Consider the following 122180-nt stretch of genomic DNA (forward strand, 5'->3'; position numbering starts at 1 on the left):
CTCAATTTGATAAAAAAATATATTTGATTCAAGTTTAAATGTACAATTTAAAAGAAATTATATCTCATTTTAATTTTTTTTTTTATTAAAAGATAAAGTACAATTAGATAAAGATATTTATAGGAAGGAGTTAAAGTATGAAGTTTTTTTTTTTTTTTACATAGGGACTATATGGAAAGTCTAAATTGTGATTAAAAATTTTAAGGTAATTTTTTTTTCGAAATACCATCTAAAAGTTTTATTAAATACAAAAATAAAAGGTGATGACCAGTTTGAAGCTGGACAGGAGTGATTGGCGAATCTATAATTGAAGAAGATGATCACATGTGATGATGAAAGGTGGGCCGATAGATGCTTGCATTATATACATCGAACAAATTGGATAATTGAGCAGATTTCCTGATGACTATTTAGATTTTGGAGTTTCAATTCAACGTGCTTTCCTGATACAATTTCAAAACAAAATTAAATGATAGTCAAGTTAGAACCACTAGGCTCCTTCTGACCTTTTGCAATCTGTTCTTGAGAAGCTAAATCTTCAGTTTGTTTGGGAGAACTTGGTTGGTTGAGTTCATTTATTTCTGAGCTCAAAAGTAAAAACTGTTTGATCGAATGATAAATGAGTTGAATTAATCTGAATGTGAATCTTAACCTTTAATTGTTTGTTAAAAAACAAATTATGGAGCATCTTCCTTACCAAATGTTAATTATTTGCAGCGTTTAATATCAAATCTGGTACAATAATTAAGATTAGAGTATTATTGAGCAGCATAATTTACTTCTAATTTACATTTAGTAAATTGTAATCCCCGATAACATATAGATGGATGAAGCACAATCATCGACCAGCGGTAGGCCACGAGAGCCGCTGGAGGGACGGTGTTGATGGAGGACACATAGTCCACCTCCTGAGTCGGAGTTGGATCGTCAAACTTGAGCTACTTCATCCGTCGGATTTCCAAGTCCACCGCCAAAAGGCTACCATCCACCCATAGTACCACCTCAAGATTCGTGCTCTCAATCTCAGTGGGCGAGGCGTTTCCCTGCACGTGATCGGGTCGTTGTTGTCCCACTCCACTGCTTCATCGTCGTCGTCGACCACCAGTGGGAAGGAGCCGAGGACGGTCCACTCGTCAAATTGCAAATACTACCACCTCCGCCATCGTCACACACGTGCAGCACAGGCCCACGTCACAGCCTGCCTCCCCGAGCTAGCAGAGTGCACCAGCCTAGCGGCCTCTACGCACCTTAGTGGCAACGGAACAACCCTCACCTTATCGGTCGCTAGGTCGTAGGAGAGAATGGAGGGGGCGGAGGTCTGCCAGTAAGCCTCACCAGTGGTGGAGATGCTAGAGTTGGGGACTATGGCGTCGACAGGCAAGGCTGCGATGGACGCTTTCCAGGCCACAGATTCGGAAGAAAAGTGTTGGAAAAAACAATCTGTCGAAGATATTTAGAACTTTATCGAATTTAAATTACACGAAATTAAATTCAACTTATCTGTAGAGATTGTTAGAGTGTATATTAAAAGTCTAGCTTTTGTAAACATTTATTTTGAAATAAAGAATCACATTGGTCAAAAATATCTACATTTATATGTTAAGTGTAGTTGTTCAATTAGTTTATATTGTAGATAACATGGTGTGTTGTGTCACACACAGAAGATCATGTTATCGGTTCTTTATAAATTATAAACAGTAGCTCACGACTAAGATGGATAGGAACAAACCATTGTAATAGTCGTAGTGTAATTTGGTATTAGTTTATCTTGACTAATAAATCACACTAGTACACTCTGAGTGTATTAAGCAGGACCATTTAAGGTAAGTTCTTTTATACTGACTTAATAAAAAAACAAGACCTTAGTTATTATGGAAGTGTGTGCTCTTAATCCTAATATAATAACAAACACATATATTTAGTATTTATTTCTTTGACTTATCAAAGAGTGAGATTTAACTCGATAAATCAATTGGCCCGATAAGTTGGGAAATGATATTATTTATAGTGTATGTTGTTGATTATAGAAGGAAACTGTGTCCTTGTAATCTAGGTTGATAATGCCCCCAAGAGGAGCTCATAAGGATTGTCATGTTAAACCCTGCAGGTGGACTTAGTCCGACATGATGATAAGGTTGAATGGTACTACTCTTGAACTGAGATATTAATTAAAATGAGTTGTCAGTAACTCAATTAATTAGTGGACATATGACATCTTAAACACAGGGAGACTAACACATTCATAATAAGAAAGAGCCCAAAATGTAATTTGGGATTGGTGCGGTATTTTAATAATAATTCTTTAGTGGTATGAATTATTATTGATGAAATTAAGTTGAGTGTTCGGGGCGAACACGGGAAGCTTAATTTCATCGGGAGACCAAAACCAATTTCTCCTCTCAGACCCTATCGTAGCCTCTTGTATAAAGACTATTATACCTACCCTTACCCACCTTCTTACTCATCCTAATGGGATCGGTCAAGCAAGCTTGGAACCCAAGCTTGGGCTGACCAAGTAAATAGGATGAGCCAAGATTGTGTGGCCGACCCTAGCTTGAACCCAAGCTTGGTGTGGCCGACCACATCATATTAAAAAGATTTTTTATTTTGTTTAAAATCTTTCCTTATGTGGAAGCGATGATTTAAAAGAAGAGTTTAAAAATTAAATATTTTCTTTTATAGTTTTCTACAAAAGATTAAGAGAAAGATTAGATATCTTTCCTTATTTATAGATTGAAAGGAGATTTTAATTTTAGAAATAACTTTCGTTTTTGGAAATCATCCACATGTTTTAATAGAGAGATTTTAATTTATAAAATTTCCTTTTATAACCAATCACGAAGGGAAAAATTATTAGAGAAATTTTTATTAAAAATTTCCTAAAACAAATTAGGAAGTTTTAATTCTTATGTTATTAAAACTTTCCTTGTTTGGAGCTATGAGGTAGCCGACCATATTGTTTAAGAAAAGGAAATTGGTTTTAATCAATTAAAATTATCCTTTTCATGGTAAAGAAAATAAGGAAGATTTTATTTAAATTTTTCTTATTTGCCAAGACTAAGGAATATAAAAGAGGGGGTAGAGGTGTCTCACCTTACACAACTCTATTTTATTCTCCTCCTCTCTTCCTTGGTGTGGTCGGCCCTTCTTATTCTCCCTTCTCCTTTTTCTTTCTTCTCCTTGGCCAAACCTCTTCATCCTTGGGAGCTTGGAAGGTGGTCGGATCCTGCTTGGAGAAGAAGGAGAGAAAGGATTCTTTGTTTCTAGCATCCCTTGGAGTTTGATGGTGGTGGCCGAACCTTACACTCTTGGAGTTTTTTGTGGTGGCCGAAACTAGCTTGGAGAAGAAGGATCTTGGGCGGTTCTCATCTCGGTAGATCATGGCTCACACGACGTCCGAGATAAGAAGAGAAATACAGTAGAAGATCAAGAGGTTGTTGCTTACAAAAAAAGGTATAACTAATAATTATTTTCCGCATCATACTAGTTTTTTCTTTGTATGAATTCCAAACACAAGAGACATATAATTCTAGGTTTCGAATTTATGATTCGAGTTTGTGTTTTTTTTTTTTTTTTTTAGAATTTGTGATTCGATTGTTTTTTTTTTTTTGTTAAACCTAGAATTATATAAGGAAATTAAATATTAGATTTCATTGAAAGGTTTTGTCTAGGAAGTGGTGGTTGCTCTCATATTCAAGAAGGTCTAGTGCCTCGCTATGTTTAACCTGGAAGTCGATTTCTGAAATTAATATTTAATTGAATTTATAACATAGGTGGATTTGGATCAATAATGTTAAGCATCGTTTGTGATCCAAGTCTAAACCATTAAGAACAGATAAGTTAAATTTGGAATCGATAATGTTAAGTTCCGTTTGCGATTCTGAATTTAATTTCTAAAGAACACAATAGGTTATTAGGATAGGTTCGCCACTTATACAAAAATTTTGTACAGTAGAACCGGTACAATCTTCCTAGGACTAACCAACAAAGATGACCTGAGCAGGTAATCTCAGGTTGTCAGCAGGGGCTGGTTTCTACTAATTGTTGACTGTAGATCGAGCTCTGAGTCCGAGCAGCAAAGTTCGAGGGGACTTAAGGGTCGGGTGGGCAAGCAATAGATTGGTCATCTGGGCAGACAGGTCGAGCGGGTAGTTAGCCTTACAATGGAAGGTAGGGCGAACCAAGGAGTATGATCCGTGCTAATCTTACAAAATTGATAATGTCCTAATACATCAATTCAACGATTAAGGAAATTTCAATATGTTTATAATTGCACATGTAGAGATAATCACTAGTTGTGATTCAATTAGGATTTCTCTTTTGCTATGAATTGTATTGCAGACATTCAATAAAAGAGTTTAAGACAATCAAATATATAATATGCACTCAAATAGTGAATCTATATTTAATAAAAACTATAAGGCGATTACCTTATGATATTCCTCAAAATCTAACACTCCCACTCGGCCTAATGTCAATCGCCATGGTGTCCAACACTGTAGGTCTCCACATGACTCTCAAACTTGTTTTGAGGTAGAGGTTTTATGAAAGGATCCACTAGGTTTCTTTCAGTGACAATTTTCTCAAGTTGTATTTCTTTCCTACTAACAATTTCCCTTTAATATGAATACGAATCCAGACTGAGACTTATAATCATCCTTGTCCGTCTGGAAATTGACATCCGTATATCCGTGTATGATCATATCACTATCTCTATAAACTAAGAACATATCCTTAGTTCTTCTTAAGTACTTAAGGATCATCTTGACAACCACCTAATAATCAAATCCTGGATGTGATTAGTATATGCTCGTAACACTCAGAGATACATCGGGCCTAGTACACAACATAGCATATGATACGGTGCATAAAAGTGGGGTCCGATAAGATCAGACAGTTAGAAGTCAAGGGGATGCAACAATTAATGATAGTCAGAAGTCAAGGGGATGTGACAATCAAGGGCAGTTAAAAGTCCAAGGGACGTGGCAGTCAATAGTTAGGAGGGGAAAGAAGACATAATTACCGGTCGGGTATAGACAGAGCAGGGTCCCAGATCAGAGACATAAGACACAACTTGGAGTAGTACCTGACTTGCCCTGACTGGTCGGGCTTCCTCAGCTCAGGCCTGTTGGTTGATACTCGGAATATCGTACTGGTTCCCCTGTACAAAAATTTTGTACAAGTTCTAAACCATTCCTAACAACCTATTTTGTTCTTTAGAAATTAAATTTGGAATCACAAACGGAACTTAACATTATTGATTTTCAAATTTAACTTATCTGTTCTTAGAGGTTTAGACTTGGATCGCAAACGATACTTAACATTATAGATCCAAATCCGCTTATATTATAAATTCAATTAAATATTAATTTCAGAAATCAGCTTCCAAGTTAAACATGGCGAGACACTAGACCTTCTTGGATATGGGAGGAACCACCACTTCCTAGACAAAGCCTTTCAACGAAATTTAATATTTAATTTCATTATAGTAACCCTAGGTTTAACTAAAAAGAACAATCGAATCACAAGATCGAAAAACAAAGAAACACAAATTCGAAACAAATCTGAAACCTAGAATCATATGCCTCTTGTGTTTGGAATTCATACAAAGAAAACTAGTATGATGCGGAAAACAATTACTAGTTATACCTTTTTTTGTAAGCAACAACCTCTTGATCTTCTATCGTATTCCTCTTCTTATCTCGGATGTTGTGTGGGCAACGATCTACCGAGATGAGAATTCACCAAGCCTCCTTCTTCCTTCTTCCTTCTTCCTTCTTCCAAGTTTCGGCCAAGCAACCTTCTCCAAGAGATAGCAAGTCTCGGCCACCAACCAAGCTCCAAGGAAAACTAGGAAACAAAGTCTTCTTTCTCTCTTTCTTCACCAAGCAAATCCGGCTACCAAAACAAGCTCCAAGAGGATGATAGGTTCAGCCACTAGAAGAAGAGAGGAAGAGATGATAGGGCCAGCCACCACCAAGGAAGAAAAGAGAGAAAAATACTAGAAGATATGTTGTATGAGGTGAGGCGCCACTACCTCCTCTTTTATATTCTTTGGTCTTGGTATATAAGGAAATTTAATTATAATTAATATTTCCTTATTTTCCTTGGCTTTGGTTAATAAGAAAATTTTAATTAAAAATTTATGTGAACCCTTATCATGGTTGGCCACCTCATGTGCTCCAAATAAGGCAAGTTTTAAACACAAAATTAAAACTTCCTTATTTGTTTCCAGAAATTTTTAAAATAAAAATTTCTCTAATGATTTTTTCCTTCATGGTTAGTTATAAAAGGAAATTTTATAAATTAAAATCTCTCTATTTAAACATGTGGATGATTTCAAAAATGAAAGTTTTCTTTATAATTAAAATCTTCCTTTTAACTACAAATAAGGAAAGATATCTAATCTTTCTCTTAATCTTTTGTAGAAAGCTATAAAAGAAAAGATTTAAAGTTTAAACTCTCTTTTAAAATCATGACTTCCACATATGGAAAGATTTTAAATAAAATCCCTTTTATTCTTTACATGGCCGACCACACCAAACTTGGGCTCCAAGCTAGGGCCGACCACCTTAACTTGGCTCAACCTATGGCTTGGCCGGCCCAAGCTTGGACTCCAAGCTTGCTTGGCCGACCACCTAAGGTTGGGTAGGAAGGTGGGTATAGGTGGGTATCACACTTTATAAATAAGAGGCTACGATAGGGACCGAGAGGAGAAATTGGTTTTGATCTCTCGATGAAATTAAGCTTCCCGTGTTCGCCCCGAACACCCAACTTAATTTCATCAATAATAATTCATATCATTAAAGAATTATTATTGAACTACCGCACCAATCCCAAATTATATTTTGGGCTCCTTATTATGAGTGTGTTAATCTCCCTATGTTTAAGATGTCGAATGCCTACTAATTAAATGAATTACTAATAACTCACTTTAATTAATATCTTAGTCCAAGAGTAGTACCACTCAAACTTATTGTCATGTCGGACTAAGTCCACCTGTAGGGTTTAACATGACAATCCTTATGAGCTCCTCTTGGGGACATTATCAACCTAGATTATTAGGACACAGTTTCCTTATATAATCAACAACACACACTATAAGTAATATTATTTCCCAACTTATCGGGCCTATTGATTTAACGAGCTAAATCTCACCCTTTCATAAGTCAAAGAAATAAATACTAAATATATGTGTTTGTTATTATATTAGAATTAAGAGCACACACTTCCATAATAACTAAGGTCTTGTTCTTTTATTAAGTCAGTATAAAAAGAACATACTTTAAATGGTCCTGCTCAATACACTTAGAGTGTACTAGTGTAATTTTATAGTTAAGATAAACTAATACCAAATTACACTACGACTATTACAATGGTTTGTTCCTATCCATCTTAGTCGTGAGCTACTGTTTATAATTTATATAAAATCGATAACATGATCTTCTGTGTGTGACACCACACACCATTTTATCTACAATGTAAATTAATTGAACAACTACACTTAGCATATAAATGTACACATTTTTTTACCAATGTGATTCTTTATTTCAAAATAAATGTTTATAAAAGCTAGCCTTTTAGTATATACTCTAACAAGACCACATAGCTAGGCCTGCTACTTTCAGTAAGATAACTTCCGGTCGGCCCTTCAGCGATCCAAGTATGAAAGATGGGGCCCTCGCCACAACTCGTCTCTCTCATCAAGACTCAAGTCAGGTGGCACACCCAAATAGTCATCCTAAGCTGTCCATAGCTAAACTCGGGCAGGACAGAAAGCGCTAAGTGACAAACAATGTCAAGAAATCGTAACCTCCTGTCAGAGAATAATTGTCATGCATCAGGGAATATTCTAGTGGTATGCTATTGCCTACAAATGGAACATTCCTTCCACCATTAGGAGGCCACCGTACACCCTCTCTCACCCGGTAGACCCTAACACTCGACATTCTCTGACAACATGCATGCTCTAAAGGTACGCAATATCATATAATCATCTTTAATGAGTTAGATTAGAAAGTTCAAATCCAACTCATTATCCCTTAACTAAAAATTAGCTCATTAGCTCCTTGATTTGGTTCACAACTAAATCAAGTTGGTTCATAACTAATTCATGATTAAATCAAATATGGTCCAACTCTACCTTAAGAGGTGTAACTCATCCGCGCTTCCATCATGACAAATATTTCCATATTTGTCTTATGTATAGTCCAACAAAATATTATCTCTTGATCTAAGAATGACTCATTAGTACGTGTGACCCAATTGGTTCTCGATTTATCATGGTCGTCTATAATTAACTACTTAATTATCAAATGATCATGAGTGACACCTAGTAGTACATCATTAGGGATGTAAACGAGCCGAACCGAGCCGAACAGTATTAGGCTCGAGCTCGACTCGTTTAAGTTATATTCAGGCTCGAGCTCGGCTCGAGCTCGAATCGAACTTTTATCACAAGGCTCGAGCTTGGCTCGTTTTGGAACTATCAAGCTCGCAAACCGTTCGAGCTCGGCCCGTTATTAGCTCGATTATCAAAGTTGACGAGCCAAACTCATTAAACGAGCTCGGGCTCGTTTTTGGCTCATTTTAGAACTCATTTTTGGCTCATTTTAAAGCTCATTTTAAAGCTCATTTTAAGGCTCGTTTTAATTAAAGCTCATTTTTTGGGCTCGTTTTAGAGCTCATTTTTTGACTCGGTTTAAGGCTCATATTTTTGGCTCGCGATCCTATAAACGAACATGTTCGCGAGCTCACGAGCCAAATATCCTTAAGCTCGAGCTCGGCTCGATAAATCTATCGAGCTCGAAATCGAGCTCGAGCTCGACTCGATAAGATAAACGAACGAACTCGAATGAGCTTTTTACAAAATCGAGCTCCGAATAGCTCGCGAACCGTTTGGTTCATTTACATCCCTATACATCATGATCCCTAATTAGTCAAAAAATTATAGTTGATTTTAGAACTAATTCTAAACCCTTCAGCAATTACAATGAGTCGTACCTTGTTCCTTTCACTCGTATTATACCCATTTAGTTCAAGACATGGTGTATGTGTTTGTCCCCACTAGACTGACTACGTCACACCTAGCCCAAGTAATATTTTCTCGTTCTACGAATTCAAATTACTCATACATGTGTACAAGAGTCTCGTCACTACAAGAAAAACCCTCATAGACATCGGTGGAACAGCAACAGTTTTAAGCAAAAATCGATGTCTTTGAGTATTTTACACCGATTTTTCCAAAAATCGGTGTCTATGAGCACAGATTTGCGCTCATAGACATCGGTTTTTTAGCCGATGTCTATGAGCGCCTTTTTTTTGTTAATAGACACAGTTTTTAACAGCGGTTTTTAAAACTCGGTGTTAATGAACAAAAAAAAATAATTTAACTTTTCCACCAGCCAAAATTTACAACACTTTACAAAGTTCCCTCCAAACCTAAACCAATATCGCGCTCCTTCTCTCAGCCTAAACCTAAACCTAAACATAAACCTCCGACCATCTCTCTCAGCCTCATCTCCCTCTTCCCCTTCCTGGATCTCTTCCCCTTCCTGGATCGACGCCCCTTCCTCTCCCGATTAGGATCAAAAACACCTGCTTCGGTCCTAAGCAAAATCGCAGCATAAATCGTTCCATTATGCCTCCTCGTCCGATCCTCTCTTCCTCCTCCTCCTTCCTCTCTTCGCTCTTCCCGGCTAAGGTAGTGGCCGACGAGATCGCATCGAAGCACTTGATTCATTCAATTCTGGTTCCCGTTCGCGAAACCAGTTTCTTTCGATCGAGGTGATGGCGGACGTGCAGATGGGGGAGACGGAGACCTTCGCGTTCCAGGCGGAGATCAACCAGTTGCTGAGTCTCATCATCAACACCTTCTACTCCAACAAGGAGATCTTCCTGCGCGAGCTGATTAGCAACGCCTCGGATGTGAGACATCGCTGCTTTCCATTTTGTTGCTCCCATTTTTTTCCCGTGTTGTCGTTGCTGAAGCAAATCATGTGACTGCAGGCACTCGATAAGATCCGGTTCGAGGGTCTCACCGACAAGAGCAAGTTGGACGCCCAGCCGGAGCTCTTCATCCGCCTTGTGCCTGACAAGGCGAACAAGACGCTTTCCATCATCGATAGCGGCATCGGCATGACCAAAGCTGGTAATTTCTCTTCTCCGCACCTTGTCGGGATGACGCCGCCGTCCCGACGAACGCTCAAGATAATGTAGTCCGAGAAATGCCCTAATTTTTGGCTCCTCACGCTTACGATCACTTTTCCTGGCAGCCCGTAGGCGACATTAGCCCCGTGATGTTCGAAGCGCAGCTGTCGGCAGAAGAGGCGGAGAGCTTGAGCAAGAGGTAGGGAATGGCTTATATAGTGACGTCTGTTCTTTCTTCTTCTTATTTTCTTGTTAAGGTTTATTTCTGATCTTGTTTTCGCCTCTCACTCGGTTTGATTCGAGTTCCATGGTGAGAAAATTATCGTTTTGTTTTCCTCCCATTATCGACTTCCTTGATATGACGAGAAGAAAGGGTTATTTTTTCTCAACAGTAGGAAGCATGTAGCAGTGTAATAGTTCCGAATGTTGCTGATCTCCTTGCTTTACAACCCGCAGCTTCATTTTCCCCTGTTTTCCTCCAGTTCTTGTGTTCTTCTATTTTATTTATCAATTTTTCTAAATTTTGTTTATGCCACCTCAATTGACCTAGATTCTCCTTTGTATCACAGACTCGAGTTTACTTGATACTGGAATATGCAACTAAAGGTGAACTCTACAAGGAACTATAGAAGTCCAAATGCTTCAGTGAGAGGCGAACTGCTACAGTGAGTTCTTTGCAAACACACACTAACGGTTATCAGTGTATGAGCTTTTATCTATTATTGCCAATGAAGGACTAACACTCTAATCATGTACCCATAGAATTTGCAGTTCCTTTCTCACTTTATGTACAAGTGTATGAGCTTTTTGTACTGATATATGAGTGATGATATTGGAACTCAAAGAAGAAGCACTACAACCGCCCAATCTTCAAAACATTCATCGGAGGATCAATGAAAGTGAGTAAGCCTATCTCCCTTTAAGAGAAATAATCTAAACTTATTACGAAGCGAGATCCCTAGATTTTTGAATCGCCTACATATGTTGCGGAGTGCTATGCTTCTTAGCCAATTACTCTATATAATTCTTACATCAGTTGCTTCTATATGACTGTATCATTTTTAGATTATAGCATTGCACATTTTGTAAATAATTTGCTCTTTGTTTTGATGGTTTTTTTCTGATGGTTGTTGACATGAATTTTGAATCTTGACCTTTGAAATTGTGATTTTCTTGAATTGTTGTCCTATTTTCATACACTTTTACATGTTTTTTTCTTCTCTTTTTTCATTGAATTAAATTGCCATCTATGTGCCACTAGCTGACATGTGGATGCTTGTGGTTGGGTTTCTGATTGCATGTGCTTTGTGCGATTTTGCAACTAGAATGGATGTAATCAATTATGCAATATTTGAATTTTTGTTAATCATGTGTCTCTTTCACAATTCTGAAAGCTATCAATAAGCTTCATTCTTTAAAATCAAATCAAGATGGATAGGGTTTCTTTTGTAATTGTTTACGTAGTTTACAACAATTCTTAGTGATCAAACTCGACAAGGATGGATGACAAATTAGCTGATACTGTGACTGTTGGGAGCAATTTCTATAGTAAAATTAGAAAGATTTATGACCATTCTTAATGCGTTCATTGACTTCATACAGGTAATTTGTCTTTGTAGAACTCAAGTTTACCACCCCTATCACTACAAGAAAAGAAAAGAAAAAAGTTTAAAGACAATGCTTTTCTATGTGGCTAGAAAAAAAACATATCATTCTGGTGAAAAGAAAGAGGACTACTTCTTGACTTGTTGGATGGGAAAGGATAGCACTCAGGTAACTACCAATAACCAAGTGTCCTCTTAAGGAACCAAAAGAGTAGTAGTTATACTCCTATCCCGCAACTCTATGATGCAGAGTTGCTTATAGTTCAATGAGCTGCTAATTAGGTTTATCATCACAATGTGAATTTCTTATTTCCAGGATGATCAGCTAATGGCTCTACAACTGGCTACTAAAATGTGGATCTCCTTGAAAAGGAGACCAGTGCAGGTTCTTATAAGTTTAAATTTACTAATCTTTATCCATGAACTTGATAAACTGAACTTCTTCATGAAATTCATGTCTTGCAGGGATGCATATTTCAAGGGAAAGAGCTGCTACAATTCATCGCACTTTTCCATCCCATGGTTGTTTTGAAGGTACCACCTACTAATTATTAATTATTTACCACTTTGATCTAGCATGTCTAGGAAAAACATTTCACAGTCTTTTTTTTTAACTGTTATATTACAATTATTTCTCTTAAATAGGGTGGAGTCGGTTCTGGGTACAAAAGCTTAATTTCAGAAAAAAAAAAAAAAAAAAACCTGAGTGATGAAACTTATGCTCCCGATGGCATTGCGCTGATCCAAGTATCTGGTACATCATCCCACAACCGTAAGGCAATGCAAGTTGATGCGGTATGGCTATTCACATTTTTGCTATTCATACTTTAATTTTTATCTACAATCTTCTTGTATTTAAAATTAGATGGGAGAAAGAGCCATCAAAGCTCTCACCAACCGAGCTACATGACACCTATCATCTTCATTTTTGTAATTAAGAAAAAAAACATAATTATCATTTAGAGACTTAAGTACTACAATTACAATGGCGTTATCTGTTTTTTAGGTGGCGACATCCTTAAATTCCTATGATTGTTTTGTTTTGCAATCTTGGAATACAGTTTTCACGTGGAATGGAAGTTCAAGTACTCATGAACAACAACAGTGGGTTGATCAGACATCAGAATTTTTGAAGGTATAATATGGAAAAATGTTAAAAAGATTTTGTGCCTAAACATCATCCTCTATTTCTTTTGTGCTAACATGTTAGTCCATTTGACATTCATATAATTAGTTAATTGAATTAAGATAGAATATAAACGAGACAACAATTTTATATTATGGTTACCAACTTTGAATTATAAACATATTTCGGTCAACGAGTTATCTTTGTTATCTTTTCCATTGTGGAGCATCCATATAGGTTAATCATTGAATGATTGAACTTGCAAGGCACAATTATAGGTTGGTAAAGATTTTAAAAGTTGTCAGCAATATCTCAGGTGCAAATAGTCCTTCCATACATTTTCAGAGAAATATGATGTACTCCTAGATCTGTTGCTTCCATACAGTTTAAAGAGTGATTCTTTATCCAACGTCATGGTTCTACAAGATTTCTTTTTCGCCTGCAGCCAGGTGCTACATTGAAGCATTGCAAAGAGGGAACAGAAAGCTCGGCTTTCTGGTTTGCTCTTGGTGGGAAGCAAAATTTTTCCAGCAAATTAAAAGAGCACTCAAGATGTTGTTAGAGATCCTCACTTGTATACCTTTACATTTAAGCAAGGTCGGACATATCTTTTTTCCAATTTCCAAGTCATTGTTACCTTCTATGCTATCCTTCCTCCATTCAAAGTTCTAACAACTGTGTTCATTTGTGATCAACAATGATTTGGCTCAAAATTGAGGAAATATAACCCCCAATCCTTCTTCCCTCATTTATGTCAAAGGAAACAGAGGAAAAGGGTGTATGGTGAAATCCTGGTTCCATACGTGTTTGTTTTATATCAACATGTAATGGAGCAACATTTGTTTTTGTGACGAGGTGTTGCACATTCTTGGTACTGAACTTCTTTTGTCTGTTGCTTTCATAGATACATCATGCCAGCTTCTCGGCTCCTACACCAATTCAGACTCAGTCATGGTCAATTGTCTTAAGGGGGTGTGACATTGTTGTCATTGCAAAGACAGGATCAGGAAAAACAATAGGCTTTCTAATGCCAGGGTTTGTTGTTCTCAAACGCAATCATAATAATTCTAAGATGGATCCTACTGAACTAATTTTGTCACCAACAAGGGAGCTGGCCACTCAAATACAGGATGAAGCAGTCAAGTTTGGTAAATCATCAAGAATATCTTGTGTGGTATGTTTGATGATAGTTGTTACATTCCTTATTTTGTTTTTTTTTTGGTTTGCATGATAATGAGTCAGCAATAAAAAAAATTCAATACGCCTGAGGACCAAATGCACCCATGCTCTTATGCCATGAGTCCATGGACAGATGTCTTGGGACTAACCAGGTGCAGCCATTATGCTTTAGAAAATGTCATTGTTTTACAGTGAAATGAGATGGTTATGCTGAGTATCCGTCATGGGACTAATATATTATTTATGTGTTTTTACAGTTTACAAATCTCAAGTACTCCAGAGTTGAAATTGATGAAGTGTGGTTCGAGTGGGCTGGATGCATGCTAGATTACATTTGAGTAGGAAAGGTATTTGATTATTGAAAACTTTGGATGATGCATGCATTTGCATAGAATGTAAATTACGGATATTACCTTGATGTGTACAATATTTATTACCTTTTGATGTTGACAAAAGAATTTGTGTATTTTATGGATACTGTTGTAAGAAGAATATTTATGTAATTTGTGAATATTTGTGTATTTTATGGATACTGTTGAAGAAGAATATGCCTAATTTATGAATATTTGTATATTTTATGGATACTGTTGTAAGAATAATATTGGTGCATTTTATCGATTTTTCACTGTTTCGAAAATTGAATTTGTGTCGTTAAACAAACTTGATATTACATTGGTTTTCCACCGCTGCAAAACCGGTGTCATTAACTAATATTACATCGGTCATATACTGATGGATCGAAAGCGCTAGAGGGGGGGTGAATAGCGCTCGTGGCTATTTTAACGATTTAAAACACAGAATAGAAACGCAGCGGAAAGTAAAATCAAACACACAGAGACCAGGTGTTTTACTTCGTTCGGAGTCTATGGTGACTCCTACTCGAAGGCCCGCGGTCCTTGACCGCTTTCGGTGGGCAACAACTATATATCGGAAAGATTACAATTTGAATTACAATTAATGCAATAAGTAAACTAATACCGACAACAAAAGATCGAAGAGTCTGAGCTTCGGGTTGTCGACGTCGAGTAGTAGCACTTCAAGGTCGTCTCGTTGGCAGCACTTCACAGAAGAAAGCTTAGAATTCGTTGTTCTTTGGCTGCACCCTCGACGCTCTTTTTATATGACATTCCGGGCGCCTGGAGTGTGACGTGGCCAACCAACCAGGATGCTCCACGTGCCGAAGTCGCGGCAGGGATAAAAGTTGGTCCCGGGCGCCCGGACCTCCTTTTTCCAGGAGCTGCTTCTCCTGCAAAACAAGGTTAGTCCGAGCAAAATCCCCTGCAAGACAGTGTTAGAATCTGATAAAACACAGTAAGGAATAACTGACAGTCTTCGGACTGTCCGAGTCTGACTTCGGATTTCCTACCGGAAACCCTAGGTCGACCCGACGCCTACTGTCCTCACCTACTCCCCTCAGGAGAGATTACCTGATGTCAGTCCGGTCCTCCAGACCGACTGGACTTTCTGCCTAGGGTTACCACCCCCTAGGACCTAGGGTTACCGCCCCCTAGGGTTTTTCTCCACCTAGGGTTACCACCCCCTAGGACCTAAGGTTGCCGCCCCTTAGGGTTTTCCCTCACCTAGGGTTACCGCCCCCTAGGACCTAAGGTTGCCGCCCCTTAGGGTTTTCCTCCACCTAGGGTTACCGCCCCCTAGGACCTAAGGTTGCCGCCCCTTAGGATTTTCCCTTTGCCTAACCGCAGTTAGGACTTTCCTGAAACACTTATTCAGCACGTTAGATCACCACAAACCTTAACTTTGAATCCTTTGCCATTATCAAAACTCAGGTTCGATCGTCGGATGCTCCCCGCACCAACAATCTCCCCCTTTTTGATTATGGCAATCGAAATTCAAAGTTAAGTAATAATATGCAGTAAGATGTAAAGAAAGACATGGCATTACAAACTCCCCCTTAATATAACCTCCCCTTTGGATTTATTGTTCTCTTTTGAATTTCTCTACTCTCCCCCTTTGCCATATATCAAAAAATAAGCTAGTTTTGAAAAAAACTTAACTTTTCAAGACAACACTTAGCAGAGTTTGTTTGAAAAACTTAGGTACGAGGCAAAAAAGGTTTAAGAGAAAAGCAACATCTTAGAATTGGTTTTAATAGCAACATTTTTGAGGAGTTTCCAAAAAAAAAATTTCAATCAACTTCAGAAATTTTCCAGCTTAAAAAATTTTCAAGGAAAATTTTCAACTTAAAGAAGTTAATTGCAGCTTAAAGAGTTTTCAAACAGAATTTCAACTTAACGAATTTTCAAACAAAATTCCAAAAAGAATTTTCAAATAGAAGAGATTTGAAAGTTTTAAGTTTGAAAAAGTTTTAAGTTTGAAAAACTGCTTAAGAGAAATGAATTTCAAAGATACTTAAGGCAAAGGAGAAGCGTTAACTTTAGTGTTTAATAGTTTACAAATTTTGTTTTAGTAAGGTATCAGAGCCCTAAGGTCCAAGAATGAGTCAAGATTTGGTTTTGGTCAGGTATCAGAGCCCTTAAGTACAAGCATGCTTAAACTTTAATATTGCCTCTAGAGCACATCTTGCCAAATAGCTAAGTCTAGAGTGTAATTTAATTGAGTTTAGTTAAAGAGGATTTGATTGGGTACTTAGCTTAAAGGGGTTTTACATAAGGGCTTAGTTTTAAAGGTCAGGTTATAAAGTAATTTTAATTTTAACGCTAAAAAAAATAGCTTGAATTTTCGAAATATGTCAAAAATAGTTTTTAATTTTCAAGTCAAAAATTTTTTAAAGAAAAACTAATTTTTAAAACCGACTCAAAATCACTCCCCCTTAATTAATGCCTTAATAAATTTTTGAGTTCAGGAGTTCAAGCATGAGAGGTTAAAAAATTATTTTCCTAATTTTCCATCTCACTCATTCTAGATTAACAAGCATGTTTAGCATATGAGTGAGTGTGAGATGGAGTTTACTTTAATTTACAACATTAAAAATATCAGTTAGAATTCTAAATAGGTGACCATTACTTTGAAAATTTAAAAATTAATTGAGTTTAGAATTTCAAAGAATTTAATAACTTCTGAAAAGGGTTTTGAAATTAATTTTTCAGAGGATTAAATGATTTTTCAAAAGATTTTGAAATGATCATTTTTCAAATTAAGTTTTAAAATAATTTTGAAATGATTACGAAAAGATTTTTCAAATAATTTTGAAATGAAGTTTTAAAAGATTTTGAACTGATTTTGAAAAGATTTCTCAAATAAATTTTAAATGAAGTTTTAACTGATTTTGAAAAGATTTTTCAAATAATTTTGAAATGAAGTTTTTAAAAGATTTTGAACTGATTTTGAAAAGATTTTTCAAATAAATTTGAAATGAAGTTTTAAACGATTTTGAACTGATTTTGAAAAGATTTCTCAAATAATTTTGAAATAAAGTTTTAAAAGATTTTGAACTGATTTTGAAGAGATTTTTCAAATAATTTTGAAAAGAAGTTTTAAAAGTTTTGAACTGATTTTGAAGAGATTTTTCAAATAATTTTGAAAAGAAGTTTTAAAAGTTTTGAACAACTATCAGTTTGAATTTTTAAAATTCCTTGGTCATCTCACCTATCTAACTTTTCAATCAGGGAATCATATAATTGTTGTGAGATGAATTATGGTTGAATTTAAGGGTCTGGTTTAACTTTTTGTTAGATTCAGGTTTAGCTTTGGGTTCAACAAGTAAGCATTCTTTGGAAAAACTTCTGGGCTATGGTGAGTCACAAGGTACTCATTAAAGTAACCATGCCTTCGAGGTTTCCCAAATAGTCTTACCCATTGAGCTTAATACTAAACCTTGGTCTAACTAGTTAGGATCCATTTAAGGGTAGCTTCGGTCAGTTCCACTTGGCCAAATGCACCAGGTCGAAGCCATATCTTCCTAGACATGCGATGCCCAAGCTTCCCTAACGTACTATCATCCAAAAATTTCACCAGTACTGTGCTTCAAGTTAAAATTTAACCCTTTTTAATCTATCCTTATTTACCCATCCAGGTAATCTACTCTTGTTTACCCATTTCGGGTAGATTAAGTTCGGTTACCATGTCGGGTAAATAGATTTCGGAGTTGCCAGCTATTCTCGACCCTCCTACTATTTGATTAATAATTAATTTCGAATTTTTGAATTTGAATTTTAAATTTTAATTACGAATTTTGAGTTTGAATTTTAAATTTTAATTACGAATTTTAAATTTGAATTTTAAGTTTTAATTACGAATTTTGAATATGAATTTTAAGTTTTAATAATTAATTTTGAATTTGAATTTTAGTTATTAATTTCGAATTTTGAATTTAATTTTGAATTTTGAATTTTAGTAACTAATTTCGAATTTTGAATTTTAGTAATTAATTTCGAATTTTGAATTTTAATAATTAATAATTAATAATAAATTTTGAATTTTAATTTTAATAACTAATTTTGAATTTTGAATTTAATTTTGAATTTTTAATTGATTTTTTTTTAATTTTGAATTTAATTTTGAATATTAATTTGAATTATGTTTTTAATATTATTTTTTTATTAGCTCCCCCTGGATCATAGCCTCGATATGGTCTATCAAGGTAATAGACTTGATCCTTGGGGACCCAATAGAGACCATTTCCAACTTGATTAACCAAGTTGGATTTTGGCACCCATGCTTGGACAATTTTTCTATTATTTCTATTAACTAGCGATAAATATGATTTGTATTTTGTTTTAGTTTTAAATCCAAGTCCAGTTCTGTTGTAAACGGCTCGCTGTTTTCCAAGAATCAGATCCAGATTCTTGGAGCCCAAGGTGAACCGTTCCAACGTGTCCTTGAGTTCTTTAATTTGATCTTTCAAATTGGAATTCTCTTCCTCAAGTTGTTGGACTTGAGTTGAACTTCCAGTTTGAACTGACTCAGTTAAAGAGCTCGAGTCAGTCGCTTCCTTAAGGGCTGTTACCTCCTTTTGGAGCGACTTAACCCGGACGTTGGATTTAGCCAACTTTTTTACTAAGTAAGGTAATAATTCATGCAAGTTATCTAATTGAAATTCTGCGAGTAGTGAACTTACAGTGGGTTTTGGTCCTTCGGAAACGAATGCGGATTCGTGGCTTTGATCAGACTCAGTCTCGGATTCGCTCTCGGTTTCTGACTCATACTCGGACTTAGTTTCCACCACGGTTGCTTGTACTGGTAGAGCGAGGAAGCTCGTCGGTTCTTCTTCGTCGGACCCGGATTCATCTGATGACTCGGACCATGTTGCCTTCAGTGCTTTCTTCATCTTGCTTGTTCCTGCAAATAACGCAACACCTTCCTCGGCCTGAATAGTATTAGTCTGCTCAAATAATTTATTTATTAAAACATGCTTACCTATTTTCGTATCAAGAATACCTTCGTGTAGCTCAATCAGATTCTCCCACAGCTCCTTAGCGCTTGAAAATGGGCCGGCGCGATTCAACTCCTTATTCGTTAAACCACACTGAAGTGTATACGTTGCTTTTGCGTTTGCTTCTACCTTTTTGATAAGGTTTGCGTCCCAGTTCTCGTACAGTAGCGGCTTGCCGGCGCTGTCAGTTGGCAGTTGAAGCCCGGTTTTGACGATCATCCAGACTTCAAAGTGAGTCTGGAGATACGCCTCCATCCGACCCTTCCAATCTCCGAAATCATCTCCGGAGAAGAGCGGTGGGCGAGCAGTGTTGTAGCCTTCTTGATGGGCCATTTTAGAAAGACAATCTCGCAAAATAAACACAATAAAACTTGTTCCAAGACTTAGTCTTGGATTAATAGTGTGGGAGAGAGATAAAAATAGTAATTCAGGAATTTTGAGAAAAAATAATAAAATATTATTAAAAAAATATTACCATAAATTTTTGAAAACGCAATATTTCGTTAATTCCAACCAATGGTGAAAAGATGAAAATTAATTTTTCAAAAATAGTTTTGGAGGGAAAAAACGAAAGGCGTTTAACCTATACAAATGACAAAGCCACGAAAAATGCTTGAATGGTGGTTGCACCAGTTCAAAGCGACCCCGCTCTGATACCAATTGATGGATCGAAAGCGCTAGAGGGGGGGTGAATAGCGCTCGTGGCTATTTTAATGATTTAAAACACAGAATAGAAACGCAGCGGAAAGTAAAATCAAACACACAGAGACGCAGGTGTTTTACTTCGTTCGGAGCCTATGGCGACTCCTACTCGAAGGCCCGCGGTCCTTGACCGCTTTCGGTGGGCAACAACTATATATCGGAAAGATTACAATTTGAATTACAATTAATGCAATAAGTAAACTAATACCGACAACAAAAGATCGAAGAGTCTGAGCTTCGGGTTGTCGACGTCGAGTAGTAGCACTTCAAGGTCGTCTCGTTGGCAGCACTTCACAGAAGAAAGCTTAGAATTCGTTGTTCTTTGGCTGCACCCTCGACGCTCTTTTTATATGACATTCCGGGCGCCTGGAGTGTGACGTGGCCAACCAACCAGGATGCTCCACGTACCGAAGTCGCGGCAGGGATAAAAGTTGGTCCCGGGCGCCCGGACCTCCTTTTTCCAGGAGCTGCTTCTCCTGCAAAACAAGGTTAGTCCGAGCAAAATCCCCTGCAAGACAGTGTTAGAATCTGATAAAACACAGTAAGGAATAATTGACAGTCTTCGGACTGTCCGAGTCTGACTTCGGATTTCCTACCGGAAACCCTAGGTCGACCCGACGCCTACTGTTCCCTCTACGGGGAACGCGTCCTCACCTACTCCCCTCAGGAGAGATTACCTGATGCCAGTCCGGTCCTCCAGACCGACTGGACTTCTGCCTAGGGTTACCACCCCCTAGGACCTAGGGTTACCGCCCCCTAGGGTTTTTCTCCACCTAGGGTTACCACCCCCTATGACCTAAGGTTGCCACCCCTTAGGGTTTTCCCTCACCTAGGGTTACTGCCCCCTAGGACCTAAGGTTGCCGCCCCTTAGGGTTTTCCTCCACCTAGGGTTACCGCCCCCTAGGACCTAAGGTTGTCGCCCCTTAGGGTTTTCCTCCACCTAGGGTTACCGCCCTCTAGGACCTAAGGTTACCACCCCTTAGGATTTTCCCTTTGCCTAACCGCAGCTAGGACTTTCCTGAAACACTTATTCAGCACGTTAGATCACCACGAACCTTAACTTTGAATCCTTTGCCATTATCAAAACTCAGGTTCGATCGTCGGATGCTCCCCGCACCAACATATACCACTGCCAAAACTAGTGTTATTAACATATAATATTACATCGGTTTTACACCCGATGTCGTTAAGTGATACTACATCGGTTTTAACCCGATGTTTAAAATGACAGACCTTTTACATCGCCTTCATAGACATCGGTCGAAAATGTAATAGACATCGATGGAAAACCGATGTCTATGAGGGTTTTTGTTGTAGTGAGTACTCTTAACATATGATACTTTGACCAAAGACATTGAGTAATAATCCTAACTAGTGGCCATAAGGTATACGTCTCATCACAAGGAGCGGTGAATCCTATGTGGGATATCCAAACATGTTTGAACATTTTGACTTATACCCAATCATTCTGGGTACACACCTCAATGAGGTTCATGCATAAGATATCAAAGTATAAGTCTCCATGACTAAGATGACTTGTATACCTCAAGTCGAAGAAAATTTGCACTCGAACTACAATAAGAGCTTCACAAACATATCCATATATATAGATAATCATATGAAGTCTTACAACGAGTTACTCCAATGAACTAGTTACCATAACTAACATTCACGTTTAACTATTGGCATCCCAATGTCTCCAGCCAGTGAGAAACAACTGCCTGGTGAACCAAGGAGTATAACCCATGCTAATCTTACAGAATTGATGATGTCCGAATGCATCAATTAGACGATTAGGAAAATTTCAATACGTTCATAATTACATATGTAGAGATAATCACTAGTTGTGATTCAATTATAATTTCTTTCATGCTATAAATTGTATTGCGAACATTCAGTAAATGAATTTAAGACAATCAAATATATAATGTATACTCAAATAATAAATCTATATTTAGTAAAAACCGTAAAGTGATTGCCTTAAGATATCCTTCAAAATCTAACATATACCACCAAGGAAAAGTGAGAAGAAGGACACCGAAGATGGAAGATCTTCAGTTAAAAGTGTCTACGAGACAACGGGAAAAGAGAGAGGAAAAGGAACGTTAGAAGGATGACCAAGGTGCTCCAGTTCAGCCACTCCGATGCTCAAGTCAGTAGGGGAAAATGAGGAAGATGAATAGTAGTACACGTAAAGCACGCTTAGATGGCTTTTTTATCCCTGTGCTCGTGAGAGGGGGCTCCTTTTAGAATACCACGGAGGTGACATTCTTTCTTCATTATTTAGGTGCCACATCATTGTAACGCATGACCTTCTACCCTTACCTCATAAAGTATAGACGTTACCCTTATCTGTACATCTTAATTTTTTTGGCATTCTTACATATTATGTACTGCTCAGCGCATAGGTCTACTCTAACTTGTTCGACTGATAGGACGTTACCTAGAGCCAAGCAAAGATGCACGACCGTGTGAATCCACATGGTCGTGTCCCCTTGGCCGAGAGAGAGAGGTACACGGCCGTGTGAATCCACACGGTCATGTCCCCTTGGGCAAGGGGAGGAAGTGCACGGCTGTGTGAATCCACGCGACCGTGTCACCTTGGTTGAGGAGAAGAACTGCACGACCGTGTGAATCCACGCGGTCGTGTCACCTTGGTCGAGGAGAAGAAGTGCACGGCCGTGTGAATCCACACGACCGTGTCACCTTGGCCGAGAGCAGGGAGTAGGGGACCGTGTGAGTCATCACGGTCGTGACACGGGTCGTGCGGAGGTCACCCCCAGCTCCATAAAAGGGTTTGTTCTCCCCTGCGCGGACACCCTAGAGCTCCCTTCGTTGCCACTCTAATTACTGTCAAACTAATAACTTTATCCTAAGCAATTAGTGAGAGTATTTCAGGTAGAACGAAAAAAAAGAAATTACTTTAACATCCAGTTCCAACATGTTCTATACAATAACAAGTTCCTTGATCTCCTTCCACTGTTCCGTCACACACACAATGCCCCGCTCCTGCTGCCTCTTCCTACTCGATCTTTCCTTTACCTTTATCTGCAGTATAAGGAAATGCAAATCTATAAGAGAATGCTTAGTAAGTACCATCTACTGACAAAACCAGCATTAAACAAGAATAGGTTTTTCAAATCTGTTTGGGAAAAACACATAACTCATGCTTGGCGATAATTCACGTTAAAACGCATAATTCAGAATATGTGCATGACATGTATTTTTAAACAGGTTTATCATGCAAAACATCAACCTAAAATCATGCTAGTAATGAATTGAAAACAGAAATCTTGGCATATTATTGAGTTCATCAATGTTGCACATTATAACTCAAGTTCTCAACCTTAGGAAACTTCTACTAAGACAAACCATGAAGTTTGAAAACTTTATATTATATAATTAGTGAAAATAATAATCAACTTGCTTGGTCCTGACATTGTACCACTTTGCGCACATCCTTAATAAGATCCGAGGTAGCTAATCCCGAACCTATCAAGGTACTATTAGGCGATCTAGGGGCCTAGGGGCGATCTAGGAGTCCACCCATGGACCTTGTGTCAAGTACATATCTTTCTAAAGTAAAATACTTTCTTTTAACTATTGATTTCTTGTACATGCACTTGCTTGTCTTTTAAACAAACACCTTATGTGTGTTTAATCTCTCTCCCCCCCCCCCCCCCCCCCACACACACACACACTTATAGGGAAGCACTTTAGATATTTATTATACTTCTTAGTCCCAAAACTTAATGAGGAGCAAATCAAGGTGATCTAAACATGCTCTTAATCCCATACTTAGAGGGCATCTTACATATCATAGCATCTATCTCCTTTAACACGCAATAAATATATCATAACGTGCATCTTCCTTAACATGCTTAAAACATATCGTAACATGTATTTATCGAAGCTACTCATACTGTAGGTGAGAGATACTTACCTCCTTTTGATATATATTACTATTATTGGGTGAAGAAAACACAACCCTCACTTGTATGCCTTAATCTCCAAGACACCCTTCCCGCGCATCCTAATCCTTGTGAAATATCTTCTTCTAGATTCTCCCCTTGAAGGACTTAGCACCTTGGAACCCTAGGGTTCTTGGCCGAAAACTAAAGAAAAGAGAGGGAAGGAGGTTTCGGCTAGGGAGGAGAAGAGAAAATAAATCGTTAGGTTTTCTTCTCTTCCCTTCCTTTTTTATACTAAGTGAAAGTTGAGACATCTTTTCCCCCAACATTAATATATAATGGATAGTTTCCTATTTTCAATGTAATGCTTGACTACCATGTAATGGCTACTTAAACCAATTTTAAATCAAAGATCTAGGGTTCAAATCCTAGCCCGGGCCATTTATGAATATATTTTTATTTCTTTTCTCTTCCCCTATTTCTTTTTGCTCTTTTGTAAGAGAGGAAATTTACGGGCGTTACAATCACAACATCTTTGTCATATCAAGCAGTCTCATAGCCTATATCTTGTATCTATATAATTATAACGTTCCACGTACTCTAGCACTTCACATATTATATTTATTATAATGTTAGCCCGTGAAGTATAGAATCTCTTAGCCCTTAAAGGCCTAGCCCATTTAAGAGGTGTTGGATGGGACTGGTAAAGCCAAAGGGAGAAGAGCAGGTCGTGGGGGGCATAGAACTCCTAGAATAGAGTGAGATGATCTAACTAAATGTCTGTTCATTTTTAAGTAGTAAAGGGAGCTTCTTACTGAGAGGAGCACGAGTCAGGGGAGCTGAGCCCCTGGAGTTAGAGAAGGCAATTGATTGGAAGTATCTAAGCTGCTTGAGCGGAGCACTAGGTCGGGGGGAGCCAAGCCCCTGGAGTCGGAGAGGACAACTATTTGGACAGAGAGCTAAGTTGGGGGAAGTTGAGCCCTTGGAATTGGGCAAGCCCGATCAGCAATATCTATGCTAACTGAGTCGAGATTTGGAGAGTAGGATTTTGGAAAAACTAAGTAAGGTTATCTACCCAACGGTGAGCCTGACTGGGAGTAATCGGGGAGTTGTCTTGGATATATCAATTGGAGTTGACCAACTCTCTTGCTTCGAGGAATCCGACTGGAAATCAATTAAGTTGATCTTTTCCGACTTTGACCTCCCTCTCTGTGAGAATATTGGCCTCCTTGACTTACATGGAGGCTTCCGATATTCCCATACTAATGGCCTAAGGTCCATGAGCTTGATAATCATTAAAAAAAAAATGCTCATTGAACTCTAATAGGCAGAAGAATAAATCCCTCCTTTCTAAATGTATGCGAACCATTGTTTAGAATTTTAGGGTTGAGAGCTGGTAGAAGAGTAAGAAGCCATCATTGGACGGTAAAGGAATCCACTGTTTTAAGACGCCACAACCATTCTTGTGCGATGATCAGATTCGCATGGGTGGTCGGATTTGGGCAAGAGGAGGAAGAGGACCACAAAGATGGATTCATCATCGGTTTGACTTTCAGACGAATGAATTACATTGAGATTTGGAATGTGTTAGTTCACACATCCTGCTCAGCACATCGCATTCCACCTCAATAATAATATTTTGCTCCCGCAGACACACCATGTGACGCGAGCTTCGCAAGTGTCATGTAGAGACTTAAATCGACTCTGTTTTTCGTCGTTGTTTCAACGCGTTGAAAGCAATCGCAGAGTGCGTATGAAAAAGCAGAGTGCGCGTTGAAAGTGAATTGAAAGATCAAAATTACGCATTATGGGAGGATTAGTTTTATCCTCTCTTTTTCCCTGTATCGCTTACATGCTATCAGTTGTCATGGAGAAGAAATCTGATCGACCACCATCATTGAGCTTTAACTGACGACGATGACGAGTTAGATCTCGGCGTGCCGTCTGCATCCTTTTCTTCGATCTCCGGTTCAGGATTCTGAGACGCATGCGATTTACGTCAAAGTTACAGAGCAGAAAGAGGGGGAGGGATGGAAGCTTAATTTTAAGCAATTGATGAATAAATTTCAAACCTTGGTGTGTTGTGGGAGTGGATGGAGGTCAGCCATCCGCAACGAGAGCCTGGCAATCTCTGCGACGGCGGAGGCCCTCGAGTCGGGGTCGTCGCCGGCGAGCTCTTGGTAGGCCGCCTCGAAGGCCTGCTGCCAGAACTTGGGGAGGCGGGCGGTACTTCGGTACACGTCCCACATGCGCCGCACCACCTTCTGCCTCTCCTCCATCTCCTGAATCGTTCAGCGACTAACGGGTGATTATTATGCAAGGGAGGCGAGGAGCGGAGGAGTTAATTAAGCATAAGGGGCGAGGGCGAACCAGGATGTCGAGGTCGTCGAGGGCCGGGCCGCCGAGGTCGTCGTCGATACGTCGAACGGCGGAGCGCTTGAGCGTGACGCTACCGGTGAGCATGGACCAGAGGGCGAGGAGGAGGATGGCGGAGAGGGCCCAGAGCTTGTAGCGTCCGGCGGCGGCGGAAGGGTGACGTTTGGGAACGGCGGTGGCGGCGGAAGGGAGGAGGCAGTCGGAATCGTTCATGGTGAGGGAGAGAGAATTGGGGGATCAGGGAGAGGCTACGCGCTTTGGTGTTTGGCCTTCGCCCCCCCTGGTTAATAAATGCGCGGAGTGGGTTGGGAGGTAGACGACGAAGGGCGTAAGTGGAGTGGGGGAATTTCCGTTAATTGCGACCCCGTAATCATAGATAGATTCTTAAAATATTCACCGTAATATTATATCATATCCGACCAAAAAACATCTAAAGTGGATTATAAAATCCATGATATAGAATAATCGAACGGAATCTTTAGCTTTCTTTAACGTTGTTAACAAAAACTCGCAAACTCTGTTCTTGCTGTAGCTTCTCCATTTTCTCCTCAGACCATGCATCATCAATCATCACAAATCCACTTCTCCAAACTCACACATCTTCCATGCCCCAGAAAGGCACGCTTGCTTTGCAAACATCTGACGCAAAAGTTGCATCATATTCCTTGCCCAGAACCTCTCTTCCTTCACAAGAAAATTGCCGGTAGAACTAGCATTTTTTTCCTAGCTAATTATGTGTAAAAACAAAGGAAAATTTTGGCAGCAGAACTGCAAAACTATCTACAAGTTCAGCCACTGATCACCATCGATGAAGACCTTTCCAAGGTACGGCTTTGCTTGCTTGTAGGTGAGCGATTTCGCCCATGGCACCCTCCCTTTCAAGTTGGCGCCGTCTCCATTGCAATTGTATTCCCCAAAGAAAGCAGTGCTGCAAAAACCAGAGCAAACTCAAGTTGGAGAAGGAAGTATCAAGTTATGCGCTCATGATCAAAATCAATGATCACCTTCGTCTGTTCTCGTCATTCAAGTCGCTCCACCCTCCGGGAATGATGATGTTCTCCAGTTGGCAGTAGGAATACACCACCGTCGCGTACTTCCCCCAGGCTCTCCCCAGGTAGACGCTGCCGGTGCCGGTCAGCTTCGATTTGACGAAAGAGAAGCCAAAATTATCGGTGATGTTGTTCCTCTGCGATGCAGCGACGGCTCCGTAGGATTCTGCAATCGAGTTCAGGTGGCATTTCTCGTACAACGACCTGCCACTGCCGAAGATGAAGTCGATGGAACCTTGGACGAAGCTCTCGAGGATGTAATGTGTGCCCCAGTGATCAAAAAGAGTGTCTTGCGCCGCCAATATTCGGCACCGATAGATCAGGGATCGTTCTCCGGTCAGCCGCAGAGCCACTGCTTGCTTGCCTTCCTCGCCGGGTTTCGCCGCCGGAGCTGTGTTCTGCCAGTAATTGATGAAGCAAACCGAGGATGGATTGAGCTTTAACGAACAAACGGGCTAAGAATTACCTGAAAAGTGATTGCATTGGCACAGAAATAGTCGGATTCTACAGCGACTGTGGCGGAGTTGTATGTTCCGACTGGTTGCCCATCGAGATCCTCATCATCTGCTTGCAAATTGTACCAGATGACGGTCTTCGCGTTATCTTTGCCGATGAATGAAATGCAAGGCTTTGCGAATGGAACAAGAACCTTCTCCCTGTAAAATCCCAAGAAAGAAATATTGTTCTTGTGCGATCACGGTCCAATAACAGAGCATACTCTTCAAGAATCGCTCACCTGTAAAAGCCGGGACTTATCAGAATCTTGACCCTGTTGCTATTGCCCTTGGGGACCTGGTCAACAGCCGCCTGCACCGTCGTGGTGTCGCCGACGCCGTCCTGGGAAACCAAGATGATTCCGGCGGCTGCCCTTCTGGTGGAATCCAAAACCCAGGCGGAATCGCTGGCCGTCAAGTCGTTCCAAGAAATAGAAGAACACGGTGAGAAGAGCAGCGCCCCACGGGAAACTATTATATTGCGAAGAAGAATGAACGCGAAGAGATTGAGGACAGAGAGCTTCATAGCCATAGGAAACCTCTCCTCCTCCCCCACTACGTCACGAAGCAGAGGAAGGGGAGAAGGAAGAAGAAACGAATTGCAGAAGAAGAAGAGATCAACAGTTTGAATGCTCGGCGATGAACCGAAACCGGTATTTAAGCTGGTCGTGAGCCCACTACGATTTGGTGTAATTTGTTTAAAATAATCAAATAATATAATTAAACATCTAAAACAATTTAACCATCCTAATGTTAATTTCTAATGACCATAATTTTTATGTCATTAACTCGTTTAAACGCAGAAACCAAGTCTGAGAAACTTTAACTAAAAGAGATTCAGAAGCGATTTCACTTTTTTCCCACCGCTAAAACAAAAGAGGAATGGATTCTTAACCAACCCTTTAATTATATTAAAAGCAATAGATTCATCCCAAGTTGGACACCGACCGAATTTAGTTTAATTTGGTTTAACCTAACTCCCGCCTAATTACACTGAATTTATTCATCCATAGTAAATCATTTTAATTTGGATAAAGTGTGCAATAAATTTTGAAAGAAATTGAAGATGCAAGTAAATAGAAAAATTTGGCTCACCAAACATAACAAATAAAAGGATAGGCAAGGTGAATCAAACTTTGTGTGTTTTAAAATTATTTAATAAGATAATTAAGTCAAATGTATGTGTAAATTAGGCTTGATTTCTTTTTATTGTTTGAGTTGACCCGTGTTTGACAAAGGCCATATGTCATTGTATAATCTCCATGGATAGATTATGTACACGAGTATATATGATAAGAAAACCAAAATGAAAGCCCTTTGAGCTTCCTGCTTGCCATCATGCATCTTTGTAACATTTACAACTCTTCTGAACAGACCTAAGGATTAATTATTACACAAACCACTCATGATCGATCGATCGTACTTTAAGACTACAAGTTTACATGACAGAGCAAGCATTAGGATTCTCATCGCTGAAAGCTTGAGGTGTATAAGCATCTTGCACGTAGTATTCATACTTGTTCATGTCGTATTTGATGTTTTCTTCGTCTTCTTTTCCCTCCTCTTGTTTCTCGCCTTCTGTGTTTTCTTCCTTCTTCTCTGGCTCTTCGTCCTTTTTCTCCTCCTCCTCTTTCACTTCCTCTGGTACGATGGAGGCTTGCTTCCTTGTCCTCCTGTAGACATTCTCCACTAGTTTCTCTGGATCTACAAAACCAGTTACAGTCACTTGACTGTTGGCTAGATCTGGCTTCACTGACTCCACACCTAAAGAATTAAACCCGAAAGAGATTAAGGATTGAGGGGTATTAATTAGTCGTGTATAATTGAATCGGGTTTTGATCGATTAGAGTACGTACCCTCGATCTTTGTTACTCGTTTCTTCAACACTTGAGCACACTTCTCGCAATGCATTCGAACTTTCAGAACGACCGTAATTGGCTTCGGTGGCTACCATGGCAAAGCATTGATGTTGCAGCTAGATGAGTTGATCTCAGATCGAGAAAGACAAGAATGGAGTCGTGGTGGTTAGTTAATTAATTAATATATACCTCTTCTTGCTTTTCTTCTTGTGGAGCTTCCGGCTCCTCTTTCTTCTCCTCCTCCTCCGGCGGTGGTGGTGGAAGAGGAGAGATTAACTCAACCTTTTTGCCAGTTTTCTTCTGAATTCTTTCGATGATCTTGGCAGGATCTACTTCCTTCCCCTTTATCACCACAGTCCTCGACTTGCTATCCGTCTTCACGTCATCCACCCCTGTTGCAGCAAAAAAATATACATTCACTGGGTTTATCGAAGAGCAAAAACAGAAACAGGGAAGGGAGATTAAGTGATACCTAGAAATTTTCTCAGTGACCTCTCAACTTTTCTTGCACAGGCCTCACAGTGCATGTCTACTCTAAGAACAAGCTCTGGTGGTTCCTCTTCTTTCTTCTCTTCTTCCTTTTGCTCCTGGACCAATTAAAAAGAAACAAAAATAATGCTCAACTTCATGCGAGCTTAGTATTATAAAATCTGAAGATTTCTTGTCTGTATGAATTTGAGGAAATTCAAAACCAAAAGTCGAACAGAACTTACTTCACTCATCGGGTAAACTCAGTATATATTTATATATATTTTCTTTCCTGCCTTGAATTTGATAGAAAAAAAAATTCAACTACTGTCTTCTTTTCTCCACTGGAAATTCGAAGAGACTGATTGGGGTGTTTATATAGGCACGAGGCGAGCAGAAATTGCAGTAAGAACATTGCGACGGCGGTGGATGGAATTGTGTGACTTAGCATGATCGAGCAGAATCGATTCTTATCTTGTAAAAAGAAAAGCCAAATTTCTTTTTGGACGGAGGAGGATATACCGCGCCCACAAGTTGATTACTGTGGTCAACGTCTTTGATGCAAATGTGCATCCAATCATAGAGCCTAACAACTCTTGAAGGTGCAATCAGAATCATTCTTTTTCTAATTTTCAGATAATTAATCATTGATATATATATAGTAGATCGTAGAAATGGATCACATTGTTTGGATAATCTCATCGTCGTTGAAAATGGGAGGTGGCCTGATCGTGAAGAAAGGAGTGGGCGCTTTGTGAATGCGTACAAGGTTGGTGGGCCGGCAGATAACATTGCATCTCTTGCATTATTAGAGGGGATCGGAGTCACGCATCCATCACCAAGGATTCTCGTTTTTAACTTGTGATTTTAAAAAGACGAACAGATAGATAGATGAACAGAAACGTGATGACATCAAACAACCTTCTTCCCTTTTCGAGATTCTCAATCGGTTTGCTTGTTGATAATTTTTAAAATATGCATAAATACGATTTTCTTTTTCTTTCAAAAAGATGTTTTCTTTTTCTCTCTTTCAGAAAGCGCCGTCGCTATCTAGTTTTTTCTAAAATGCCTGTCGTGATTCTGGAAGTGCTTTACGAATAAAGGACGAGGATTTAAATTGCAGTTTAATTTCTATTTAAAAGAATAATTAACATGACTGATTTGGCTTAGTTCATTCAATTATCATCTTACCAGCTTCTATCTATTGACCTGCTTTAAAACGATCGTGACTATCGATCAAGAAGATCCTTCATCTCATAGATATCGATAAGTCTTTTTTTTTCATATTTGTTTTCTACTTGATTCTTTTGTAGATTAAAAGTTCTACCTAAAACACGACGTTCAGTAGCTCAAGCACTAACCTCCTGTTAAAGTAGGCATACCGAATCCAAATAATCCTCAAATTATCTAATTACTGTCTTGCAATGCAATAAAGTTCCCTACTTACTTGCGTACAAGGCTGTCACTAATAAATTAACTCTATCAGTTCACCAAAGTGTTTAATAACTATTTGCTTCATAAACACACAATTGAAGCCAATGATGAGCTAGCTTTGACTTTAGCCTTGATCTTCTGGTAGCATCCTAAATGCGCTTGATTAGTCTTCAAATTGCACTGTACAGTTGCATTCATAATTCAACTGGTTAGTTGATTAATTATATTAGAACATGATGGCCAGCTCATATTAGTTACACTGTCATGCCCTGGAAGGCTTAACTAATATATAGCAGACACCTTCTTCTCTCCGTCTCATTTTCCTTCCTCCATTGCATCTAGCTAGACCACCAGAGGTCGCATCTCAATCCAGTCACGCAATGTCAGGGAAGGTCAGCATTTCTTCTTCTGCAGGCTTGTAGATTTGCAGACACAATGTAGCTTATAATTTTTGCTTCCATCCTTCTTAGGTGATCAGAGTATGTAAAGATTTCATATGTTGTTTTGTTTCTTATTCGGGTCTCCGCAGGAATTAGCTTCTGTGTTCTTCATTCTACTGTTAAATTTCTCCACTGGAACCTTTTACAAAGCATGTGAAAGATGCCTTCTTTTCTAATTGAACTTCTTAATCATGAATAACATCATTGCAGATCTCGACGTTAATTTTGAAAGTTGACCTCGAATGCTGCCGCTGCTACAAGAAGATAAGGAAGACTTTGTGCTGTCTCCAAGGTTTTTAATTAGTTTGATTGATTGGTTGATTAATTAAGAGCTTTGTAATTTAATTCCTTTTTATTTTTCGCTTAATTTGATTGCGTATCGTAAGCTGAAATTTGATGCGGTAATATAATTAACTTAGAGAAGGTGCACATCACGTCGATCTCCTACGACGAGAAGAATGGCACGGTGACGGTCGCCGGCGTCTTCGACCCCGACAGGCTCTCGAAGAAGCTTCGGTGCAGGGCCGGCAAAGTGATCAAGAAGATCGAGGAGAAGAAAGCAGAGGAAAAGAAGAAGGAAGAAAAGAAAGAAGAGCAAAAGGAGGAGAAGAAGAAGGAAGAGAACAAAAAAGAAAAGAAAGAAGAGAAAAAGGAGGAGGAGAAGAAGAAAGAGAACAGAGAAGAAAAGAAAGAAGAGAAAAAGGAGGAGGAGAAGAAGCAGGAAGAGGAGAAAAAGACAGAGCAGAAGAAAAAGCCGCCGAAGCCGGGGATCGAGTTTGAGCCGGTGTTGGTGACGCCCTACTTCTGGCCGCCGGGGGTGGCAATCTGCTGCCACCAGCCGTACCTGGAGAGCCACCTCGGTGGGTGCAGGTGCTGCACCTGCGGCACTGTGACGGAGAACCAGACGGCGCCAGCGCCGCCGGCGAGCTACCCGCCGACCGACCCCTACTCCTATCCGTTCCCGTACAACTACAAGACTTGCCAATTCGTCTGCGAGGAAGATCCATCAGCCTACTGCGCTGTCATGTGATGCAATCGCCCCCATACATTGATCAATATTTGATTTTTTTTTTTCTTCTTTTTTCGATGTCCTTTCGCGATTAACTTTGATGTCTGCAAATTAATTATGGATTAAATATGAAATTTCAATGAAAAATATATTAAATTGACTATTATATTTTTCGACATAAATTTTCATAAAATTTATTAATGCACCAATATAAATAATAGAGCAATAACTTTGAATAGAATAATCAGTCAAAAATTTATTTCAACATCCTCACCAAACTAAAAAAAAAAAATCAAAATTCTAAATTGATGAAGTTTTCATTAAAAAATCTCTTTTTCATCATTAAATGTGATATATAATGAAGTAGGAGTGATTTTGGTTTATCAATTTAAAATTCTAGCTCTTTTTTTATTTGGTGAGGGTAGTGAAATGAGTTTTCAACTGGTTATTTCTTTCAGAATTACTATTTTTCTGTTGTTTACACAAGCAGATGTATGAATTTTATGAGGATTTTTATCGAAGGATATAATGATCAATTCAATGTATTTTTTTCCTCTTGAGGTTATTATCGAAAATTAATAAAAAAAAAAAATAATGACACAATTGTCTTTTATTCATTGTATACCATATTTGATGATGAGGAGGAGACTTTTAATTATGAGCTTTATTCCTTCTTAATTTGACTTTGGTTCATCGATTTAGAATTTTGATTCTTTTTTTTATTTAGCAAGGTGGTGGAATGAATTTTTGGCTGGTCATCAATTTCAGAGTTATTATTTTCCGTTGTTTATGCTAGTGCGTATATTAATTTTGTGAGTATTTTTATCGAAGGATATAGTTATCAATTCAATATATTTTTTTCCCTTTTGAGATTATTATTGAAAATGATAAAAAAAAAAAAAAAAGACAAGGGTATAATTATCTTTTACAAGATTTCTCATACATACTTTTGATCAAAGGAGATTAAATGTTATTTTTTAAATGTAGGGGCAAAATGCTATGGATAAAAAACATAAGTAGGTTAGTCATTTTAAGATTTATTCCTTTTTTATATAAAATAGAATGAACTAAGTTTTTTTAATTGGCATCATATATCCTACGTAAACTAATTAATTTTAGAAGTGACATATCAGTATTCTTACATCAATCATCCTTTAGAAAAATTTACTGGTTTGGATGAAGCATTTTCATAGTATCTAACTGATGGGCGAATGTCATTAATCATTTTAAAGAGTATATTAGATTTACTAAATTCTACTAAATTTGTCCAACTAGAAAGATATGACATAAAAGGAGCATCTAATTTTTAAAATCATCAAAGAGCTTTTTAAAAACGATATATATCATACGAATATCTCAAATTTGAAATATTCTTGAAAAGCCTCTCTAAATTTGGTTCATCGTACACTAAATTATTTCATCACAATTCTATTTTGATTCTAAAGTTACCAATGTGCTTTTATTAAATACAAATCTTAAATTTGATGATTATTTTTCCTAAATATCTTTCTAACACTAACTTTATTTCTTATTCTCAAAACTTGTAAAGGCTACACTTATTCAATAGATAACCTTAAGTAGGCATTTTCTCTAATAAGCTTGTTCTGATTCATACGCCAGAAGAACTCTTTTAAACATGTACCGCATCACTTTTCTTTTTAAATTCATTCAGTTCGATTGATTCTGAAAAATGACCTATTTAACCGCACCAACAAATATTTTATAGATTAAATTCAAAAAGATATAGATGGATGTTAACGGATGGTTTAACATTACGAATAATTTGAACACCACGAGTATATGATATACCTGTGAAAAAATTCAAATCCTTATTACATATGAGCCGGTATTAACTTTTATTAGTGGTAAAAGATGAATACATTCACCCCCAACGTTTTCATCAACTCGTCGCAAGGTCAACACAGAGGATGTAAATCACGGGCGATTACTAACCTTTGGAATAATGACTAACACATAAAGGAGACATTTATCTCAGCTTTGTCGAGATCGAACCTCCAGACCTCATGATGATAACACCTCATGCGCTAGCCACTAGACCCATCCGAGAGGACAGTATTAACTTTTACTATTGCACCATGCAATAGTAACATGTATCATCTTTTTTAGATAATCTAAGTACTCAATTTTTACTATTCGATTAACTTTAGATGTGATCGGTTCAATTCTACCAAAATACTAACTTAGGCTTCTCAATTCCCAATTGTTTGGTGGTCACAGACGATTCACTTTGCCGCGGAGAGGGGGTTGTGCCCTCTCGGAAAGCCGTCGACGACCACAACTGCTTCAATGAACCCATCGATAATTGCAACAAGATGAATGGCCTCGAGACATTGGGCGGCATCTGTGACACTGATCGTGCTAATGTTATCCTAACTTTTGTCTTTTCGGGATAATTTAGTAGTTAACGTATGAGGTGTTACTATTATGAAGTTTAGGATTCAAATTTTAGTAAAGTCGAGATAAATATCTCTCTTATATGCTAGTTATTATTCTAAAAATTAATAATTATTGACCATGAGATGAATTGACAAAGATATTGAAAGCGAACACATCTTTTATCACCGTGCTAATGTTATCCTAAACCAGGTGCAATTTTTGGCTCTTAAATAAAAACGTTCTCAACGAGAATCTACTGGCCCACCCATTCTCCAGTTGACATTAGGCCTTACTGATAGACTATCACAATCAACTGCAACCTTTTGTTTTAGAAATTGATGTGACCGCCCAAGGAGTACTAGCGGTGTGTCTTCGGTTTTCATGAAGGTAGCCCCCAAAATAAAATATGTGTTTAGATAATATTACTGCTTAGGATTTAGTTGTCCTAAAGTATCCTATAATATGCTTTAAATAAGATTCGACATTTTATGGACTTTTATCTAATACTATCAAATTCATGATCAGTAGAATATTTAGGAGATTGAGCTAAATAAGCCAGCCCATCTATCATTGCTAGAATTAAAAGGTGACAAATAAGAGTAATGGCAGAGCTTACAGTGGTAGATTAATTCCAATACCTTTCAAGTTGACTAAAATGAGAAGTTGAAATACACTATTACACACCTTGCCCATATATTTCAATACAAGTAGAGCACAGACAGACATTGGAAGATCTTAGCATATAGAACATATTTTTTTCCCCCACTTATAACCTAACAACCTCTTACCGATGAGACGACAACTAGATACGATGATATAAATGGCTGATTATTCTGATAATAATATGCTTCTTATAATAACACTGGAGACCAATTCGATTTCATTTGCCGAGAAAAATTGGAAAAGGAGAATTTTCCTGAATTGTCTTCACATTTAAACAAAGCTTAGCCATCTGCACTAGTGTCATTTCTACTCAATGTCTGAATAATAGCTTCCAAAAGTTTGATCTCACTTTCTTTCTTTGTGATCTCCTCTTTCTGAGAGCGCAGTTCTTCCATGTGCAGCTTAAACACCTCTGAACAAAAATTGAAAATTGGCTTTATCATTCACTGGCTCCAAGCTTCTCTAGTAATTAAAAACTCAGATCAATCTTAATCTAAATGTTGGCAAAGGGCTAGCAATATATAGGTAAAAGAATCCTCTTTGATAGAATCATTCAACATCAGTTTAAGCACAATAATGAACTATCAGAGATTTTTTTTAGAAAAAAAAAACTATAAATTCATACTTGTAGTGTTCTCGAGTTCTCTTGTGAGCTCTTGCGCATGCGACTCAGCTGCGCGCTGGGCTGTTTCAGCCTGTCTCTTTTCTGTACGTGCACGAGCTGCAGCCGCAATTGCAGCATCAAGTTCTCTCTCCAGAGCCTCTACCCTCTGTTCAAGAGTCTGACAAAAGAGAAAATGGGAGGAATCTAGATCAAGGTAAAACTCAAAAAAAATTCAAACTGGAGTTCAAAGATCCAAAATTTGAATCAAGATTTGCATCACCTACTATTAATACATCAAACTTATATGTCGGGACTGAAGTGGAGAATAAACTAATCTAGCTCTCAAATCATGTAGAAAACACTTCCTTGCAACAGTCATCTATGTACTCCCATATGAGTAAATATTTCAGAATTAAATCCTCACCATATATCTGGCCAACGCATAACGAGGTAAATATTCAAGCAACCACCTCATACATGCTTATGACTTTAAAACCTAGTCAATTTTAAACAGCCGGTAGCCCACAAACTTAGGCTTCAAATAGTGTATAAATTAAACACAATGTTTGACATGCATTCTGATACTACCGCACATAAGAAATACAAATTCAAACCAGTAACTTTCAGAGCAAAGGAAACACAAACTCAGACTTGGGTTGTGACTAATCTGATACTACTTTATGGAAACCATTTTGTTTATCATGCATTCTGATCAATCTTTGATTTGACAATCTGGCAAAGTCAGTACCCTCCAAACCCATCTACATTGTGCTTCACGAATCTAATGTGTCATATGATCAATTTGACAAAGACGTTAAATATTTGAGTGGGAAGGAGACAGATTGTAATGTCCCAAACGGTCTCATCCAAGTTGCATGCTGTTGATGGACCATTCATAAATATCATATTAGAATGGGCTTTCTCAGGTCATAGGATGAGCTAGTTTAACCCTTGTACGAATGGCATGTTTATGTAACATGATGAACCTAAGCATTAACAACTCTCCTTTCTCTTGAAAGTTCATAAAAATAGAAGCTATGTAGTCCAGCTTAGAAATTGAGAGCTTCTAGCAAACACCATCATCTTGGTCTAGAACAATAGAACATAATTTAATATGCGTGTCGTAATGTATCAATGTCCAATCCTCTAAAATATATGAGGTTCAGCTAGATATAGCTAAGGCACAACAGCAGTAAGTAACAAAAACGTGTGGCTTTTTAACTACTAAACTCTGATTTTGCTACTAGAATATAATCTTGTCGTAAAGTATCAATGTCCAACTTCTCTCAAATATATGAGGTTCTGCTAGATATAGCTAAAGCACAACATCAGTAAGTAATAAAGACAAAGACACGTTGTTTTTTCACTATCAAAACTCTGATTTGCTACTAGAATATAATCTTCAAGACGCTCCAATATGCACTCCAATTTGATATCCAATCAATCTACATAAATAAGAAACTTATCAAGGAACCTAAGTCTCACAATGTAATTTTTTTTTAAACAAGTCTCTCTGACTGACTAATTTACTTAAACTTAGCTGATATTAACTGCATTTATTTACTAACATCCAAATAAAACAACTGAGATATCTATCCTTGCGTTTGCGTTACAAGCAAGTCTAATTTGAAACTACAATCCGTTCATTCATAGTCTTATTTCACCTCATCAACTTGTGGAAATAGATAATCACATAAAAAAAAAGTAGAAACTTTCATCAAGCTAAAATTTTCCACTTCATATCAATTCAATTAGAAGTCCCTTAGATATAGAAAAGGGCAAAATCCTGATCAGGAGTCAATATGTTCAAATATGCAAAGGATACAATTTAAGAGTAGTTGATGAGGCGTGGGCAGTGGAGCCACATACCTTGATGGTGCGCGCTTGCTCGGAGGTGAGGGTGGCCTTGGCGAAGGTTTCCTCGTCCACGAAGACGGCCTTCTTAGCGAGGAGCTTCTGCAGAGAGTCGAAATTGGTACCCATCTCCGAGATGTTTACGAGCGCTGCCTTCCACCTCTCGCCCCCGGCAGCAGCGCCTGCGCCCTTTTCCGCCATCGTCGATCTGCTAGCGCGGTGCGTTTGCTCGAAGGCTTCGTCTCCGCATCCTCGAGTGCGACGTCAAATGGGCTGAAATTCGTTAATTGGGCTGTAAATGGGTCAATCAGATCTCTAACGGGCTTATTGTAACGTTTGAGTCAGGATTCTCAGGATCAACAAAATAAGGGTTTTTTTCAGTTAAATTTATTAAACCCATGGGCCGAACCACCGGGCCAAACCTCCTCTGCCTTGTCTTGTGGCCAGCTATGGATAAGCTCCGTTCTTCTGCAACTGGAACCCTGCGGCAGCAAGTTGCGACCGAAAGGATAAGTCTGGTGGGCGGAGAGAGGGAGGCGAAGTAAAGAGATGGACAAGTACTTCGGTAACGCTTACCGCGGCGACCCTGGCGTCCCCCACGCTGATCCTGACCGTTTCGCGAACATATGGATCGGATCCGTCGCCTTCTCCGCCTTGACATGGATAAACCCTTACATGTGGCAGCTCTCCAACCAGTTCAAGTGAGAAACCCTCTCCCAATCTGTTCTTTTCTCCTTCAATTTCATGATTAGAGCTTCGTTTTTTGTTTTGATTGGGATTTTCTTTGTTTTCTCTACATTTTTTTTGGGTGGAGATTCGATTGTTTTCCTTTTTAGAAGGGGCTTTATCATAGTTATCAGAACGCAATTGGAAAGCTCCGGACACTGATCGAGCTAATAGGTCAATGGTGTCAAAGTAGGTCAATTGGTCGATTGCATATCAAATTAGGAATTTACCATGTTGGATAGTAATGTGATGATCGATCAAATGAATGAAGACAAAGAATTAGAGGATGAAAATTGGTTAGTTATGCTTACCTATTCTTAACCATGATATAGAGGATCTATATGATCGACACCAAGAAGAGTCCATTAAATCTATTTCTCCCTGCAAAATCATTACTTTTTTTTTAAAAGAACATCTAAATCCTTAATATTAATTGAGTAAATAATTTTTATGTGAGAAAAATGCTGCATCTGCCAGGGATAAACCGCTTCGGAGAAAACCACATGACACATTCAATGGGTTAGGATCTATCAAATAGTGCCAGCCCTACTGAGACTTGAATCCATTACTGTCACTTATTTACATAAATTATTCTTCTCTGTTTGTTCTAATCGAGCACTGTATCTTCCTTATCGCACTCTGGTTGGATTCAATGGTGTGGTCTTACTGAGTTTTTAACTCTTCTGTCTCTCTTGGCCAATTTTAAATCCAATTCATGTTTGTAGAAATGGATACTGATGGAAAGTGAAAGAATGCTCTAAGGTTTGGATTTCAACAAATAGGATCATTCAGTAATCACTGTCGTTGATTATTTTTTAGGAAAAATAACTCCAAAAAGTTTATGGACGAGGAATGTGTTTGGACAAGAAAAAACAATGTGCTGTTATAATCAAACAATGGAAATGAAATTTTTTAAGAGAATGGAATAAAATGTTACCAGGAAAATATGCAACAGATGGGAGGAATATAGATTAGAACTGTTATGCCTGAATTATTTAACAAATGACCCATATCGTTTTACTATGATCTGATTCTTGGTTTCTTTCTTAATCAAGAGTCTAAAACAAAGATTACTATAGAGGTTCAAGGTGCTGCAATTCGAGTCGTACTAGCCCTTGGTTGTATATATATTGTCTTAAAAATCCAGTTGAGTTATTCAAGTTTTTCCCAATGTAACCAAATTTTAGCGGGTGACATTCTGATTTAGACTTCTCATTTAGACTGACTGCACCGTATCGAGTGGATGCTAGTGAAGTTGCAGGTTCTTATGCTGTGATATGGATCTATGTGAATGCAGGTTCTTAATTTATGGTGTTCTTGCTTGTTAAAATCAAAGATTCACTGCACATAGCACTTACATAATTTTCAGCTTTATTCCTAATTTTCCTACATTCTGCACTTTGCTGCCTCTTTATCAACCGTGCTCAATAAGTTGGTAATTTTTCATATGCAACACCTAATCGGGCTACATACTTATTAGTCGTATGCTTTGTGCTTCTGCAGCTGGCATGACAAGGCCATGCTGTTCGAACATTACCATTGGAAGAAAGCCTTGCAGAAGAATGAACCATACGAATTTAAGGTGAGATTCTTACTCTTTTATGCTTGGTTTTTTACTGTTATGGCATGTTAATGCTAACGATACGAATTTACAACTAGTTAATGTTTTATTTCTTGTTCATGCAATAACATAGTTTCTTCTAATTTTCGCAGTGGAATCAAATGTCCAGAGCAGTTCGAGATTCATACTACTTCAACTGGCCAGTTTACTTCCCCTAGCTGCATCTTTGTGTTCACCTATTGCAAAAACCAACGAGCAGCGATGTATTTGTTGGGAATAACAAATGGAACCGTGGACGATTTGCTAAACTTTTAAATCTACTTTTAAGGTCTGGTTGAATTTAATGAGCTTTTAGTTTTCGTGAATTTATCTTTGTATGGTGTCAAATGGATTTAATGTGATATTAAGTCTAAAATGGATTAAGGGAAATTTTGTATACTGTGTCGGCTCCTTGTGGTTTACTATTTTAAAGGAGTCTTTTAAAGTATAAGAAGATATCGTGTGGTAAATTACAGTTTAGAAGTATTCTTAGAATCTGATTAGATGGAACTATTCGATTCATTAAAATAGAAATCAAGAGTAATGAAGTTTATTTAAACATCTACAGAATTATCAAATTAATTTAAACTTTTAAAATTATATCTTAGTTTAAAATTTGATGGAAACTTTGTATTTCTGAAATGTCAGGAAGGGCCATTTTAAATTGCAAAGATACCCTTGTTATTTGTAAAAAACATAGTAGGGCATGCCTTGCCGTATATCACCTTTGATGGATTTTTACTATTTCATCCAAATTTTTTCTACCGATTTAAAGAGTACATTTTCAGTCCTATAATTTGTTTTTTTTTTAAATTTTAGTCTTGTTATGAGTTGTAATTTATAATATTTTTCAATTTCAATTTTTTTTCCTTCAAAATTGAAATTTTTTAACGGAAAATATTCAATTTGTGGTTGGAATATAAAAAGTACATGAGTCATACAAAATCAAAATCTCAAATTCAATTTACAACTCATCATTTTTCGTTAAAAAATCTCAATTTTAAAAAAAGATTAAAATTAAAAAATATTACAAGTTAAAGAATTAAAAATATAAATTGACTCATAATAAATATAAAATTGAAAAAAATATAAATTACTAAAAACATAATTTTATTTAAAGAGTATTCTAAAATAAAACCCCCATCCGAACGAAGCATCTTCCATCCATCGACCGCCATCAGACATCGTACAAGAGTCAACAACGGTTGGGATTCCATCATTATAAACCATCGAATCATCCAAACAGCCACCGGTCCTCTACTTAAACCCACCCTGTGACTGTGAGAACCGAACGAAAGGTAGGGTTTTGGCCAGGTTCGATCGAGCAGCGCCAGCAGTCCTCGTAGACAGGTAGCTGATCTCGTCTGGCACCTGGTCGGTGTAACGATTCCTTTGCGTTCGTCCCCTGCTGCTAGTGCGTCTGCTGTAGACGTCGGCCTTTTTTTTTTTTTTCCCTTTCTGTTTATGAGAGTCGTTTGTTTCTGTTCTGGTTTAATATATTCGATTCACTCTTTGATCATGGAGATTGCTATTGATTCCTCTGTTTTTGCGTTAACATGATGAAAAAGAAGTTTAGGGTTTTCTCGTTGCCTGCTGGTCACAACGTTATCAAATATAGCAGGATAACTTATGATTTTTGTACTAGAGGACTCTTATTGATGCTATGTATATTTTTCCTTATTTTTATATGTGTGAGTTTTAGCTGCTGAAACATTGAAGGTTCATTGTTATGTTGATTTTACCTACTAATCATAACGTCCGTAACTGCATAAACTTAGAGCGAGTGAAGTGTATGTCTAAGACGAACACCTTGAAACGATATTGAAACCTGAAGTATAGTGGATAACCTTATGCAAATAATTCATTATTAGATATAAGTATTGGTGGTTAGCATCCTATCAGTAAGAGATAATTGCTCAATATTTCATAATTTGTCAGTTGGCATGAACTTGTACCAAGCTTTTTGAGAAATGAATGTTAGCGGCTCTAGTTTGCTTTGTCACATTTGGATGCTGGACACGTGGTACTTTGGGAGACTGATTGTCTTGAACTAGCCTTTGGAAAAATAGAAATATTTAAACAAAACTCTAATTCAATGTCATAACCCTCTCATTTATTTTCTTCACACTTTTCTTTTAATCTGCCCCCATCAGTAATCACCATATATCCCTTGTCCTCCTCATCCTCTCTTTCATCTTGCATGGGCAGGTTTGTTGATTTTGTCATGAGAACTACTTTCAATAAACAAGTCATGTTTTTTGAAGTCCCGAATTCCTTCTTGTTGGTTAATATGGATTCTCTTTATGCTCCAGGAAAGTACACTTCGATCCTAGGCTTGATTTTGCATTTCATTAATTATTTTGAGCCCCTTATGTTGATCAGCAAGTTCTTTCTGGGACTTTCCCATTAGAATGGGTTAAATATAATGAGATGAGAATAAGTGCCTTTGAGTTGCAAATACGAAATTTTTTCTTCTTGCAGACTTTGAAATTCTTTCATAAAAATGTTAAATTACCATGACATATGCCTGTGTTTTTTTTCTCAATAAGATGTACTGATATGCAGATAACTATTATTTTAAGGTCTATTTTTTTCTATTTAGTTGCTCATTTCGCATTGTTGAATACAGGATTTTCACAAAATACTTCAGTAACCTCCAACATGTCAATTCATTTCTAAATTGAAAAGAAACCTGATATTAATTGTTAAAACAAATCTGTTGCTCTGTAAATTTAGCAAGCTTGTAGCTTCTAAGTCTTGTTGCTATTGACTTCAAGGCTATTTAGCAAGCTCTTCAGACGTGAGGCTGAAGTAGGGATGTCAGAATGATCCAACAGTACATTTGTTGATTATTTGTGTTTACCTTTGCAACTGAAAAAAAAAAGAATATTCTGTTTTATTGTCCATATAATTCTCAGGTCAACATGGCATTTGCAAATAGAGTTGGAAATATCTTGAAGAAATCTCTGGCTTCCGGTCCATCATTATTCCAATCAATGCGATACATGTCATCTTCAAAAGTTTTTGTTGGAGGTTTGGCAAAATACGTTTCAGAATATCTTATTGCCTTGCTACTGATTTTCTGTTACACAGATTATGATGCTCTTATTACTTTATAGGTCTTTCATTTGGCACTGATGAATTAAGTCTAAAAGAAGCATTTTCAAATTATGGTGAAGTTGTTGAAGGTAAGTCGTGATTGTCTTTCTGATTTCTTTTTAATCTTTGCAGTACATGATTATACTCACTGGTATTTACCTATGCAGCTAGAGTCATCGTTGACAGGGAAAGTGGAAGGTCTAGAGGGTTTGGTTTTGTGACTTTTACATCCAGCGACGAAGCTTCAGCTGCTATCAGTGGCATGGATGGGAAGGTAAATATGCTTTGCTGTTGTTTTTGTTTATTTTAGATAATGTTCAAATAGAATATGTAGATGTTGTTGCATCATTCATTTTAAAAAGCATGAAAGTGATAGGCGCTTTATGGGATGCATAGCACAAATTAGTAATATGATTGCATGGAAATATGGTTGGCTCACTAACATTAATAAAGGAGGATAGTACCTCTGTGTATGTTGTTTAACATGCATGCATGGTTTCAATCTTATGTTCTACTATAAACAATGAATCTTACTGTGTCAGGATCTTCATGGACGGATAGTGGGGGTACATTATGCAAATGAACGAACTGGTGGATTCCGCAGCGGCGGCGGCGGCGGCTATGGTGGAGGTGGCTATGGTAATGGTGGTTACAGTGGAGGAAATTTTGGAGCTGGAGGATATGGAGGGGGCGGTGCTGCTGCTGGTGGATATGGTGGCGGTGACAATGGTGGTGGTGCTAACTATGGAAGCAGTTTTGAACGATATGACCAAACCAGTACTGGCAGAAACTTTGGTGTTACCGATGGTGCCGGTGGTATTGACAGTTATAATTTTGGTGGTGGCAGTGGTGGTTATGGGAGCGGTTTTGGTGAGAACCCATCTACTGGTTTTGACAGCAACAAACATGGCAATGATCATGGCGCTGATAATGGCTATGGTGGCAACATTACTGACGACTCGGTTGAAGACTATGCCAACAAGCGAGGCTGATAGTCGCAGACTATGAACTTTCAGTCAGTGAGCTTCAAGTATTCCAGGAAATAAATATGCAAGCCCTAGGAATCAGATAAAATGTATCCAATGGATCTCTCCTGCTATTTTACTTTTTTGACAGACTAATTTAGACATGAAATTCAGCCTTTTCCTAGCGCACGATTATAGTTTTCTAGTCTCCATATAAACACGGTTGTGTTGTAATCCTATCTCTCTGGACCATTAATTTGTTTGTCGTGATTTTGAGTTGTTCATTTGAGGGATGTTGTAGACCTTGGATATGTTTGTCATATTGTATCCGCTAAGTACAGATCCATATTGTATCCACTGAGTTCAAATCCTGTTAAGATCTTACACGTCGAATTATGATTGAAATTCAGTCAAAATTTGTGTTGATTTTAAAAATTTATTTTTCTATTTAGGTTATAGTTTAGGTCGAGTCAGACAATCAGAAGTAGTTGACAGCGGACAAGTTGTTTCTACTTAGCACTATACAATCCGTCTATCGCCGATGATTTTTGGTCATCTAATTTGACTCAAAAAGGTAAATTTTGAAGAGATCATAGTCAATTTAACTACACATTTAGTCGTTATATTCACATAATAATTTGAAAAATAAATTTAACTACACATTTAGTCGTTATATTCACATAATAATTTGAAAAATAAGTTAATTAGGATGGTCAATGGTTGGATTTGACATGACTTTATTTAATGGATTGTTAAAGTTAAGATATAATATTACATTTTAAATCAATGTTTTATAAAAAAGAATTCATTGTTTCAAAATTAGTTTCCTTAAGATATATCTAAATTAATATGCTAAACATTGATCGAAAATTAAAAAGGTGCCTTTTATTATCATCAAATCAAATGTCTCACTTTAATAAAAAAAAATTAAAATAGCACCTCTATTTAAAAAAATTTATTTTATTTACTCCATCTTAAAGGTGTGCCTGTTTTACCAAAGGTGCTCTTGTGACCAATTTAGAGTTGTCAACTTTGATTAAAACTATGTTAACACAGTTCATTTTGAATTTGTTTTTAACTAGGTGTTGGTCAAATGCCAATATCATCTTTATGGAAAAGGATCCTCTAGTCCTCTTATCTTGGTCCGCTCTTATATCAGTACAAGAGGATTGATGAAAGATAATGATCTCTATTTATTAACAAGTAAGGAGCTATTATCTCCCATCAATACAAAGGTTTATAGACTGATCCAACTTTTACGGATCAAAGGATTTCATCCTCATCTTTATACAAAATAATTTTTAAGATGGAGAATAAAGAAGTATTTGAAAAAAAAATATTATAGGTGAGATATTATTTAACAATAAAAATTAAAAGGCATTGTTTTAATTTTTCTACACATTTTAGAATTTTTTTTTTCCACGGAGAGCAAATCCGGCTAAGGCATATGCCTAGGCCCAATAAACCAAAATTTTTTATGCTTTAATATTATTTATATGTTTTAAAAAATTATTCACTCTTAATTTTAAATTATTTAAAAAAAAACAAATTTAAATTATTCTAATATTATTTATTATTGATTTTTTTAATTATATATCTTAGTTTCCTAAAATCTAATGGATTTTTCTTTTGCTGTATTTATCTCGAAAAAACGAGTGCTATGGTAATTGTCAGTAATCTTGAATTTTTTTCTCTCGAATTCTAGCTTTTTTTTCTCTCCTGTCATGTCTTTCTTTTTCCTCATAGATGATATTACATCTAGAATGATCGATCTAATTCTATAATAAGTTTATATTATTTACTAAGATAAATCAAAAAGTACTCATAATGGACCAGTCTAATCCTATAATAATTTTATACTATTTACCCAGGTAAATCGAGAAGTACTCACGGTGGATGGCTCAAAAATTCAATATCACGTAGTTGTACGTCTCATTTAAAAGAAAAATTTTTACAAATAAGTTGTAACTAGGATCGAACCGTAAATGGCTAGGTGATAATTTGACATCTTTTTGTTGTATCATAACCTTGGGGGCTTAACTCTTTTCCAATAAGAACTAATATGATGAATAACGCAGGGCCCCGAAATCGGATTGAAGTCAAGAAAATCGACTGATGTAGCGATTGAAGTCAAGAAAGTATCAACACTCGAGGATAGCATGGTCATCTGTCTCGACCGAGTGATTTAGCTAGTTGGATTGTTGGTCTGATTAGATCCCGAGTTTCTCAGGATCGATGAAACCTAAAATTGTATTAGTGCATTTCAAAATTGAGTCAACAAGTGTCTCTGCCGAGTGGTTTGGCAGATCGGATCGTAGGTCCGATCGGATCGTAGGTCCGATTAGACATGCTAGGCATGAGGTCCGACTGAACCAGACTCTTTGATCAAGTGAATAGGCTGAGCAGATGCCGAGTCCTTAAGAGTGATATCATTCCTTAATCCGACCTAACAGCGACTGCAAAGGAGATCCAATCAGGTTATAAAGGGGACTCGGTCGGCTTGCCGACAAAGCATATTGAGAGTTTATCAAACCAACGATGTAATATTCTCTTTTGACATTTTATGTAATAGTTATCAGATAAATAAAGGAATATTTCTTGTGCACCCTTTATAACGGAACCTTTTACTTTGCACATCATAGAGATGATGGATTCATTTTCGGAAAGATGTTATAATATCAGAAAGGTTGATCCTTTTTTGATAATATATTGAGATTCCTATTGAGAATAAAAATAATACTATATAAGGAGGTTTTCTACATCTGTAGGTACGTTACGCAACCGAAGGCACTCGAATTCCATTTATCATCTCTATTATTCGTTATATTCTTTTTTATTTAGGACTATCTATTTGACTTGAGCGTCGACCTATTTATGCTAAAAATCCTTCCCTAGTCAAGTCACTGGAATTTTTTTTCTCTACTCTTTTTGTCACTAAAATACAAATCGCTCAACTCTTCTTCACCTCGCACTCAAAGTTTTTTCCAGTTAGCATTCGATCTACCTGTATATCACACCATCTTTTCCATTTTTAGACACCATCAAGAACAATAAATTAGGTGTTTTTTTTTTCATATCCAAAATAGTATTTTAGCTTTTTTAAACATCAAATTTATTCGGAATATGAAAACGCAGGGAAAAAAATAGGAAATTTTGTAGAATCTAAAACAGATGGACTTTATACTAATATTAGAATCAAAACTTAAAAAAATCAATTGATTTTTTTAAAAATCATTAGAAAATAATATTTTAGGAAAAATTAATAAATCCAAAATTAAAATAGATAAATCGTATAATTTTCTTTCTAATACATAGAATACTAGTCACAATATTTATTAATATAAGTTTCATAAAAAAAAATAAACAATTTAATAATTTTATCAATTAAAAAAATTATTATCAAACATAAATATAAAATTTTAATGAATATTTTTACATCTCAAAACAATAAAATTATATATATTTTAAAAATTAATATTAGCTTTTTAAAAATATATATTAAAGATTTGCGTAGGGCCTCGGAACAGGTAGATTTGATTGGTCAACTAAATTAAAAAAAATGATCTAGATGAATTATCAAGGGTAAACAAATAGATTGGTCAAACTTGTAAAATAGATTCAGACAGATTTTATAAAGATTAACTATCCATGATTATTAATATTTTGAATCAATTTAGATACCTATGTTACATTTATATAAAATCAAAATAAAATAATTACCGATTGAGTAAATCTATTAAACAAAGACATTTTTTTTAAAAAAATATTTGCTCGTTATCAGGAAATTGCTTTGTTTTTGAGCTCCCGAACCAGACCGAGTTCAATGCCGGGTTTGGACGGCGGAGTTAACCCGAGTCAGGGAAAACGCTAACTTGCCACGTGTTATTTTCAAACCTGCTGAAGAGTGTAAAACCCTAATCATATCACGCCCTACTTCTCTCCTCAACCTCGCCCCCCTCCTTTCCCCCAGGATATCGGATTGAGGAAGATGGAATTCGGCTTAGGAAGCGGCGGCGGCGGCGGCGGCGGCGGCGATGAGTCTGCACGGCGAGTTCAAGTGCGGTTCACCACCAAGCTCGGGCCGCCGCTTCGGGTGCCCTCGGCATCTCTAGCCGTCCCATCCAACCTCACACGGATGGGCCTCTCCGAGATCGTAAATCTCCTCCTTAAGAACGGTAACTTCTCTACTTCATGGGCTTGTTGAGCCTTCGGCATCTTCTAACTAGAGGGCATTGAAATTAAAAATTAACCCTACGTGCAGTTAACGACGAGCACAAGGTCCAACCTTTTGATTTCCTGATCGTCGGGGAATTGGTCCGACTGCCACTTGAGGATTTCCTGCTGGCCAAGGGAATCTCGGCGGTGTGTGCTTGCTATCTTCTTCTTCTTTTTATTATTTTTAGTATCTGTCGACATCCTTTGATTTTTTGGATCTTGCTTTTATCCTGAATTGCAGGAGAAAGTGCTTGAAATTGAGTATATAAAGGCCATAGCTCCAAGGAAGCAGCCAAATCCTTCGTTACACGATGACTGGGTTAGTTCTGTGGACGGCTCTAATCCAAGGTACTTTATTTTTCATCATATGGTTTTCCTTAATTTGCTCATCAGTTTTCTATTAGTTTTTTTGCAGTTGCTTCAAAATTTTGCACAACTTTTCTCCCTCTTCATATGTTCCTCCTAAATTTTATTTCCATACTTTGCATTCACTTTAGCTTCCATGTTATTGAATTTTATTGAAGTCTCGGATCACCCATTGATAATTGCTGTTGACAGAAATTGTGTACTTTGATACATGTACAGTTTGCAAAGGGCATTTATGGGTTTCTTATGTTGTATCTTTAACTTTTTATGGTAGAAAGTGTAGTTTTCTCATGGTTTACTTAAATAAGATGGATATGTGTGAAAGGCGCAACATTAGAAATTTAACTACTTCATTGGCCATTTTTAATGTATTATCCTTGGTTGACCATTTCCAGATGGCAGCATCAACAAGTCATACGCCCAACTACATACACTCATGGATTTTATCTCATTACTGACTGTTGATCTTTATTAGATTACTGGCTACTGCATCAAAACATTGTTATGGCTCTTCTTTTTTTCATAAGTATCATTTATGCTCAGATAAATTTAATTTGGTTTCTCTGTACTCCTACTGCCGTTACATTTACATTTATTTGACTTGCTTAACAATAGAATTTACACATTATCATCGAACATCTTCCTGTTATTTTAGCTTATTTTCTTTCATTTTTTCTTTACTTCTTTCATTTTTGTTTCTCTAATTCAGCAAGTGCACACAATCATTCCACCATTTTTATCTCTTCTACACTAAACTTCTTTATGCATTTTAAAAGTTTTTTTAACCACCTAAACACTCTGACCTATAACTCAAAATGTTGTCTCATGTTATGCAAAATTTTGTCTAATTTTGTATTATTTGACCTTCCCCCTTATTTTTGATATTATAGCGCTTTACTTTTATTATTAATTTTCTATCGAAATCAACTTTTATTATAATACGCAAGAGACTAAAATTGCCTTTTGATATCGGGCAGAATTTTAAATTGTGCATAAATTCCACAGGCTGTGCTATTGCATACCTTGTCCTGTGTTAACTATTGCCTTTTTTCTGTGGATTTTGTAAATCATTTGTATTAAATCTTCTTTATTGTGATTAGTTAACTGGTACTGACTTGTTGAAGTACGCATTCATATTGTATATTGTTTAGTATGTATCTTTCTGTCACTAATAACTATTTGAAAATTTTGGACCTTTTTGCTAATACTGAGTCACACATGACGTACTCAAAACACATTTATTATTGAAAGAGAACTCATTACTTTTTTGGTGTCACTTTATATTTTGTTTTCTCTTTGCTGATAGTCTTACCTTTGATGCTCTTGGAGTATAGAAAGACTACCATATCAAATTTTAACCTAATGAAACTTTTTTTCCATTGCAGTTACATATTAACAGGTTGTTATGATGGCATTGCAAGGTGAATTTTCTGATTCTAATTGTTTCCTGGCAGTCATGGTTCTTCTTAGCCTTCTCCATCAGGAGATTAGTCACATAAACAGGAGTCAGACTGCTTGTTTAGGATTTATTTTGACAATGTCTATTCGTTTTTAGGCTGTGGAAAGGAGGTGCTGAGTGTACACATAAGCTAGCAGGGCACACTGGTGCAATTACTTCTGCTGTTATAATTAATGGAAAAGGTCCACTTACTTTGAATTAGTATTTCTGCTTGTGAGATTATTAATATCAATAATTTACATATGTGATTCTTCAACAGATGATAGTAAACATACCTTCCACATTGCCACTGGGTCAAAAGATAGGTCATTGAGGTTGTGGAAGGTAGGCTAATTGTGTTTTACACCACTATTTATGAAGAATTTACTGATTGTTTTTTGCTCTCTATCTAATAGGTTCTACTGTCTACCAACTTTGATGGCATTGACTATTCAGAGCAACCAGTGAATGTCAGAGAATCAAAAATTCTACAAGGACACACAGCTTCTGTTCAGAGCGTCTCTTCAGATCCTTCAGGAGACATGGTACAAATCCTAATTTTCTTTGATCTGTTATAGATAATGTAACCTGGATTATCTTCTTCTTGGGTCTGATTTATTACAAATTTTCTTTCAGATTTGCTCAGGTTCCTGGGATGGCACTATTAAGTTGTGGGAAGTGAAGAACTCCGATGCAGATGGTGATAGTGTATCTATAAAGAAAAGAAGACTAATATCTAACACTGCAAATCAAGTAGAGTCACAGTTGGAGGTATAAATTATTGTGGTTACTCTTTGGCTATTTCTTTTATTTGCCTTGTCATGGTAGGTCGAAGTATGAAACAATTATCTGGGGTACTATTAGTAACAAGAAATATTCAGTGACCTTTTTGCATGATGTATTGGTTTCTTTGTTGTAATCTTACTGGTTGACTGCAGGGTGTGGCTGTTACAACCTTTGTGGGGCACTCACAGTCAGTGTCTTCCGTAATTTGGCCAGAGCATGAAACAATATATTCAGCATCATGGGATCATTCTATTCGACAATGGGATGTAGAAACTGGCAAAGATACATGGAACATGGTATGATGTAAATTGTCTTAGATATATCTATTTTCAGATATAAATATTACAGATTAAAACAAAATAATGAACTGTCATCAATTATAAGATTTTTATTTCATCTTCAGTTTTTGATTTGTTAAGATCCTTATCAGTTATTAGTCAGGCTTCATGCAAGGTACTTCAGTTGGGTTTTGACCATCTGGTAGTTGATTAGGTCTGATTTTGGATATTGTTTCTCTGCAATCCCTAATCAATGCTCTAGTAATGCTTAATTCACATCTGATATGCATTGGTATTTATTGAAAATGCTACTTCTGCGATTACTGCACACTTAGTTTTCTTGACATCCTTTAGTCCATGCTTAGATGTGTGGGAAAGTTCTGAATTGCCTCGATGTTGGTGGCGAGAGCTCTGCTCTCATTGCCGCAGGTGGCTCTGATCCTGTCCTCCGTGTTTGGGACCCTCGCAAACCAGGTGAAGCAAATGAGAAAAAATTTATACCAGTTAAAACATTCTTTGTTCTACTGGCATTGAAATGGAGTTGCAATCTGTTTGAACAGGATCTCTGGCTCCTGTTTTCCAGTTCTCATCCCATTCATCTTGGATCACAGCTTGCAAGTGGCACCGGAAGTCATGGTTCCACTTGTTATCAGCTTCTTATGATGGGAAGGTGATGCTATGGGATCTTAGAACTGCGGTAATTTTTTCTTACCTTATTTTGGGTTTTCCACATTACACTTGAATACATATTTCATATTTTGATTTCTGATGATAATTTTTATCCAGTGGCCATTAGCAATCATTGATTCACACAAAGACAAGGTACCTTTGGTCTTTTCCTTTCTCAATTCAGCATAAGAATTAGTCCCTGAGTTCTGATTTATTCTTTTGTTGGATAAAGGTATTATGTGCGGATTGGTGGAAGGATGACTCTATCATTAGTGGAGGAGCTGATTCTAAGTTACTCGTATGTTCTGGAGTGTCAATTTAATAGAATGAACGGTGAGAATAATTTTTTCTTACACCTGTGAACATATACTAACTTGATATGACTATTCGAAGGCAATGAATAGGTTCAATGACTAGTAACTTAATTTTACTTGTAGTTCAGTCATCAATAACAGAATAAGATGCATGTATTCAATACTAGCAGTTGGAACTCCTTGGCACTTAAAGATACAATAAAGATTAAGGTAGAATGGATGAAAATTTGAGATGAATTTGCGGAGTTCCTTGGAGAGACAAAACAAGAATGGTCACATTTTAGGATAGAATGGCTAGATAAATTAGTTATGATGTCGAGATCCTATAATCTGTTTGCTTTGATCACCAAATATTGCTTTCTATACTGGAAGCAGAAAACAGTGAAAAAAAATGTGAAATATTTGTTTGTCTGGCTTCTTTCCATGGGTGAGTACACGGCTCTTTTCTTTATTTTGGTCGCAACAAGCCTATGAATCGATAAATTTCTTTATTATATATGGCTGAATCTAACTTTTGTTGGTTTCTTCGTTAGAATGCAAGAGTATCCTCGATAACCGGTTGAATGTTCCATCTCAGACGGGAGAGGTGTAAGAGTATCCTCGATGAATAGATGAGCATTCATCGTTTCCAAATTGAACAAAGATTATTCATCACTTGTAACTACAACTGTGTTACGCTAGACTAAACGGTATTGCAAGTTTTTCCATTTTTGAACGACGCTGAAAAATATGTTCTCCATTTTTGCCTGGATTGAGAATTTACTTAGCATAGAGGACAATGGCTTTTGTATGGTGCAATTATTGTTTGATCAAGACTCAGCTTTACCAGCAATGCAATATTTAACACCATTTTTCTTTACCAATTAAATGTATAAGTTATTTACTCTATTTTCTTAACAAAATTTGAAGAACTGGGGGAAAACACGCTTACTAAAGCCACAAACAAACGAGGGCCCATCACATGATTCATTCCTCTTTTCCAGGAAAAAAATTCAAATCGTATTTTTTTTTTGCTTTTTTAACTTTAGTTGTCCTCGTTTCCGGGGAATTTATAGTAGAAACAATCTGGTCGAGTTCCAACACGAGATTTACGATAGTAGTCCAGACGTATAAAGAAAATTCTGAGCGAAAAACGTTTTGCTCAAAAAGTGGCAGCAGCGCTACTGAAGCGTGTTCATCTTCCGATAATTTCCCAATTGTAGAAATATATAAATAGAAATAAATATGAATTTTGAATGGGGAGTATTGTTAAGTGTTCATAATTTTTTGTAACCTCAGCCACTCGATTGCCACGTGCAGAGATGGTTATTGCAATGAACAGATCACTAAAAAAAATGAGTACATATCGAGAAGAAGCTAATTTTCTGATTTGGGATGTGGACACGGAGATCGCAATAGAATCTGCCAGAGTTGGGTAAGAACACCTGCGATCCATCGCAACATTTAACAAGAAGCCACGACAAAGGAAGAATAACCAATTCCTTGGTGCTCAATCATTTCACCACTTCCTGATTTGTATACCATTTTCTCACGCACAGTCTCCGTCGTTCTTCACGGTGATTCCGGGACTGTAGACGTCCACCAACCTCTTCAGCACCGCCACTTTGGTCCTAAGCAGCAGGATGTACTCCGCCGTTTCCTCGAACAGCCGGTCGGCGGCCGCCGCGGCCTCCTCCTTGGCGCCGCTGTCTCGTTGCGGTATGAGGCTCCTCAGTGCCTCCAACCGCTGCGCCACAGCTTTCGATGACGACGCCAGGCTCTGTTTCCTTCCGCCGGCGCCGAGCCGGCGCCGAAGCGTCGAGTGCTTGAGGATCCCCTTCCTTCTCCTTCGCCCGCTCATCCTCACAACCGAGCTCCCGATCTTCTGATCCAACCCAATGCTCGTTGCCATCGGCATCGCGGAGTCGAGAGACCGAAACAAGTGGCCGCCGGGGAATAAGATGGGAGGCAGCGCCACCCGCTCGACTCTTATGGAGCTTCACTCTATTCCAATAGCCCTCTGCATTCGACTTAATCACGAAACTACCACCCAACAAAAGCAAGCTAGAGAGACTTCTGGTGCAGATGTAATTCTCTACAGAGAAAGGGCTAAAAACCTCCTCGAAAAAGTTAAATCTCAGGAAACACGATGTTCGCCCCACCACGCGGCACGTGGGGACCCGAAATATTCACGTGCCTCAATTGCCAAAAAGACTCCGTTACGCCAAAAAGCTACTGCCAGTCATACCTCCCAATGACTCAAACACCCAACAAAGCGTGGGCACTGCATGGCTCGTGCCCGCGGGTGTTTCTCTGGGTCAGGCTTCGTACGCTTCGTGTGCAACGGAGCGCCATGTTACTTGCACGTGGCCGCCAGTGCCTGCTTGCTCCCTCCCGTAACGTAACGCTTCTTCCTCGAAGGCGCATTAGCAGCACCCGATCCCACGGTCCACATCGAATAGGGACGGCGAGGCCCTGTTTCCGGCATATATATGTATATATAACGGCTTGCAATAGCGGGCGTTACAGCAACCGCTGTCCACGCGTACTGTGCGCTCGATGAGCTATTGGGTGTGTTAACTGGAATGGCATGCATGTGGGCCCTCAGTGAGATCCCGGGGGCCACGTTGCCAGTGTCAGAGTGACAATCACATCCATAGAGCGAACATCTTCATGTGCGTTGAGTTTCTTGAGAACGGTGTTAACCAGTGCAGGCCATTATTGTTCCAGGTCTATGAATGGAAACCCAGGTATATACAGATCGCAAATTTTCTATTTTCTGAGTCGAATTTTGATTATGAGATTTGTCTCAATAGTGAGCGCAGTTGGACTGGAGGAGGAGAGGACGAGGCACGCCTGACGCCTCTGGCAGTGGCAGAGGGGGGTGCATGCATGCGCTGGAGAAAATGTGGGTATGGATTGGCAGAGTGGGTGATGGGTGGAATGCATGTGAGGAGGAGCGAGAAGGCGTTGCATCCGCCGCGTTGCTGAAGAATTACAGGAGATGGCGCAGTGAAGTGGAGCACGAGGGGGTTCATGGCACATGGTGCATGTGGATGTGGGGGCGCGCCGAGGCGCAAGCACCGCCACAGGATGCGTGCAGCGGCGAGCAGGACAGGGAGTGGACGCCTGGCGCGCGCGGTGCGCGCAATGCGCTCGCTTGCCAGCAGCACCAACGCGGCACTATCCTGTCTTCGGATTTGATGGGCCGGGCCATGTGCTCCGCAGCCCATGGATTGGACTGCTAAAGCCCGACAGCGCGACATGTCTGCCGAATAAATGTTCCCACAAAAGGGGACAAGAAGAACTTGGCCCAGAAGATTTTTTTCTAGAGTACCTATCAGTGGCAGCTAGTCCTTTACGGTGCATCGATTGTGATGCGGGTGATGATTGTCACAGCAAAAATTTCATCAATGTATAGAACAGTCTCTGCATGCTATAAGCTCGATGAAAAGCACTGTTCATTTGGATTGGACTGGTAAGACCAAGCAACATCCTTCGCTAAACTTATTTCATATAACGAAGCGCCTCTCTATTAGAGCTTCTTTTTTTCTACAACTCCCAGTTGTCATACTGAGGTAAGCTCTAAAATTAAAAATTAATTATAGTTAATAGCTAATTCTATTGATTGTTACATTGAATTAAGTTGCAGATGCTAGTTTCTTATTTTGGAGAATGGAGAGAGATCACGGTTTCAAATGCCCTCACCAATGCCTGCACTTTGTTCTGAGCAAGTTTGCTTGCAGTTTCTTCGATCACATTATTGAATAGACCACGCAGGTCCTTTTCGAGAACATCTTGATGCCTCCTCAGTCCAAATGATGCCGCCTCAGCATCGAGATCAGATGGAACGTCCACCCTAGGCATTTGTAGAAAGTCTTTCCGTCCAACGCGAGCACAATTGCCACTCTCAACCTTATGTGGAATTCTTCTTCTGAACTTCAGCATGTAAGGCACGGAGAGATTTTCTTCAGGATGAACACTAGCAGATTGTTTCATCCTCCTCCCTCTGAACATTGAAGTTTTACTATCACTGCCACTTTTGATTCTCTCAGTTTCGTACTCTAATTCACTGAATTCGCTGATTGCAGAATCTGATTCATCGATTTTGGTGTCATTGCCAGTTTCTGTTTCCTCGGTTTCATCCTCTGGTCCAGTTACTTCAGCAATTGCAGAATGGGATTCCTCAGTTTCTTCATCATATGCCAAAGAATGGGATGACCAGTCATTGCTAGATTCCTGCTCTATGCCATTTGGAAAATTCTCCTCTTCCGTTGGGGAATCTAGCTTGACTAATGAAAAGTCAACAGATTCTGATTGTGGGGATTCAGGCTGTGAAGAATCTAGAATGCCCTCTAACTTCCATGGCATCTGAGTTACAGAGACAAAACCATAATTCTCCTTATTTGATATTTGTTTAAAGCCATCAGAGTTGCTATCTACTTTGGGCTGAATAGCAGTTGTTTTTTCCTCATTGTTTTCTTCATCAGGTTTCACCATTTGAAATTCTTGGTCATTGTTCATTGCCTCCAAGCATGGCTCATCATTGTTAGCATGGTTGTATGAATGAGAAGGCATTTGAGATTTCATTGCTTCTTCTACCATTCCTGGCATACCTCTGATATTTCTTTTCTTATATGCTTCATTTCTAGAACTATTTGAGCTGTGAATGGTAGGCTGAGATTCAACCCTTACTGGAATTGTGTTTGCCTTTGCAAGATAAGTGATAGTATCAATCCTCTTGGTTGGCAATGAAGCTGTTTGCTTAAATCTGTGGTTTTCACAAGCTTTATTGCTGCCTTTTGTAGATGTTGTCTTAAGTATGTTGTGTTTTCCAGGAGAATATGCTTTGTTTAAGCGGAAAGCAGGTTCTTTTGCTTGATATTTTGTCTTAGGCTCACTCTTATCTTCACTTCTGGAAGCTATACGAGCAATTGTCTGCTTCACAACTGCAGTTCTTTCAAAGTTGATAGATTCTTTCATCCATCTAGACTCCTTGATGGCATTTGGTTTATCTAGATTCCGTGATGTCTTCGTATGAGCATTTCTAGTCTCTTCTAAATCCAAATTGTTCACTTGGCGTAGACCTTTATGTTGCACTTCTTCACCCAAACTTTCGGTAGCGATACCTTTACTGCCATCTTCAGTGGCATACTTGATTCCACACTTGCAATAACCATGACAAGAAGTCTTAGGATTTCTTCGGTGAGTAGGAAGAGACTTTCTGCGACAATCAGAAGAAAATAGTGGACCTCCAGCAATTGTTGAACCAGTCAATTGTCTTCTTGTTCCTTCCCTTGGTTCTACAGACATTCTATCTGCTGAGTTCCAATGCTTCTCCCTGCCTGTAATTATAGGAACAAGAGTTTTCAATCTTTAGCAGACAGCTACAACTGAATGACTCTTATGAAGCATATAAGCAAGATATACATCTCATAGAAACGAGAATTGAGGAGTTTTAATAAAAAAGAAAAAACTACTGATAAATTCAATGACAATTTTTTGTAAAGCAACTATGTTACATTTTCTTATTATTTTATGAATCTACAAAGTAGAAAAACAGCAAATGAACTTATAATTTCAGTTCAGTGACAAAGAAAATATCAGAAACTTCTGAGACAAAGTACCTGATGAGTTATTCAAATATGAATTGGAGTTGAGAATTTGATCCCAAATCACCTCATTCAACCTGAGAAGATAGTTAAAGAAGTTACAAGAAAAATAATGGAACATTGGAATCTGCTAGGGTATCCATCCAAATCTACTTGACACTGCAAATCACTATGATACACCACCACTCTCAACACTTGGTTTATATTGTGAGCCTAAGAAAACAAGATCATGGCGTTGATTTGTGATCCAGATCACTCAATACTCTTTTAACATTTGATCATTTGATGGAAGCATGTCTTACTGCATCTGTCCAATCGGTGACAACAAGTAATCGAACATAAAGAAAATCGTAAGGGCAAACACATGAAAACGTGGGAGCTATATTGAATTAAATTCTTGAATCAAAATTGCCTTTGCAACCCAGTATTATTCATACTGGTATAGGCAATTGAAGGATTACAAAGAGCTGGCAGTAAAAGCATATGGAGTAATAAAATGGTTCGAGTAGTCCACCTGATGAAGTTATGATAGGGATTAGGGATAGCATGGGATTTGCATGTCGCAAAGCTGATACATACTGATTCAAAGCAAGGAAGGTAAAAACAAAGAAAATAAGTTAAGAATCTCAGATATATATGAGGGCAATGATATGTAATCAAATTAAAAGAGAAATAAAAGGGCAGAGAACTAGAAAAGATCTAAGCCACCACTCTATGTCCTTGGACAGGACATAAATCTTCAAATACACAGAAACCACCCAAAAAAATGAATAGAATATTCCTTTATAATGTACCAGAGAAGTGAAAACTGAAGAAATATCGCTGAGATCAGTCGCATTATTACATGATACGGAATCCAAAACAAGAGTATATAAGACCACAACTTACACAACATGAAAGTTGCCTTACGGATAAAAATAACACCTTCATAATCCTCGCTCATCTAACTCAACTAAAGAAATCACCACATCATCTTTTATATTAAAATACGGACATAGACATTCGAAAATCTAAGAATAAATAATAAATCCCCCCAAGGATAGATCTTTGAACCAGAAAAGAACACAAGAACAATAATTAACGACGAAATCCGATGCAGAAGATGTTACCTTTTAGCGAATCTGAGCAACCGGAGAAGAAGAGGATGTGGTCGTCAGGAGGCTGCCACCACGAGTCAAGGAAGATCCTTGCAGACAAGTTGAGGGCAATATCCTTTTAAAGCCGCGGGCCTGTTCATGGATGGAGATGGAGGAGGAGGAGGAGGAGCAGAGCGGAAACTGATAATGGCGTGAACGGAGGGCTGCGCCATGAATGAAACCGTCCGATTCGACCGTCGAAAAATAATCGGGGCGGAGCGGTGACAGTTTGAAGCCCCGACTCTTCCGACGGGGAGCATATAATTAAGGAAAAAGATAAACCGAATGAGGTATCAGTTCCGTTGACGAACCCAAAACGTGGGGCCCAACAACCAGTAGTTCCCATAGGAAAAAAAAAAAAAAAAAAAAGGCAATTTTTTGGCCTGTCCGTTTGAAAGGTACATTTATTATTTTTTATGATGTATAAAAACAAAAAATCGAAATGCAATTTGCAAAAAAATATCTAGTATATATATAATTTGTAAATAACTTTAAGTCATTATATATTTTTTTCCCACAAGCAGTAGTTTATCTCTTTATATTAAAAAAAAATAACACCCAATCAAGACTTCTTGAGGAAAAAAAAGAAGAAATAATTAAAATAACTCATCATTATTTTACTGATTAAAAACTAATTCTCAACGTTAAAATTATTTTAATTGAAACATCTAAACTTAATTTATATATTGATAAAATATCTCATTTGTTCTTAAAATTCTCATAAAATTCATATATGCACCAGTATAATTATTATATAAATAATAAAAAATTAGCAACTCTAAAAGTATAACTATCTAAAAACTCATTCCATCACTTTTAAGTTTTATGAACTAAAATTAAATAAAAATAGAAAAAAATTTATTATTAAAACCTCCTCCTCCTCATCATCGTCATCATATGATATACAATGAAATATGGAGTGAAGTGTTTGGAGTGAAGTGTTTGTTGGACTCTATTATTATTTTGATATGATCAACCAAGTTAGATCAGGTCATGTTTGGTTTTGATCCCTGTGTCTAAGTGTGCAGGAGCTTAGGAGCACAGGAAGTCGAACGAAAGACGCAGCTGGCGAGAAGGACGACACGGGAAGGGAGCTGACGGGCTCGGTGCATCCGAGGGACGAAAGATCTGTGGAAGAGTACACCGGTGGACGAGAAGAACGTACGCGATGTTCGAGGGACGAGAAGCCGGAGTGGAAGCCGGCTCGAGGAGAAGGCCGGAAATTGGGTTTGAGTGAGCCCTATTTCAGTTGGCCGCAATCACCCAAGCGAACGGAGCAACGGAAGATCCAAAGGAAAGCTGGAGTTATTTATACGCTGCAGGTAGAGGGCGCTCTCCATAGAGGGCGCCTCCATGATGTAGAGGGCGCCCTCCATAGTCTTGAGGGCGCCCTCGACCTGGGCAAAGTGACTGTTTCGTATTTGGATAAAATTTTATCCAAATGCCATGCTAGAGGCGCCCTCCATGCTTATGGGAGGCGCCCTCAAGCCGAAGATAGAATTTTCAGGCCCTATAAAAAGGACCTTAGAGTTAGGGAATTAGATATCAACTCAGTAGGAAGAAACCTATATTGGGTTTCGAAATCGTACTTAGTTTAAATTTTTTAAAGCTTTCAGAAAAATTAAATATTTAAATTTCTTAAAAGGCTTTGTCTAGAAGTGGTTGATGATCCAATAACCAAGAAGGCCTAGTGCCTCGCCACAGCCTAGAAGCTGATTATCGAATTGAATATTTAATTGACAAATTGATTAAGATAATGCTTTTAAATCCTTGTTAATTACTTACAAATTTCATAACTCATAAATAGTTTTAAATTTTTTTTTTATGTTTCAAAATTTCAAATTTTTTATGCTTGTACCCCGTTTTTTATGTGATCAAAGGGAGGATATAGGTACAAGTTCTGGGGGAAATAGGTACAAGTTTTAGGGGAATTAGGGGGAGTTAAGTTTTTATTATTCAAGATTTTTTTAAAAAATTTTGAATTACATTTTATGTTGCAATTTATTTTATTACAAATTTATGCTTAAAATGTTTATTTTTCAATTACTACTTGTTAATTTTTACCCTAATTTGAACTTGGGTTGATGCACATCAAAAAGGGGGAGATTGTTGAATCCCATGGTTGTTTTGATGTGATCAACCAAGTTATGTTAGGTCTTGTTTGATTTTGATCCCTGTGTCTAAGTGTGCAGGAGCTTATGAGCATAGGAAGTCGAGCGGAAGACGCAGCTGGCGAGAAGGACGGCACGGGAAGGGAGCCGATGAGCTTGGTGCGTTCGAGGGACGAAAGAGTTGCGGAAGAGTACACCGGTGGACGAGAAGAACGTGCGCAACGTTCTAGGGACGAGAAGCCGGAGCAGAAGCCTGCTCGAGGAGAAGGGCAAAAATTGGGTTCGGGTGAACCCTATTTCGATTGGCCGCAATCATCCAAGCGAACGGAGCAGCGGAAGATCCAAACGAAAGCTGGAGCTATTTATACGCTGTAGGTATAGGGCGGGCGCCCTCCACAGAGGGTGCCCTATGATATAGAGGGTGCCCTCCATAGCATTGAGGGTGCCCTCCATAGCTTTGAAGGCACCCTCAACCTGGCCAAAGTGACCGTTTCGCATTTGGATAAAACTTTATCCAAATGCCACGCTGGAGGCGCCCTCCATGCTTATGAGAGGTGCCCTCAAGCCGAAAATAGAATTTCCAGGCCCTATAATAAGAGTCATGGAGCTAGGGAATTAAATATCAACTCTTGTAATCAATTCTTAGCAACCGTTAAGCTTTGATTGTGTGTAAAAGGCTTCTCCGTCTTTAGAGAAGGAGATTCTTTCTGAGCTTTGCAACTGCCTTGGATTAACAACCACGTAGATTATAACTAAGTCAATTCCTAAGTCTCTTCTTTAACTCTGTTCTTTTATTTTTTATTATTGTTGCACTTTAAGAATTGAAAGAACGATGAGAGTATTTTTTTTTGTTTCAGGTAATTCACTCATTCCCTCTTGCCGGCCCGCTGCGCTAACAGTGTTGGTGTGGTAAAATTGCACCAATGTACATATCAAAGACAATACAAAATTCAAAAAGAAAGTTTATAGACTATTATAACTACAAGATTAATGCTTAAACATTTTAATATACCATATAAATTTAAAATAACTAATATCTAATAGATGTCAACTACTATATTTATGTAGAAAAATAATAAATATGAGGTTTTTTTGGTAAATGGATGAAATAGAAGAAAAAATATAAAATTTTAATAGCTTCATCTTCTGAAAAGCTCAGGTTAAAGTTAAGCTTCCAATGACCATGAGATTTTTATTTTTATTTTCTAGAAGTCTGAGGTTAATATTAAGTAAAGGTGTTTCAGTTAAAAATAATTTTAATGTTCAAAATTAAGATTTCTTTCTTTCTTTTTAGAGGTTAGGTATTTTTTTTAAATACATAGAGACTATTTGATGAAAAACACGAAATTTGAAGTTATTTATATTTTCTCTTGGACTCTGTTTGATGCTCCATGGACATGAAAATTAAGGAAAGATTTTCATCGTGAAAACTCGAGCTGTCGTAAAGATCGAGTAGACCGGTCCATCAAAAAATGAGATTGAACGGGGCAGGCTAGGTCAGCCTGTCATTTTGAAGGATTAGAAACTTTTCAATCCAGTCCAATCCAAAATAATTACGAGTTAGAGGACCATCGACAAAATTAAAATAAAATGCTTACTGTTCATTGAATTTAATCCATTCATAAATAAACATTCCACAAAAATATCCAATAAAATTTCTATTCACATGTACACATATTAATCAAAATAAGCGATACAAAAAAATTCATAACGTTCATTAAAATTTATTTATTTTACTATTTAATTAGGATTTGAAAACTTTAATAATTAACTCTTAAATTAAGTTAGGTTAATAGTTTTTTTTTCTTTTGACACAAAAATAATTTTAATTTATTATCTTTTTCAAATCACATACATATAATCTAATTTATACTATCTACATCTATATTGCTTCTTCTCACCGTCTTAATCTTCATCGGTGCTTCATTGTTTTATCCTTCTCTTTTCCTCTCTAATTTTTGTTACAATTTTTTTCATCTGTTTCGACTCTTTTACATATCAATACAGCCGCATTAATTTATAATCTCATTAATTTTCATGAAATTACAGTCATATCTATCTATCTTTATATTTCATCGATTATCTCATTAATTTTTCGGATGATACAACACATTCTCACTGCATAACTTGAAATATGATTAATAATCTAATTTTTAATTTATTTTTAGATTAAGATTTTTATAAAATAACATTGAATAATATTATTTAATTATTTGACAGTAAATATTTATTTTATAATTTAAATGTATTACATTATATTACACACTAACGTATATGCGATGACTTATATATTATTATAAATTCATAATCTATTTTTTTTTAAAAAAATTTCCTTCTCAACTAACGACCCAACCCAAACCCATGATACACTAGCCCGCCTGGACCCGTAATCCTGGTATTCTAATCCATTTAGGTTCATTTTAAAATAAATTAATAAAATTTTAAATCAATTAATTTAAATTCTTTAGTAAAAAGAACGAATAGACTGATACAATCCAAAGGCTCTATGATTTTGCTTTTTTCGTATTTACCTCGCTTAAAAAAAATCATATTCTTTTATTTTGTTTACTCTGTAGGTCTATAGTAGACGGATTTTTATTAGCTGATTATTTTTTGATATTTTTTTAATCCGTTTAAGAGCATATGTATCAGATACCCTATTTAAATATTTTACCTTAAATTTTAGATAGGATAGCTAAAAAATCTTTGCATCAGCTACCCTATCCATTTCCTAAATTATGCATTTATGAACAGTATTTCTCTAAATTTAGGGAATGGATTCCATTCCCTAAATATTATAGAGGAGAGATGAGAAATAGGGAAGTTTATATATGACGTTTTGAAAAATGGATATCCAAATTTAATAAAGTAATTTTTTTATCTTAAATTATATATTTTAGATAGAAAAATTGGTGTAGATGCTTAAGACGAAAACCACTTTCTTTCCTCTCTTTTCGCCCAAAACGGATCATTAAGGTACATGCATCTTTCCTCTCTTATTTTCTCTACTTTACTCTATTATAAGCTATATTATTATGTTAAAGCGAAAGCACAAATTTTAAAAAGTGAAGAAAAAAAATTGTGTTGGTTGACTTGGGCCATTTCCTAAGTCAGAGCTTAGATTATAGGCTTGATTGAGCATGAAGGATCCATGGAATTATATTGGGGCATCGTCGTTTCACTTCGACCTAATCGGCTTCTCAGTTCTACTTGCGATCTTCAATCCAAGTAAAATACCGCGAAATGAATGAATACGCGCTTCGGATGATCATTGAAATCTATATATTTCTCAATAATCGATCAAATTCACAAAACAACCAAATTCAATGCTTCTTCAAGAAACCTTGGGCCATCTTCAAGTAGTCCTCGAGGCCGCCTCCGGCGTGATGCCCCTCGCCGCTGCCGCCGAGGTTAGCTGAAGAAGAATCCGCGGCCGCGGCCGTCGAAGAGTGGGCGGTGGCGGTGGCGGTGGCGGAATGGGACGAGTGGTAGTGGTGGAGATAATCCTCCGCCTTCCCCACGTACTTCCCGAATTGCTTCTCCTCGAGATGGGCGTAGTGAGAGGCGGCGCCGATCAGGTCTGCGGCGGCGGAAGCGACCTCGGCCCGGTCGATCTTGTCGGCGTCGTGGCGGAGCGCGGACTTGGCGGCGCCGGCCACCACTTTGGCGCTGGAGAGGAGTTGGGTGGGTTTAGGACGAGGCTTGTGGCTCGGAGAACGATCGGAATCCATGGGCAGAGAGTTTGTAGCAGAGAAATTGAGGAGACGAGTGTGGCTCTGCAAAGGGAGACGGGATGGCGGTTAAATATCGTCTTCGTCGTTTACTTCGTGGAGAAGTCGTCGGCCAAAGGAAACTCTCCACGTTGCATCTTTTCTCAGCGTGAGTAGCGCGTCTAATAATTAATCCATCTACACGGTTCGCAGGGGGAAAAAATATCTGCCTGTACACAGGTTGGAGATGAACCGGTGGCTTTTTTTTTGGGTGCGAATTAATTGGTGTATTTATGTCATCCTAATCTTAATCTTCCTGTCAAATCTCTAGTATCTCTCTCTATTCACGTGTCGTAAGGTGTCGACATGATGACGATCGAATGAGATGCAGAACTACTGCGTTATATAAATACATGGGATTCCGAGGATTGAGAACCCAGAGAGTATCTGTAAGTTCATGCGTCCGTGATGAAGAGGTGATCGATCGATCCCAGAGGAGTGCTGCTGAGAACACAGAACCATGTGGGCAAAATGCCTTGTTGATTCGTCTGTGTTCTCAGGTCACCCCTTTGGGCCACATCGTTCTCAGTTCATCAATACGGAATCTTCGATTTATGTAGTGCATCATAAACTACGAAAGGATGCTTCAGTCTAAACTATTTTAGTTTTGTTTTTTTTTCCCACCGTCCACTGGCACATGACGCATGATTTTCTAGAATGAGCTAATTACTCTGCGTATGTTTTCTGATTCAGGCAGGAATGTGTCTTCGTCGTTCTTTGAAGGGGCAATGAAGCTGTGAGGATGGATCTAAACAAGCGATCAAATTTGTCGGGAAGATGTTATATGGAAAAGTCAGATTTGCAAAATTTTAATTACGTGTGAATTATTAGACTAAATCTTGCTCATTATTGTTAAGATGACTATGTTTCTTTGACAACAGACTTAGAGTTGCAAGACTGCTCTTAAAAGGATGTCCATCCTAAAATGAATTGTAGGAATTGATGATACAATTCTCTATTGTCTCTCACAGAAGAATTCTTCTCCAGTCAAAATAATTTAACAAATCACCTCCAGAAACTGAAAGCCAGCAAATTCAATTTATATAATGCCTTCGAGATATAAAACAACAAATGACTAATTCTAGCAGTTGCAATTGCCAGAATATATATGTTGATGACACCTTCAACACAATGAGTTACTACAAATCATCTGATGCTAAAGAATATGCCTCTGCAGTGCTACACAGGAAGGAAACATTAAATCCTAATATCCTATATCCTTTAATGTTATCGGTCTGATGAACTGCAGCAGATGCGATGAACATGAAATCAGCAGAGGGCACTTGCCCTGTGGAGCCCCACATGTGACATGCCAACACATGCTGATGCAAATAAAGGATGTTGATCACAGGCACTCCAAAGAATAAATATTGTGAAAAGTCGGATCTGTGACAAAATTTAGACATTCAGACAAAGTAAGATCTGACCGATAATCAAGTTTGCACATTTAAGTCAAAAACTCGCCAATCACATACGTGCTCCAAATACAGCATCTCTGCCAAACTTTTTCTTTGCTAGATTTAAGTATAGGCTTTAGAACAATATCTCAGGTTAAGTGGAGCACATGGCGACCTTTTCTTACTGTAGAGGAACTCCTCCAATTTTGATATACTTAGAGACTCAAGTAAAAAAAAAATTGTAGTGTAGCATTAATATCTCTAGGTACTGATTCTTTTTCCTGCTGATGATTTGAAATATGACATTAAAAACAATACAAAAACGAGGGATTTACATGATCCTATAGCATTATTCTTTTTCTGCTAATAATTTCAAATATGACAAATAATAAAAAAGGGAGGGATGTGCCTTAACCTTACTTAAAAGACAAAAAAAGGAGAGGGCTTATCTGAATACATAGCATATTTCTGGTATCAAGAACGACAGGACTGTAGAAGTACATTACCTGGATATTTATCCAGCTCAAGCTACTCTGCCGCCTAAGAGACAGCTTTTATAGTTTGCCAAGGATACCTTCCATCTTCCTTTTTGCATACTCATCAACAATACCAATCATACTTTCTCTATGCCGTAAGTAAAATTCTGCTTGTAGAATCTGACTTTCTTCAGATGTTAAATCCCCATGTTGACCCTGCAGATGTAAGGTTCAGGATCATCTGATCTTGCCAACAATTGTGTTAATAGAACTATGCTTTAGTTCTCGTCCACATATAGATGAAGCAATTTAATAGATAGCTGTTACTAACAATTATGCCATATTCATATATTTCAGTCAGTTTTTTTTGGTCTAGATTTATCTCATAGAGATGCATATGAATATATATTATAGGTTCATTCCTCAATGGATATCCATATTGATTATGTTATTAAAACATAGTTATTAAGACAACTATAAGATAAGCATACAATAAAAAACAACAAGCAGATTGCATGTTTCTATATTGAATATCCAAAAATTTGCACTGGTGTGACAAGCATATCAATAAATTCCCAGAGAAATAAAAAAACTTAAAACATGTGAGTATCAAAAACTTACCAGACGAGAGATTTTATCACAGACAGCATGGTGCATCAGGATGCCTGCGGCAACTGAAACATTGAAAGAATCTACCATCCCTTTCATTGGAATGCAACAGTGCAAATCAGATAATCTCAAAGCCTCTTCTGTTATACCCCTGTAACCAGGAATGTAAATCCATGAGACTATAATAAAAAAGTCAAAAGTATAGCAAATACCTGTGCCACCAAAATTGCTAAAATCATTCACCCAGAACAAGAACTACAAGATAATTTGCCCCACAAAACAGGGTGTTTGTCTAAGGGTAAAAACAACAGGATCAACATGAAGCAATAATTACAAAATTTACATATGCACTAATATGAGGGAAATGAAATTTAATGCAGGCTCAAGTTTAATTCCTCTAGCAAATAACTCTATGCTACCTACTAGAGAGATTTTTGCCTGGTTATCGAATAAATTATGCAATAATCCTTAACAGTCCCAATCTAGCTATCTAAGGCAATGAACAAATTCATAATATGGCATTCATCATCTAGCTCCTTTTCCATCTTTCCTCCCATCTTGCGTCTTCATCTCAATGAAATCCTCCCATCTTCTTCCTCTTCTCTCCATGAACCCATCTTCATCTATCTTCTTATTCCCCTCCTTTTCACACACTCTTGAAAACCAAATTCCAAAGCTGCATGAATTCTTTTTCCCCTTTTCTCCAACATGAATTTCTCCTAAATTAAAGAGAGATTTTTCACTATTGTTGAGGTTCAGCATAGTGATCTAGGCATCTGTTAGAATGTGCCTCTTCAAATCATGACGAGGACAATTATAGAGTTAACACACTTCTCCTTCCCTTCTTGTCATCCCCATTGGCAGCTGAATGGAGAGAATCGAGTGCTAAACTTGGATGGGGAAGAGAGCAAGAATGGAGCAAGAGAAGAAGAGAGCAAGGGTAGCGCAAGAGAAGAAGAGAGCATGGGTAGAGCAAGAGAAGCAGAGAACTAAGGGTAGAGCATAAGAAGAAGAAATCTGAGGGAATCAAACGAAGAGAATGAGTGAGATGAGGGTAGAATAACAGAAGAAGATCTCTGAGGATATCGAAGAGAGTAAATCATCAGCTAGTGAGACTAGGAGAGAGAAGAAAGGAAGAATCAATCTAGCTTAAACACCTTTTGCATGTTCTGACTTTGCCCACCTGAGTATGATCTTGGCAGCTGTGTACTTGTTATTGACCACTTGAAATATTAAACCATTTCACGGTCCTGTCAAAAAGATATCAGTGCTTGTGTGTATATCTTTCTTTAAGAATCACAAAATAGAAACCTACCAGATCATGATGCATATTGACAATTATCCTGAGAACGGAGAAATGACAATAACAAAAATGCAAGAATCTTTACTTCCGAGAAACGGTTATCCGAAGCAACGAGCCAAGATGACTTGTCCTTAACCAAAATAAAACAAAAAGCAGGAACTGTCATTTATGTAAATGTACTCACATGTGTTCATTTCCCACAACTATTGCAGTTGGATGTGACCAATCCATCTCATATATAGAAACCTATCACAATGGATCAAGTTAGTAGACATTTGGAAACCAAAATAAAAAACAAGGTTAAAATATATAATGTGCAGTTTAGTCATGAAGTATGAAATTGATCATATACTTATGAACATTCTTTTAGTTAGAATGGTCATTATCTCCAGCAAGACTTGTGGCTATTTTTACTGTTAAAGATCAAACTAGAACTAATTTTAATGTCGACAGAGCAGTATATTTTTTCAAATTAGATTTGACAAAAATCCTATTCAGAATATATTGGATATGGACAGCAAAACAAGTTCCTTATAACCAAGACTATAATCACTTAACGGGAGAGAGAAACAAGGTAAAGGAGTTCATAAAAGGCCCTAGAGACTAGAATGCAGAGTTGGACTTGGATTATTGATAGGTGTCTGAGTGTCAATGGTGTCAAACAAAACATGGTGCATTAGCTGTAAACAACTAAGCATACAAAAACCTTTCTTCTCTCAGCAGATTAAAATTCCTTATCAACTATCAATGATTGATCCCACTTATTTATATGTTCTTCCTCATCCATATGGTACATGGTAATGATCAAAATCATAAGATGACGGAATATTTCACAAGAAGTTGGTGTAAGATACAAGAAATTACTTAAAGGTGTGCAAACTCAAAAGACAAGAAACTTTTACCGAATCAATCCCTAAATGAGTTGCCACGATTTGATAACCACGTTTTCTTAGAGCTCCAAAGCAATCTAGAGGTGAATTCCAGAGTTCAATGTCCAGCCACTTCTCCGCGCCCATGCTAACATGACGATTATCACGATACCTGCTCAGCCATAAAAAAAGGAGCTAAGAAATAACACTGGTAGAGCAATCAAATCCGTGCTAGCGTGGAGAGGAGAGAATCTACTACAAGAGGCAGATATTATCAGGGGAAGGCTCATCACTATAAAGGTACTTTCAGGCTTTAGTTTCACATTCAATAGCTAAAGTGTGGGCGACATTTGGGTAAATTTTTGTTTTTTTTAACGAACGCCAAGTCCATGCCAACAGTATAGACCCAATGCTACAGCTCGGGATCATATGGACGTAGAAGATTGCTGACATAATCATAGTTCATTAGCTTAGTAGAATTAAAACAGTCTTTTCACCTCAGAGATGCTTGCACCTTTTGCTACTTCCCTGCGAAATCACATGAACCGACTGGATCCCAAGTGCGTCCGCCGACCGGAATGCCGCAGATACGTTCCCGAAATCCGTAAGCCCTTCGACCACTAGGCACAATGAATAGCTCCGGTTCTCGACCGTCCTCTGGATTCGATTCTTTCTGGTATCCATCATGTACGGGTCCAGCACCTCTATCACCTCCCGGCTGCCAAGCGCCATGCTGCCTGACCTGAAGATGTCTCGGTATGGGAACAAACGGCGCCATGAACGGTCGCCCTCGGATTCGGACCTGCGTTCCATCTTCATCATCCGCTCGATGCGGTCGTTTCTACGCGTCAACAAGTCCTCCACGGTGTCGTCTGAGGTGTCAAAGGGGTCTTCGACGTGAGCAGCTGCGGAAGACTGGGACGAGAAAGGTTTGCGGGAGTAGGAGTTCGATAAACGAAATGATAACCCCAGAGAGCGTAAGGGAGGGAAAGAGGAGGAAGTGGCGGCGGCGAAGGCAGAAACCGATCGGTTGGAGGGGAAGAATCGCTGGGACAGGGAGAGGCTGAAGTGGAAAGCATAGGAGAGGGCGGAGCGAGCCATTAGGGTTCTTGTGGAGTTCATTTGAAACAGGGATCGGTGAGAGGCACGATGTCCGCAGCGGGGAAGAACCGAAGAAGGAAGGAGGAGATGCGCGGAAGAAGCAGCCGGCGTTTCTGATTACGTTGGACCGCAATGCGGTCGAACCGGTTCACTACGCAGCAAACTTGGCTCTGTTTACTCGGAAAGAACAGAAATGCGACGGAGGGAAAGAGGATGGCGTCCTCTAGGCTCTGTTCACTTGCCCCTGTTTATTTAGATGGATACAAATATTCAATTAAAATCTAAAAATAAGAAAATATGTATTTTAGGGAGAAAAATAAGAAAATATTTTTTTTAAGTGAAAAGCTCAATTAAGGGGGATTTTCCAAGACCGGCCAATTAGTGGCTCGCCTTATTTTTAGTTAAAATTGCTCATAATTGAGCCAGTTTAGTGGATGCCGTAATATAACGTGGATGCGCCGAGGAATTTAATCGCACTGTTTGCGAATTAATTAGAATGGATTATCATCTCCGCTCCTCCCTCTCGCCGCCGCCGACTCCGAAAGTGAAGCACCACCACCGCCATTCTCTCACCTCATGCTTTCGATTCGCCTCCTGCGACGGTGGAGAGCCGGTAGAATCCCCCCGTCATTCACGGACATTCCATCCCAAGGTGCATTTCTGCTTCGGCGGGGGAAAGCACCGGCGGCGCCACTCGTCCGGGTTCAGGTACGATGCCCTCAGCTATGCCCTCAATTTCGACGAGGGCTCCGACGATGATTCCCCCACCGGCGATGAACTCCTCCGGATCCGCAGCCACTCGTCCAGGCCCCAGGCATTGTCGCCGCGCGACGGCCTTGACGGGTTTGATGACCAATCCAGGATCCGTGGAAATGTGAACAAGGATGTGCCTCTCCGTTTCTCCTAATTCCTGCATTTTCCGGTCTGATTTTTTTACCACAATAACTTTGAATTAATATGCTCATAGTACGGAGCGTTCGGATCTGCCTTCTACTCTTCCCCATTTCTCCCTGTTTCCTTCATAAACTACATTAGGTTGTAAATGAAGATATTAGATATATATAAGAAAATTTGACTCATTATGCATGCCCTCATTTGAGTAAGTTCTTTCTAAGAACAAGATTCATTTGCATGAAAAGGGAAAACCATTTGCTAGGTATAAATTAATTTCTACCACTCACATATAATAGGTCAGACACATATTCATGTGATTATTTTACTTCTCAATTCTCAAAAATGTTTCTCACTAGCAAGTAACCTATGCGATCGACTAGCATGCATTAAATTTCTTTATTTCATATTTGTTATGAACTTATGATTATGTTGTAGCTCTGGCAGCCACAAATATCACAACATAGGATTGAGAAGAGATTTGATGTTTGTACTCTATACCCGTTTCTTACATCCATATATGTGTTGAATTTTGTATTAAATTCAAAGCATTTTTTGGTAGTGTTTTTAGTCCCACATTGTTAAGTGGAGAAGCTTGGAAGGGCTTATATAGGAAGCCCTTCCATCCTTGCTTAGCAATGATAAGGGGATCTACACGCATGCGCGGGCCAAGCCCAAATTGAGTGGATTTGGGGGGTTCGAGCCGGAAATCCATAAATCGGGCGTCATGTACGCGATTAACGCGCGCAGGGGGGTGCAAATCCCCAGCCCGTGGACCTTGCGCTCACGTACGCGATTAAAACTTAATCCATGAAGATAAACAATTCAACATAATAATAAAATAGAATCCAGAGGCAAGTTGAAGGTCACCATTGAAAAATACAACTTTCCCTTTGTTCAGGTTGGTCCGAATCTTCTACCCAAGGATATATATATATTTAGGGAGGGACACTGGAGTTGTCTCAACTCTGATTGATTAAGACTTTGAATGATTATGCTTTTATACCTCTTCTCTGTCACAAGATCCATCTATCTTCTTTTTTACCTCCCATATGATGGTTGTTTTAACTTTTTGATTCTCATAATTTAGCTCTTTAACTTTTTAGAGTGAGTATCCACCAAGTCTTCATTGCATAATCTTATTTCAAGGGGAAATTTATTGTAAGTTTGCTTATTCGGCAAACAAAATCAGATGTAGATTAGTCATTAGAGATCTCCTACCAATTCCAATACCGTAATAACAACAGGAAGGAAAACATCACCATGATCCTACATTTGCTAGAAATAGCAGCCAAGCAACTGTGTATCTGCATCCGACAATGTGGGCATTTTATCATGTATCTCTCGTGTCTGCAAACTGAAGAAAGTACAACCAAATTCTAATGGAAGCTCATGCAGGAAGTGATATGGTTAAAGAGATTCTAATGGAATTTCATGCAATTTAGCAGTTAGTTCTTTGTTGTGTGATTGTTTCTTCTGGGAAAAAAATCACCGACAGAGCGAGTCGTGGTTCAGAACGTTGCTGTTAATCTTTGTGTGAACTATTTAACTTCTTGTCTTATATCCAAACTTGATTGTTGTTCATTTATGTATTCTTCTCCACCCTACTGAGGGATTTACATACACTATTCTCACTAGAAGCAAAGTGATTGATGACATGCTTTGTGAAGAGTTATCACTAGAAGCTATGGCGAGTATATAGCATCTCTGTAACTAGTCGTTAAAGCCAATTTACTACAACATTGATAACTGTTGCATTATATTCTTGAATTAATTATATAATTCAATTTTGGAGAACAGTCTGGCTTCAGAAAGAAATGTCTCTGCCGATACATTTGACATGATTTTGATTCATTCGGATGTATTATTTGTGTTTATAAAGGTTACTCTTATCATACTTCTAGTTCTACATAATTTTTTATTTATTTCTTTTGTATGATCTACCTATATAGGTAAAACAAAACACCAATGCCTTCAATTAGGTAACAAATTTAAAGTCCTGATGAATATGTTGAGGCCAATTCTACACTATGCTCTATGCATGACGACAAGATGCCTACCACAATAAAAATGATTCATTAGGTATTTGCACATTGCTTTGGTTTAAATTTTTTTAAGAACTATGATGCTATCTATCCTCAGAATTTAGTATGAACTATGAACAACTATTATTCTGTCTGCCTAATGGGCTAGCAAAGTGCCACCCTACCAGCATTTGTGACTTAGCAAAAGGCTAAAAGGCAAATAAAGTTAAAATAGAAATGATAGTGTTACATGTGATGAAAGGGGCCGAACCCTATCAATTGGTATTTCTCCTTGTTTCTTAATCATGCAGGTGAATGTGAGACTGTGCTTCGAAATTATGCCGACAAAAAGCTGAAGAGTGAGATGCGTTTCACGTGAAAAAATGTTGTTGTCTTCCTCGGATGAAGTGTCCGCATTAATAGAAAACAAAATTGGAAATGAGAACTGGTTTCTTCAATGATGGCTGCTCGTGAGCAGGCAAAGCTGAGTTTCAGAGAGGATTATTGTTACTGTTTTTCTGGTCTCTGCTTTGCTGTTTGTGTATTTGTTGAGTTTGCTTGGATACAATTGTGGATTCACTCGATGGCTAACTTTCTGCAAAGGACTAAAGTTGCTACATGCCAGAAGTCTTCAGTTTAACGTGCAAATAACTTTAATGAAGCTGATCTTGGCTACTGCATCTGACTCGATACGAATCTATCCTGTTGTCACGAGTAATTCACATGAAATTTTTACAAAATTCGAAGGATGTTGAAGATGCAGGTACGAAAGTTACGATCACGATACAATTCTCGCCAGACTCGTGGTTCAGAGTGTTTTCTTTTCTTTCTTCTCCCCAATTGGCGTTTGCTAAGCAAGGACCATTAAGCAATGGTTGAACTAGTAGATGCAAGCTGGTTTCCAGATCTCAGGCGTGACCTCTTTCAAGAAAAAGAATGAGTTTGACAGTCAGCTATTAAAACATCAGTGTTGAATAATATGTATTATGAGATAACAGTTCAGCACTGGTATTGGTAAGATTAATGGCAAAGGAACGACCAGGTAGATTTGAATTCGTTTCATAATTAAATGCAACAACAGCAACAAAAAGAAACTGTCAAAAATACTGAAAAGCGACATCATCATCGTCACCACCAGCTAAAGTCTTGTTCTGATAGTTATATCAGATCATTTAAATCAGTCACGTAAACGTGACTCTAAAGTCAATCTAGCCAAATCAAATTAGTAGAGATAGTTGCATAGTGGTTGGGGCACTCCACCCATCCAATTTATCTCCCGCACCCAGATGACACTGCGATGGTGCCATCTTCTTCTCGTCTTCGTCTTCTTCTTCTTCTTCTTCCTCTCAACCATTCAATAATTCCAAGATCCATGCAGCGTTTCCGCCCAACTTTGACTCATGCTCTGCCTACATTCCTTCCTGTTCACACTATTTCGTCAACGTGGGTTTGAAAACAGGGGAAGGGATTCGCATGCCGCCAATCGGATACATACAACAACAAAGGGAACATTTTTAGGTCACAAGAAGCCAAGAGATTTGACTGAGGCGAGACGGGGGCGGGTTGATGCTCAATGCACACTTTATGCTGCGTTTTCATCCTCTTCACTCGTTCCTGGGTCGATTTCGGGAGGTGTCTCTTGGTCTTCCACTACGAGGTCCTACAGATCACCCCATCCACCGCTAATCTCGCTAGAAAGGGGGAACCCTAAAGATTCCAGCCAAAAGGTCTTTTTTTTTTCTTTCTATTTCAGGGGTGCTTTCATCGCTGCCGGATCTACAGGCCACCCGATTTTGCCTCATTTACTAGCTTGGGTTGCCTCTTCCTACCCTTAATTTTCACGTCCGTGGGCTCCTTCACCTTCCCCAGTTTTCCTCGATTCCGGGCAATTTTTTTTTTTTAATCTCCGGCGGCCTTGCTAATGCTGTAGGATCGAGCGGCCATGGGCTGTGCCGTGTCCAAGAATGCAGTCTCGGCTACGCCGGTAGCTGATTCCTCCGGCATTTTAAGGAGCAACCAAAAGCGGTTGGGGTTGATCTCAGCGCCCTCTGGGCTGCACCGAACTGGAGAGGGAACAAAAAACGGCCACCCGGAGAGGGAGGAGGAAAATGGTCGCCTTGAATCCGGGGGAAAAGGGAAGGTGAATGATGATAATACTAGCTTGCAGAGCCTACGGTTGCGGAATCTTCACAAATACATCGAAGGGGAGCAGGTCGCTGCAGGATGGCCCTCTTGGCTCAGTGCCGTAGCAGGGGAAGCTATTCAAGGCTGGGTGCCTCTTAAAGCTGATTCCTTTGAGAAATTGGAGAAGGTAATGCAGTGATTATGACGAGTTATCCTTCTACATATCATTTGTCACAAACTCAATCTAGAATTCAAGATAATCCCATCTTTGGCTCGAGTAGTCAGCTTGTATGGCGTACACAATTCCATTAAGAACAAAATGCACTAGACTTGACCATGCAATAATTTTCTGTTATCCTCAACAGATGCGTGTTTGCAGCTCTTTACAATCTTTTTCTATTTTTGTTGCTTTGATCGGTAGGACTAAGCTGTTTCCTTAATTTTGCTGTATACGTATTTCACCTAAATTGGATCAACTTAATGATTTAATTTCAAAATTATTGGTTAGGACTCAAGTTTGTTGCGTCTGAACTAATTATAATTTTATCTCATTCGAACTGATCTTTTGCATGAATAGATTGGACAGGGAACTTACAGCAGTGTGTTCAGAGCCCGTGATCTTGACACTGGAAAGATGGTTGCCTTGAAGAAGGTGCGCTTTGACAATTTTGAGCCAGAGAGTGTTAGGTTTATGGCCAGGGAGATAAAGATACTGCGCACGCTTGACCACCCAAATATTATTAAGTTGGAAGGTCTGATTGCTTCTCGATTATCATGCAGCCTTTATCTTGTATTTGAATACATGGAGCACGATCTAGCTGGACTTGCTAGCTCTCCTGATATTGTACTCTCTGAATCACAGGTATGATTATATTCTTTGAATACTCAATTGGAAGTGTCTCCATAAACTTTCTAGTGGTAGCATGCTTAAATACATAACTTTGTGATAATGAATATTTTTTGGGCTGTCTTTCTGTCCATGATCTGCAGGTCAAGTGTTACACGTATCAGTTGCTATCTGCACTTGAACATTGTCACTCGCAGGGTGTTATACACCGGGACATAAAAGGAGCAAATCTTTTGGTTAATAATGATGGAATTCTGAAAATGGCTGATTTTGGTCTTGCAAATTTCTGTTGTCCTGGACATAAGTATCCACTAACTAGCCGTGTTGTGACTCTCTGGTATAGACCTCCTGAACTACTGTTGGGTTCAACTAACTATGAAGCTACTGTAGATTTGTGGAGTGTTGGTTGTGTGTTTGCAGAAATGTTTGTGGGAAGACCTATTTTGCAAGGCAGAACTGAGGTAAATAACCTCTAAAACTCAAGCTTTTCAGTCAAATCTTGTGTGTTATTAGTGTCTCTATGACTTTGTAGCTATTTCTTGTTGGATCTCCAAAACAAGCAAAAAAGAAATGGATCACCTAAACCGAGAGAACAATTACTAAAGTCCATAATGGCCTAATTATTTGGGTTGGATTATGATATTTTCTAGTCATTGACCTTTAGAGAAAAAATAATAGTCAAACAAATTTTCACTGTTTTAGTTTAGGCCTCCCTCTATATCTTCTCTTTCTACTTGCATACTTGGTAACCGTTGATGGTGTAATTTTTATCATCCCAATTGAATTTTCTTTGTTAGAAGTACTTTTTCATTAATGGTGCTGATGTTTCCTTTTTCTAATTTTTTTATATTTCTTTTTTTCTATTGGTTGTGTCAGATTTTTTTTCAATTTGAGGATGGAAGATTAACTTTGTTTATCAGGTTGAACAATTACATAAAATATTCCGGCTATGTGGTTCACCTCCAGAAGAATTTTGGAAGAAGTCAAAGTTGCCTCATGCTACAATTTTCAAACCCCATCGTCCCTATGTAAATAGCCTCTATGGAACATTTCAAGATTTACCAAGAGCAGCCATTAGCTTGTTAGAGACTTTTCTCTCTGTTGAACCTTATAAGCGTGGTAGTGCCACAAGTGCCCTTGCATCAGAGGTGAGCATACTTCTGGTACTTTTATTTGTCTTATGATACTGAGACATTTTTCCTCCCATCACTTTCTTTTAGCTCCTCAGAATGATTGCTTTGTTTTTCTTCTTGAAGGGGTACCTTACTAAACATGCTATTATTTTACCATTCTTGCTTTTTCATTATAAACCTTAACAGTAGTGCCAATAAAGAAAAAGAATAATATCATTGTTGATCTTCATAAACAGTTTTTTTCCTTATTTGCGCCATTATTTAGGTTTAACAAAAACCAAAAGCAGAAGCCAAAATATCATGCAGAAGTTTGGAACCTAAATTCTTTATTGGAATTGTCTATTGCACTATAGAATAGAAAAGGCCTACAGTAAGAATAGTGGGAAACCACCTGTGGACCTGCATAAGCTGTCAGCTACTAGGTGGACAAGATGTGGTTGTTGATTTTAAATTAAGCATCACAAATAAACATTAACTCATAATTTCTATTCTAGAACAATCAAATTGTTTGGCGGCTCCAAAAATCTTGCATACAGCTTTTTGGAGATACCTAAGTTGGCACTTTACTGAGTGTTGTTGCACTATCAGAGTAAAAAAGGCATGGCAATTGTGTGAAAACTACCCATTCCAACCCAAAATGCCAAAGACAATTGAGAATCCAAGCATGCTCAAGAGAGCCTCACTTATATGGGACCAAAGGGAGGAGTTTCTTCCTTTCGGCACTTCTTTTTTACACCTTAGGCATGCCTCAGGCTCAGCATCACCAGGTGAGGGACTAGCCCTGATGTCATGTGGCAACCAGAAATGCTAATGCCATTAAGTGGGGATCCCTTTGAGACTTAGCATGCGCGAGAGGTCTCACTTTGCAATGTGGGACTGTAAGGGGAGAAACTTTCTTCCTTCTCATCCCCTTCCTTTAACTCACACAAATTTAAGATATTCCTCCTACATTTTCAGTTTTTCTTGGTTAGAATCTGGAAAATGCATTCTGTTATTGACTTTTCCTTACCTTTTACATTTTTCTTCAATATGTTTTTTTTTCAGTATTTTAGAACAATGCCTTGTGCTTGTGAACCCTCAAGTTTACCAAAGTACTCACCTACTAAAGAGATGGACATAAAGAATCGAGAAGCATCACAGAGGTAAATTTTATTCATAATGGAGGTCAATAAGTCAGTTTCATTAAAAAGGATACCTGCAAAAATACTTTATTATTCTATGTTAGTTTCTGTAAGCTTATGTTTCTGAACTGCTTAGATCAAGGTCATTTACTGCTTCAAACTTCCAAGCATATGCATTGCAAAGATTGACTCTCTATACAATATTTGTATAAATACATATAATTGAATTCTTACTAACAGTTTATTGTAGGAGCATTTAGGCTCCTACGTTCTGGATGTCTCATGGTAGCATCTGCTCAGTTGGCCATAGATTTTTTATTTTTTACTTAATTTTTGAATTTTAGATGAAGCTATTTCTATGCATATAGTCAATGTAGGACCTTCTGACATTGTAAATGCAACTCTTGTTGAAAGTATTTAACAGCTAGTATACTTGTTTGTTTCTTAGGAGAAGAATTGCTGGAAGACAAGAAGCCATGAGAAGACCATTCAAAGCAGATAGAACTTCAGGACAATCAGGTGGGCTCAGCAAATTAGCAGATAGCAAAAAGGTAATTCACCTTATTTTGGTGTAAAGGCTTTTTGTAAGTGGAGGACAAGTTATAATGTTTTGTATTGATGAATAATAATAATACCATCTAATATCAGGATGCACAGTTAAATGTTGAAGCCACTGAACACAATGAACAAAAAGGTCTCAAAAGAGTAGATGGTGAAACCAGATTGTTTGTAGATCTCCAGCCAATGCCATCGATTAAAAATCCAGATGAAGGTCATCACATGAAGCACAACTCTGAACAGGATATTGTCTTTTCAGGACCATTACGTGTTTCTACTTCCAGTGGTTTTTCATGGGCTAGGAGGCAGAGAGAAGACCATGTATATAACAGATCTCACAGTAGGCGCAACTCAAGAAGAAATCTATCTGCTGCAAGAGATCTGTCTGATATTGAAAATGTCAAAAGCAAGTTGGGACCCAAGGGCCCACAAATGGGTGATCTTCATGCTGGTTCCAAACACCATGAGTCACAAGAGTTGGCAAAAATTGCAATGCTGAAAAGATGGGCACAACTAGAACATCCGGGATCATTTGACACTTCAGAATCATTCCCTTCTCAAGACTTCTCTGAAGCCTTGTGCAACGGAGATCCATCTTCAATGCGGCATAACTATATGGTATGCAAGCTAGTCTGGCATGATCTGATTTCCCTTGATGTTTATCACTGTCCTGAAACTATCTAACTTTACTGCTAAATCTCAGGGCTTCAACAACCAAGACAGAGTTGAGTTTTCAGGACCTTTACTGTCTCAGACTCGCAAGGTTGATGAACTACTGCAGAAGCATGAACGCCAGATTCGGCAAGCAGTTAGGAGATCATGGTTCCGAAGAGGTATGCCAAGACCTTTTACAAAACATGTTGTCCAGGTCTATATAATCTTTATGATAGAAAACATTTTAGCACTAAGCCTAAAGCAAATTAGCCAAAGTTTACTTGCTTCTTAATGGAAATCTTTGTTATGTGCCTTATCAAAACATTTATTTTACATAACTGTGTGCATTTTAGCAGCTTCTGTCTAGTCATGAATTCAATACACGCAATTAGCAGTCCTATTTCAGCATGAGAACTGAAATCTTCAATATAATTTTCTTTTAGATGGTTCAAGTTAAATTTGATAGGGTGGTGTGGTGTAAGGCATCAAACATTTCGTTTAAAAAAAAAATAATTAGTTTTACTGAGGGTCTCTTGATATTCAGTGGCAGGGAGAAGACCGAGGAAGTAAAAGTTTGTTGCTGTCAGAATCAAAAGAAGAATACAGAAGTACCATACAAGTTGGGTGGACAAATAGTATTTAACAAACAGAATTTCCCGAGGTGAAAGAAACTAATTCAACAATGACATCTGAATTAATTGATTAGCTGCTATAGATGTTTATAATTGTTTCTACAAGCCTACTACCTCCTGTATATAAATTACATTGTTAAGAGAAGATGCGTTGATAGAGGTATCTAATTCATTCATCTTTTTCTGGTGCCGATCAAAGCTCTTCGTTCAAGAAGTTCAGAGGTGACATCTCAAATAAAAATTCCTTGCAACTTAGTTTTTGATGCTGCTAAAGCTTTGAATTGGAGCTATTTCATGATAAAGATAAGTGTATAGAGTCATGAATCCCTTGTAAATGTTAAGTTGCATCCATTTTCAAACGTGAAAGATACATGTATGCTGAAACCCGATGGTTAAATGAAACATTCTTTTTAACTGCAAGCAAGAACTATGTTGTGCTGAGGTTTCATTGGAAGTCTAATCCTTCCATGATTATCAATGTGAAGAGAAATGAAAGGAAAACATGATGATCAAGACCAGAGCTTTGTTGGTCCGGCAAGCATTTTTTCTCTCGACTCAAGTGACCCTTGATCTTAATGAATAAGATGAGATACACTGAATGCTAGGACACTTTCAGTGGCATTGTTTGTGCTTGTCGTTGGCCATGCGATAAAAGAGTTATAAAATGTATTCACATCGTTACTTACTAGCATAGAACATATAAAAGTGACTAATAAACAAATATATTTCTTTGATAGAAATTTTATTTATATACATACAGATTAAATTGACTAGCAGACAATTAAAGGAACATAAACAATTTATAAAAGAAAAAAATAAACGAGAAGTCCAATCTCTCCCAGTGGATCATATCACATACTAGATATAATATTTGTTTTCCTTTTGAGAGGAAAAATCTTCGAGTAACATTGTAGTGTGTGTCAATGAGATGTATAAAAACTCACTCAGTTCTTAATTATTTTTTAGTCAATGTAAGATTAATTTTAAGAACAAAAAAACTTGAAACTCCATATCAGTAAATATTAACTATTTTTTAATAAATATTAACAATTAGAAGGATTTTTTTATTTTTTTTGGGTAACCTGTTACTAGAGACAATAGATACAGTGCAATTTTAAAATAACTATGAATACGATGAACCAAAAAACGAATTTTGGAATGACTTCATAGGATGTTTTACAACCTTTTTCTCTCTTTTTTCCCCTCTTCTACTACTACTACTACTACTACTACTACTACTACATGTGTGTCAAATTGACAATTTGTGAACGTTGCAGGTAGCCTTCACAATGAAGGCATGGAATTTGCCCTGCTCTGATACAAACAGTTATTTGCTCTAAAGCATTGTGCCCTTTCAAAGATCAAACAATCAATCATCCTCGCGCGAGATAATAGTTGGAATCTGGCCATGATTAACGAAATCGATCTTGTTCAGTCTCAAGCAGCAGAGGACATGCTCCGGCAGCTCATCCTGTTTTTGGGCCTGCATTTTGAAAGATAGTACTTAAAAACTATTAGAGACTCGAGTTAGATTGTTGTCTTGTAATGGTAATATAACACAGACTGGTTTAGCGAGGTAATAACTTTGTTCAACATGGAAACAAACAGGGATTTCTTTTTTCTTTCCTTCTTTTTCGAATGAGGAGAAAAGTTCGTTCAGGATTGCTTAACAGAACACTTAAAACAACCAAAAAATGAAGCAAGCCAAATCAGAGAAAGACTTAGCTCCAACCTGGATGGTCAGTCCTAGATCAAGGATTCCATGTTTTAAACGTTCCCGAAACGCTTCAAGACCCTTTCGCGATATGTAGCTAAAGCGATGTATATCAAGATCAATCTCAAAGTAATTTGTACCCTGCAAAACATAGGCATACTATTAGGTACATACAAAAATGCATGCTAGTTTTCAGTACCTTTTATCATATCAAACTAGTGCTTTAGAGAAATGTCCAATAGTAAATTTGCGAAATTGAAGTGAGGCAATCATGGCCAACATGAAGACTGATGAGCTTTGGAGTTAATGGTTACAAGTTAAAGAAGTTCTCCTAGATGGTAGTGTAACAGTGTTGAAGTGAGATTTTGTATCAAGTTGAAGCTCTGAACCACAAGCAAATGTTTCAATATATTCTCGAAAATTTTGAAAGAGAACCTTTCATTTACCGAGTAAAAACTGTGTTGAGGGCGCGAGAGCACTGGTTTTTCATTATATGCTTGAACCAGCTTCCTTTCTGTTGCACTCAGAAGAAGATCCTCAGGATTAACCACCCCAGCCACTATTTTCAATCTCTCCCGGAAAGGAATGCTTGAATCGATCGCAATTCCTTTAACCTTTTCAGTTTCATCATCAATAAACCTCTGCAGAAGGTGAGAATTACAAGTTGAATCACTATATACGCGTAGATTTATTTTAAGATATGGACAGCAATAGTTCAGAATTGTGGACAGTATTACCTTTAACAAATCCTGGAAACTAGAAGAAATTTCTTTGTCAAAACATTCAGAAATCTTAAAATACAATACAAGGCTCATTCCTTCCCCATCACTATCACCAAGAAACATTGCAGCCGGATAAGTTGGCATCTGCAGGAAAGTGCAAATTTTCATGGCATGTAGAGGAGATAAAGCACATATACTTTCAGCAGACAAGCATGCAGCTTCATGATGAACTAATGAAGAAAACTCTTACCTGAATATTGACAATAAGGAGTGAGGGGACTTTTTCATGAGGCTTAACTGATGGAAGTTCAATATGTTGAGCAATGTGATGCATCTTTCGAGGACATAAAAACAAGTCGACACCAACCGGATAATATGGTGCATAGTTTGGTGCAGGAAGCTTCCTCTTATCTCTGCACATTTCAAGGTGCAGCTCAAATTAGTGAAGTAGAAAATTGTTGTTAGCAGCTAATAGCCACAAAAGTTCTGTGAATGAAATAGAACAGAGCAAATCATGCCTGAAGTAATTCTGGCCGCGAAGTTTAAAGGTAGATGGTTCGAGGAAGGACCAGCATCCAGGCATTGATTTCTCCCCTGGGGAACGTGGAACGACTATCCCTCCTTTTGGTCGACAAAGGAATTTATTTGATGCACCTAATAGATTAAGTAGCCAGATATCAGTTTGCAACATCACTAAGGAGACCCCAAAAAACTTTAAAATAGAAATGTGTTACTCACAGAACTCAGTTATCTCTTCTCCATCATAAGACTTTCTCTTATAAGAAAGCCTGATAACTGCTGATCTTTTCTTTTGACATGGTGGACTAGCATTTGGCATCTGTTGAACTTTATTATTAAAACAAACAGAAGGGACCAAGTTGCAGATGTGCAATGAAGCCTTGTTGACATGAGATTTGTCATCCGTCTCATGTACCTCTTTGGAGCCTTTCAAACCACCATATGATTCATTTAAACCCTTTTTCTTTTTGGTGTAAATGTCTGCTCCTTGAGCTCTATCTCTAGCTTCCTCAACCTTACTAGGAAGCTCGCGAAAACTTCTGCAAGAATTCACCAATCTATCAGCTGGAAAACAGTTGATTGTAGGAACGACTGTCAACGGAGTGCTAAGACAAACATCCTCCATACAACATGAAGCATTTTCATACTGCAATGGCTGAGCCACTGTTGCATTTGCTGATGGAATACAATCTGCAAGCATTAAAATAAAAATCATCACCACCTAGAAGGTCTGTTGTGTGATCATGATGCATCTGTTAAGAGTAAACTAATACTACCTCCATGAACACTTGAGAAATCATCATCAGAATCAGATTCCAAGATACTGACAGAATCAAACCATGCATCTTCCTGGCAGATCACTGTAAAGAAGCGAAATCAAGAAATAAAAATGCTGTGTCTTTACCTCTCTGAATGTCGATAGAAAAAGGGGGGAAAACAAAAAGAAGAAGAAGATACCACTAGCATCCATCTGAGTGTGATGCCACTGCAACTGAGTGAGATGGACTATCATATTAGAGAACTCAGATTTTCTGTTTTTCGAAGAGGTTTCAATTTGAACAGAGTGATTTTCATCATCCCAAATCCGAGCTTTCCTGGCATCAGGAATCGAAGCCAAAATCATTCTGCGGGATCTTCTGAACCAGTGGCAGCCCGACCTCCTTCTGGACCTACAATTTGATTTTGATACACACGCCCCCATGATATCACTGAAGCATAGAGGAAGTGATACCAAGTAGGATCCTACAAAGATTGTTTCAACAGATCGTTTTATTGTGAATTAAGTAGAAATCTAGTGCAGAAGTGTTGAAACAAATCATAAATATAATTTTGCTACTCCAGTCTCACATCCAAAATAAGGCTTGTTTTAGCTGAAACATTCTACTTTTGCTAGCATTTATTTACTGTCAAATTCCATGATTTGGCTGCTTCATTCATCAAAATCAATTGAGCACTAGAAATGGAGCATTAGAGACATTTATCCAACTTTTTGACACTAAGTTTCGTATCCTTAATTATGCCTCAAACAAATGAACACAGGAAAGGATAAATATTCCATAAAAATGTTTAAAACTTTCACTCTTAAAAGATGGCTAAAAACACTATTAAGATTGTAAATGGCAACAGAAGTAGCAGGTCAGGGTAAGACAAGAAACTAGATCTACTCAAACATTAATGCCAATCTACAAAAGAAGCCTAAGCAAGAAAAGGAAAGAAGAAGAAGACTACAATATCTTCTTCCATTAGGGGAAAAAAAAGATTTACTCAGATACACTAGCTAGTCTAATCGACTCAATAGCTTTATTAACACAAAACCAGATATTTGTAGAAAAGAAGAGTGTAAAAAATTATGAAAAAAAGACAGGAAAGGGAAATCTCCAGCAAAAAAAAACATGGGATATATGCATTTAATTTGATAGACTGCAGAATGAGACTCAACAGACAGAGAGCAAGGCGTTATTAATAAGAAGACCAACGGACGAAGAACATGCATTGGCTAGGTATCTTTGCCCCTAAAAAAAAAAGAATTTTAACGATCTTTATCTTCGAAAGTTCAGGGTTGTATCTTCACAATAATCGAATAGAAATAAAAAACGCTCGAGTAATAAGAAATAAACTGCTATTTAAACAGGGACAATGCATCCTGGTAGCTCTATGAGTAGATTGTAGAGCCTTTTATCACCACCATTAGATGAGAGGAAGACGAACAAGAACGCTCAAAGAAACAAATACTAGAGTAAATGTTTTACCAGAAAAAATCTCTCCTTTCTCAGTACAAAAAGCAAATGAAGGGATGAAGGACCCAAGGAAGGCGAGTTAGAAGAGAGAAGATGGTCGTAGCGTGTGCCTTGCGTACTTATAGTTGGTATAACCAAGATGAGACTGGCAGTGCGCACTCCCTGATGATTGATCGAGACTGAGAATCGTCGAAGTCGGAAGGCAGTCGCTCTCCTCACGTGAAGGAGTAGATATGGAAAGGCCAAGGCCAAGAAAGCACAAGGCTGACTGTCTTCTTGGTTGGTGCATCTACCTGCCTGTCTACTCTCAGAAAATGGCATTGCTCCCGGTAAAGTCCATGCGGGATTGCACGGTATTTCATCAGGAAAATTGAAGCACTAATATAAAGCACATGTAACACTGAATCCAAAAAAAAGGAATAAAATACTAAGAACTTCCTCCCAAACACTTTTTCTCAAAATAATAGAGGCATCTAAGAATTTCTTCCCCCAAACACTTTTTCACAAAATAATAGAGGCATTTAAATTTGCATGAAACAAATCCTCAATGGGACAAAATGTTTATGAGACACCTTTTATTTGTGGCACTTAACTGTGACACGTATCTATTTTTGAAATCTAAAAACAAGTAAGAAAAATGGTACCTAAAACGAATTATAATATCTACCAAGCTGCTCATTTAGTACGTGCGGCAATTTAAGACCGTCAGCAACGCTGTAGAACAAGTTTAATTTCAACACCTATTACGCGGCAATTTAAGACCGTCAGCAATCTAAACAGAGCAGATAGATTGCTTTTATTCTTCTCCTTCCTCTTCCTCCTCCTTTCATGGCCTATGACTGCTTGCATGCATTCAGTGGCCTTCCGTCGGCTCTCCTTGTCTTGTAGCTCAACTACTAGTACTTCAATGTCTCAGCAGGTGGACATGGGACCGGCACGCCCGCGTGCTCCCTCAATTTATTGTCATTTTTAGCCGATCCACCACCTATCGCTCTGCCACGGCTTCTTCTCCTCATCAGTTAACTCGTCCCTGTCGCTGGTCCACCGAAATGAATAATAGTTCCTTGTTCACGATTCGCTGGATCCCATGATAAAGAAGGAAGGGCATACATGAAGTGACTCGACTCGGCTGTTCAGTGTCGAACATTGATGTGATACTATTTGGAGCTTCTTTTTGAGTCAGAAAAGGGCACCCTACGTAGTGGTCGCCTGATTGGCTTTGTTCACTGCGAGTTTTAGTGCAGCAGCATCCTTTTCATCTAAAAATGGCCCTTAATCATCGTCATCCTTTCAATTCGTTTACGTCTAATGTTTTAATTTACTTAATCATTCCAGAAACACATTTTATTAGAATGAATGATTAAAGTTCAAGGACTATTAATTAACAGAGGTTGGCTTTAAGTGTTCGTATTTAGACGAAAAGGACGCCTTCCAACAAGGCTCATGGAGTGACACCTAAAGAGTTTAATCTACCTAACAGTTTGTTCCCTACCAGATGTGCACTTGTCTAATCCATGACTTAACTGATGGACAGTAAACTTCATGGTGGCGTTGGTTTATGAACAACATCAATTAGAATTTATTGTTTTGTTTAACTTTGCATTTATTGTTGAATTAGGACATCTGCTACATAAGTGAGAGGATTTGTCGTGTGGTTGGGTTCGATGTTTTCTTCATTTAGTTCAAGATGTGTGCTAGTAGATAGCTGCATGTGTATGATTGTAAGGAAATATGCAATTCTCTCCCTTGGAATCACCTATTTCGCAATCGAACGGATTGTTTATATAAGAAATGCGAATGGATTGTGTAATATTACGATCCTTTGGGAAGATCATAAATTATAACAAATAAGAATACTAAAGGTGTGTTTGATTTAAGTTATCATGTATAACTTTGATTATGTGATTATCAGGTAATCACATAACTAAAATTATGAGGGATAAAACATAATCAAATATTGTTTGGTTCAATATAGGTAATGCAACAAAAACATATTTGTTTGAAGGTTTTAATGAATAATCTAGTTTAGTATTTTACTAGATTACTCTTATTAATGAATAATCTAGATTAATTAGAAAATCGACCAATAATAATAATAATAATAATAATAATAATATTTAAACTCTATTATATTTTACTATATTTTCATGTTTTTTTTATTTATATATATATTTTTATTTTTTTATGTTTTTATTTTTTTAAGTTTTTTTTAAATTTTTTATTTTTTTTTTAATTTTTAGGGTTTTTTACATTTTCTATTTTTTAAAACATTTTTTATTATTTTTTACTTTTTAATTTTTTTACGTTTTTTTTAATATTTTTTTATTTTTAATGTTTTTTTAATTTTTTTAATGTTTTTTTTATTTTTTAATGTTTTTTCTATTTTTAATGTTTTTTTTGTATTTTTTTAATTTTTTAATGTTTTTTCTATTTAAATTTTTTTTTTACCATTTTTTATTTTTTATTATTTTTTAATGATTTTATTTTTTAAAATTTTTTTACGTTATTTTATTTTATTTTTTATATTTTTCATTTTTTTCTTTACAATTTATTTTTTTTTTCATATTTTTCTTTTATCCAAAGGTATTTTGGGTAAAAAAAAATCAATAACCTCGGAATCAAGAAAAACCTTAGTTTTCCGAAGTTTTCCGATTCCTGGTTGCATGCCCCTTTTGCTGACGTGTCGGGCATGAAACATTACTCGGGAATCATCGATTACCTAAATCAAACAGGATTTTTGTTGATAACTTTGGATGAATAACTAAGATTATCAAAAATAACCCCGAATCAAACGCACCCAAATGCTTTCTCACATTCCAATCCGCATTTATCTAGAACTAAACAAGAGCCGGTGCGGATATATAAATTAATAATATAGTGATTGCTTTAGGCCAATGGTTAGCAAATCCAAATCTAATAAATAAAGTGTTTGCTAACTCCTATATATTCACATGATGGCCTCTTCTTTTAAATATATATCAGACCATATTTATAGTCATTTTTGGTCGAATTGAGAACTTTATAAATTGATTTAATCAGATAATATTAATACTCAATCAAGATTAAGCTCATTTAATGAGCCGTCATAATTGGGCCTTGATGTAGCGAATAATTATCAGTTTTGTTGATTCGCGCATGAATATCGGAAATAATTATCTCATTCGTTGATTCAAGCACGAATATCAGAAGTGACTGTAACATGTTGATTCAAAGGGGAATGAAACACCATGTTCTAAAGAGGAAACGACAGTTAAAAATAGTATTAATCAAAACTATACTCAAAACATGAAACATAATACATATATAGACCTCTGCCTTAAGACTTGAAAAAAGAAAAGAAATCCTCGTAGACCACAATTCTTATCTTTTATAGAGAAAATAAATCTTACCAAAAAAGAAAATTTCTTAATGAAAATTCTAATTAATAAAATTAGATGCTAATATAGACACATCCTAGTACATATATACTAAAAATACCAAATATACATAAATACCATATAATGGCTCCTTTTTCTACTCGCTCAGGCTCTTACTTCTAGATGAGTCCTCTACTCTCATGTGACTTTGCGAATATGAGAAAACAACATGGGGTCGGCTTCTTCGGCGTAGCCCTTCGATGCTCAAATTAATAATTAGTGGAGAGAAAGAGAGCAAAAGAAGAATAAGAAAGAGTCGTCTCCGCTAGTTAGAAACAAAAGATCATCACACCTAGAAGCTACCATTTGTGGTGCTTATATAGTTGTTATAAGAAAATTTTCACATCACTTGCCTTTGTGTCTTTTTACTTCTTCCCGCCTAAGTCAATGGAGACGTAGTTTCTGATGATCCGTAACTATGCATCCAATCCTTGACTATCACGTAAAATGAAGAAGGCTCCTAGGGAACTACCTCTGACAGTCATTACTCATCTGTCGTTCATTAATTGTCACGTATTATGAAGAAAGAATTAAAGAAATCGCCTCTGACATCCATCACTTATTTTTCCAATCATCAAGTTTCACGTGTCGACAACCAGAAGCTTCCTGATGAAAGACTCCCTCAATAGTATTGCTTTGCAGGCCTTAATATAATTGGCCCACTGAAACTTAACATTATTGCTTAGTGAACCTCAATGATGTCACTTTGTGGAACTGAGCATCATTGCTCAACGAAGCTTTAATGATATTGCTCGGCGGTCCTTTATGCTATCACTCTGTAAGACTTGTGCCTTATTGCTTGCCAATGCTTTAACATTGTTTTATGGAACTAAATAACATTACCTTGCGGAGCTTTGATGATATTGCTCGGCGAACCCACAGTAGTATCGCCCGACTATAACTTTGTCATTGCTACTCTATAGAACTTAGTAATATTGCCCTCAGGACTTTGATTTTATTGCTCAGCGGACCCATGGTAGTATCACCCGACTAAAACTCTATCATTGTTGCTCCATAGAACTTAGCAATATTGCCCTACAAGGTGACAACTTCTAAATCTTTAGAAATATAGTAAGCATCTACTAATGATGCCTACTCAGTAGATCTAGGAAATGCACTAAGCGCATACCTTAGTGAATCTCGGTTGCTTACCTTTTCTCCAAGATTTGTGAGTCCGACGATTAGTTCTTTTATTCTCGAGTAAAGATGTGCAACGGTTTCTTCTGCTTCTAGTTTTATGTTGCTTGACTGATTCCTTGGCAAATCCCATTTCACGAGCTTGGCTTCGGACGGCCTTCGTGTAGCTCAAGGAACTTCTCCGAAAGCTCCTATACTAAGTTGTATGTACCGATCCAGTTGACTTCTTGTGGCGGTAGGACGCTCAGCAGATGAAACTCTGCTTTACCATTTGTCACGAAGTCGGCCTGCTCATTCTTCCTCCATTGGTATTCTTCCTTGCCTTCGGGTGCTACAAAACCGAATTTCATTATTAAAAACAATTCAAAGCCGGTTTTAAAGAATACCTCCATTTTCATTTTCCAATTCGCGAACTCCCCCTCGAACTTTGGTGGGTAGATGCTCGGTATAGCCATCTCGTGTGCTTCGTTCGACGGTTAGTCCTCCTGAAGCGTCCTGCCTTTGATACCACTTGTTAGGACCTTTCACGGTCGGCTAGCGGGGGGAGGGTGAATAGCCCCTGCACAAATTAAATAAAACAAATACCTTTCTCGGACTTATAACTTAGAATAAAACACTTGCATAGACAAAATAAGAAATAACTGAAAAGACAGAGACAGAGAGAATTTTACTTGGTTATAATCGGGAATGTTGTTAATCCAAGGAATAAAGTCACGCTAATTTCTCCTTCAGGCGGAGAAGCCTCTTTACAACAATGAAGCACAGAAAGACGAAACTAAAATAGACAAAGAAGCGTGTACAAGTGTTGCTTGAATAATTCTTGTTGTTATTAGCTTCTGGGAGCAGGGCTGCTTATATAACCTTGCTCGGGGCGCCTGGAACTCTTACAGGCGCTTGGAGTGGGATAGAACTCTATCCCCGACGCAACGATCAAAGACCATGTCGAAACTGATAAAACTTGAGTTCCGGGCGCCCCGAACTGCTCCAGGCGCGCGGAATGGTTCTGGGCGCCCCGAAGGGGTGTTGACTTTCTCTTCGGGACTCCAGCTTCGGCTCCTCTTGCTTCGGTCCGGGTCTTCCACTCCAGCTCTGCTCGCTTGGGTGATTTCGGCCATCCGGAATAGGGCTCACCTGAACCTAACTTTCAGCCTTCTCGAGCAAGCTTCTGCTTCGGCCTCTCGACCCTCGGAAACGCCGCGCGCCTCCTTCTCGTCCGCTCGCGTACTCTTCCGCAGCACCTCGTCCCTTAGACGCACCGAGCCTGTCGGTTCTCTCCCGTACCGTCCTTCTCACTAGCTACGTCTTTTGCTCAACATCCTATGCTCCTAAGTTCATGCACACTTAGACACAGGGTTAAACACAACAGGACCTAACCTAACTTGTTTGATTACATCAAAACAATCTTGGGGTACCAACAATGAGATGCTGCAGAATAATACACTGGTGGACGAGAAGGACGTGCGCATTGTCTGAGGGACGAGAAGTTGGGGAGAAAGCCTGCTCGAGGAGAAGATCGAAGTTGGGTTCAGGTGAGCTCAACTTCAGGTAGTCGGAGCATCACCCACACAAGAAGAGATAAACTTATGGGAGCTGATCTGCCTTCTGCCTTATGGAAGACAACTTCCATATCTTGGAAGGCACCTTTGATGAACAATGCAAAGGAACCTTCTAGCCTATGAAAGGCACCTTTGCTAGCTGTCAGCTGAAGATAAAGTTTTATCCTCGGCAGATAAACTCTATCCTCAGCGCCTTGGACCTCTTTGAGGGCATCTTCAAGACGTGGATAACATTTTTTAGGGGCTATAAAAAGGCTCATGGATATATGAAATTAACAACAACTCTTGTATTCATTTTTTAATACATTTCTGAGCATTCAACGAGTGTAATAGGCTTCTCCGCCTATACAAAGGAGATATTTTTAGTGCTTTCTTTTACCTTGGATTAATAACCACCTAGGTTGTAATCAAGTAATTTCTTAGTCTCTTTTATTTTATTAGTTATTCAATTTTCTTTTATAAGTGTGCTACTAATCTGAGTTGAAAGATCGAGAAGGGTGTAGCTTTGTTTTGTACAGGTAATTCACCCCCCTTTTATTGTCCCCCACTTCACCAGTAAGCTCATCCTCTCTGCTCAAGTTCCCGAGGAACCTTCGCCTCCCATTCTTGTATCCTCGCCCTACCTTGTACTCATCCAAGAAGAGATCCAGGCATGTCCCCTCAGGACGGTCTAGTGGCTAACATATGAGGTGTTGCCACCAGGAGGTCTGAGGTTCGAATCTCAACAAAACCGAGTTAAATGTCTCCCTTATGTGCTAATCACTATTCCAAAGGCTAGTAGCCGTCAGTAATTTACTTCCTCCGTATTGTCCCTGGGACGGGTTGGCGGTGGCGTTGAGGGCGAGCGTATTCACCTTTTTGCCACCAGGAAGAGATCTAGGCACAATCCTCCGAGCGAACTCTATCCACCTATCCTTCTGTGTCCACTCTCCCTCTTGGTAATCCAATCCAAAAGGCCACTTCCTAACCGATCGGCTTTATGGTCGGTGCCACTTTATTGCCAATCGCTCTCCCCATTACTCCTCTGGTGGAGGCTTCAGCCTCAACTTCTAGTATGGAACCCAAGAGACTCTACAAACACTACAAAAAAATTGGACATTAGGACCGCAATATTAGCAGCGGTTGGTGAAGTGGTTGTAAAAGTTGACCCAACAGAATCGGTCAAGATTAACCGCTCTTAAAACCGCTTCAATTGAGTTTTTTTGAAGCGGTTGGTAAACCGTTGCTATTGGACACATATAGAACCGGTTAGTATAATCGTTCCTATAAATTTCTTTTAGGAGCGGTTCAAGACCGCTCCTAAAGGTTACATATGACCGCTTCTAAAGGGTACATACGAGATTAATAAAAAAACCATGCTCGCATCTCATGTTATTTCCACAATTCCAGCAAACCTTTCTATTTCGGCGACCCTCTTTGTTCCATCGACCTTCTCTTTTCTATCGATCATCTATATTCCAACGATCCTCTCTATTCTAGCGACACTTCAAATTAATTGCAACCTAGCATCATCCTTCGACATCCACATCATAAATCACCTTGATTTTGTTTCTCAAGGTAATTTCTTGGTTTAGTTTTCGTATGGTGACAATGTTTTTATATGTTAATGGTGATAAAAATTATAATCGATTATGGTTTAATTTTTATTGGCCGGTAGATTTCTAAACTTTTCCAATGAATCCCTTAATTTAATTTATCTTTGTCTACAAGTTATCCGTATTATTTTTCAAGTTTATTATTGTAGTTTGCTTACAGCATATCTATGATGCTAAGCTTCATTTTTATATTTAGGAATTGTATATATATATATATGTTTGTTGAATTCTTTGAAATTTTATCTACGAAGTTTCTTTAATTTTGATAAATATTGCTTCAATGTGTTAACTTTTATAAATTATTGAACAACATCAAATTATGAAGAAGCAATGGATGGCCGCGCCACATGGCAGTCTTGACTATCGGGTGGGAATCCTATATTTTTTACGTTATGCATTTGGTGATGCGGCTCCAGATGTCACGAGACCATGCCCTTGCTGCAAATGCATAAACTCATTAAGTCATGATCGTGAGACAGTACACGAACATCTGATGATAAATGGTATCTTACAAGATTATCGCATCTGGAATTTTCATGGAGAAAAACTAATTGCACAAGATCATGATAACAAAGAACTTCATGATTCGGTGCAACAAGTTTCTGAAGTAACTAGCCATGAACCCATGGTACAAGAAATGTTGCATGATGCATTTGGAATGCATGAAGGATCTTCAAGTAATGAAAATTATATTGGAGCATCAACGAGTCATACACCAATGAATTCTAGTGTGAAAGATTTCTATCAACTAATAGAGGAAGGGAAACAACAGCTATATACTGGATGCACAGAGTTTTCTAAATTGTCATTCCTTGTTGAGTTATTTCAATTGAAAGTGAATGGAAAATGGAGTGATAAATCATTTACAGCATTGTTGGACTTCCTTCGTCGAGTACTTCCATTTGAAGCTCAAGTGCCTAAGTCATTTTATGAAGCAAAGAAATTAATTTCTAGTCTAGGACTTCATTATGAAAAAATACACGCTTGTCCAAATGATTGCATGATTTATTGGGGGGAAAGTGAGAATGAACAGGTTTGCAAAGTGTGTAACCTTTCAAGATGGAAAAATTTACAGAAATCATCAAGGAGATCATATAAAGGTGGGAAAAACCGTCTCGAGGTTAAAATTCCAGCCAAAGTCTTTTGGTATTTTCCATTAAAACCAAGATTGCAACGGTTATTCATGTCATCCAAGACGTTTGAAAATATGCAGTGGCATTTCAAAAAACGTGTTTCGGATGGAAATCTAAGGCATCCAGCTGATTCTCGAGCATGGAAGGAATTTGATGATCGTCATTATGAATTTGCATCTGATCCTAGAAACGTAAGCTTGGGACTCGCTGCTGATGGGTTTAATCCATTTAAAAATCAAAGCACTTCACATAGTACTTGGCCTATTGTCCTGATGCCTTACAATTTGCCACCTTGGGAATGCATGAAGCCTTATTCTATTATTTTATCCACCCTTATTCCAGGTCCAAAAGCACCTGGAAATGATATCGATATATATTTGTGCCCTTTATTGACTGAATTGAAAGATTTATGGGAAAATGGGATTGCCACATTTGATGCTTGTGACAAAAAAATGTTTCAACTGCGAGCTGCATTACTTTGGACAGTCAGTGATTTTCCTGGTTTAGGTTGTTTGTCTGGATGGAATACATATGCTAAGAATGCATGTCCAACTTGTGCTGATAATACAGATGCAGTGTATCTAAAACATGGCAAAAAGTGGTCATTCAGAGGGCATCGTCGTTTTCTACCACCAGATTCAGAACTGCGAACAATGTCAAGTTATGGAAAACTAGAGCAACGTGAGTTGAATTTGGCGCCATTGTCAGGATCTAACGTTCTACGATTGACCTTAAATAAGAATGTGATTTTTGGTAAGAGTAATGCATCAAAACCAAATGTGAGAATAAAAACAGGATCAATTGAACAAATGTGGAGAAAACAAAGCATATTTTTTAGCCTTCCATACTGGGAATTTAATTTGATCCGACATAATTTGGACCCTATGCATATTGAAAAAAATGTGTGCGACAACATTGTTGGAACACTTTTAGATGATTCAAACAAGAGCAAAGATAATTATGCAGCACGTAGAGATTTAAAGAATTTGGGTATTATGAAACAATTATGGCCCCGGACACAATCAGATGGTAGAGAGTATTTGCCACCTGCATGTTACTGTATGTCTAAAGATGAAAAAAAGATATTTTGTTCTGTATTGAAAGATATTCGTGTTCCTGATGGTATGTCCTCTGATATCTCAAAATGTGTGGATGTTGGACGTTGTAGGATTATGGGCCTGAAAAGCCATGATTGTCATATTATGATGGAACAATTCCTTCCAATTGCTCTTCGTCGCGTGTTGTCAAAAAAGGTAACTGCTCCACTTATTATTTTGTGTGAATATTTCAGAACAGTGTGTGCAAAGACCCTACAAGAAGAAGAATTACAGAAGGCTAAAGAAGGAGTTATTTTGGTTTTATGTCAATTAGAGAGAATATTTCCACCATCTTTTTTCACAATAATGGTTCATTTGGTGGTACATTTAGCGTATAAAGCAAGAATTGCTGGGCCTGTACATTATCGGTGGATGTACCCAATAGAAAGATATCTGGGGAAACTTAAAATTTTGTTAGAAATAAAGCACGACCAGAGGCCAACATTGCAGAGGCATATTTAGCAGATGAATGTGTTGTGTTTTGTTCTCGTTATGTAGATGGTAACAGCTCATTAAACAATCCTGGAACACGACATAAAGAGACACCAGATGATGAGTTTCCCACACTACCGATGTTTCCACATGTAGGGCGACCAACAAAAGGGCTTCAAGTAGTTACCTTGGATGACAAAACTCTAGCTCAAGCTCATAGATATATTCTCTCTAATTGTACAGTGTTGCAACCATATCGTGAGTAAGTATTACTATTTTTTATTTTTTTTGCATAATGTTTTATTATTTTATGATCAATCATTTTTTCTAATTATATATTAATGTTGATATTGAACAGTGAAATAAAAAATGAACTGAAGAGAAGACATAGATATGGCCAACGCCCAAGTAATTCTCAGTTGGATGACATGGTTAGAATGCAATTTCCAGAATGGTTTGCAAGACGAGTAAGTAATATATGTGATTTATTTTATATTATAAATTTTTAATAAATAGACTTGCTAATTTTTTTACTGTAAAAAGTTATATGTGTACCTTACAAGTTGATCGAGTAAATGAACGAATCGATGACTTAGATCTTAGGGTGCTTTCGCGTGGTCCAAATCCAGTAGCATTTAGTTATCATGGGTTCAACATAAATGGGTTTGCATTTCGCACGGTGGAATCTGAAAAAAACAAAAAGGTGCAGAATAGCGGAGTTATGGTGCAGGCGATGCATGATAATGATGATCATGAGTCAATCTATTATAGTCGACTAACTGATATCATCTCACTTGATTATGGTGGTCGTGGACGAATTGTTCTTTTTCGATGCGATTGGGTTAACACTGCTACAGGTTTCAAAATTGATCCATTTGGATTTTCAATGCTAAATTTTTCACGCTTGATACATACAGGAGAATGTGAGGAACATGAACCTTTTATTTTGGCTACGCAAGCTCAAATGGTTTATTATGTTCGTGATCCAAAGGAGGAGGATTGGTACCGTGCCATTCGTCACACACCAAGAGATACATACAACATGGGCAATGAAGATGATATGGATATGATGCATTTTATTCATAATAATTTTTCTAATATGGAATCGATATTAGGTGATGTAAATAGAGTTGATGTTGAATTAATTAGAACTGATGTAGAGGGCTCAATAGTTGATGTTCTTCCAGTTGTGAACAATGAAACAGATGATAAAAGCTTTAGCTGATTTTTGTATTGTCGTTCGTTATGTTGAAACTATCTTTAGGAAGATGAATGCAGGAATTGGAACCTGAATTCTGATTTCTGAATGTTTTTTTTGAGAAATTGCAATTCAGGAATTGAGAAGCATGTTTACAAAATGTTGCTGCTGTTGAGTTACCTTTGTGCCATTTTGAGGAATGTGTGCAAGAACTAAACTATGCAATTAATGAATTCCAAACATTATATGAAGCTCAATTCTAATTTCTGAATTCTGATTTCTTTCACACTGTCTCATGGAATCAGTAGCTTCAGCAATAGAAAAATGCAGAAATTACAGCTAAGTTAAGCTACCACAAGTTTCAGAAATTACAGCCACTGAAATTCCATGCTTTAAACCATGAAAATCTCAACATCTCTACACAACACCAATTAGTTAACAACATTTTGGTACTGTAAGATCATACAGTTTTAATCTGATTTCTGAGATCAAGAGCAAACCAAACCTAATAGTAAGTAGATTGGCACATAATCCTGCTAATGCATCCTGATTTCTGAAACTGCATTCCTTTTCTGAAACTGCATTTGGCATATAATTCTGCTAATGCATCCCACTGAAACTGCTAATGCAACAGAAAAATGCAGAATTTGAATTCCTTAGTTCAGCTTTTCTGATCTCTTCCTCCTTTTCATTGCAGAATCAGCTTTGAGTTTAAGAAAATGACACTTTTTTAAAGAAATGCCAAATCTGAAATTTTGAACTGAATTCTCAAATCTGGAAATTCTGAATTGATATGCAGATTCAGACTACGAAGGTAGTTTTAACAATTCAGAATCTAATGTAATTTCAGAAAATATGCAGTGTCATTCAGAATTTCCAGATTTGAGAATCAGTTCAAAATGCAGATTCAGACTCAAGCCTGAAAAATTCCTGCATATCTGAACTTAAGAAACTGTATATTTTAGTGCCATTCTGATTTCTGAAACTGCAATTGGCATTTGACTTAAGAAACTGCATATTTTAGTGCCATTCTGATTTCTGAAACTGCATTTGGCATTTGACTTAAGAAACTGCATATTTTAGTGTCATCCTGAAAAATTCCTGCATATTTTATTAGTGTCATTCTGATTTCTGAAACTGCATTCCTATTCTGAAACTGCATTTGGCACATAATTCTGCTAATGCATCCCACTAAAGTTTTGTCATCCCATTAACTGCATTAAGACCCATTGGAAGAGATTAGTACATTCCCACTAATTCTGCATATGTAGGGACTTGATTCACAAAGGTTTCTAGTGACAGTTCAAGATATTATGAGTTTACAGCCAACCAAGCTAGGAGTTAATATAACAAGAACTCTAATGAAGTGCTGATGAAGCCACGATTCAATTTCAAAACATAGCACATTGTCTAATGAGTGACTGTATTAGATAATGCATATCAGAAATTAGTGGGATCTGCAATTGCATAGAGTTTTATGATCTTCATTTGGTGAAACACGTTAGCCATAAAGAAGCAATTTTCTTTATACTTAATTTAATGCAAGAGTTTTTTTTTATAATTTCTTTATAAAATTTCTTTATAATTTCATTATACTTCATCTGCAATAACATAGTTTTTTTTACGTTTTTAAAATTTTTTAAATTAATTTAAGTTTTTTTTTAAGTTGTTTAATTTTTTACGTTTTTTACAACTTTATTTTTGTATCAAATCTAACCTCGTTACAATTCATATTAAAATCATAGGAAACAAATCTGGATTATTTTTTTAGTTACATGCGATAGTGTCCTTAATTATTTACATTCCCTATTTTTTTATTGTTATTATTATTCTTTTTATTTAATTTTATTAAATATGATAAATATAATTTTTATTTTTCATGATAATTCATATTTTTATCAATTTATTTGTTATTAGACATTATTAGTGCTATTATTACATTTTTATTTAAAAAGAAAATAATAGTGTCAAGAAGATTGTGTTGTCGTACCGCATCAAGTTTTAACCTAAAATCGATTAACGATTTTAATTGTTATTATTTTTGTTTAATTTTATTTAAAATATTAATTAAATAAAATAATAAAAATAAGACTTTATACTAATTTTCCTCACTCAAACAACACCCAAAATTGATAATTACAATTTTTATTTTTCATGATAATTCATATTTTTATCAATTTATTTGTTATTAGATATTATTAGTGTTACTATTATATTTTCTATTTAAAAAGAAAAATAATAGTGTCAAGAAGATTGTGTAACCGTACCACATCAAGTTTAAACCAAAAATTGATTAACCATTTTAATTGTCATTATTTTTATTTAATTTTATTTAAAATATTAATTAAATAAAATATTAATTTTAATAAAATAAAAATAAGACTTTATATTATTTTTCCTCACTCAAATAACACCCTAAATACCCAAAATTTCACGTTCCCGCTATATCTCCTTCCCTCTTCTTACTCCCGCTATTTCCTACCGCGCGATTCTACCCTCGTCGCTGCTGCTGTGCCCGCTGTGTTGGTGCAACATCCCTCAGGTCAAGGTTGACCTGGTTGACCAAGCTGAGTCTTGGTTTGAGTTTAGATGTTTGACAATAAGAAATTGATAGAAGAAGAGTCAAGTAGGTCAAGGTTGACCGGATACTTGACTGGGAAGTCCTAACTGGGATGTTAGGTAGAATGGAAGTCCTGGTGAGTGAAGCCAGGCAGAAGAAAAGTCCTAGTGAGTGAAGCTAGGCAGATTGAAAACCCTAGTGAGTGAAGCTAGGTGAAAGTCCTGGTGAGTGAAGCCAGGTGAAAGCCCTAGTGAGTGAAGCTAGGCAGATGGAAAACCCTAGTGAGTGAAGCTAGGTGAAAGTCCTGGTGAGTGAAGCCAGGCAGGGGAAAATCCAGATGGATCAAGGATGATCGGAGATGTTGGGAAGTCCAAGTAGGTCAAAGGATTGACTGGATACTTGGCACGAGGAAATACAGATAGGTCAAAGGGATTGACCAGACATCTGATGGAAGTCCAAGTAGGTCAAGGGAGTGACCAGATACTTGGCATGAATAGAAAAGTCCAAGTGGGTCAAAGGGATTGACCAGACACTTGGTGGGAAGTCCTAGCAGGACAAAGGAGTGATCAGATGCTAGGCATGATGTACCAACAGGTCAAGGTTGACCGGATGTTGGTTTGAGAGGCTTGGGACTTGGTTTTGGGCAAAAACCAAGTGCTGGATCGATCAATGGATCGATCCAGGAGATGGATCGATCAGTGGATCGATCCAGATGTCCCAATCGATCAGTGGATCGATTGGGACGCGGCTGCTTCGCGCGATAAGCGCTGGATCGATCCATGGATCGATCCAGGCATTTTTCCAGAGCACAGAGGCGCTCTGGATCAATCCGTGGATCGATCCAAAGCCTCCCCGATCGATTGGGAACATTCGAATCGATCGGGATCCGACCGTTGCGTCGGGTTTATAGCCGTAGGCGAACGTTGTCTTCGGTATCTCTTCTCCGATTCACTCCAGATCTCTCGCCAGCTCCTCCACAGCACTCACAAAGCTCAGATCGCCAGTTCTTGAAGGATCTTGGAAGTTCTCCAAGTCAAGAGGTGGATCAAAGCCAAGAAGGGAAGCTAGGGTTAGGGTTTATACTCATTGTAAGCTTGTAAGCTTGTATTTCTTGTATCCTTTCCCTCTCTTCTTGTATTGAGTCTTGTAGGGCTTCTCCGCCCTTGGTAGTTACCATAAAGGAGAGTTTTATTAGTGGAGGGTGTGTGTGTTGGTGTGGATCCTTGGATTAGTCACCTCTTGTGAGGTGGATACCAAGTAAACCAACCGTATTAGCGTTGTGTGATTGTTTCTTTGTATTTCCGCTGCACATCTTTGAAGAAACAAGCAACGCCGAGCAACAAGCGAACGCGACGAGCTATTCACCCCCCCTCTAGCTACTTTTGGTCCTAACAAGTGATATCAGAGCAAGGCCGCTCTTCACCGGAATCATCGCCGGAAGGGTCAAGCATAACAAGAAAATCTAGAGGGTGAAGAAGTTGAAGCAAATTCATCAAAAGTCAAGATTTCAACAAGCTCAACTTCAAGATGCAATTCCAAGATGGACTTGGATTTGACACGAGGGTGGCTCCACCGTACACTTCCACGAGCTTCGATTCTTGGAAATCAAGAATCGAAAACTTTCTTATGATGGAGATAGAGCAATGGTTTGCTCTAATGTAAGGATTTGAAGCTCCAACAAACTCCAAGGGCAAGCTTCTCAAGAAAAGCAAATGGAGCTCGGAGCAAGTCCAAAGGTGCGATGCAAATGACAAAGTGACCAAGCTTTTGGTCAATTTATTGCCAAGCACCATCCTTTGCAAAATTGGAGAATTTGAAGATGCAAAGGAATTATGGAGCAAATTGGCCAAGCTTCATGAAGAGATCCCCTCCACTGTACAAGAGCAAGAAGTATCCAGAGAGGGTGACTCTTTGGAGCAAGACCAAGAGGAGGACTCCGAGGTTGAGAGATGCTCAACCTCCGAAGAAGAGGAAATCCAAGAAGCTTCATCCTCAAGGGAATGCAACGAAGGGAACAAGGAGGGAGCATACTCCTTGTTTCATATTCAAGAAGATGAAGCCTCCACCTCTAGGATTGAGGGGGAGCAATCCTTGGTGACGCCGGATCAAGAAGAAGGAGAAGCTTCTACATCCGGGTCAAGAGACGAAGAGGAGGAAGAAGATTCTACCTCCACAAGTCAAGAAAAATCAAAAGGAGGAGAATCAAGGTCCGATCAAGAGGAAGCTTCTACCTCCGGATCCAAAGGAAAAGATGCCACCCCTACAAGCAAAGGTATAAATATTTCAATTAATAATAAAAATCATATTATATGCTTTGAGTGTAGGGAACATGGGCACTACAAGAGCAAGTGCCCTAAATTGGCCAAGAAGAAGGGCCAAGTGGCACAAAAAGGTAAGGTGAAGCCCAAGGAGATCATCCCCAACACAAAGAAGAGCAAGGAGCATATTATATGCTTCTCTTGCAATTAAAAGGGGCATTACCGAAGTCAATGCCCCAAGGGGAAGAAGGTGGTCAAGGCTCAAGGAGGCACTAGTCAAGGGGGAGCCTCCAAGGTAAAGAAGAAGGTATCTTTTATTGAGCCTACCCCTTTACATTATGGTAAAAAGCATGATAGTTCTAATTTTTATCATTTTAATGCAATTTACCATAAGAATAGGAAGTATGAGGGCTTTAAGGAAAAGCATGTGGCCCTACATGCCAAGACTACTACACCTAAGGTTAGGAATGTAGGTAAAAATCTAGGCAATAATTCTAAGGATTTTAGATACAAGCCTAGAAACAAAAATGCTCATGGATCAAGACCTAAGGACTTAATGATAGAAAATCAAGTCTTGAGGTCAAGACTTGATAAAATGGAAAAGACCCTAAAAAGGATGGAAAATATCCTAAAAGGGCAAAATGAGCAATACCTAGGGCTAGGAGCACAAAGGTCATCCAATGGCCATAGAGGTTTGGGATACAAACCCAAAGCTAAAAAGGATGTGCCTAGTTATCATAGGGTTCCATATAGCTATGGAACAAACCCTAAGTCTAGAGGTCAAGTCAAAGATACAAGGGAAGATATCCCTAGAAGTGTCTTTGCAACCAAAGTGACTAAGACTTCTAAGAAGTCTAAGAAAGTCACTAACAAGGTCACAAGGGAGGCTATCCCTAGAGTTGACCTAGAAAATGTGACCAAGGCTTCTAAGAATCCCAACAAGGTCACTAGGAAGGTATCTAGGGAAGTTATCCCTAGTGAGTACCTAGAGCATCCAAGGAGCACCAATAGGTGTTGGGTTCCTAGGAGCATCTTCTCTACCCCATAGATGGGTCAGAGAGTGTCAACTCCGATTAGAAGGGTAGTTAACCCAACTTTGAGGAAATTGACACTCAAGAAGCATTTTCAAGGTTTTTGTTAACCTTTGAAAATGGAATGGAACTAATGTTTACTCCTTGAAAGAGTAAGATGTGCCTATTGGTGGAAAAATTGATTTTATCTTAAAATGGCACAAATTGGGAAAACCTTGAGAAATGCCAAGTTGGGATTTTGGTATTATCTTGGAAATTTAAGGCAATCCGGGTCTTGATTTATGTAATCAATCTTGAGGAAAAATGAAATATGCCAACATTTGAGGACATGCTTAATTTTTAAGTGGCATAAACAAATCAAGAGAAATAGAAATGTCAATTTAGGTTTTGGCATTTCTTTGAAGCACTTTAGGGCAATCTAGGTTTAAGTTGTAAGTTTAGCTAAGATTTTAATGATACTTAGATAGTTAATCTAGGTATATTTTATTTATGCTAAATCTTGCCATGATTGTTTGCCCATCATATGCCATGACATCATGTCTATTTTTGAATTCATTATTTTATTATGAAAAATCCAAAAAATACCATGTCATGACATTCATACATCATGTAGTAATAGGATATTTTCTTTTGAAAATTATTTTCTTTTGATGTATGCCATAACATAATCATGCATTAAGTTTAATTTCTTGTAATTAAGGACGAATGGCATTTAACAACAATTATTGACAAGTGATATCCTAGGTGGATGTCTAATATCTCTAGAATGCCTAGATAGATATGCATGATCCCTAGATTAGGGCAAAACCAAAATCTCACATCTCACAAGGACTATAAGGTGACTTGTACGTGTTTTAGTGTACATTAGATACAAGTGAGATGTTAGGAAGATGAACAAAACTCAAGATGTTGATTTAGTGCATTCTTTTGAGTTTTAGGTTCATCAAAACATATAGTTATGTGTTTTCCCATCATTGGGAAAGCTAATGTACAAGTCATGTGCATTATGCCCAAGGAATATGATGGGATATTGGTTTTGAAAATGTTTTTAAAATGCTTTTGGAAAACCATGGTGAAGGCTATCTTTTGATAGTAATCACCATTGAATAGTTAGACACAAACTTGAAGAAAACGCTAAAGTTTTAGCAAGTTTTCAAGCATGTGTCAATCTTTGAAAATATGATGTATTTTCATAGAAAACTATTTTTCCATGATTAAGTATGTCCTAAATAATGTCTACACGAAATTTTTGGATTTTTGGATTTTTGTAGAATTTTCTAGGGGTTTCTGAACTTGACTGAAATGGAATTTCAGCAACTATCAGAGCTTCGATCGATCCATGGATCGATTGGAGTGCCTGAATCGATCCGTGGATCGATTCAGAAGGCAAGTCTCCCGCGAGCAGAAGCTCGCTGGATCGATCAGCCGATCGATCCAGGTAGTCTGAATCGATCAGTGGATCAATTCAGAAAGGTTCAATCGATTGAAACCCAACTCCAATCGATCCAAGTTGCTGATTTTGGCTGGGAAGGTCTGATTTCAGCATCTTTGAACCTCTTTGAGTCTAGGTAATCATTCCAAACCCCCTAAAATATATTTGTATACATACAAAGGGTGTTTTCATGTGAAAACAAGGATGGATTGGTTAAGGAAGGCTTCATTGAAGTTTAGGTTGAGGTTTGCTTCAAATTTTGAGTATTTGAACCTCAAAACTTCTAAATTTGGGTTTCCTAAAGGTTTAGGGATTCCAAGTCATTGTTGGTGCAATGACAGAAGTTACCACCATGTCTTTAGGGGGAGGGACTCTTTAAAGACATGAAAAATTATTTTTCATGAACCTTGGAAGGTGGTTAACCTTCTTTAAAGAAAATGCTCATGTATGAGCTTTTGAACTTGAAATGGGGAGTGGATATCCTCATTATTTCAAGTGGGAACTCACGTGGTTAGAAAATGCTCAAGGTTGAGTATTTGTCTACAATGAGGGAGAAGTTAAGGATAAATGAAGGGTATGGGACCTTCTTTATCGTGTTGATCACAACGAGTGGTGTTATGAACAACGATGAGCAACTCTCCAGGGGGAGAGTCGTCAACAAATGGATTTGTTGATGTGTATCCAAAATTGGGGCATGAGTTGATGTATGCCCAAAGATGGGTTGATGTGTGCCAATAGGGGGAGAATGAAAGGACCTGTGAATGGGTGTAAGTTAGACTTTCATTACCTAAAGGGAGTGTGCCCTCTTAGGGGGAGAATGAAGAGCTTAATTTATGTGTTCATCACCTAGTGGCATGAAGATTGAGGCTATAGGATTAGCCTAACTTACATGTGGTATTGTAAGTGTTATTGTGGTATTGTCAAACATCAAAAAGGGGGAGATTGTTGGTGCAACATCCCTCAGGTCAAGGTTGACCTGGTTGACCAAGCTGAGTCTTGGTTTGAGTTTAGATGTTTGACAATAAGAAATTGATAGAAGAAGAGTCAAGTAGGTCAAGGTTGACCGGATACTTGACTGGGAAGTCCTAACTGGGATGTTAGGTAGAATGGAAGTCCTGGTGAGTGAAGCCAGGCAGAAGGGAAGTCCTAGTGAGGGAAGCTAGGCAGATGGAAAACCCTAGTGAGTGAAGCTAGGTGAAAGTCCTGGTGAGTGAAGCCAGGTGAAAGCCCTAGTGAGTGAAGCTAGGCAGATGGAAAACCCTAGTGAGTGAAGCTAGGTGAAAGTCCTGGTGAGTGAAGCCAGGCAAGGGAAAATCCAGATGGATCAAGGATGATCGGACATCTGGTGTTGGGAAGTCCAAGTAGGTCAAAGGATTGACTGGATACTTGGCACGAGGAAATACAGATAGGTCAAAGGGATTGACCAGACATCTGATGGAAGTCCAAGTAGGTCAAGGGAGTGACCGGATACTTGGCATGAATAGAAAAGTCCAAGTGGGTCAAAGGGATTGACCAAACACTTGGTGGGAAGTCCTAGCAGGTCAAAGGAGTGACCAGATGCTAGGCATGATGTACCAACAGGTCAAGGTTGACCGGATGTTGGTTTGAGAGGCTTGGGACTTGGTTTTGGGCAAAAACCAAGTGCTGGATCGATCAGTGGATCGATCCAGGAGATGGATCGATCAGTGGATCGATCCAGGCCTTTCCTAAGCGAACAGAGAGCCTCTGGATCGATCCGTGGATCGATCCAGATGTCCCAATCGATCAGTGGATCGATTGGGACGCGGCTGCTTCGCGCGATAAGCGCTGGATCGATCCATGGATCGATCCAGGTATTTTTCCAGAGCACAGAGGCGCTCTGGATCGATCCGTGGATCGATCCAAAGCCTCCCCGATCGATTGGGAACATTCGAATCGATCGGGATCCGACCGTTGCGTCGGGTTTATAGCCGCAGGCGAACGTTGTCTTCGGTATCTCTTCTCCGATTCACTCCAGATCTCTCGCCAGCTCCTCCACAGCACTCACAAAGCTCAGATCGCCAGTTCTTGAAGGATCTTGGAAGTTCTCCAAGTCAAGAGGCGGATCAAAGCCAAGAAGGGAAGCTAGGGTTAGGGTTTATACTCATTGTAAGCTTGTAAGCTTGTATTTCTTGTATCCTTTCCCTCTCTTCTTGTATTGAGTCTTGTAGGGCTTCTCCGCCCTTGGTAGTTACCATAAAGGAGAGTTTTATTAGTGGAGGGTGTGTGTGTTGGTGTGGATCCTTGGATTAGTCACCTCTTGTGAGGTGGATACCAAGTAAACCAACCGTGTTAGCGTTGTGTGATTGTTTCTTTGTATTTCCGCTGCACATCTTTGAAGAAACAAGCAACGCCGAGCAACAAGCGAACGCGACGAGCTATTCACCCCCCCCTCTAGCTACTTTTGGTCCTAACACGCTGTTGTGTCCTGTTTCGTCGATCGGATTCATCCCATTGCCGACGACGAGCCTCCGACCTCCATCTCCTCCTTCCAGTTACACAGCTAGGAGAACCTCCGTCTCCTCCCAGGTACGCAGCTAGCATAAGCTCCTCCTCCTTCAAGGTACACTATTTGACCTAGCTATCGTCGTCGATTCCTTCCATCACTATTTCCAAGTTTTTATTTATTATGTTGCTTATTGATTTTGGAAGCCTTCTACAGAGGATTCGACCTATTTATGATTCCTATCTAATACTTTCCTCGGCTCTGAAAAAGAATCTAGACTGTGTATTTTAGGGTCGAAACTTGAATAATTCCGAAACTATCAAATCCGTGTCAAATTTTATAATTTATCACTTTCCTCCCCATTTCAAAATTTTAATCAAAATTTCCATTGCCTTAACATAATTTATATTCCCTATTTTTAAATTTTTTTTTTAATAAATTAAATTAATTAAATAAAATATTAATATTAATACAATAAAAATAAGACTTGATATTAATTTCCCTTACACACCACCCAAATTTCACATTCCCGCTATTAATTCCCTCCCCTCCCATTATTCCCTATTTTCTACCGATTACTAAAGTCGCGTCGTCTTCCACTCTTCCACAAACACACTCACCTTCATCCCATCGTCGACGAGCCTCCGACCTCCGCTTCTTCTAGTCACACAGCCAGGAACCTCCATCTCCTCCCAGGTACGTAGCTAGCATAACCTCCGCCTCTTCCTTCCGTCGCCTCTTCCTTCCGCCGCTGATTCCTTCCACCGCCTCTTCCTTCCGTCGCTGATTCCTTCCGCCGCTGATTCCGATTTTTTATTATGTTGCTTAATATTGATTTTGGAAGCCTTTTACAGATTATTAGACCTATTTTCAAATCCTATCTGTTGTTAGGGTTTTTATACTTCAACCTCTCTTTGCCCTATCTTTGATCCTTCGACTCTTTGCAGGTAAAGGCTTTTGCTTTTGGAATTTGTTTAGCGTTTTTTTTATGGGTTTTGTCAAAGGGATGAATCTCTTGATATAGGCAGTTCAAGGCAAAGGATGTTTGAGCAATGCCGAGACAAAATCACTAGCAATGTTCTTGATACTTTTTTATAGAATTTGAGAAGTATACAAATATCCTTGTAGCACTCTTTATTAGCATTGTTTTGCAGTTACTTTTATCAGCTTTGATGTAGTTTTGGTTGTTAGAGCTTCTGTTTTAGTTTTTTTTTTCCTTATTTTGTGATATAGTTTGAAACAAATATATGGTGTACAAGGTCTAAAGTTTTCATGTCATTGATAATACTTGTAGTGATTGATGATACAAGGTCTAAAGTTTTCATGTCATTCATGTATTCAATCTGCCTAGCTTTATGAGTGTATGGTGTACAATGTGCCTATATGGTGTACAAGGTCTAATGTTCTTTATGAGTGAAGCAATTTGAAAAGTCCCAACTAGATTAAAATTTTTTTTGACAGAAATCTTTTCTTACAACTACTAGAGTTATTCATTTTGACTAATACAATTCATTCCTTGTGTTTTTTAATGCGGAACATTGTTTCTCTTTTGTTATTGATACCTGAGTCAATTATCTAGATGTTTTTTTAATGCAGAAAATTTGTTCTCTTTTGTTATTATGCTTGAACATTTTATGACAATTTCATATTTTACACTTCAAACTTCATTCATATTTCTATATTGTGATTTGCAGGTAACTTTCAAAAATGGCAAACAAAAGAATGCGAAAGCTAATACAAAATAGCCAAAGACGATCTACAAGAGAAGATTCAAGTAACAGAGGAGTTGATCATGAAAATGAATCACAAGACACAACATCTCATTCACCATTAGAGCTACAAAATGAGGAGGTTAATGAGCAAGGTGAAAAATATTTTTGGATATGAATAGAAAATTATTTCTTGCAATACTAAGTGAAAATTATATTTTTCATCCCAAGCTCAGAAAAGAAAACGTGGAAAGACTATTATGAGAGATATTCATGCATTACATCCCGATCATATGCTGGTAGTGAAATTCAATGAAAGGGGACAGCCTTACGGTGATCTACAACCGACTCTTGAAAATTATATTGGGACTATTGCACGGAATGGAGTTGTGTTGCCGCTGAGCTTTTTAGATAGGAGAAAAATGCCGACAAATCGCTTGAATGATGCATGGAAACTTGTTACTGTAAGTTTACAAGATCATAATTTCAATTATGAATTTAAAGCATGTACATATTTTATTTTATGTTTATAGGCACGTTTCTGCATCTTCAATTGCCATAGAAGAGTTATAATGCAAATGATGGGGGCTACGTGGAGACGGCGGAGGACTGAAGTGAAAGCTACATCTTATGATTCAAATACTCCACTAGAAGAGCTTGTTGCAATACAACCCATTCCTCATGGGTTGACACTTCAAACATGAGAAATTTTATGTAACTATTGGAAGTCTACCGAGGTACAACTAGTATTAATAGGTTTTTATTTATGGTTATGGATGTTATAATTTCCTTATAAATTTTTGTGCCAGAAAACTTCAAAGATCAATAGAGAAAATGCGAACAAAAAGAAAGGGACTCATGCACAAGGACGCACTAATATTCCATCATTGGAATATAAATTTGTAAGAATCAAAATTATTTCTTTTCTTTCTTACAGTTAATTTCACACTGCTTATTTACTGTTTTACACTTTAATGCTCTTATCCTTGAAGTTCCAAGGTTTTATGAGATTCTAGAAATTGATTACAAGCAATGTAATGTATATAGTTAGTTTTTGATGGAATTTGCAAATTAGAAGTATAAGTTGTTATGCAAATAGAAGAATTTATGCTATTAATATTTGGTGCTAAATGTGGATTTGTTATCCTGTTAGTCTCAAGAAAATGGAAGAAAACCGAGTCGTATTGAAATACAACAATTGAGTCGAAGAAGTAGAAAGAAAGGAGGCGCCCCTATTGATGACGAGGCAATACAAATTGAGGTAATAATATATTTCACTTTTTAAGTCGACTTTTAAATATTTTTTTATTCTATTAACAATTTATTTTCTTGTTAGAATTTACTTAAAGAGACTGTGGATCGTCACCTTCAAGAGAAACCTGAAGGAACACAACCAATAGAAGTCCATGAGGAGGCATTTTGGTAATAATATTTTTTTAATTTCATTTCATTTTTGTAAAAGCTATTGCAAATGGTTCAACTTTAATTTTATTCAATATATAGTGAGGTTTTTGGACCCGAGCATTCTGGTCGGGTACGATGTTTAGGAGTTGGTGCGCTGCCTAGTCCAGTGTTCCCAGAGCTATGTAAACGTAGCTCAATGTATTGGCAAGACTATCACTCTAATTCAGATATGACGGACAAATTTAAGGAAATGGGAGAGAAAATTAAAGATATGGAGTTGCGAGAAGCACAATGACAAATGGAAATAGAGCAGATGAAAAGACAAATGAAAGAAAATGATCAATTCCAAAATTTTGCACGGGTAATGCTCAGTATGATGTCGGGTAGTGCTAGAGGTTCTCATGGACCTGAATCATTACCGACACAGGTAATAACATTAATAAAATAAAATAATTTGTTTAAAATTATTTGTATAGTTAAGTACATGATAGCAAATTTATTTATTTTTGTAGATGGCAGCTATGCTTACAAATATTATGCAACAACAAGTTTCATCAACTGCGGAAGGAAATAGATGTAGATCCTCCCCATCACCAGAATCAGATAATAACTAGACAGGTTAGAAATTTTTAAATACAAATGTTTTTGTTAAGATGAAGTTTTAGCAGCTCATCTTGTTTATCACAATTAAACTGGAAACAATTAAATTTTGAATTAGGTTCAAGGTCAAACTCCATTTTGTGACTCTATAAGTTTACTATTTTATCAAGTTAGTATATAGTCATTAAAGTCGTAAAGTATGACTTCATTAAAGTCTCAAAGTATGATTTTGGCTAATGTTAATTGCTTAGTGCGATGCCTTTTCTGGCTTCTTAAGCAGTAAGATCAAATCTTGCTTTGGTTATTGCATCAATCTTGATCATCTCTCAACTTAATTGAAATGCTATGTATGATAGCTCTGATTGGAGCTGCTAACTGTGAAAATTTACCTCACTGAAGTGACCTCTGCTGTACTGGTTCAGGAAATTGAATTGTTCAACCGAAAAAAAAACCTTACCTAATTGATAAATTTACATTATTTGCTTGCTAGCAATATACTAGAACAATGTGCTCTTTTATAACTTTATTTTTTGTATCTACAGAATTTGACCCAACGATCATTATCTTTTTTGAACAAGCCTGGAATGTCTATATTGCTCCTTAAGATATTAAACTACAGACTACTTCCTCTATACAGGTGCTACAATGAGATATCCTTTACCATGGTCTCTTTAAAAATCTAAAAAAGTTGTTTATTCCTTATAGAATTTAACTTGGATATTTCATGGTTCATATTGAGTTTTGTTGATGATGGAAATCTTGTAGATCTGCAATATCATATCTCACAACCTTGACTAGATAAGCATTGAACGAGTTAAAGTAGTTTATGAAGACCATGTATAGCTGCTGCTTTGTGCCTTGATCTTGTCTAAATTTTCTATTTCATCCTGTATTGTATTTTTTTTCCAACTACTAAATAGTTGGATTGGCCAAACATATGAATAGATTGCTTGTTCTTCTCGAAAATGGTCATATGCTAGTCATTTTAGGTTAGCATGATGTTATGAATCTTTAAAAAGGCTATTGCTAATGTTATGAAGCAAAAAACTATATTCTTACTTTGATCACTAAAGTTGCAAGGGTATTCATCATTCTTTATAGCTATATAGTCTTTTATGTCTTTTTCCCTTCTATATGTCTTTGCATTATTTGAAGTTTGCATTTTTTTGAAGGTTGCTATTGAAGGTTGGAGCAAATGCCTTTTGTCGATTGAAGCAAATGCCTTTTGATGCTTTATTGGCGGAGAAAACTTGTTATTGAAGTTTCTATATATTTTGGGAATTAAAGAAAGGATTGTATTAGTGGTATAGTGTGGTGTTAAATGTATGTTATGAATATTTTGAACTTAAATATGAATATGACTTGTTTATTTGGTAATCCAAATTGTGTTATGAATATAAATTAGATTTGTGCATTGAAATATTAATATTATCAATTGATTTAAATTGAGCATTTATTTTGGAAATCTATAGGTACAATATGATATAAAAGCATTTTTAAATATGGTAATTCTGTATATTTAGAGGCGGTTTAAAACCGCTCCTATAGATAGTACCACTGTTGTATAATAAACCTATAGGATCGGTTACAACCGCATCTAAACGACTATTTTCTAAAATGGTTTACAACCGCTTCTAATAAATCATCCTTTTGTGTCGGTTTTAAACCACTTCTAAAAAGTCATTTTAAAATTGCAAAGTAAGTTATAAGACCGGTTTTAACTGTTTGTAAAAGTTGACCTTCAGAATCGGTTACTAACTGCTCCTAAAGGTCCGCCTTAAGGCGACCCATATTGATCTATATACGCGGTTACTAACCGCTCCTAAAGGTCCACCTTATGACCGCTGCTATTGGTAAGCATTAGAAGCGGTTTATAAGTTTAAACCACCGGTCAGTATTACCGTTTCGGTTGCATTTAGCGTCGCCAACACCTGCACCGGTTTTGTAACCGGTGCAATAGGGTTAGCAGCGGTCGTAAACCGCTGGTATAGGCCTTGAAAAACCGCTGCTAAACCCTTATTTTTTTGTAGTGAAATTCTCTGCTATCTACAATCTTCTGTCCGCCCAGCCCTTAGCTTCCTTGTCATCAACTCTCCTGGCCAATGGTTGTATATTACTAATGGGCCCAATAATGGAAGCTTGGGAGGCTGTGATGAACAGACTAGGTGGCTGTATGCTGGCAAGGATGATCGATGAGTACTCTTTCGACCTTTCTATGATAAACCCTTAAGCCTTCAACTATCTTTCATTCTACGTATTTCTTGATGATCCTTATTTAACAGCAATGGGCATTCGGTATTGGCATGCTGTAGAAGTTTGCACCAGGACCAAGAAAATGAGGACTCGAAAAAATGTCAGCCCGAGGTGGGCGCGCTCGAGACTCCTGCCTGTTAGGGTCAGTTTGTAGCTAGAGAGGGGGGTGGTGAATAGCTCGTCGTGCTCTCGTCGCTTGCATCGTCAATGATGATGTGTAGCGGAATACTCTCAAAGCAAGCTCCAATGCTAACAACGTAGATTTACTTGGTATCCACCTCAAGAAGAGGTGACTAATCCAAGGATCCACACACACAAGCACTCTCCACTATGAAAACACTTTTTTATGGTAACTACCAAAGGCAGAGAAGCCTTGTACAAACCCACACAACAAATACAATTCACGCAAGAAGAAAATACAAAAGATACAAGTAAAGAGCTTCTTTTTCTTGCTTACTTGTTGCTTGTTGTTGTCTCTTGAACCTCGGAAGTGTACCTACACTTGTCTCCAAGAGCCTTCAAGATCTGGCTATGAGAGTGGATAAATCACTATGGTCTTCGCTGTGATCGTGCGAAGAAGAGAATGGAAGCCGTGTGCAGAAAATCGCTCGCCAACGGCTATAACCTGGGCCAACGGTCGGATCCCAATCGATTGAATTGCTCTCAATCGATTGGGGAGGCTTTGGATTGATCCACCAATCGATCTAAAGCGCCTCTGTGCTCTATAGAAATTTCCTGGATCGATTGCCCTCTCAATCGATTGGGGAGGCTTTCTGTGTGACGCCGTCGGCTTCCCAATCGATCGCCCAATCGATTGGGAAGGAGACTTTGGCGGGGACTCACCCAATCGATCAACCGATCGATTGGGCATGAACCAATCGATCGGTTGATCGATCCAGCTCATGATTTCTTGCCTAAACAAGTCCAAATTCCCCTAAAACCAACATCCGATCAACCATGACCTGTTGGTACATCATGCCTAGCGTCTGGTCACCCTTGACCCGTGAGGACTTCCTCACCAAGTGTTCGGTCAATCCCTTTGATCCACTTGGACTTTTCTCCTCATGCCAAGTATCTGGTCAATCCCTTTGATCCACTTGGACTTTTCTCCTCATGCCAAGTATCCGGTCAATCCCTTTGATCCACTTGGACTTTTCTCCTCGTGCCAAGTATCCAGCCAACCGTGACCTACCTGGACTTACCGATACCAGGTGTTCGGTCAGCCTTGACCACCTGGATTTTCCCGTGCCTGGTTTTACTCACCAAGACTTTCATACTGCCTAGCTTCACTCATCAGGATTTCATACTGCCTAGCTTCACTCACTAGGACTTTCACCTGACTTTACTCACCAGGATTTCCCAACTGCCTGGCTTCACTCACCAGGACTTTCCAGTCTGCCTAGCTTCACTCACTAGGTCTTTCACCTGGCTTCACTCACCAAGATTTTCCAATTGCCTGGCTTCACTCACAAGGACTTTCCAGTCTGCCTAGCTTCACTCACTAGGTCTTTCACCTGACTTCACTTACTAGGATTTTCCAACTGTCTGGCTTCACTCACCAGGACTTTCCAGTTTGCCTAGCTTCACTCACTAGGTCTTTCACCTGGCTTCACTCACCAGGATTTTCCAACCGCCTGACTTCACTTACCAGGACTTTCCAGTCTGCCTAACTTCACTCACTAGGACTTTTACCTGACTTTATTCACCAGGATTTCCCAACTGTCTGGCTTCACTCACCAGAACTTTCTAGTCTGCCTAGCTTCACTCACTAGGTCTTTCACCTGGCTTCACTCACCAGGATTTTCCAACTGCCTGGCTTCACTTATCAGGACTTTCCAGTCTACTGAGCTTCACTCACTAGGTCTTTCACATCTGTCTGACTTCACTCACTAGGACTTTTCAGTCAAGTATCCAGTCAGTCTTGACCTACTTGACTCTTCTTCATATCTAACTGGCCAACCTTGACCAACGGAGAATTGTACCAACAATCTCCTCACATGAACAATTGCACCTGCAATCTCCATGTATTATCAAACATCGAAACCCACACATCAAGACTCAAGCTTGAGCCTTCTCAAGCTTAGTCAACCAAGTCAACCTTGACCTAGGGAATATTGCACCAACAATCTCTCCCTTTTTGATGTTTGACAATACCTTTAAGTTAGGCTAATCTCATAGCCTCAACTTCCTTCATGTCAAGGCATGAATGAGGGTTTCCTTCATTCTCCACCTTTCCTAGAGGGCAAACTCCCTCTTTAGGTAATGAAACCTAACTTAAACCCTACATTCTCCCCCTATTGACACACATCTAGAACTCTCCCCCTGAAGAGTTACTCACCGTTGTTCATAACTTCACTCATTGTTCACAACACCATAGTAAAAGTCCCATACCCTTCATTATCTTCAACGCTCACCTTTGAGCGTTAACCAATCCAACAATGAAGGTCACATACCCTTCACTAAATTAAATGCTCACTCTGGAGAAGTACTCCACGTTAAGATGCTCATCCTAGAGCATCTATAACCCCTCAATGAAGATATCCACTCTCCATTTTGAGGTTAAAAAAATTCAATAATGAAACCAACCCTCAACCTAAACTTCTACTTCGTCTTCCTTAACCAATTCAATCTTGTTTTCATCATGAAAACTCCTCCTATATGTATACAAATATGTTTCAAGGGGTTATGAATGATTTCCTAGATTCAAAATGACCTAAAATGTTGAAATTTTGCTTTCCCAGCCGAAATCAGCACTTCAATCGATTGAAATTTGGGTTTTTAATCGATTGAACCTGACCCAATTGATCCACTGATCGATCCATTAGGCTTCTGTTCACGAGAAAATCCTTCTCAATCGATCTCCCAATCGATTGAGGCATTCCAATTGATCGGGCGATCGATTGAGTGCCTGATTTTCTGAAGTTTGATTTCAGTGAACTTCAGAAACTCCCCAAAAATTCTATAAAATTTCAAAAATCATGAAAATTTGTGTAGACATTACTTAGGATATGTACTATCAAGGAAAAATAGTTTTATATGAAAATACTTTCTATTTTAAAAAATTGACACAAACTTGAAAACTTATAAAAACTTTAGTGTTTTCTTCAAGTTTGTGTCTAACTTTTCAATGATGATTACTATCAAAAGATAGTCTTCATCAAGATTTTTCAAAAGCATTTAAAAATGATTTTCAAAACCAATATCCAATCATATTCTTTGGGCTCAATGCACATGACTTGTATATTAGTTTTCCCAATGATTGAAAAACACATAACTATGTGTTTTGATGAACCTAAAACTCAACTAGATGCACTAAATCAACATCTTGAGTTTCGTTCATCGTCCTAACATCTCACTAGTATTTAATATGCACTAAAACACATACAAGTCACCTGATAAGTCTTTGTGAGATGTAAAGTTTGGTTTTGCCCTAAACTAGGGATCATGCATTTCTATTTAGGCATTTTAAGAATTTTGAACATCCACCAAAGATGTTGTTTGTTAATAAATGTCATTTGTCCTTAATTGCAAGGAATTAAAAGTGATGCATGATGAGTTATGACATACATCAAATATAAATGATTTTTCAAAAGAAAATTTGCTATAACTACATGATATATATATGACATGACATGGTATTTTTGTTTATTTTTCATAATAAAGCATGAATGCAAAAATGATGTCATGGCATGTGATGGGCAAACAAAGCATGGTAGTTTAGCTTAAATAAAATATCTAGATTTTCTATTTAAGTGTCCTTAATTCCTTAGCTAAACCTAAAATTAACCTAGATTGCCCCTTATCTACTCATGAAAATGCCAAAATCTAAATTAGCATTTCTTTAACCCATGATTAAATTGTTCCAATTAAAATTAAGTATATTCCTCAATGTTTTTGGCACATTTACTCTTTCAAAGAGTAAATATTTTAAATTAAGGCTTAGATTTGCCTTTAAATCTCTAAGAAAATACCAAAATCCCAACTTGGTATTTCTTATGTTTTCCTAATTTGTGCCAATTTAAGATAAAATCAAAAATTTCAAATTATGGCACATTTTACTCTTTTAAAGAGTAAATGAGTAATCTATTTTATTTTCAAAGGTTAATAAAAACCTTGAAAATGCTCTTCGAGTATCAACTTCATCAAGTTGGATTAACTACCCTTCCAATTAGAGTTGACACTCTCTAACCCATCTAAGAGGTAGAGAAAATGCTCCCAGGCATCCAAAACCTATTGGTGCTCCTTGGATGTTCTAGATACTCACTAGAGATAACTTCCCTAGATACCTTCCTAATGACCTTATTAGGCTTCTTATAAGCCTTGGTCACCTTTTCTAGGTCAACTCTAGGGTGCTTGAGCTGGTGCAGATACTTCCTTCTTCTGCGTAGACTATCTTTCTTCTACATGAATGTACTCAATTGCTCAGTTGAGTAAATGGTTGAAGTCCCTGGGTGGCCTCCTGATGAGAGAGTGAAAGAAATCATTATCGGTGAGTCCCTAGAAAAAGGCGCTAACCAAAATCTTCGGGGTGGCTGAGGGAACATCCATGGTCACCTGATTGAATTTCTTGATGTAGGCCTGGAGCATTTCCTTGGACTCCTGCTTGAGCAAAAAGAGGCTCAAGGGGATCTTGTGGTAGCGACGACTGCTAGCAAAGTGATGAAGGAAAGCCTTGCGAAAATTCTTGAAACTGAGGATGAATTCGGCTGACAGTCATTTGAACCATCTCTGTACGGAGCCAGAGAGTGTAGTGAGAAACACTCAACACTTTTTGCTGTCTATATATTCGTGAAGGAGGGCAGCATTTTCAAACTTCAAGAGGTGGTGTTCTGGGTCTATAGACTCGACATATTCCCCTATTGCCAGGGAACAGTAGTGTTTGGACAGTTTGTCATCTAACACTCCCTGGCAGAGCGACATGCTAATCCATTCAGGAGAATTGATCGACATCGATGCTTTTCCTTTACATAAATCTCGAGCAGGCTCATCACCGGAAGACGATCCTGTAGGACCGTTGGGCCGGCTAGAAGGGGGGGGGGGGGTAAATAGCCCTGCAGAAATCAAAACACAAACCAATCCTTCTCGAACTCTTAAACTGACACTTGTAAAATAATCAAAGCAATAAACTAAGATCAGAACAGAAAACGAGGCACCAGGTTTTGACTTGGTTACAACCGGGGAGGTTGTTAATCCAAGAAAGATAATCGCACTAGAATTTCTCCTTCAGGCGGAGAAGCCTCTTACAAAGTTGAAGCGCACAATAGATGCTAACTACAGAAAGCGTACAAGTGTTTGAAAGAAAAGCGTGAGTTCTGAATTAATGAAAAGCTTCTGGACCAAGGCTATATTTATAGCCTTGGTCGGGGCGCCTGGAAGGGTTCCGGACGCCCTGGGGGGGATAAATCTTATCCCCCAACGTTCAGATCGAGTTTTGACTCGATCTGGCGAAAATACTGGGTCCGGGCGCCCCGGAGCCCAAAGTCAACAGCCGTTGACTTTTTCGTCCAGGACCTCTTCTCTGGTTCAGTCCCGCCTCGGTCCGGTTCTTCTCCTCCGGATCCGCTCACTTGGGTGATCTCTGCCATCCGGAAAAGGGCTCACCCGAACCCAACTTCCGGTCTTCTTGAGCGGGTTTCCCTCCGGCTTCTCGTCCCTCGAAATTGCCGCGTGTTTCCTTCTCGTCCGCCAGCGTACTCATCCGCAGTCTTCGTCCCTTGGTTGTCGACCTTCTCGCTAGCTGCGTCTCTTGCTCTCCGAGCAATCTTCCGCTCCGGCTTTCGTCCCTCGGAACCACCGCGCGCTTCCTTCTCGTCCGCCGGTGTACTCTTCCGCAGCACCTCGTCCCTCGGACTGCCGTCCTTCTCACTAGCTGCGTCTTCCGCTCGACTACCTGTGTTCCTAAGCTCCTGCACACTTAGACACAAGGTTAGAAACACACAGGACCTAACTTAACATGTTGATCACACCAAAACAACCTTGGGGTTCCAACAATCTCCCCCTTTTTGGTGTGATCAACCCAAGTTAAGATAGGGTAAAATAGACTTTAAATAAAATTAAGTAACTTAACTTAATATGCAATTTAAGTACAAAAAGATAGAAAAAATTAAATCTATCTACCTCCCCCTAGACTTATACTTTCCCTTCTCCCCCTTTGATCACAAAAAATGGGGTTCCAAGAAAAACAATCTAAGGATTAAAGATTTAGTAAATTTGAAAAATATTTAAAATAAATTCATAAAAATAATTTTAAGCTTTTTGCAAGAATTATTTTGAGAAATATTTCTAACTTAACTTAAAAAAAATTTCTAAGTTTCTGATTTAGGAAAAAAAATTTCTAAGTAATTTGAGCATAAATTTCTAATTTCAGAAAATCTTTTAACTTAAGAAAGAATGATTTTTGAGAATATTTAAGCACATTTTTTTTAAAAAACAAATGACTAAGTCAATTAAAAAATTTCTAAATTGAAATAAAATGTTTTGAAAAACCCTTTTTAAAGCACTAATAAATTCTTGTATTAATGCTTTATTAGTAAGTTAATTAAACATTTATTTCAATATTTTGGCTTCCAGGTCGTGGCGAGGCACTAGGCCTTCTTGGTTATTGGAGCAACAACCACTTCCTTGACAAAGCCTCATAAAGAAATTCTTTGTTTAATTTTCTCACTTAAAGCGCTAATTTTAATTTTAAAATTAATTTAAGCATGACTTCGGAACCCAATATAGGTTCCAACCTACTGGATTAACCAAAAAAATTTTAGGGACATATTTTCTTGAAATATTCTTAATTTGTCCCGGGTGATATTTAAAGTACCAATTTAAATTATTAAATCTTCTAAAATTAGTTTTAGATGAACATGCATAGTTTTTCAAGTTATCTACTTGAATTTTCAAATCATCATTTTCAAGTTTCAATTGTTCATTTGCTAGTTTTAATTTATCTAATTCTTCTAAGGGACAAGATTTAGCTAGAATTACTTTTAAATTTTTATTTTCACTTTCTAACTTGCAGCAATCTTTTGTTAAAAGTTTAACGAATTTAAACATTTTATCGGGAGGAAGAGATCGTACCTGACTTACATTGTCGATCTCGTTGTCCGTTTCTCCCCCTGAGCTGCTGCTTTCTTCTGACGTGTCTCCCCCTTCATCGATGCTCTCGATGCTCATTTCGGAAGAGCTTGAATCGCAGTCGTCGTCTTGATGACTCGCCATCAGTGCGAGTCCGGAGAAAGCTTCGACTTCCGATTCGGACGATGTATCGTCCCACGTCGCCTTTAGGGCCTTTCGCTTTTGGATAGGCTTCTTACCCTTCTCCTTGTCCTTGTTCTTCAGCTTGGGGCAGTTCTCCTTGACGTGCCCTTCTTCGTCGCAGTGGTAGCAGCGGATCGTTCTTCTCTTCTTTCCCTGCGGATGGTTAGTAGATCTGGATTTACAAAGTTTCTTGAATCTTCTTACCATCATTACCATTTCCTCGTCGTTGAGAGAGGATTCAGATTCTGGTTCGTCTCTCGAGGCTTTGAGGGCGACGTTGTTTTTAGGCTCCTTCATTCCTGCACATCTTGACTCATGCACTTCAAATGTTGAAAAGAATTCTTCTAATGAAGTCTTTTCTAAATCTTTAGAAATGTAAAATGCATCTACTAGTGATGCCCATTTTGAATTTCTAGGGAAGGAATTTAAAGCGTACCTGAGCGAATCTCGGTTACTTACCTCTTCTCTGAGATTCGTGAGTCCGGTGATGTACGACTGTCTCGTCTTCCCCAAGTCGCAGGCTGGTGAGCTGATTGCGAAGCAGATCTCGTCTAGCGAGCTTGGCTTCGGACGTACCTTCATGCAGCTCGAGGAACTTCTCCCAAAGTTCCTTTGCGGAGTTATATTTACCGATCCTGTTGACTTCTTGAGGCGGAAGGACACTTAGCAGATGGTACTCTGATTTGCCGTTCGCCACGAAGTCGGCCTGCTCCTTTTTTGTCCATTTATCTATTTCCTTGTCCTCTGGAGCTTCAAAGTCAAATTTTATTGTTAAAAATAATTCAATATCTGTAGTAAGAAATACCTGCATCAGTTTTTTCCAGGTAGCGAAGTCCCCTTCATATTTCGGCGGGTGGATGCTTGGTCCGGCCATCGCGTTGCTTCGTTCGACGGTTAGTCCTCCTGAAGCGTCTTGGCTATGATACCACTTGTAGGACCGTTGGGCCGGCTAGAAGGGGGGGTTGAATAGCCCTGCAGAAATCAAAACAC

The 122180-nt window shown here is 38.0% G+C and overlaps 15 protein-coding genes and 1 long non-coding RNA gene across 26 annotated transcripts; 8 read left to right on the plus strand and 8 right to left on the minus strand.

Moving 5' to 3' along the window:
• Positions 1 to 9756: 9756 nt before the first annotated feature.
• Positions 9757 to 10218, plus strand: LOC122026449 (heat shock protein 83-like). Its single transcript, XM_042585194.1, has 2 exons — positions 9757 to 9927; positions 10009 to 10218. Exons 1-2 carry the CDS (start codon positions 9790 to 9792, stop codon positions 10216 to 10218), a joined length of 348 nt encoding a protein of 115 aa, XP_042441128.1. The 5' UTR covers positions 9757 to 9789.
• A 1861-nt stretch (positions 10219 to 12079) lies between these two features.
• Positions 12080 to 12436, plus strand: LOC122026073. Its single transcript, XR_006124008.1, has 3 exons — positions 12080 to 12138; positions 12219 to 12287; positions 12399 to 12436. It is a non-coding gene; the product is annotated as an uncharacterized LOC122026073 (long non-coding RNA).
• A 10598-nt stretch (positions 12437 to 23034) lies between these two features.
• LOC122028209 lies at positions 23035 to 26696 on the minus strand. Of its 2 annotated transcripts, XM_042587238.1 has the most exons (4): positions 26396 to 26696; positions 26098 to 26307; positions 25878 to 26003; positions 23035 to 23162 (listed from the first exon to the last, which is right to left on the minus strand). In XM_042587238.1, the coding sequence occupies exons 1-3, from the start codon at positions 26612 to 26614 to the stop codon at positions 25920 to 25922; spliced, it is 513 nt and encodes a 170-aa protein (XP_042443172.1). In that variant the 5' UTR covers positions 26615 to 26696; the 3' UTR covers positions 23035 to 23162; positions 25878 to 25919. The 2 variants fall into 2 exon arrangements, with proteins under 2 accessions (XP_042443172.1, XP_042443171.1); XM_042587237.1 differs by lacking the exon at positions 23035 to 23162 and having other exon boundaries at positions 25778 to 26003; positions 26396 to 26695.
• A 73-nt stretch (positions 26697 to 26769) lies between these two features.
• LOC122028208 (pectinesterase QRT1-like) lies at positions 26770 to 28569 on the minus strand. The gene is made up of 4 exons (XM_042587236.1): positions 28187 to 28569; positions 27917 to 28106; positions 27406 to 27848; positions 26770 to 27329 (listed from the first exon to the last, which is right to left on the minus strand). Exons 1-4 carry the CDS (start codon positions 28474 to 28476, stop codon positions 27182 to 27184), a joined length of 1071 nt encoding a protein of 356 aa, XP_042443170.1. The 5' UTR covers positions 28477 to 28569; the 3' UTR covers positions 26770 to 27181.
• A 720-nt stretch (positions 28570 to 29289) lies between these two features.
• LOC122027705 (heavy metal-associated isoprenylated plant protein 7-like) lies at positions 29290 to 30673 on the minus strand. The gene is made up of 5 exons (XM_042586705.1): positions 30517 to 30673; positions 30276 to 30390; positions 29993 to 30195; positions 29801 to 29891; positions 29290 to 29708 (listed from the first exon to the last, which is right to left on the minus strand). Exons 1-5 carry the CDS (start codon positions 30523 to 30525, stop codon positions 29383 to 29385), a joined length of 744 nt encoding a protein of 247 aa, XP_042442639.1. The 5' UTR covers positions 30526 to 30673; the 3' UTR covers positions 29290 to 29382.
• A 1288-nt stretch (positions 30674 to 31961) lies between these two features.
• LOC122027706 (protein PYRICULARIA ORYZAE RESISTANCE 21-like) lies at positions 31962 to 33270 on the plus strand. Its single transcript, XM_042586706.1, has 3 exons — positions 31962 to 32097; positions 32356 to 32437; positions 32565 to 33270. The coding sequence occupies exons 1-3, from the start codon at positions 32086 to 32088 to the stop codon at positions 33173 to 33175; spliced, it is 705 nt and encodes a 234-aa protein (XP_042442640.1). The 5' UTR covers positions 31962 to 32085; the 3' UTR covers positions 33176 to 33270.
• Positions 33271 to 36092: 2822 nt separating this feature from the next.
• On the minus strand, positions 36093 to 38942 carry LOC122027707. The gene is made up of 3 exons (XM_042586707.1): positions 38688 to 38942; positions 36840 to 36996; positions 36093 to 36626 (listed from the first exon to the last, which is right to left on the minus strand). Exons 1-3 carry the CDS (start codon positions 38871 to 38873, stop codon positions 36496 to 36498), a joined length of 474 nt encoding a protein of 157 aa, XP_042442641.1. The 5' UTR covers positions 38874 to 38942; the 3' UTR covers positions 36093 to 36495.
• Positions 38943 to 39129: 187 nt separating this feature from the next.
• On the plus strand, positions 39130 to 41395 carry LOC122026078. Its single transcript, XM_042584713.1, has 3 exons — positions 39130 to 39373; positions 40902 to 40980; positions 41112 to 41395. The coding sequence occupies exons 1-3, from the start codon at positions 39222 to 39224 to the stop codon at positions 41175 to 41177; spliced, it is 297 nt and encodes a 98-aa protein (XP_042440647.1). The 5' UTR covers positions 39130 to 39221; the 3' UTR covers positions 41178 to 41395.
• Positions 41396 to 42244: 849 nt separating this feature from the next.
• LOC122027716 (glycine-rich RNA-binding protein 4, mitochondrial-like) lies at positions 42245 to 45415 on the plus strand. Of its 3 annotated transcripts, none has more exons than XM_042586715.1 (5): positions 42245 to 42348; positions 43917 to 44031; positions 44118 to 44186; positions 44265 to 44371; positions 44640 to 45415. In XM_042586715.1, exons 2-5 carry the CDS (start codon positions 43923 to 43925, stop codon positions 45087 to 45089), a joined length of 735 nt encoding a protein of 244 aa, XP_042442649.1. In that variant the 5' UTR covers positions 42245 to 42348; positions 43917 to 43922; the 3' UTR covers positions 45090 to 45415. The 3 variants fall into 3 exon arrangements, with proteins under 3 accessions (XP_042442649.1, XP_042442648.1, XP_042442650.1); XM_042586714.1 differs by having other exon boundaries at positions 42290 to 42412; XM_042586716.1 differs by having other exon boundaries at positions 42290 to 42372.
• Positions 45416 to 48988: 3573 nt separating this feature from the next.
• On the plus strand, positions 48989 to 53899 carry LOC122027565 (ribosome biogenesis protein WDR12 homolog). The gene is made up of 14 exons (XM_042586550.1): positions 48989 to 49237; positions 49324 to 49424; positions 49519 to 49625; positions 51029 to 51064; positions 51199 to 51284; positions 51362 to 51426; positions 51498 to 51626; positions 51718 to 51852; positions 52020 to 52163; positions 52511 to 52619; positions 52706 to 52842; positions 52932 to 52967; positions 53047 to 53147; positions 53662 to 53899. Exons 1-13 carry the CDS (start codon positions 49051 to 49053, stop codon positions 53134 to 53136), a joined length of 1362 nt encoding a protein of 453 aa, XP_042442484.1. The 5' UTR covers positions 48989 to 49050; the 3' UTR covers positions 53137 to 53147; positions 53662 to 53899.
• A 2577-nt stretch (positions 53900 to 56476) lies between these two features.
• LOC122026167 lies at positions 56477 to 60098 on the minus strand. The gene is made up of 3 exons (XM_042584810.1): positions 59829 to 60098; positions 58735 to 58796; positions 56477 to 58452 (listed from the first exon to the last, which is right to left on the minus strand). Exon 3 carries the CDS (start codon positions 58418 to 58420, stop codon positions 56771 to 56773), a length of 1650 nt encoding a protein of 549 aa, XP_042440744.1. The 5' UTR covers positions 58421 to 58452; positions 58735 to 58796; positions 59829 to 60098; the 3' UTR covers positions 56477 to 56770.
• Positions 60099 to 65210: 5112 nt separating this feature from the next.
• On the minus strand, positions 65211 to 65759 carry LOC122026984 (nodulin-related protein 1-like). Its single transcript, XM_042585759.1, has one exon. It carries the CDS (start codon positions 65695 to 65697, stop codon positions 65290 to 65292), a length of 408 nt encoding a protein of 135 aa, XP_042441693.1. The 5' UTR covers positions 65698 to 65759; the 3' UTR covers positions 65211 to 65289.
• An 875-nt stretch (positions 65760 to 66634) lies between these two features.
• Positions 66635 to 71617, minus strand: LOC122026983 (tRNA (guanosine(18)-2'-O)-methyltransferase-like). Its single transcript, XM_042585758.1, has 6 exons — positions 70905 to 71617; positions 70424 to 70562; positions 69706 to 69767; positions 68231 to 68369; positions 67640 to 67825; positions 66635 to 67122 (listed from the first exon to the last, which is right to left on the minus strand). Exons 1-5 carry the CDS (start codon positions 71510 to 71512, stop codon positions 67688 to 67690), a joined length of 1086 nt encoding a protein of 361 aa, XP_042441692.1. The 5' UTR covers positions 71513 to 71617; the 3' UTR covers positions 66635 to 67122; positions 67640 to 67687.
• A 4019-nt stretch (positions 71618 to 75636) lies between these two features.
• LOC122027082 (protein IMPAIRED IN BABA-INDUCED STERILITY 1-like) lies at positions 75637 to 81895 on the plus strand. 6 transcript variants are annotated; one of them, XR_006124285.1, is made up of 11 exons: positions 75638 to 76133; positions 76337 to 76717; positions 77108 to 77392; positions 77521 to 77838; positions 78298 to 78525; positions 79555 to 79652; positions 80080 to 80182; positions 80280 to 80807; positions 80893 to 81022; positions 81388 to 81504; positions 81675 to 81895. XR_006124285.1 is itself a non-coding variant. In XM_042585919.1 (11 exons), exons 3-11 carry the CDS (start codon positions 76349 to 76351, stop codon positions 81411 to 81413), a joined length of 2085 nt encoding a protein of 694 aa, XP_042441853.1. In that variant the 5' UTR covers positions 75641 to 76063; positions 76160 to 76248; positions 76337 to 76348; the 3' UTR covers positions 81414 to 81895. The 6 variants fall into 6 exon arrangements, 5 of the variants coding, with proteins under 5 accessions (XP_042441851.1, XP_042441850.1, XP_042441853.1 ...); XM_042585919.1 differs by adding an exon at positions 76160 to 76248 and having other exon boundaries at positions 75641 to 76063; positions 81388 to 81895; XM_042585917.1 differs by having other exon boundaries at positions 75637 to 76133; positions 77117 to 77392; positions 81388 to 81895.
• Positions 81896 to 82577: 682 nt separating this feature from the next.
• LOC122028095 lies at positions 82578 to 87140 on the minus strand. Of its 3 annotated transcripts, none has more exons than XM_042587115.1 (10): positions 86680 to 87140; positions 85388 to 85672; positions 85207 to 85290; positions 84650 to 85120; positions 84430 to 84565; positions 84162 to 84324; positions 83927 to 84055; positions 83625 to 83830; positions 83208 to 83330; positions 82578 to 82958 (listed from the first exon to the last, which is right to left on the minus strand). In XM_042587115.1, exons 2-9 carry the CDS (start codon positions 85629 to 85631, stop codon positions 83243 to 83245), a joined length of 1521 nt encoding a protein of 506 aa, XP_042443049.1. In that variant the 5' UTR covers positions 85632 to 85672; positions 86680 to 87140; the 3' UTR covers positions 82578 to 82958; positions 83208 to 83242. The 3 variants fall into 3 exon arrangements, with proteins under 3 accessions (XP_042443049.1, XP_042443048.1, XP_042443047.1); XM_042587114.1 differs by having other exon boundaries at positions 83636 to 83830; positions 86680 to 87131; XM_042587113.1 differs by lacking the exon at positions 86680 to 87140 and having other exon boundaries at positions 83636 to 83830; positions 85388 to 86640.
• Positions 87141 to 94705: 7565 nt separating this feature from the next.
• On the plus strand, positions 94706 to 98258 carry LOC122026450. The gene is made up of 4 exons (XM_042585195.1): positions 94706 to 96626; positions 97100 to 97295; positions 97392 to 97487; positions 97577 to 98258. The coding sequence occupies exons 1-4, from the start codon at positions 94706 to 94708 to the stop codon at positions 98256 to 98258; spliced, it is 2895 nt and encodes a 964-aa protein (XP_042441129.1).
• The last annotated feature ends 23922 nt before the right edge of the window (positions 98259 to 122180 follow it).

The sequence above is a fragment of the Zingiber officinale genome, chromosome 10A (genome assembly GCF_018446385.1).
Source record: "Zingiber officinale cultivar Zhangliang chromosome 10A, Zo_v1.1, whole genome shotgun sequence".
In the NCBI taxonomy this organism is placed as follows: domain Eukaryota; kingdom Viridiplantae; phylum Streptophyta; class Magnoliopsida; order Zingiberales; family Zingiberaceae; genus Zingiber; species Zingiber officinale.

What these genes read in the sequence shown, in the direction of transcription:
- LOC122026449 (XM_042585194.1), top strand. Translation starts at nt 9,790, where the DNA reads ATGGCGGACGTGCAGATGGGGGAGACGGAGACCTTCGCGTTCCAGGCG. An exon ending in TGATTAGCAACGCCTCGGAT is followed by an intron (nt 9,928 to 10,008) that starts GTGAGACATCGC and finishes ATGTGACTGCAG; the next exon opens with GCACTCGATAAGATCCGGTT.
- LOC122028209 (XM_042587238.1), bottom strand. Translation starts at nt 26,614, where the DNA reads ATGAACGATTCCGACTGCCTCCTCCCTTCCGCCGCCACCGCCGTTCCC. An exon ending in TCGACGACCTCGACATCCTG is followed by an intron (nt 26,308 to 26,395) that starts GTTCGCCCTCGC and finishes TGAACGATTCAG; the next exon opens with GAGATGGAGGAGAGGCAGAA. An exon ending in CACTCCCACAACACACCAAG is followed by an intron (nt 26,004 to 26,097) that starts GTTTGAAATTTA and finishes CATGCGTCTCAG; the next exon opens with AATCCTGAACCGGAGATCGA.
- LOC122028208 (XM_042587236.1), bottom strand. Translation starts at nt 28,476, where the DNA reads ATGGCTATGAAGCTCTCTGTCCTCAATCTCTTCGCGTTCATTCTTCTT. An exon ending in ATAAGTCCCGGCTTTTACAG is followed by an intron (nt 28,107 to 28,186) that starts GTGAGCGATTCT and finishes GGGATTTTACAG; the next exon opens with GGAGAAGGTTCTTGTTCCAT. An exon ending in AATGACGAGAACAGACGAAG is followed by an intron (nt 27,330 to 27,405) that starts GTGATCATTGAT and finishes TGGTTTTTGCAG; the next exon opens with CACTGCTTTCTTTGGGGAAT.
- LOC122027705 (XM_042586705.1), bottom strand. An exon ending in GTCACTGAGAAAATTTCTAG is followed by an intron (nt 30,196 to 30,275) that starts GTATCACTTAAT and finishes TTGCTGCAACAG; the next exon opens with GGGTGGATGACGTGAAGACG. An exon ending in ACGAGTAACAAAGATCGAGG is followed by an intron (nt 29,709 to 29,800) that starts GTACGTACTCTA and finishes TTAATTCTTTAG; the next exon opens with GTGTGGAGTCAGTGAAGCCA.
- LOC122027706 (XM_042586706.1), top strand. An exon ending in GACTTTGTGCTGTCTCCAAG is followed by an intron (nt 32,438 to 32,564) that starts GTTTTTAATTAG and finishes TAATTAACTTAG; the next exon opens with AGAAGGTGCACATCACGTCG.
- LOC122027707 (XM_042586707.1), bottom strand. Translation starts at nt 38,873, where the DNA reads ATGGCGGAAAAGGGCGCAGGCGCTGCTGCCGGGGGCGAGAGGTGGAAG. An exon ending in AGCAAGCGCGCACCATCAAG is followed by an intron (nt 36,997 to 38,687) that starts GTATGTGGCTCC and finishes CTCTTTTGTCAG; the next exon opens with ACTCTTGAACAGAGGGTAGA. An exon ending in AGAACTCGAGAACACTACAA is followed by an intron (nt 36,627 to 36,839) that starts GTATGAATTTAT and finishes ATTTTTGTTCAG; the next exon opens with AGGTGTTTAAGCTGCACATG.
- LOC122026078 (XM_042584713.1), top strand. Translation starts at nt 39,222, where the DNA reads ATGGACAAGTACTTCGGTAACGCTTACCGCGGCGACCCTGGCGTCCCC. An exon ending in CAGCTCTCCAACCAGTTCAA is followed by an intron (nt 39,374 to 40,901) that starts GTGAGAAACCCT and finishes GTGCTTCTGCAG; the next exon opens with CTGGCATGACAAGGCCATGC. An exon ending in ATGAACCATACGAATTTAAG is followed by an intron (nt 40,981 to 41,111) that starts GTGAGATTCTTA and finishes TAATTTTCGCAG; the next exon opens with TGGAATCAAATGTCCAGAGC.
- LOC122027716 (XM_042586715.1), top strand. Translation starts at nt 43,923, where the DNA reads ATGGCATTTGCAAATAGAGTTGGAAATATCTTGAAGAAATCTCTGGCT. An exon ending in TTATGGTGAAGTTGTTGAAG is followed by an intron (nt 44,187 to 44,264) that starts GTAAGTCGTGAT and finishes TTACCTATGCAG; the next exon opens with CTAGAGTCATCGTTGACAGG. An exon ending in TCAGTGGCATGGATGGGAAG is followed by an intron (nt 44,372 to 44,639) that starts GTAAATATGCTT and finishes TTACTGTGTCAG; the next exon opens with GATCTTCATGGACGGATAGT.
- LOC122027565 (XM_042586550.1), top strand. Translation starts at nt 49,051, where the DNA reads ATGGAATTCGGCTTAGGAAGCGGCGGCGGCGGCGGCGGCGGCGGCGAT. An exon ending in AAATCTCCTCCTTAAGAACG is followed by an intron (nt 49,238 to 49,323) that starts GTAACTTCTCTA and finishes CCCTACGTGCAG; the next exon opens with TTAACGACGAGCACAAGGTC. An exon ending in TTGGGACCCTCGCAAACCAG is followed by an intron (nt 52,620 to 52,705) that starts GTGAAGCAAATG and finishes CTGTTTGAACAG; the next exon opens with GATCTCTGGCTCCTGTTTTC.
- LOC122026167 (XM_042584810.1), bottom strand. Translation starts at nt 58,420, where the DNA reads ATGTCTGTAGAACCAAGGGAAGGAACAAGAAGACAATTGACTGGTTCA.
- LOC122026984 (XM_042585759.1), bottom strand. Translation starts at nt 65,697, where the DNA reads ATGGATTCCGATCGTTCTCCGAGCCACAAGCCTCGTCCTAAACCCACC.
- LOC122026983 (XM_042585758.1), bottom strand. Translation starts at nt 71,512, where the DNA reads ATGAACTCCACAAGAACCCTAATGGCTCGCTCCGCCCTCTCCTATGCT. An exon ending in TCGCAGGGAAGTAGCAAAAG is followed by an intron (nt 70,563 to 70,904) that starts GTGCAAGCATCT and finishes ATGGCTGAGCAG; the next exon opens with GTATCGTGATAATCGTCATG. An exon ending in CTCATTTAGGGATTGATTCG is followed by an intron (nt 69,768 to 70,423) that starts GTAAAAGTTTCT and finishes CCATTGTGATAG; the next exon opens with GTTTCTATATATGAGATGGA.
- LOC122027082 (XM_042585916.1), top strand. Translation starts at nt 75,807, where the DNA reads ATGCTCTGCCTACATTCCTTCCTGTTCACACTATTTCGTCAACGTGGG. An exon ending in CCTTTGAGAAATTGGAGAAG is followed by an intron (nt 76,718 to 77,107) that starts GTAATGCAGTGA and finishes TTGCATGAATAG; the next exon opens with ATTGGACAGGGAACTTACAG. An exon ending in AATCGAGAAGCATCACAGAG is followed by an intron (nt 79,653 to 80,079) that starts GTAAATTTTATT and finishes TTTGTTTCTTAG; the next exon opens with GAGAAGAATTGCTGGAAGAC.
- LOC122028095 (XM_042587114.1), bottom strand. Translation starts at nt 85,631, where the DNA reads ATGGGGGCGTGTGTATCAAAATCAAATTGTAGGTCCAGAAGGAGGTCG. An exon ending in AGAAGAGATAACTGAGTTCT is followed by an intron (nt 84,566 to 84,649) that starts GTGAGTAACACA and finishes TTAATCTATTAG; the next exon opens with GTGCATCAAATAAATTCCTT. An exon ending in GTTTCCAGGATTTGTTAAAG is followed by an intron (nt 83,831 to 83,926) that starts GTAATACTGTCC and finishes CACCTTCTGCAG; the next exon opens with AGGTTTATTGATGATGAAAC.
- LOC122026450 (XM_042585195.1), top strand. Translation starts at nt 94,706, where the DNA reads ATGGCCGCGCCACATGGCAGTCTTGACTATCGGGTGGGAATCCTATAT. An exon ending in AGATATTCGTGTTCCTGATG is followed by an intron (nt 96,627 to 97,099) that starts GTATGTCCTCTG and finishes CTCGTTATGTAG; the next exon opens with ATGGTAACAGCTCATTAAAC. An exon ending in AGAATGCAATTTCCAGAATG is followed by an intron (nt 97,488 to 97,576) that starts GTTTGCAAGACG and finishes TACTGTAAAAAG; the next exon opens with TTATATGTGTACCTTACAAG.